This window comes from Grampus griseus, assembly GCF_964374135.1.
Source record: "Grampus griseus genome assembly, chromosome: 4".
NCBI lineage: Eukaryota > Metazoa > Chordata > Mammalia > Artiodactyla > Delphinidae > Grampus > Grampus griseus.
In genome coordinates this window covers 27,681,824-27,826,002 of record NC_138997.1, presented here as the reverse complement: position 1 = coordinate 27,826,002, position 144,179 = coordinate 27,681,824, and positions in this window count along the sequence as shown.

Here is a 144,179-nt window from a genome sequence, read left to right as displayed (position 1 = left end):
TTGTGTTCAGCCAGTGGGAGCCACTGAGAGAAAACTGAGAGGAGAGTGAAGTCTGTATATTTAATTCCTCAGCTTCCTACTTGCAAAGTTTCTGAAGATTGACTGCATCTCTCTACCAAGGGCCACAACTACTGTCAAGTAGCCCCTAATTTCTCTAATTTTGGTTCCAACTCCCTCTGTTTATCGACTCAGGTCTTTGAGTGGAAATGCTTCCCCATTAATAACTAGTTCTGAGTTATAAAACTTATCTCTGTTGTTTTCCCTAACCCACACTTTACCTTTCAAAATAATCTCTTTAGGGCTACCCTGGTGGTGCAGTGGTTGAGAGTCTGCCTGCCGATGCAGGGGACATGGGTTCGTGCCCTGGTCTGGGAAGATCCCACATGCCGTGGAGCGGCTAGGCCTGTGAGCCATGGCCGCTGAGCCTGCACGTCCGGAGCCTGTGCTCCGCAACGGGAGAGGCCACAACAGTGAGAAGCCCGTGTACTGCAGAAAAGCAAACAAAAAAAGACACAAATTGTTCTTTAAAATAATCTCTTTATTAAATTCTCTCCTAGTTCATCAGTTTGAGTATACTGTCTTTCATGCATGCCAGACCCCTGCCAGACAGAGGAATGTTACAGTAATCTGATGTTGTCTTAGAGTAGAGTGGTCTCAGTTAAGGTAAAAAGAAGTTAGATCTGGAATGTATTTGCAAAGTAAGTTAATGGTATTTTTCTTAATTTATTTATTTTATTTATTTATTTTTGGCTGCATTGGGTCTTTTTTGCTGCACACAGGCTTTCTCTAGTTGTGATGAGCAGGGCTACTCTTCACTGCAATGCACAGACTTCTCATCACGGTGGCTTCTCTTGTTGCGGAGCATGGGCTATAGGCATGTGGGCTTCAGTAGTTGTGGTGCATGGGCTCGGTAGTTGTGGCTCAAGGGCTCTAGAACGCAGGCTCAGTAGTTGTGATGCACAGGTTTAGTTGCTCCACAGCATGTGGGATCTTCCTGGACCAGGGCTCAAACCTGTATCCCCTGCACTGGCAGCCAGATTCTTATTCACTGTGCCACCAGGGAAGCCTGAGTTAATGGTATTTGATGAAGGCTAGACTGAGGGAGGTGTAAGAGAACTGAAAAAGGATGATTTTAAATATTTGGCTTGAATGTCTAGAGCACAGAGGAGAATTTAAAAGCAGCTTTTGCAAGGAGGAAATAGTTTAGTTGCATGCATGACACATTTGGAATGTTTGTTATATATTCAAATTCGAATGCTGAGTGTGTAGTTTGAGCTCAAGAGAAAGGTCAGTGTTGGAACTACAGAGCTTCTAATTCCAGGCAAAGTGGAGTAACAGGGGCTGAGTTTACCTTTTCATCTAAACCAACAAACATGTTGCAAACATATCTGAAGCAACAATTTTTAACACAGCTGATACCAGGCAATGAAGGACAGCAATACTGGAGAGACAAGAAACCAATGAGCTGAGTTGTGTTATTTCCATAACTTACTTTCTTGGGAGAGTTTACATGCTGTGGTACAAGGAGGGGAAAACAAGTAGAGCCCGGCTGACTCTCTGAGTTGAGGAGATGGAGCTGAGAGTCCTGGAAGATCAAGGAGGTAGAGTTCACAGGACAGCATATTGAAGAGGAGAAAGCTGCACAGAGAGGGAATTTCAGAGATATGCATAAGATCCCCTCAAATATTTAGCAAGGTACAGATTAGTGTATGTATGCGAGGAAATTTTCTAAGGCTGGGGAAAGAACTACTTGAAGGGTACTTGAAACTCATACAGGGCAAAAGTAGTGTGTGCCCCCACTAACCAGGTTGAAAAACCCTCATGATTCATGGGGCATGGGTAGACTACTCAGAAAGGTCTTACCTCAGCAGCAAAGATTAATAAACCCTTGGGTGAGCTCTGGCTTGGCCTTACCTAACAAATCTTAAAAGCAGGATTTGAAAGGATCAAATTGTTTGCAAGTAACTGTGTCCCAGAGCAAAGCTCAAGAATACTCGTAGGAACCCACAGACATAGAAAACAAACTATGGTTACCTAAGGGGAAAGATGAGGGCAGGGATAAATTAGGAATTTGGGAGTAATGTATACACACTAAAAGTATATATAACTGAATTGCTTTGCTGTACACCTGAAACTAACACAACATTGTAAATCAACTATACTTCAATAGATAGATAGATGATAGATAGAAAGATAGATAGATAAAAAGAATAATCGTAGGAATAAAATATATCCAGTACCCAACAAGTTAAAATTTACAAAGACGCCTAAAGAGGAGAAAAAACAATCAATCTAAACCAACTAAGATAGACACATATGTTAGGATTATGAGACAAAGACATTAAAGCAGTTATTTTAACTGTATCCCATATGTTCAAAAAGTTATAGAGACACAGAAAATTAAGGAGGACTCAAATAAAACTTCCAGACATATAAACTACTATGTCAGAGATAAAAATTACACTGGATGGGATTGATGACAGATTTGATATTATAGAAGAAAAGATTAGTGAACTTGAAGCCATAGAAACCATGAAAAATTGACATGTACACATTGCTAAATTTAAAATAGATAACCAACAAAGACCTACTATATAACATAAGGAACTCTGCTCAATATTCTATAATAACTTGAATGGGAAAAGAATTTGAAAAATAATAGATACATGTATATGTATAATAACTGAATCACTTTGCTGTACATCTGAAACTAACACAACATTGGTAATCCACTATACTTCAATATAAAATAAAAATTTTAAAAAAGAAACAAAAGAGAAAAAATTAGTGAAAAGAGAATTATTGAGTGGAATACTTTCAAATGGCCTAATTTACCTTTAATGGAAGTCCCTAAAGAGAGTGGAATAGAAATAATATTAGAAAAAATAATGGACAAAAAATTTCCAAATTTGATGAAAATTATATAAATCCATATATTGGATAAGCTCAACAAAACCCTAAGTGCAAGAAATATGAAGAAAAATACAGCTGTGTACATCATAATCTAATTGCTTAAAACCAAGCTTCAAGAAAACATCTTAAATATAGCTAGAGAAAAAAGACATATTAACCACAGAAGAACAAATATAACAATGACACCAGATTTTTCATTAGAGACCATATAAAGGAGAAGACAGAGGAGTAACAACTATAAAGTGTTGAAATGAAGTATGCAAACATAAAATTAACAATCAACAACTTACAGATAATTTAAAACTATGGAACCCAGAGAGCAAAAGGAAAGTCAAAACAGGGGAAGAATAAGTATTAATGTAAAAAGGCCAATACTAAAGAAGTGAAGTTGATTGGAAAGACTTTGAAGCTGACCTTTGAAGAACTAACCACTGCCTATTTATGTACTTGGGCAATAAATGAGTGATAATATAACTTAAGTCAAAGTAAGACATATTGGTATGGGATCAGTTTACAATTGTTGCGGGGGAAGGATTTCACTAATACTTTCATCTTCATGCTCAGAGGGGCCATACTAGGTAGTCTTTGCTGTTTTGGCCATTGTTAGAGAGGACATTTTCCTTTCGATTTTTTCTCTCTCACATCTCCACAAGGTTATACAGTGTTCAGCAGGTCCATGGAGGCCTTAAAGTGGTTTTTATTTGAAATTATTCCTAAAAATTCCTAAATTCATCCAGTTTGCTCAAAGATAAAGTTTTCTATTTTGAGATAATTTGGAATTTGTTTTGCAAACGGTATAATGGTGAATGGTGTGACTTAGAAGTAAATTCTGAAAGGAAAAGCAATTGAGAAAGATATTTGAGTTCATTGTGATTGTCCCTGGGGTGTGAGATGTTGAAAAAGAGAAGAGTAAGGGACAGTAAGGGAGAGAGAAGAGAAAAAATAACACAGGCTGGTGGGTACCACAAAGCCATACTTTGCACTACATAATTAAAACAAGAACAAACAGGAAGATAAGGTCTGTGGGTCTTGCTTCGGTCTGTGGCTTAAAGAAGGAAAGAGGCTGGAGTAGAAGAAAAAAACAATGATTTTAAGAATATCGGACTCCTTATTTTCAAATTTGAAAATATGAATATGCTATTTTAAACTACTCTTCATACTGAGTGAATTGAAACAGAAACTTACCTGTATTCTCTATTCACTTTCTCAGTGTCCCGAATGATAGTATTGTTTTTCTGAAATTATACTATTCTTCTCTAATTTGTCTGACAATAGACATATTTTATAGCATATTTTTAACCATTCCATCACTAGGGAATTCTACCAATATGTAATTTGAAAGCAAAGCAATTATATCACTTTGCCTGTGACATATTATACCTTTCTCTTCTTTGTCTAATTTTCTATTTCTCCCTCCCTCTCCTGCTCTCTTTCCCTCCCTCTCCCTCTATCTCTCTGATCTCTATGTCTTAATTTTACAGTGAAAAGAAAATCATTTATGTGACATTAGAGCCAAAACAGGTCTCTTGCAAGAGGTCTTCCCGTTGCAAGAGGATGCAAAGGGTAAAGAACAGGGCTAGCAATCTCCCATTATATTATGTGAGTGTAACTCTTCACAGAGTTTCCTTTCTTTCACTAGCAGCAAACATGACCAGAATTGTAGAGACTTGTACATTTAGAGACCATCTCTAAAAAGAGTCACGCTTTTATTGGTTCAGCTGAAAAGATACCACATTAGATTCTTTAGTGGTAATTCCCTAAGACAAAGAGAGGAAATTCCACTTTTTAAACACTGAAAATAGCTCCAGGATGAACCTATTTTAGAAAATTATGGTTGTTTTAAAGCATTGGAGGTTTTTGTTATTGTTGTTTGTTTGTTTTTTGCCTTACCACACAGCTTGCAGAATCTTAGTTCCCAGACCAGGGATTGAACCCAGTCCCTTGGCAGTGAAAGCCTAGATTCCTAACCACTGGGCCGTCAGGGAATTCCCTGAAGTTTTATTTTTTTAATCATCCATTGTTTAAATCTAACCTCTGGAATTATTGTAGAGAAAATTTCTATAGTCTGTTACACATGGTGATGGTACACCCCACCAGATGTCCTCATGGCCAAATGTTTTCAATAGCAATTGCAGGAGGCAGGGGTATATAGATTACCACTGGGCAATCTCTCAGTCATCTTGTGTGTAACTCATGATTTGTTAAAATAAATTGGATGTTTTACTGGGTACCAATTGTTTTAAAGCATTGAAATAAAATTGTGCAAATGTATACTGTGTCTAAATATACACATTTTCAACCATTTTAGTCTTTGGGTTAAAAATACCTGATGTCCCAAAATAATTTCACGTCTCAGATATTTTACATTTTGAATTCATCTCTAATGAAATATAATGAACAATTTCCTCCATGCTGCCTTACATAAACAAACTCTATTGATTATTTCATTGGAAACAGTGCAGCCAGCTCTAACCCCCTGCAGAATTTTTCTTTTTTTTGGTGGGGAGGGGAAAGTGAGGACAGTTTTCACTGGAACAAAATGAACCATTGAGTTGTGAATCTGAACAGTGCTTCTTGTGCAGACACTACGATGAATGTTCTAACAGAACCAGGGCTAGACTTCCAAGACAATATACCCACCAGCAAGTTCAAAGTCACAGTGTCACTTTCAGAGTTAAAATGAGATACATGGATACACAGGGGTAACTCATAATTTGACATTTGTTCAAACTGATATTCTTTGAATACAAACATGTATTAGCAGATGGGTGGAACACTGAGAGGGCAAGAGCAGTATTGGTTCAGAAATCAGCGTCTTCTCAAATGTTTAGAGTCACTTAGCTTGCATTCCCCACTCAAGGAACAAAGTCTCTTTAGCAGGCATTTTAGAAGAAAAGAAATGTTCCTTAGAGGGACCCCTCTTTACAAAGCATTTTAGAGGCTATCAAGTGGTCATTTCCTCTTAAACCAGTCTTCTGGAGGTCATGCTTCCTATCATTTCTGGTTCATGAACATTCTTTCATGAATATTATTTATCACCTACTTCATTTCAGGCACCTGTTTGTCTGGGGCTACAGGGGTTAACAAGGGGCATATCATTGGCATTTCTTCCAGTCATCTGCAGTTCCCTCTGTAAGGAGTTCTGGAAGATGCCATTTGCTACAGCTCCAAGCATTTTCAGTCACGTTGCAGTGGCCTCGTGACATTTTAGTGCCAGGTGCTAGTTCTGCTGGTTTATTCCTTCTTCTGTCTCTGAACATACTAAGTCCCCATGGACAGAAAGAACTTGACCTTCAGAAGGCCATTCACATATTTCCTCCCTGCCAATCTAATTTGAAATGAGCTCAAACTTTAAGATTGGCAGCCCTTGTTTCTGGTCCTCTTTCTAGTGTGTCATCTTGGGGTTTTTTTAAGACACAAAACTTAATAGAAATTTTGTTTGTAGTTCTTATGGTCTCAGTATGAGCTGAGCTAGAACACACTGCACCACCCAGAAGCAGCCCAGTTCTGGGGGCTGGGAAAAGGGGGCAGTCAGAGTGCACGTCCTAGGAGACCCATTCTTCCTTAGTGCTTGGGGGTTGGGGATGTCACCTTCTTCCTCTTCCCTCCTCTGGGATCCAGGAGGGAGAGCAGATGGAATCTTAGGCTTGGGGCTTCTCTTCCACACCACACACCACTCTGAGTCCCCACGTTGGAGGAGAACTAAGGCATCTCAGGAAAGAAGGCAACAGAGGAAGGCAAAGATGTCAATCAAGAAAGATGAAGGCCAGAGGTGAGGGCTGAAGGACAATCAGAGGCAAAACACCCATTACAAGAAAAAAGCAGGGGACAAACAACGTAGAAATGATCCACAATTCCTGTGTTTTACTAACAACTTGAAGCTGGCCTAGTAAAGCTCCATGATATCAGATGGCAAGGAAGGCACCCAGGGTTCAGGAAGGCTTGAGATCTGAGCTTCTCTTGACTGTGTGGTCGGGCTGTGTGGGGCATGAGGGTTTGCAGACTTGTACTGCATCTTCCCTTCCCAGAAGGCATGAAAAGACAGGTGGGATTTTCTGTGGCCCCTGTTGAACTCACCTCTGGTCAGCTGCTCCTTTGATAACATCAGTATTACTGGGGAAAGATTTGCAATAGGTTTATAGATTTAAAATCTGTCACTTCAGTGAAACTCAGGAACAGTAAAACAAACATCAATAAACAAAAACTGGAAGCCTGTTCCGCCCTTCTATTTTGAAGAGTTCAGAGCAGATAGACAGTGGTCTGCATAGCAGGTGTTTCAGAGGTGGTAGAAATGCTATTTACTGAATCATATTGTTTCTTTTATAGATTATAATACCGCCAGACACTTTTTTTTTTTTTTTTTTTTTTGCTGAGAATGAACCAATTTTGGAGCTTTCTCAAGCAGTCCTTTAGCACAAAAATGCATTGTTTTATGTTTTGTTGTTTCAAGAACTAGTTTCCATGCACGATTTTAACCTTAAAGCAAAGGTTAATTTACTCCATTTAGATCATGTACTAATAGTAGCTATTTTTGATTACCTTGACTTAATGGCAGAATCATAAAACAAGTTTTAAAATCTGAAACGTAAAAAAAACTTTCATTCTATAAAGGGAGGCTTTTTTTTTCACATTTGTTTATCTGTACTTCTTGGTTTGATTTGAAGAGAACAAAAGTGCAGCACACTTATAAACTAGCAAAAGTGGACTTTCTTTCTTCTTGAGAAAGTAAATCAAAGGTATTCTTAGGCCCGAGGGAAATGTGTTCTGTATAAATTTTTAGCTAAAGCATACCTCAGTGATTGGCCATTTATAAAAAATGCAATAAGACATGAATTTTAGAACTGAGTCATCTACTCATGTCTTCCCTCCTGACTTGCACTCATTGTCTCTCGCGATACCCCTATTCTTCCTCTCTTCCCTGACTCCAACAAAATGGACTTTTCCCCCCTGATTTCACATTCATCACTACATTTACCTTGAACTAAAAGGTTAAATACAGAGGTGAAGATTTAAAGGCTGGGCTGGGCCACAGCATTGGGAATATAAATTATCAACCACATGACAACTGTTAACAAGTTTCAAAGACATCGTGTCTGTTTAACAGCTAGGTAGCTAACTATACTTATCTAGACATGCCTGGGGTTTTTATTCTTTGTTGTATATAAACAGGGATGGGGACTGGGGAAGAGAAGTATTTTCAATATGGCAATTATTCTTCAATCCTTTCATTGTTCTTCCATATGCTGTGATGTTCTGCCTCCTAAATTCTGGAAACAACTATAAAGATTTGATAGGAATGCCTTTCATGCAAACAGATGGAGTTACTGAAAGAATAAATAAAGATAGTCAGTGAAAGTTTCATGCAGAAGCAGCATACCTTCTTGAGATAACCAGGATGGGCTGATGAATATTATTAACACCACAAATTACAAAATCTTGTAAAAACATCAATATTATATTCTGCTTTAAGATAAGAAAAATCTATTATAATCCCGTGGAGTTTAAGGGGTGTAGTTAGTGAATTCTAAAAGTTTAAGAAAGTATACCTATGAAACTGACACATGACCTCTGAAAATAAAGCAGCCAAATGATCCCAGTATCCTTCTGGCTCCATGGCATAAATACTGAAATGTAGTGTAGCTGGTAGAAAAGCTTCTATGCTCACCAAATATTGTCTCATATTCACAGATGAACAGAAGTTCCTGCACCCCAGAGACTGTTGGACCAATAAGTCAGACCTATACTATGGGCAGATTGCATTAGGTTGGTGTGTGTGTGTGTATGTGTGTGTGTGTGTGTGTGTGTGTGTGTCTGTGTGCATGCACACATGCAATATTATTGACTCAAATTGTTTAATTAAATTTAAACCATTCCATGCACTCACCACAGTGCCATATTCCCAGTATGTTAAGAGAAAGTAAACACCAATTAAGGTTGATGAGATGGATGGATACCAAGAAATGATTGACTGCTTCCATGATGTGGAAAATGGTGTAATCAATGCATTGATATCTCTGCAAATAGATATCTGGAAAAAAACAAATACTTCTGTGAACATCCATGCCTAAGAGCTCAAGTTAGAATCAGGATATTGTATAAATGCCAAATGGTATGTAGTTCATTTTCAAATTTTACCATGAAAGTAAAATATCTGAAATTCACAACTGTCTTCTAAAACTACATAGGCATATAAGAAATGAAAGATTTTGTCATTTTGTAATTATTATGCTACTGAATGTTAACAAATGAATGATATAAACAAGATGTACTTTTTCAATAGTTTTTGTCCCAGCCTGATAAATTTGTATGCTTGCCTCTCCGTAGTGTGAGGGAAGGAAATGTTCAAATATTTCAAAGCATAGAAAACTCACATCAAATAAATAATGAAGAGAAGATATTAAGATTGTGAATTAAAAGTACAAGAAATATACTTTATGAAAGGAGAATATTTCTTGGATTGCCTGAGCATATGTGGGTAGGACCTCATTTTCATGGTTACTCCATACTATGTAAAACAGCAGGTTTTAAAGACAATGTAACTGCATTGATCTGTTTCCATAGATACATGTAATTGCCATGTAGTATTTTTTTATTGAAGTATAGTTGAGTTACAATATTGTGTTACTTTTAGGTGTACAACGCAGTGATATATATATCACTGATATATATATATATATATATATATTTTTTTTTTTCAGATTCTTTTCCCTTATAGGGTATTACAAAATAATGAGTAGAGTTCCTTGTGCTATACAATAGGTCCTTGTTGGTTATCTCTTTTATATAGGGAGTGTGTATTTTAGAAAACCCTTCATATGTAATTGTCTATGAACTGACAAACAATCACATAATGGGAGAATTTTAATACATATATTTATTTTACATAACATTCCTAGATTAAAAAAGAATATGGGCACGGAGTGATATGTTTGTAATGTTCACTTGTGATCCTATGAAGATTTTTGTGTATTTAACAGGGTATAAATGCGAGTTATGCTAACACACCACAAAGAAATCATGGCAACGTGCATCTGTATTTAAGGAAGGACTCCCAAAATTTGCACCTGTAAATATCTGTTGGCAAGAAATATGGAGGATGGAATGTCCTATAATTATCAATTAAGCCCATCTTGTTTAGTGTATCATTTAAAGCTTGTGTTTCCTTATTTATTTTCATCTTGGATGATCTCTCCATTGGTGAAAGTGGGATGTTAAAGTCCCCTACTATGATTGTGTTATTGTCTATTTCCCCTTTTGTGGCTGTTAGTATTTGCCTTATGTATTGAGGGGATCATGGAACATTCTCCAAGATAGATCATATCTTGCATCACAAATCAAGCCTTGGTAAATTTAAGAAAATTGAAATCATATCAAGTATCTTTTCTGACTACAATGCTATGAGACTAGATACCAATTACAGGAAAAAATCTGTAAGAAATACAAACACATGGAGGTTAAACAACACATTACTTAATAACCAAGAGATCACTGAAGAAATCAAAGAGGAAATCAAAGAATACCTAGAAACAAATGACAATGAAAACACGGTGACACAAAACCTATGTGATGCAGCAATAGCAGTTCTAAGAAGGAAGTTCATAGCAATACAATCCTACCTCAAGAAACAAGAAACATCTCAAATAAACAACCTAAACTTACACCTAAAGTAATTAGAGAAAGAAGAACAAAAAACCCCAAAGGTAGCAGAAGGAAACAAATCATAAAGTTCAGATCAGAAATAAATGAAAAAGGAATGAAGGAAACAATAGCAAAGATCAATAAAGCTAAAAGCTGGTTCTTTGAGAAGATAAACAAAATTGATAAACCATTAGCCAGACTCATCAAGAAAAAAAGGGAGAAGACTCAAATCAATAGAATTAGAAATGAAAAAGGAGAAGTAACAACTGACACTGCAGAAATACAAAAGATCATGAGAGATTACTACAAGCAACTCTATGCCAATAAAATGGATAATCTGGAAGAAATGGACAAATTCTTAGAAATGTACAACCTTCTAAGACTGAACCAGGAAGAAATAGAAAATATGAACAGACCAATCATAAGCACTGAAACTGAAACTGGGATGAAAAATCTTCCAACAAAGTAAAGCCCTGGACCAGATGGCTTCACAGGTGAATTCTATCAAACATTTAGAGAGGAGCTAACACCTATCCTTCTCAAACTCTTTGAAAATAAAGCAGAGGGAGGAACACTCCCAAACTCATTCTACGAGGTCACCATCACTCGGATACCAAAACCAGACAAAGATGTCACAAAACTACAGGGCAATATCACTGATGAACATAGATGCAAAACTCCTCAACAAAATACTAGCAAACAGAATCCAACAGCACATTAAAAGGGTCATACACTATGATCAAGTGGGGTTTACCCCAGGAATGCAAGGATTCTTCAATATATGCAAATAAATCAATGTGACAAACCATATTAACAAACTGAAGGAGAAAAACCATATGATCATCTCAATAGATGCAGAGAAAGCTTTCGACAAAATTCAATACCCATTTATGATAAAAACCCTCCAGAAAGTAGGCCTAGAGGAAACTTTCCTCAACATAATAAAGGCCATATATGACAAACCCACAGCCAATATCATCCTCAATGGTGAAAAACTGAAACCATTTCCACTAAGATCAGGAACAAGACAAGTTTGCCCACTCTCACCACTCTTATTCAACATAGTATTGGAAATTTTAGCCACAACAATCAGAGAAGAAAAAGAAATAAAAGGAATCCAAATCGGAAAAGAAGAAGTAAAGCTATCACTCTTTGCAGATGACATGATACTATACATAGAGAATCCTAAAGATGCTACCAGAAAACTACTAGAACTAATCAATGAATCTGGTAAAGTAGCAGGATACAAAATTAATACACAGAAATCTCTTGCATTCCTATACACTAATGTTGAAAAATCTGACAGTGAAATTAAGGAAACACTGCCATTTACCATTGCAACCAAAAGAATAAAATATCTAGGAATAAACCTACCTATGGAGACAAAAGACCTTCATGCAGAAAATTATAAGACACTGATGAAAGAAATTAAAGATGATACAAATAGATGGAGAGATATACCATGTTCTTGGATTGGAAGAATCAACATTGTGAAAATGACTCTACTACCCAAAGCAATCTACAGATTCAATGCAATCCCTATCAAACTACCACTGGAAGTTTTCACAGAACTAGAACAAAAATTTCAAAATTTGTTTGGAAACACAAAACACCGCAAATAGCCAAAGCAATCTTGAGAAAGAAAAACGAAGCTGGAGGAATCAGGCTCCCTGACTTCACACTATACTACAAAGCTACAGTAATCAAGACAGTATAGTACTGGCACAAAAACAGAAATATAGATCAATGGAACAGGATAGAAAGCCCAGAGATAAACCCATGCACATATGCTCAACTTATCTTTGATAAAGGAGGCAAGAATATACAGTGGAGAAAAGACAGCCTCTTCAATAAGTGGTGCTGGGAAAACTGGACAACTACATGTAAAAGAATGAAATTAGAATACTCCCTAATACCATACACAAAAATAAACTCAAAATGGATTAAAGACCTAAAGGTAAGGCCAGACACCATCAAACTCTTAGAGGAAAACATAGGCAGAACACTCTATGACATAAATCACAGCAAGATCCTTTTCGACCCACCTCCTAGAGAAATGTAAATAAAAACAAAAATAAACAAATGCGACCTAATGAAACTTAAAAGCTTTTGCACAGCAAAGAAAATCATAAACAAGATGAAAAGACAACCCTCAGAATGGGAGAAAATATTTGCAAATGAAGCAACTGACAAAGGATTAGTCTCCAAAACATACAAGCAACTTATGCAGCTCAATATCAAAAAAACAACTCAATCCAAAAGTGGGCAGAAGACCTAAATAGACATTTCTCCAAAGAAGATATACAGATTTCCAACAAACACATGAAAGAATGCTCAACATCATTAATCATTAGAGAAATGTAAATGAAAACTACAATGAGATATCATCTGACACCAGTCAGAATGGCCATCATCAAAAAATGTACAAACAATAAATGCTGGAGAGGGTGTGGAGAAAATGGAACCCTCTTTCACTGTTGGTGAGAAAGTAAATTGATACAGCCACTATGGAGAACAGTATAGAGGTTCCTTAAAAAACTAAAAATAGAACTACCATACAGCCCAGAAATCTCACTACTGGGCATATACCCTGAGAAAACCATAATTCAAAAAGAGTCATGTACCAAAATGTTCATTGCAGCTCTATTTACAATAGCCAGGACATGGAAGCAACTTAAGTGTGCATCAACAGATAAATGGATAAAGAAGATATTACACAGATATACAATGGAATATTAGCCATAAAAAGGAATGAAACTGAGTTTTTGTAGTGATGTTGATGGACCTAGAGACTGTCATACAGAGTGAAGTAAGTCAGAAAGAGATAAACAAATACCATATTCTAACACACATATATGGAATATTAAAAAAAAAAAAAGAAAAGAAAATGGTCAGAAGAACTTAGGGGCAAGATGGGAATAAAGATGCAGACCTACTAGAGAATGGACTTGAGGATATGGGGAGGGGGAAGGGTAAGCTGGGACAAAGTGAGAGAGTGGCATGGACATATATACACTACCAAATGTAAAATAGATAGCTAGTGGGAAGCAGCTGCATAGCACAGGGAGATCTGCTTGGTGCTTTGTTACCACCTGGAAAGGTGGGATGGGGAGGGTGGGAGGGAGGGAGGTGCAGGAGGGAGGAGATATGGGGACGCGTGGCTGATTCGCTTTGTTGTAGAGCAGAAACTGACACACCATTGTAAAGCAATTATACTCTAATAAAGATGTTTAAAAAAAAAAAGAAACATGGAGGAATGAAGGAACGAGGCTTGTTTACAATTAGATATCTTCATAATTCCATAATCATTTATTCCACAATCTAGATGGCTGCAGAAAGAACCATTTCCTGAATGGCACACAGTGTGTGAGTGTGAGAAGCCCCTGGGTTAGCGATACTGGAAGTTCAGATCACACAGCCCATTTACCTGCTTTTTCACTGTTTTCCCTTCAGCTGTGTGAGCTATTTTATTTTGATGTTTTAAATACCAGGCTCCTTAAGATAAAATGTGACTGGGTCTTTTGGGGTGCTTCCTGGCATGGATCCTTTTTGCAAAATGGATGTGTGTTAATAATAGATGCTATCAATATTATAAAGCTACAACTGGGCTCCTACCTTTAGCGACAGTTTAGGAAGAATTACTGACCTCCATTCTCGTAGCCTCCCAAGCTGAGTACTGGCCAACCTAGAGGGGCAAGTGGAAAGAAAAACTATTAAATAGAGCCTGAAACTATTGCTATATAAGACCAAGTTGCTGCTGCTGTCCAAGTCAGCTTTTAAAACTAAATAGAAGCAATATATTTTTAGTCTTTTCATTTGCTTCTGCCTGGTAGTTGCGTGAACATTCTCCTGTTTGAACCACAGAATAATCTCCTCATACCTCACTGGGATGTCTGGTAATATTTATAATTTAGAACATCATATTAAGAATAACGGCCTGCTGACATTGTTCTCGTAACACCCATTGCCATACTTTCTGAAATATAAGTCCTAGAGAACCAGCTGCTGGAGACAGTGTCCAGGGCTTCTTTTGTGAAGATGACAGATTGCTCTAATACATAACTGACATGCAGTGTAATTTCTAAAAAAAAAAAAATCTAATCTCATGCTGCATGTGAAAGGCATATACAGGACTTCCCCAAAGGGCAAACAAAAAAAATTTCAAAGAGGGAAAAAAAGAAAATCTTATGAAACATTTTTCACAGCATTTTTCTGAAGCCACAGCAAGGAGAAAAAGTTATCATCCTGTCATGAAAAATAGATCTAAAACAAGCAGTGGCTGTAGAAGGTTGTGAAAATGTGATGGAGGCATCCGAAGAGACTAGGGCAACACTTTTGGAATAGTAAGCAGATGGGTTAGACAAATTAGACAATAGTTAACATCTAATTGAAGACTGCTCAGAAAAGCCATCACTGGCTTGCCTCCAAATTGCACTGCTCCTTTTTACAGAGCACGCACTCACCCATTAGTCTGGGCTGAGCAGCCCTGACACTCAGATAACTTGACTTCGCCCCTCTCAACTTTGAGAGTCACCCTAAGGTTACTAATACCAGATAGGATTAAGGAGGATAGGGTATCCACATCTCACTGTCTCTTCTCCCTCTTGACACAATAGGTTAACACTAGAAGATTTTATGACCTCACTTTTCATTTGGAAAGAGGTGGACTATTTGTAGCTGTATGAAAACACAGTGTTGCTTTTCTATTATAAATATGACATAGGCAAATGTTTAAAATAGGTATATGGATCAGCCTTAAATGGATATTTTAAATGCAGCCACTGAGGGGAAAGTGTCTGTATCTGTAATATTGCTTCGATGCAAATTTCCAAATGTTTCTCAAGGACAATTTTGGGTCAACAAACATAAGAGGAAGATAGCAGAGAGTGTAAGAACCAGGCATAACAGGCAAGAACTATGCAAATCTACCCCCACTCAGGGATCTGCTGGATCTCTGAAACCCAAACTTGAACTTTAAAATCTATTTATTTCCCATAGCCTCATGGACTGACACCAGAGACTGGTGACATCACATATATTACCAAAAACTGATGGAACTGTGGGAGGATAGAAATGGAAGCCACAGACCTCTCAACCTCTTCAACCACAAGGCTTGCAATCTGTTGAGGGTTGAGCTTGTATCTTTCCATCTGTCTCCTTGAAATGAAATTATTTTCATCAGAAAGTAGAAATGTTCAGTGTTTGCAAGGAGTACAAGGTGACTTGTGGGAAGTGTTTTTCTTTAAAAAAAATTTAATCTAACAAAAAAAAGATAGGTGGATCAGAGGACTTTGATAACAATGACAATAAAGAGGTTAGGAAGCCTCTTCTAAATACTAAAGAAGTTATGAAAGGCATGACATTTCCCTCCAAACTAGACCCCAAGTTTATTTTTGATTCCCTCCTTCTGGTGTGGTCTCTCATTAACAGAGGAAAAGCCAACTGTGAAGCCCCAGAGCAAAGTTTCGTTTGGCACCTTAATTCAATGCAGATGTATGTCGAGCCAATGTGCCTGGCGGCGTGGAGGAGATGGAGGAGAGGCAGCCACAAAAGGGCAGGAAAATAGACAAGAAAGAAGGGGCATGATTAGCAACCTCATGGATAGATAGACCTCCGGCCAGACGTAGTGGAGTCCTCTTCACGTCCAGGTGTGTCAGCTCCCTTCTTGACCAAGCCTGTACCTGGAACTGTTGATCTGGGTTCATCTTTAGATTCCTGTTCACCTCAGAAGCAAGTTCCATCATGAACAGCAGGCTGTGAGATACAAGAGAACTAAAAATCCTGCTCATCCATAAACCTGACAAGCAGTATTGCAATATTTAAGACATTCACAGCTACTTTTTCCCAAAATAATAATATCAAAAAGGAAACAGTTTTCACATTTCACAGACACAAAGTTTAGATGACCCCTTTGGGAAAATTCATATTGTAACGATGCCAATTCTTGCCAAATCAGTTTGTATCTTCAAAATGCAATCCCCAAACAAAATCCGTGTGGAATTTGTTTCATAACTTTGAAAAAATGATTCAAAAATACATTTGAAAAAAATAAACAGTGGGGAACTGTCCAAAATAATGAAAAAGAAGAATTAAATGCTGAAACAAGTAGGCTTATTCTATTCGAAGAGCCAATAACTAAAAAACAGTGTGATATTGGCATAAGAATCAAGGGAACAGAGCAGATAACCCTAAAACAGATCCTGGAATTCAAGAGTCAGAAAACACCACAAACTACTGGTTTTGGTTAATTGGTCATTTGGGGCAAAATAAATTGTGTTTTTACTTTTCATCAGATAGATAGATAGATACAATCTGAACCGTATTACAAGAATTAAGTGTTACAAATAAATCTTTAAAAATTATAAGAAAGTACTGGTGAATGCTAAAGTAATCTCAGGATGTGAGAAAAAATTTAAAGCACAAAAGCAATTGAAGAGTTTGCCTCTTGGAGCTAGATAGCTGAGCATTACATGTTATTTGTTGTCATAAAAATAAAAATCACTATGAGAATTTGAATAACCAAGTGAAAATGTGCAGCATGCTAAGAATCATCAACTAGCCATAACATAGAGGTGAAAAGACTGACCACATGCCTGACCCAAAGGCTGTATATACAACTGGTCTGTGACTGTCATGTTATGAAACTAGCCAAATTGGAAACACAAATGAGAAGCTCAGATTTTTAGTTAGTGATTTTCTCAGAGTCATGGAGATCACCAGTTGTAGGACCCATACCCTACAGTAAAAGTAGATACCTAAAGGAAGCAGAGATTAAAAGCAGGGCTGAATTCCGTGGTTATTAATTGTTCACCAAGCATTTCTGAATAATATCCTGAAGTCATTGATAACTGAGTCCAGGATCCAGCTTAGTAAATTATTCAAAGTTTCCTACTGACTTACAAGGTTTTAGTTTGGCAGGAAAGAGGTCCAGACTCTATAATCTGATGTTTAAATATCTGTTAAACCTATAGGTTTAACACATATTTAGCACTTGAATAACTTTTTTTTAAAAAATATCCTATATGTCAAGTTACTGCCTACCTTGTACAAGCCTAAAATTTGCATCAGTTTGAACTTGATTTATAAAATGCAACACACAGAGAAATGATGACACTTACCAAGCTTCCTCTCCTCAGAAAAATAGAAGGAAGGAAGGAAGGAAGTGAGGGAGGGAGGAAGAAAGAAAAAAGAAGAAGAAAGAAAAGAAAGGAAAGGTATTATTATAATAATGATTCTTAGGATGATTATTATAAAACTCAAGCATCTAATTCCAAACGTGGCACATTATAAATGCTCAGTGATAGCTGTCCTTCTTATTAATGAAACAACAGACATTTATGAAGTCTCACCTTTCAGCCATCAGTATCTATCACCGACCTAGTCAACTTGGGGAAGCCTATATAATGTCAAAGGGACTCTGAATTCACAGTTCTCATCACAATCTTAGTTTATGAAATATAAAACATGACCTGAAAAATTGATTCAGCAGAATAAAATAAAATAAAAATTCAACCTAAGAAAAGTACATGCCATTGGATGTTCTGAAGAAAATAACAAACAACACCTCTTGGATTGTTGTGACTATTTAGAAATATGCACAAAGCTATGACATGTGACTGAGGGAAGGTGGGAGAAAGCTATTCCTATTGAGGAGAAAGGCCTGAGAAATGTGAAAGAGAGGTGGTGAGTTCCCCAGGGAGAGGCAGCCAGTGAATGGGTCAATCCGGCTGAAAAACAGAAGTGGGAAGCAAGGGAGAGAAGTGAGGAGAGGGAAGGAGCTTGGATGCCCATCAAGCTTTTTATCTTTCATCCCAGTGAAACTGGGCAGGCTCTGCGGGTGAGCACGGAGGGGAGGCCCGGGTGCAGGTGGGATGATGAGGATTTCCTTAGCTGCCCCGTCCCCAAATTTCCCTCAGCATTTTATGTGTTGTTTTTATTAAATATAAAATAGATGACTAATAAGAACCTACTGTATAGCACAGGGAACACTACTCAATACTCTGTAATGACCTATATGGGAAAAGGATCTAAAAAGAGTGGATATATGTATATGTATAACTGATTCACTTTGCTGTGCACCTGAAACTAACACAATATTGTAAAGCAACTATCCTCCAACAAAATTTTTTAAAATATTGAAAATACAAATAAGAAAATACAATTAAAACTATCAGCATTTTAATCAACCAAGCAAATCCTTCTCTGCTTATATGTTAAAGATCTCGAACAATGACTTTTTCCAGTAGCCTAAGTATATGGATATGCTCTGTTCCCTGAAACATTATTCTCTTCTATCTCAAATGCATCTTTCTCTTCCTGTTCAGTGTATTTACTAAGATTTTATAAATATTCCCTTCCTGTGTTCATCTATTTGCTTTATAATTTGCTTTTCCCCCCAAATCATTCTTTATCCTAAACTCTAAGTCTTAAAGATTTTAGTGTTATTTTTCTTTATCAAGTACACTTGCCTTTTTCTTCTTGCCCCTCTCTTCCCATAGCCTCTTTTACATAGCTTTATGTTCCTAAATGAGATTTTATATGCATATAAAATATATATTTCTTATTTTTTCAGATTTCTTTTGTATTTGGATCACTGCAAACCCTACAGGCCCCATTTTATACTTCAGTGAATTAATTCGGGGATGAAATAATTCTTGGTGTTTTATGTTTTATGTCTAATTCAAGTTCACTATTGAGAGAAGTATAAAAACCTTACCTTTTCCTCTAAAAAGCAGTGGCGGGTAAGGCAAACCATGTTTAGGAACCAGGGCAGCAGTGAACCAGAGGGCAGTGGTACTGTTATTTTCTGGAGGTCAGCTCTGGGGTAAGTTCCCTGGATCTTGCTGTTGCATTTCCTCCTCTGCTCTCTACCACCTCCTGGTACTTGCTGACCTTAACTGTCCCCCTTGATCCATGTTTTATGATATCCCTTCTCAGTCACCCCACACTGCTTCAAACCTTAATTCCTGTCAAGCAAAGAATTCATTTTCCACAATTTTTCTCTTTATCGAGGCCAATAATTCAGACAATTCTTAAAGGTGTAAAGGAAAGAATATGCTATGGATGAGAAATAATTTTAGAGAATTAACCCAGCCTCTCTGCCACTTGACAGCAGGAATAGTTTCCAGATCCACTTTATTTCTATAGTCGTGGAAGATACGGTACACACACACATGCACATACACACACACACACACACACACACACACACACACACATCATGGAATGGAATGGAATATTACTCAGCCATAAAAAGAATGAAATAATGTCATTTGCAGCAACATGGATGGACCTGGAGATTTTCATATTAAGTGAAGTAAACCAGACAAAGAAAGACAAATATCACATGATATCACTTATATGTAGAATCTTAAAAAAGAATGATACAAATGAACTTATTCACAAAACAGAAACAGACTCACAGACATAGAAAACAAACTTATGGTTACCAAAATGGAAAGGGTGGGAGGGATAAATTAGGAGTTTGGGATTAACAGATGCACACCACTATATACAAAATAGATAAGCAACAAGGACCGTATAGTACAGGGAACTATACTCAATATCTTGTAACAACCTATAATGGAAAAGAATCTGAAAAAGAATATATATATATATATATATATTTCAGATATATATATATATATATTATATATATATATATATATATATATATAACTGAATCACTTTGAGGTACACCTGAAACTAACACAACATTGTAAATTAACTTCAATTAAAAAAATGTTTTCATAAGAACAGCCAATGTGGCTGTAAGTCAGTCTTTAGTGTAAGAGCTGGTGTGAAGTATACATAGATACTTGAAAGAGTCAAGTTTGAAATACTAGTGACTCAAGTGTTGCCTCAATTCTACAATCCCAAATAGAGTTCTCATCTTAAACTTTCATTTTCCTTGCACTAAATAGAAAATACTCATCTCAGTCTGTCAAAGGTGCACAATGTCTGAACCATGCTGAACGAAGAATGCGAGTGTGCACCTGACCAGGTATATGCCACATGCGTAGAAGAGTGGGTGGAAAGAACCAGCATTCTTATTTCTGTAATTGTGGTTTACCATAAACATGAAGCTACACAAGTCCTATGTGCACAGAATCCTGCTTTGTTGAGTAGATCAGACTTGGGCAGAAAGACACATGTGTGTGTACAAGTGAGTAAGATAGGTTAACCAGTTTTCAATATACATTCCTTTAAATAATTTGTAATTTAATATCTCCCTATTTTACACCAAGAATTTCTTAATTTTCTTACAGCATTGAAACAAATTGTTTTGTCTTTGTCCTGTTGTGTAAACAGAAGCCACATCACTAATTATAAATTTATATAGATAGACATAAAAATTTCCACCATGCCCAGTGGAAGAATGTCTCATCTTCAACAACACAGAAAGGTTAAGACCAGAATTATGTCACATGCACAGTTATTAATCCAGGTTGGCAGTTTAGAAAGACAGTGTGGTCTGACTGGTAGAACACCAGATGGTAGGGCATAGGACCTGGTTCTATTCCCAGTTGTATCACTGTTAGCGATTTGGCAAGGCATTTCTCTCTGTGTCTGTCTTATTATGTCAAAGTGCTCATAATCCCTACCCTCACATTCCTTGCCATGAAAGCCTGTGCAGAAAGCGGGTAGGGGCTCTCAAAACTATATTTATAAATGTAGAGGTGTTTAGTGTTTTTATCTGAAGCTACCACTCACTCTCTTTGAGCTCCAAATGCTTCCTTACCGCAACAGGTGTGTAGCTAATTCACTTGCCGTTATTGACAAGCTTGGTCATAGTAACAATGGTGCAGGACTGAAATAGTTTTCAAAACTCTAATCTTCGGATCTGACTCCTTTATTTACTTTTCACTGTTTTTTCTACTGTCTTCCTAACTCAATTTTTTTCTTACAGTATCCACTTGCAACAGTCCAACCAGGGGAAGGAAGGTATCTTTATCTTGCATTCAACACTACACTTATTAGGTTTTGCTACGACTGTGGCATTGTTGTGGGTACAGCAGGTGATACAGAGGAAGTCTAATATATATTTCTGTGAGGAAGCATAGAGTCAAATTTGGGAGGTAGATTTAACACACATGAAATATTGAGATTAATGAGCTGAGATCAAATATAAAATATAAGAGGAGTTCATAGAAACAAAAATTTGATATGGGCTAAATAAAAAGAAGGCTCCATGGAGTATATGGAATTTGATGTGGTCAAAGTTAGTAGGATTTGGATCAGACAAGAGCAGAGTGGAGGGCCATTCTGGAAAGGGTAATAGCAGCAGAAGTAAATTCAGGAAGACAGGAATGGGGCCAATAGTATGATTGTAGTCAAGATTCAATATTAAGGATTGGAGGGAAACAGGTTGTATATGGATACTACAGCTTCACTACAGAGTGCCTTGTTAGATGTGGGTAATAATATATTTATAGGCTCTAAGACAATATGAAGTTTTGGAAGGTTTCAAAAAGAATGTCCTCATAAAAGGATGGACTAAGGCACATTAGCCGTAAAATAAATATTAGGCAGGATGGCCTTGGGAAAGCCTGAATGTAAGGAGACCAAGGGCAAGGGATATGAAGAAGAAAGAACATAATTAGGGGACATATTTTTTTTAAAGAAATGAACCTATGATCAAGAGCTGTTTCAGTAGAATGTGGGTGCTAAAAAAGAAAGCATGGACATAAATGTCATAGATTCCAAAGCAGGAAGAATAGTCTTTCCACATTAGGGTGATGATATTTTAGATGACAGTGTGAGGAATTGAGTGACCATAGGCACATGGAAAACCCAATTCATAAATTTGATGAGAAAATGTGACCACTGGCATATTCAGAGAGGAGAAGTCCAAGGAAGTGTTCATGTGAGGAAGATGCTGTGTGATGGTCCACAGAGGAGTCACACAAGTATGCAGCCGTCAGCATAAAGTAGACAGGGACTAGCAGACACACCACGAGATGAAAGATCTAGCATGAAGTCATTAGGGGAATTGACAGGTTTTTCCATGAGTCTGGAAAGCAAATCAGGATGGAAGAGAATGAAGTAAAGTCTTTGGTTGAAATATTATTAAATTTGGTAATAAATTGCTACCTCGATTTTTTTACATCTTTATTGGAGTATAATTGCTTTACAATGGTGTGTTAGTTTCTGCTTTATAACAAGGTGAATCAGTTATAGATATACATATGTTCCCATATCTCTTCCCTCTTGCATCTCCCTCCCTACCCCACCCCTCTAGGTGGTGACAAACCACTGAGCTGATCTCCCTGTTCTATGCGGCTGCTTCCCACTAGCTATCTATTTTACGTTTGGTAGTGTATATATGTCCATGCCACTCTCTCACTTTGTCACAGCTTACCCTTCCCCCTCCCCATATCCTCAAGTCCATGCTCTAGTAGGTCTGTGTCTTTATTCCCGTCTTACCCCTAGTTTCTTCATGACTGTTTTTTTCCTTAGATTCCATATATATGTGTTAGCATACGGTATTTGTTTTTCTCTTTCTGACTTACTTCACTCTGTATGACAGACTCTAGGTCCACCCACCTCACATGGAATATTACTCAGCCATAAAAAGCCACCTCGATTTTATTGAGTTTCTTTTATTTCCCTTACATTCTCCTACAGGAGACTAAGTATATTTTGGTGAGAACACTGGCTGAACTGATTCTTTGCTGCAACAAACAGTGAATAGAATTAAAGATGAGAGAAAAAATTTTAAGAAGTTTTGGACATCCATTCATCCACCAATCTTTGCAAACATTCACCATCTATCCAACTCTTCACTTATTTGTTAAGCACTTGTTACACTCCAGAAATAGAGTAGTAAATAAGAGAAACATAATTCTGCTCTCATGGAGCTTAAATTATATGGCAATAGTATTTATTAAAGGTTAAGTGAAGATTGATATGAGAATATGTCAGAGGATGTCAGGGTGACAGTTGAGAATCACTGTGGCTCACTCCCAATTAAATGCATATGTGATAAGAACACGAGTTTCTGTAGGTTATTGATTTAGGAGGAGCAATAGAAGACATCTGGGAGAAACAAGAGGAGACGAGGAAACTTCTGAAAGGACAGAAGTTCAACTACAAAAAATTAGTTTCCAGGAAACACAGCAGAGGAAGACTGGGGATGCACAATACAGGGAAATGTGCATTGAAGACTTCTGGAGGAATAGCACAGACACTAGACCGGCAGATAGGGTGCTCTCTACAGGGGAATGTGCACTGAAGACTTCTGAGGAACAGGAAAGGGATAGACCTGCTGACAGAATGCGTTGTGCAGGGAAATGTGCATTGAAGACTTGTGGAGGAATAGGACATGGACTAGACCTTTTGATAGGGTGCTCTGTACAGGGAAATGTGCATTGAAAGCTTCTGGAGGAATAAGACAGAGACTAGACTAGCTGATGGGGCATTCTACACAAAGGAAGGTGCATTGAGCACATCTCAAGGACTAGGACAGGGACTAGACCTGCAGATAGGGAGCTCTATACAGGAAAATGTGCATTGAAGACATCTGGAGGTAGAGGACAGAGACTGGACCTACTAATAGGGCACTCTATACAGGAGAATGTGCATTGAAGATGGAGGAATAAGGAAGAGACTAGACTTTCTGCTAGGGTGCTCTGTACAGGGAAATGTGCATTGAAGACTTCTGGAGGAAGAGGACAGAGACTAGACCTGCTGATAGGGCATTCTAACAAGGATAATGTGTATTGAAGACATGTGGAGGAACAGAACAGGGATAGATATGCTGATAGGGTGCTGTATACAGGGAACTGTGCATTGAAGACATCGGGAGGTAGAGGACAGACACTGGACCTCCTGATAGGGTGCTATGTACAGGGAAATGTTCATAGAAGACTTCTGGAGGAATAGGACACAAACTGTACCTTCTGATAGGCTCTCTAGAAAGGGAAATATGCATTGAAGACTTCTGGAGGAATAGGACAGAGACTAGACATGCTGATACAGCATTCTATACAGGGGAATGTGCATTGAAGAGTTCTGGAGGAACAGGTCAGGGGAAGACCTGCTGAAAGGGTGCTCTATAGAGGGAAATGTGCAATGAAGTCTTCAGGAGGAATAGGACAGGGACTATACATGCTGATAGGACACATTATACAAGGAAATGTGCATTGAAGACTTCTGGAGGAATACGACAGAGAGTAGACCTGGTGATAGGGCACTATATACCGGGGAATGCACACTGAAGATTTCTGGAGGAAGAAGACAGAGGTTAGTCCTGTTAATAGGGTGCTATATACAAGGGTGAGTGCATTGCGGACTTCTGGAGGAACAGTACAGGGACTCGACAGGCTGACAGGGCGCTTGATACAGGAAAATGTGCGTTGAAGACTTCTGTAGGAATAGGAGATGGAATAGACCATCCCTAGGACACTCTGTACCAGAAAATGTGCATTGAATTCTTCTGGAAGAATAGGACAGAAACTAGACCTGTTGATAGGGGACTCTGTAAATGGAAATGTGCATTGAAGATTTCTGGAGGAATAGGTCAGAGAATAGACCAGCTGATTGAGCCTTCGGTACAGGGAAATTTGCATTGAAGACTTTTTGAGATATAGAAAAGAGACTAGACCTGCTGATATGGCTCTGTATACAGGGGAATGTGCATTGAAGACTTCTGGAGGAATAGGACAGGGACTAGACCAGCTGATAGGGTGCTCTGTACAGGAAAATGTGCATTGAAGACTTCTGGAGGAATAGGACAGAGAATAGACCAGGTGATAGGGCACTCTGTATAGGAGAATGTGCACTGAAGATTTCTGGAGTAAATAGGATAAAGACAAGACCTGCTAATAGTGAGCTTTATACACGGATATGTGCATTGGAGACTTCTGGAGGAAGAGCACAGAGACTAGACCTGCTGATAGGGCACTCTACGCAGGAGAATGTGCATTGAAGACATCAGGAGTAACAGGAAAGGGATAGACCTGCTGATAGGGCACTGGATACAGGGAAATGTGTACTGAAGAAGTCTGGTGGTAGAGGACAGAGACTGGACCCACGGATAGGGCGGTATGTACAGGGAAGTGTGTATAGAAGACTTCTGGAAGAATAGGACATGGACTAGAGCTTCTGATAGGGCTCTTGGCAAAGGGAAAAGTGCATTGAAAACTTCTCGAGGAATGTGAAAGAGACTAGACCTGATGATAGGGAACTCTGCAGAGGAGAATATGTACTGAAGAAATCTGGAGGTAGATATCAGTGACTGGACCTACTGATAGGGTGCTCTGTGCAGTGAAATATGCATTGAAGACTTCTTCAGGAAGAGGAGAGAGACTAGACTTCTGGATAGGGCTCTCTATACAGGAGAATGTACACTGAAGACATCAGGAGGAACAGGACAGGGATAGACTGGCTGATAAGGCACTGCATAAAGGGAAATGTGCATTGAAGACATCTGGAGGAATAGGGAAGAGACTAGACCTTCTGCTAGGGCACTTTTTATAGGGAAATGTGCATTGAAGACTTCTGGAATAAGAGGATGGAGACTAGACCTGCTGATATGGTGATCTATACAGGAGACTGTGCATTGAAATCATCTGAAGGAATAGAAAAGGGAGAGATCTGGTGGTAGGGCGCTGTATACAGGGAAATGTGCATTGAAGACATCTGGAGGTAGAGGACAGAGGCAGGACCTACTGATAGGGTGCTATGTATAGTGCAATGTGTATAGAAGATTCTGGAGGAATAGGACATGGAGGTGACCTTTTGATAGGGCTCTCTGCAAAGGGAAATGTGCATTGAAAACTTCTGAAGGAATAGGAAACAGTCTAGACCTGCTGAGTGGGCACTCTATAGAGGAGAATGTGCATTGAATACATATGGAGGTAGAGGACAGAGATTGAGCCTACTCATAAGGGTATCTGTACAGCAAAATGTGCTTTGACTTTCCAGAAGAAGAGGACACGGACTAGACCTTCTGATAGGGCGCTCTCTACAGGGAAATGTGCATTGAAGACTTCTGGAGGAATAGGACAGAGAATAGACCTCGTGATATGGTGCTCTATACAAGGGAATATGCATTGAAGGCTTCAGGAGGAAGACAGAGACTACACCTGCAGATAGGGTGCCTTATACTAGAAAATGTGCATTGAAGACTTCTAGAGGAATACGACAGGGAGTAGATCTTCACATAGGGCACTCTATACCGGGGAATGCACACTGAAGTTTTCTGGAGGAAGAAGACAGAAACTAGACCTGCTAATAGGGGACTATATATAGGGGAATGTGCATTGAGGACTTCTGGAAGACCAGAATATTGACTAGACTGGCTGATAGGGTGCTCAGTACAGGAAAATTTTTTTTGAATTTCTGTAGGTATAGGACAGAGAATAGACCGGCTGGTAGCAAGCTCTATACAGGAAAATGTGCATTGAAGATTTCTGCAAGAATATGAGAGAGACTCGACCAGCTGATAGGGCACTCTGTAAGGAGAATGTAAATTGAAGAATTCTGCAGGAATAGGAAAGAGACCAGACCTGCTGTAGGGCACTCTAGAGTAGAATATGCATTGAAGACTTCTGGAGGAATAGGAGAGCAACTAGACCTGCTGATAGGGTACTCTTTACAGGTAAATGTGCATTGAATACATCTGAAGGAACAGAACAGAGACTAGACCTGCTGATAGGGCCATCTATACAGGAGAATATGCATTGAAGACATGTGGAGGTAGAAGATAGGAACTGGACCTACTGATAGGGCACTCCATACCAGAAAATGTGCATTGAAGACTTTCGGAGGAATAGAACAGGGAATAGACCTGCTGATAGGGCGCTATAAAGAGTTGAATGTGCATTGAAGAAATCTGGAGGTAGATATCAGAGACAGGACTTACTGATAGGGCTCTCTGAGCAGTGAAATATGTATTGAAGACTTCTGGAGGAAGAAGAGAGAGACTAGACCTACTGATAGGGCACTCCATACAGAAGAATGTACATTGAAGACATCAGGAGGAAAAGGCCAGGTATAGACCAGCTGATAGGGCACTGAACACAGGGAAATGTGAATTGAAGACATCTGGAGGAATAGGGAACTGAAGTAGACTTTCTGCTAAGGTGGTTTTTACAGGGAAACGTTCATTGAAGACTTCTGGATGGAGAGGACAGAGACTAGACCTGCTGATAGCGCGTTTTATAGAGGAGAATGTTCATTGAAGTCATCTGAAGGAACAGGACAGGGATAGACCTGTTGGTAGGGTGGTCTATCCAGGGGAATGTGCATTGAAGACTTCTCGAGATATAACACCAGGACTAGACCCTCTTATAGGGTGCTCTATACAGGGAAATGCGCATGGAAGACTGCTTGAGGAATAAGACAGGCACTAGACACTATGATAGGTCGTTTTATACAGGGAAAGCGGCACTGAAGACTTCCTGAGAAACAGGACCAAGATTAGGCTTGATGAGAGTGTGTTCTACACAAGGAAATGTGCATTGAAGACTTCTGGAGGAATAGGACAGTTATACACCTGCAGGTAGGGCGATCTAAACAGGGAAATGTTATTGAAGACCTGTGAAAGAATAGGACACCAAGTAGACCTGCTGATAGGGCTCTCTATACAGGGAAATGTGTATTGAATACTTCTGGAGTAATAGAACAGTGTCCAGACCTGCTGATAGGGCGCTCTCTATAGGGAAATGTGCATTGAAAACTTTTGGAGGAATAGGATAAGGGCTAGACCAGTTGAAATGGCGTTCTATGCAGGGAAATATGCATTGAACACTTCCGGAGGAATACGACAGGGACTAGATTCACTGATAGGGCGCTCTATACAGGGAAATGTGTACTGAAGACTTCTGGAGGAATAGGACAGGGAGTAGACCTGCTGATATGGCAGTCTATACAGGAGAATGTGCATTGAATTTTTCCCAAGGAATAGGAAAGACACTATTCCTGCTGATAGGGCTTTTTGTAAAGGGAAATGTGCATTGATGACTTCTGCAGGAATAGGACATGGATGAGATCTGCTGCTAGGGAGGCTGTAAATTGGAATGTGCAAGGAAGACTTCTAGAGTATAGAACATGGACTAGAGTTGTTCATAGGGCCTTGTATACAGGAGCATTGGCATTGAAGAGTTTTAGAGGAATAGGACAGAAACTAAAACGGCTGAAAGGTCGCTCTAAACAGGGGATTGTGCATTAAGGACTTCTGAAGCAATAGGTCAGTGACTACACCTGGTGAGAGTGCGCTCTGTAGGGGGAAATGTGCAATGACGACTTCTGGAGGGATAGGACAGGGACTAGACCTCTTGATACGGTGCACTGAACAGGGGGATGTGCATTGAAATCTTCTGTAGGAATACGATAAGGACTATGCCAGTTGAAATGCCGCTCTTTACCGGGAAATGAACATTGAAGACTTCCGGAGGAATAGGACAGGGAGTAGACTCACTGAGAGGGCGCTCTACACAGGGAAATGTGTACTGAAGACTTCTGGAAGAATAGGACAGGGCGTAGACCTGCTGATATGGTGCTCTATACAGGGGAAAGGGCATTGAAGATTTCCCAAGGAATAGGAAAGACACTATAACTGCTGATAGGGCGCTTTGAACAGGGAAATGTTCATTGAAGACTACTAGAGGAATAGGACAGAGACTAGAATTGCTGATACAGTGCTCTATACAGCGGAATGTGCATTAAAGACTGCTGGAGGATTAGGACATGGACTAGACCTGATTTTAGGGAGCTCTGTACAGTTGAATGTGCAAGGAAGATTTCTGGAGTAATAGGGCACCGACTAGACACGTTCATAGGGCACTGTATACAGGTGAATGGGCACTGACGATTTCTGGAGAAAAGGTCAGAAACTACACCGGCTGAAAGGGAGCTCTCAACAGGGGATTACGCATTAAAGACGTCTGAAAGAATAGGTCGGTGACTAGACCTGCTGCTAGGGCGCTCTGTACTGAGAAATGTGCACTGAAGACTTCTGCAGGAATAGGACACGGGCTAGACCTCTTGATAAGTTGCACTGTACAGAGGATTGTGCATTGAAGACTTCTGGAGGAATCGGACAAGGAGCAGACCTGCTAATAGGACGAGTGTACAGGGAAATGTGCACTGAAAACCTCTGAAGGCATAGGACAGGGACTAAACGCGCTAATGGAGTGCTCTAAACAAGGAAATGTTCATTGAAGACTTCTGAAGCAATAGGTCAGGGACTAGACCCGCTTATAGGGAGATGTATATGAGGAAATGTGCATTTAAATCTTCAGCAGGAATAGGAAAGGGATGAGACCCGCCGATAGGGTCCTCGATATAGGGGAATGGGCATTGAAATCTTCAGGAGGAGTAGGGCACGGAGTAGAACTGCTAGTAGGGTACTCTATAAGGAGAATGTGCACTGAAGACTTCTCTAAGTAGACAACAGAGAATCAACCTGCTGGTAGGGGGCTCTATACAGGGAAATGTGCATTGAAGACTTCTGGAGGAATAGGACACGGACTAGATCTACTGATAGGGTGCTCTGTAGAGGGGAATGTGTATCAAAGACTTCTGGAGGAATAGGACAGAGAGTAGATCTGCTTATAGGGCACTCTATACAGGGGAATGTGTATTGAAGACTTCTGGAGGAATAGGACATGACTAGACCCCCTTATTGTGAGCTCTATCAAGACAAATGTGCATTGAAAGCTTCAGGAGGAATAGGAAAGGGACGATACCCGCTGATAGGGCCCTGTATACAGGGAAATGTGCATTGACACCTTCTCAAGGAGTAGGACAGGGAGCAGACCTGCTGCTAGGGCACTCAATACAGGGGAATGTGCATTGAAGATCTCTAAAGGAATAGGACCGATACAAGACCCACCTGTTGGGTGCTGTACACAGGGAAATGGGCTTTGCAGACTTCTTGAGGAATAAGACAGGGACTAGACCTTCTGATAGGGTGCTCTATACAAGGAGATGTGTATTTAATACTTCCAGAGGAATAGGACAGGTAATAGACCTGATTATAGGGCATTCTAAAACAAGAAATGTGCAATGAAGACTTCTGGAAGAATAGGACAAGGACTAGCCCGGCTGGTCGGGTGCTCTCTATGGGGCAATGTGCAATGAAGACTTCAGGAGGTATAGCACAGGGACTAGACCTGCTTATTGGGCACCCAATAAAGGGAAATGCGCATTGACAACCTCTTGAGGAATAAGACAGGGACCAGACACTATGGTAGGTCGCGTTATACAGGGAAATGGGCACTAAAGACTTCCTGAGAAATAGGACCTAAGTTAGACATTCAGATAGTGAATTTTACACGGGGAAATGTGCATTGAAGACTTCTGGAGGGATAGGACAGTTATACACCTGCTGGTAGGGCGCCCTATACAGGGAAATGCTTATTGAAGATCTGTGGAGGAATAGGACATGGAGTAGAACTGCTGATAGGGCTGTCTATACAGGGGAATGGGCATTGAAGATCTGGCAAACAGGACATGAATAGAACTGATTAAAGGGGGCCCTATACAGGGAAAGGCAGTTTGAAGACTTCTGGAGGAATAGGACATGGACTAGACTTGCTGATAAGGTGCTTTGTACAGTGGAATGTTCAAGGAAGACTCCTAGAGTAATAGGACACGGACTAGACATGTTGATAGGGCGCTGTACACAGGTGAATGGGCCTTCAAGAGTTCTGGAGGAATAGGAAAGAAACAAAACCAGCTGAAAGGGCACTCTAAACAGGAGATTGTGCATTAAATACTTCTGAAGGAATAGGACAGTGACTAGACCTGCTGATAGGGTGCTGTGTACAGGGAAATATGCACTGAAGACTTCCGGAGGAATAGGACACGGACTAGACCTCTTGATAAGGTGCACTGTACAGGGGATTGTGCATTGAAGATTTCTGGAGAAATAGGACAAGGACCAGACATGCTTAAATGTGAGTGTACAGGGAAATGAGCATGGAAAACTTCTGAGGGAGTAGGACAGGGAGTAGAACTGCTGGTAGGGCACTCTATACAGGAGAATGTACCCTGAAGATTTCTCTACGTAGAGGAAGGAAAATAAACCTCATGCTAAGGTGCTCTATACAGGGATATGTGCATTGAAGACTACTAGAGGAATAGGACAGAGACTAGACCTGCTGATATGGTGCTCTATACAAGGGAATGTGCATTAAGGACAGCTGGAGGAATAGGACATGAACCTGACCTGCTGATAGGGGACTCTGTACAGTTGAATGTGCAAGGAAGATTTCTAAAGTAATACAACACCGACTAGACATGTTCATAGGGCCCTGTGTACAGGGGAATGGTACTGAAGACTTCTGGAGGAATAGGACAGAATCTAGACCAGCTTAAAGGGAGCTCTAAACAGGGGATTGTGCAATAAAGACATCTGAAGGAATAGTTCACTTACTAGAGGTGCTGCTAGAGCTCTCTCTACTGAGAAATGTGAAATGAAGGCTGCTGGAGGAATAGGACACGGACTAGAGCTTTTGATAAGTGCACTGTACAGGGGATTGTGCCTTGAAGACTTCTGGAGGAATAGGAAAGGGAGTAGACCTGCTTAAGGGACCTCTGTACAGGTAAATGAGCATTGAAGACTTCTGGAAGAATAGGACATGGAGCAGACCTGCTGACAGGGCGAATGTACAGGGAAATGTGCACTGAAAACCTCTGAAAGCATAGGACAGGGAATACACGCGCTGATGGGGCGCTCTACACAAGGAAATGTTCATTGAAGACTACTGGAGCAAATGGTCAGTGACTAGACACGCTTATAGGGCACTGTATACAAGGAAATATGCATTTAAGTCTTCAGGAGGAATAAGAAAGGGATGAGACCTGCCGATAGGGTCCTCGGTACAGGGGAATGTGCATTGAAATCTTCTGGAGGAGTAGGGCAGGGAGTAGAACTGCTGGTAGGGCTCTCAACACAGGAGAATGTACACTGAAGACTTCTCTAGGTAGAGGACAGAGAATCAACCTGCTGATAGGGGGCTCTATAAAGGGAAAGGTGCATTGAAGACTTCTGGAGGAATAGGACATGGACTAGATCTACTGATAGGGTGCACTGTAGAGGGGAATGTGCATTAAAGACTTCTGGAGGAATAGGACAGAGACTAGATCTGCTGATATTGTGCTCTGTACAGGGGAGTGTGTATTGAAGACTTCTGCAGGGACAGGAGAGGGAGTAAACCTGCTGTTAGGGCTCTCTGTAGAAGAATATGTACATTGAAGAGATCTGAAGGAATACGATGGGGATAGACATGCTGATAGGGCGCTCAATACAGGGAAATGTGCTTTGAAGACTTCTGGATGAATAGGACAGGGGGTAGACATGCTGATAGGGCGCTCCATACTGGGAAATGAGTATTGACATCTTCTGTAGGAATAGAGAAGGGAATAGAATTGCTGATAGGCTCTCTATAAAAGGGAATGCGCATTGAAAACTTCTGGTTAATTAGGAAAGGGACTACACCCGCTGAAAGGGCGCTCTATAGAGGGGAATGTGCATTGAAGACTTCTGGATGAATTGGACACGGATCAGACCTCCTGGTAGCGTGCTCTTTACAGGGGAATGTGCATTGAAGACTTCTGGAGGAATAGCACACGGACTAGACCTGCTGATAGGGTGCTCTATACAGGGAATGTGTATTGAAGACTTCTAAGGGAATGGGATAGAGACTACACCTGCTGGTAAGGCACTCTATACAGGGGAATGTGCTTTGAAGACCTCTGGAGGAACAGGAGAGGGACTAGACCTGCTGTTAGGGTGCTCTATAGAGGGAAATGTGCATTGAAGAAATCTGGAGGAATAGGACAGGGATAGATCGGCTGATAGGGGACCCTCTAGAGGGAACTGTGCATTGAATATTTCTGGAGGAATACGACAGAGACCGCATCTGCTGTTAGGGTGCTCCATACATGGGAATGTGCATTGAATAATTCTGGAGAAACAGCACAGGGACTAAACATGCTGTTAGGGTGCTCTATACAAGGAAATGTGCACTGAACATTTCTGGAGGAATAGGAAAAGGATAAAGCTGCTGTAGGGTGCTCTATAGAGGGAATTGTGCTTTGTGACCACCTAGAGGGGTGGGATAGGGAGGGTGGGAAGGAGAGAGATGCAAGAGGGAAGAGATATGGGGATATATGTATATGTATAGCTGATTCATTTTTTTATAAAGGAGAAACTTACACACCATGGTAAACCAATTATACTCCAATAAACATGTTTAAAAGAAACTTATAGAAGAATTAGACACAGACAGACCTGCTGATATTATTCTCTATACTGGGAAATGTGCATTGAGAGCTCTGGAGGAATAGTAAGGGCCTAGACCTGCTGTTAGGGGGTTCTATACATGGGAATGTGCATTGAAAAATTCAGGAGGAATAGGAGAGGGATGGACATCCTTGTAGGGCGCTCTATACAGGGGAGTGTACTAGACTTGCTGATAGTGCAGTCTATACAGGGAATTGTACATTGAAGATTTCTGGGGGAATATATCAGGGAATAGACCCGCTGAATGGGTGTTCTATACAGGAAAATGTGCATTGAATCCTTCTGGATGTATAGGACAGGGACTAGACTGCTGATAGGGTGCGCTATAGAGGGAAATGTACTTTGAAAACATCTGCAGGAATAGGACAGAAATAGATGCGCTTAAAGGGCACTCTATACAGAGTACTGTGCATTGAAAACTTCTGGAGGAATAGGACACTGACTAGACCCCCTGATAGGGCGCTCTGTATAAAGAAATGTGCATTGAAGACTTCTGCAGGTATAGGACAGGTACTAAACCCGCTGATAGGGCTCTCTATACAGAGAATTGTGCATTGAAATCTTCTGGAGTAATAGGACAGTAACTGTACCCGGTTATAGGGCGCTCTATACAAGGAAACGAGCATTGAAATCTTCTTGAGGAATAAGACAGGGACTAGACCATCTTATACGGTTCTCCATAAAGGTGAATGTGCATTTAAGACTTCTTGGGGAATAGAACCGAAATTAGGCCACCTGATAGGGTGCTCTATACACATTTCTATACATATTCTAATACGTATAGAAAACCTATGGAGGAATAGGACAGAGACTACATCTGCTGATGTGGCGCTCTATACAAGGAAATGTTCTTTGAAGACTTCTGGAGTAATAGGACAGTGAATAGACCCGTTCATAGGGTGCTCTATAATGGAGAATGTGCATTGAAATCTTCAGGAGGAATAGGACAGGGACTAGACCCCTGATAGGGGCCTCTATACAGGGAAATGTTCACAGAAGACTTCTGGAGGAATAGGAGAGGGATAGACCTGCTATTAGGGGACTCTATACAAGGAAAAGTGCATTGAAGTTTTCTGGAGAAATATGACAGAGACTAGACCAGCTGTTACAGCGCTCTATTCAAGGTAATAGGTTTTGAAGACTTCGGCAGGAACAGGACAGGGACGAATCTTGCTGAAAGGGCTCTCTGTACAAGGGAATGTGCTTTGAAGACAGCTGGAGGAATAGGACACGGAGTAGACCGGTTAATAGGGTGCTCAATAAAGGGAAATGTGCATTGGTGACTGCCAGAGAAATCGGGCAGGGACTAACCTGGCTGATAGGGCACTCTCTACAGAGGAATGTGCATTGAAGACTTCCGGATGAATAGGACAGGGACGAGGCCTGTTGAAAGGGCGCTCTATACAGGGAAATGTGGATTGAAGATTTCGAGTGAATAGGACAGGGACTAAACCTGCAGATAGGGCACTCCATACAGGGAAATGAGCATTGAAAACTTCTGTAGGAATAGGGACGAGAATAGAACTGCTGATAAGGCTCTCTATACAAGGGAATACGCATTGGAGAATTATGGTTGATTAGGAAAGGGACAACACCTGCTGAGATGGCGCTCTACAGAGGAGAATGTGCATTGAAGACTTAGGATGAATTGGACACGGTTCAGACCTCCTGATAGGGTGCTCTGTACAGGGGAATGTGCATTTAAGTATTCTGGAGGAATAGGACAAGGACTAGAACAGCTGATAAGGTGCTCTGTACAGGGAAATATGCATGGAAGTCTTCGGGAGGAATAAGACAGAGGCTAGACTGGCTGATCGCACACTCTATACAGGGGAATGAGTTTGAAAGACTTCTGGAGCACCAGGAGAGGGATTAGACCTGCTGTTAGGGCTCTCTACGTAGGGGAATGTGCCTTGAAGAAATCTAGAGGAATAGGACAGGGATAGATCTGCTGATAGGATGCTCTCTACAGGGAACTGTGAATTGAAAACTTCTGGAGGAATAGGACAGAGTCTAGTTCAGCTCTTAATGTGCTCTATACAGGGAATGGCATTGAACAATTCTGGAGGAACAGCACAGGGACTACACCTGCTGTTAGGGAGCTCTATAAAGGACAATGTGCACTGAAGAATTCTGGAAGAATAGGACAATTATAGAGCTGTTGATAGGGCGCTCTATACAGGGAATTATGCAATGAAAATTTATGGAGGAATTAGACTGGAGTAGATCTCCTTATAGGGCCCTCTATACAGGGGAATGTACATTGAAAATTCGAGAGGAATAGGAGAGGGATAGACCTGCTGATGGGGCTGTCTATACAGGGGAATGGGCATTGAAGGTTTCTGGAGGAACTGGAGAGTGAATAGAGCTGCTGATCAGGCCCTCTGTACAGGGGTATGTGCATTGAAGACTTCTGAAGGTATAGGACCGTGACAAGACGTGCTGAAATGGCACTCTGTACAGAGAAACGTACATTGAATACTTTTGGAGGAATAGGACAGGGACTAGACGTGCTGATAGGGTGGTATATACAGTGGAATGTGCATTGAAGGTTTCTCGAGGGATAGGAGAGGCACGAGACCTGCTGCTAGGGAGATCTCTACAGGAGAATGTACACTGAAGAATTCTGGAGGAATATAAGAGGAACTAGGAATATAAGAGGGACTAGACTAGAGCCTGCTGATAGGGCTCGCTATACAGTGTAATGTGTAATAAAGACTTCTGGTGGAACAGGAGAGGAACTAAACTTGCTGTTAGGGCGCTCTATAGAGGGGAAAGTGCATTGAAGAAATCTGGAGGAATAGGACAAGGATAGACCTGCTGATAGGGTGCTCTCTACAGGGATCTGTGCATTGAATTTTCTGGAGGAATAGGACAGAGATTAGATCTGCTGTGTAGCACTCTATTCATGGGAATGTGCATTGAACAATTCTGGAGGAACAGCACAGGTGCTGCACCTGCGGTTAATGTGCTCTATACAGGGCAATGCACACTGAAGAATTCTGCAGGAATAGTAAAAAAAAATACACCTAGTGATAGGGCGATCCATACAGAGAATTGTGCAAAGAAAATTTATAGAGGAATTAGAGAGGGATAGACTGGAGATAGCTCGCTCTGTACAGGGAAATGTGTATAGAGAATTCTGGAGGAATAGTACAGGGACTAGACCTGCTGTTAGGGCGCTTGATACTCAAGAATGTGCATTGAAGAATTCGGGAGGTATAGGAGAGGGAGTAGACCTGCTGATGGGGCACTCTGTAAAGGGGGATGTGCATTGAATACTTTTGGGGCAATAGGACAAGTATTAGACGTGCGGACAGCGCCCTCTGTACATGGGAATGTGCATTGAGGACTCCTGGAGGAATAGGACAGTGACAAAACATGCTGAAAGGGCGCTCTGTACAGGCAAATGTGCTTTGAATGTTTCTGGAGGAATAGGACAGGGACTAGATATGCGGATAGGGTGGTATATACAGGGGAATGTACATTGAAATCTCGAGGTATAGCACAGACACTAGACCAGTTGCTAGGGAGTTCTATACAGGGGAATGTGCATTGAAGACTTCTGGAGGAAAAGGAGAGGGACTAGGCCTGCTGATAGGGCACTATATAGCGGGGGATATGCAGTGAAGACTTCTGGAGGAATAGGACAGTGACTAGAATTGCTGATAGGGCGCTCTATACAGGAAATTGTGTACTGAAGAGTTCTGCGGGAATAGGACAGAGAATACAACTGCTGGTAGGGAACTGTGTACTGGGGCATGTGTGTTGAAAATTTCTGAAAGAATAGGACAGGGATCGACCTGTTGGTAGGGTGCTATATACAGGGGAATGTGCAGTGAAGAAGTCTGGAAGAATAGGAGAAGGATAAACCGGCTGTTAGGGCCCCTATAGTTGGAAATATGCATTGAAGTCTTCTGGAGGAATACTAGAGGGACTAGACCTGCTCTTAGGGGGCTCTATACAGGGGAATATGCATTGAAGAATTCTGGATAAGTAAGACTAGGATAGACCTGCTGATATGGCGCTCTATACAAGGAATTTTTCATTGAAGACTTCCGGAGGAAAAGGACATGGACTAGACCTATTGATAGGGCCAGTGTACAGACAAATGTGCACTGAAAACCTCTGGTGGAATAGGACAGGGACTAGACCTGCTGATAGGGCCCTCTATATAGGGGAATGTGCATTGAAGACTTCTGGAGGAATAGGACTGGGACTAGACCCGCTTATAGGGTGCACTCTATAGGGAAGTGATCATTGAAACCTTCTGTAGGAATAGGGCAGGAGATAGAACTGCTGATAAGGCTCTCTATACCGGGGAATGCACATTGAAGACTTCTGGTTGATTAGGACAGGGACTAGACCCGTTGATAGGGTGCTCTATACAGGAAAATGTACTTTGAAGACTTCTGGATGAATAGGGCACGGAGTAGACCTGGTGATAGGGAGCTCTATATAGGGGAATGTGCATTGAAATCTTTGGAGGAATAGGACATGGAATAGACTTGCTGATAGAGCGCTCTATACAGGGGAATGTGCATTGAAGATTTCTGGGATAATGTGACAGAGACTGGACCCGCTGAATGGGCTCTCTATATAGCGAAATGTGCACTGAAGACTTTTGGAGTTATAGGACAGGTACTAGACCGGCTTATAGGGTGCTGTATACAGAGAAATGTGCCTTGAAATCTTCTGAAGGAATAAGCTAAGGATTTGACCTGTTGGTAGGGTGCTCTATACAGGGCAATGTGCGTTGAAGACTTGTGGAGGAAAAGGACAGTAACTATACCTGCTTATATGGTGCTCTATACAAGGAAAGGTGCATTGAAGACTTCTTGAGGAATAAGACAGGGACTAGACCATCTGATAGGGCCCTCTATAATGGGAAATGTGCATTGAAGACTTCTTGGGGAATAGAACCGAGATTAGGCCAGCTGATAGGGTGCTGTATACCCGGAAATTTGCATAGAAAACCTCTGGAGGAATAAGACAGGGACTACACCCACTGATTGGGCACTTTATACAGGAGAATGTGCACTGAAGACTTCTGGAGGAATAGGACAGTGAGTAGAACTGCTGAAAGGGTGCTCTATACAGAGATATGTGCTTTGAAGACTTCTGGAGGAAAAAGACAGGTAATAGATCCGCTGATAGGGCCTTCTATACAGGGAAATGTTCATTGTTAGTTTACTCTTTTAAATATAGTTGTATGTACATGTCAATCCCAAACTCCCAAGTACACTTACATAAAAAAATTCAGTCTAATATATTTTTCTACCTTTATCCAATACACTTTAGGATTCCCTAACATACACATTCCCAGGTGTTGCAATATAAGTTGGAAAAACTTTGTATTCTTTTGTTTTGTTATGTTTTTTGTCTTAGTGGCAATAATTTTGCTAGTTTGTTGTTATGGGTAATTATTTTGTTTGTGGATGGCCCTGAAGCCTGCCAAGCCTGGATTCTGGTGATGAGTCTGAAAGTAAAGAGAGATGGTTGAGCCAGTTTCTGAAGAGGATCAGGTGTCCCCAGACAAGCAAGTTCCACAGGGGAGGCCAATACAAGTTTTCAGGGGAGGGAGGCTGACCGGTTTCCTCAGTCAGAGAACTTGGTAAATGTGGGTTAGTCACAGAAGAAGCCAATATCCTTTGCCATGAACAATACATGACTCTTATTCCAGACCTGGAAGAGCTAAAGGAGGAGATCAGGCAAGAGCTGGAGCAGCTGCAATCCCTGCTGCTTCCCCAGATGCACCCAGTGGGCCAGCAGATAGTGAGAATTTGTGTCATCATCCTCTGCTGGTGTACCCAAGGCCCACACGAATATTTAGGGTATAATGGGTTCTTCTGCCTTTCCAATCTCATGTACATTTCTCCTAAACTGAACCACACAAGGAAGAGAATTCAGGAAAACATAGCCCCAACTTAACTAGGTTGATACAGTAAGGAAAAAAATATCAAAATTTCATATCCATATTAATGTGGACTTATACCCACATACACAGTGATATTAGAACCTTTTTTTTTTCTGTTTGGTTTGAACTTGATTCACATGAAGTATCAAGTTCTGGCAACTCCTTTCTCAGTGTCACACTGAATTCTGATTTAATTCTTTTATTTTCTTGCTTGATTATTGGATCCAGCATTTGTATGGTTTCAGAAGAAATAATACAAAGTTTCAGATTTGAGCTGCCAATGAAAATCTTTGACTGTGGCCAAGGTTTTCCAGATGAATACGTGGCCTCAGTCTTCTTCAGAATTCTCATCGATCTACATCATGATCATTTTTGCATGTGGATTTCAAAAGCACATTTATGTGCGGACATAGCCTGCTGAGGAGAAAAATTTCTCAAATATACGATTCATATTTTAACACCATCAGTGAGATCCCTTGCTGCATCCTCATGCAACGGCTGAAAAATTACTGCATGTTTCATTTATTCAAATCAAACAAAACTCTAGTTGGTCCCTGATATTTTCTTTCAAAATCTCAGAAGATGGGAAACTTCTAGGTCCGATGTCAGGTCCAATATTTCTGTGCAAGTGAAAGCTGATTGGAAGAGGGAGTCTGGAGCTTCTTGAAATGGCATTTTACATAATATTGAGAGAAAACAAGATCAAGGGTAAGGAAATTATAGAGGTGATGAGTGACCCTAAATTTGCCATTGAACCACCCTGGGTTCTGCCACTATCTTTATTCTTGGTTTGCTATTGTCTAAGCCAATAGCCTTTTAAATATCCCATTTAGTAAAGAACACTGACTTGTCCCCAAATGGGCTAGCAATAAGAAGGAAGACAATCCACATCTAAATCTCTTCACTTATATTTTCTCAGCAAAGTTGGCAGGAGGGAAGGAAGAAAAAGAAGTTATCAGGAAGGAGATGGTCCATGGTTGTAATGCTTTATCAGACCTGTGACTCTCCAATATTTTTGGTTCTATGCTTCTTACAAGGCTTTCCAACAAGCCTGTAAAAGAAACTACTTTCAAAGCAGAAATAGAGAAACAGACGTAGAGAACAAACGTATGGACACCAAGGGGGTGTGGGTGGGATGGACTGAGAGATTGGGATTGACCTAGGTACACTACTATGTATGAAGTAGGTGGTAGGTGAGGGCTTACTGTATAGCACAGGGGAAAAAAGAAAGAATAAAAAGAAGGTACAATCTGTTTGCAGGACATATTAAGTTAACCTTAAAAATGCATTCCAATCTACCTTAGGTGTAGACAAATACTGTTTGATTCCACTTATACGAAGTGCCTAGAGTAGTCAAATTCATCGAGTCAGAAAGCACATTGGTATATGCCAGGAGTTGGGGGGGTGGAGGGGTGGGGACAGAGTTTCAGTTTAGGAAAGTGAAAAACTTGGGAGATGGATGATGGTGAGAGTTGCACAGTAATGTGAATGTACTCAGTGCCACTGAATTCTACAGTTAAATATGGTTAAAATAGTATGTTTTATATTATGTGACTTTTACCACAATAAAAAAGAAACATTAAAAAAAAACATCTCACACCGGTCAGAATGACCATCATCAAAAAATCTAGAAACAATAACTGCTGGAGAGGGTGTGGAGAAAAGGGAACACTCTTGCACTGCTGGGAATGTGAATTGGTACAGCCACTATGGAGAACAGTATGGAGGTTCCTTAAAAAACTACAAATAGGACTACCATACAACCCAGCAATACCACTACTGGGCCTATACCCTGAGAAAACCATAATTCAAAAAGAGTCATGTACCAAAATGTTCATTGCAGCTCTATTTACAATAGCCAGGAGATGGAAGCAACCTAAATGTCCATCATAGGGTGAATGATAAAGAAGATGTGGCACATATATACAATGGAATATTACTCAGCCATAAAAAGAAACGAAATTGAGTTATTTGTAGTGAGGTGGATGTACCTAGAGACTGTCATACAGAGTGAAGTAAGTCAGAAAGAGAAAGACAAATACCGTATGCTAACACATATATATGGAGTCTAAGAAAAAAAAAATGTCATGAAGAACCTAGGGGTAAGACGGGAATAAAGACACAGACCTACTAGAGAATGGACTTGAGGATATGGGGAGGGGGAAGGGTAAGCTGTGACAAAGTGAGAGAGTGGCATGGACATATATACACTACCAAATGTAAAATAGATAACTAGTGGGAAGCAGCCACATAGCACAGGGAGATCAGCTCAGTGCTTTGTGAGCACCTAGAGGGGTGGGATAGGGAGGATGGGAGGGAGGGAGACGCAAGAGGGAAGAAATATGGGAACATATATATATGTATAACTGATTCACTTTGTTATAAAGCAGAAACTAGCACACGATTGTAAAGCAATTGTACTCCAATAAAGATGAAAACAAACAAACAAACAAAAAAACATGGAGGTGATTTGCAAATGTCTGAAAGGGGATGGTTTATTTTTAGGATTTCACATTCACAGTTTCAGGTTTGAATCTCTAACACATTTGATAGAGGAGAAGACACACATGACCGTGTTAACCCTATTTCCACAAGTTAGATGGAAGGGAATTAAGAAGGAAGGGGATAAGAAGTGGTTTGCTGAGACTGGGAACTAACTAGCTTTCTTTTCACTTGCCAGCCAGTCTGCTCACATGGAATTTTTCTAGACAGTTATTGGTGAAGACAAGTCATTAATTCTTGTCAATTGTGTTTTTTCAGTAGAGCAAGTACTAAGTTTCTTGCACTTAAATACTTTCTAAATAAAGGTAAATGTGAATTATTATATACTCTTATGTCTGCATGTAGTCTAAATTACCACTTCAGTGCAAGTTTTCATAAGTGTTATGACCCAAATTTTACACATAAATAAAAATGTATCTTAAGGGTTATATTGTCTAAGGGTTTTTTTTAAATGAATTATCCAAATCAGTGAGTATTCAATGTCAATTATCACATATGTATGAATTTGGATGGTCCAGAAAAATAGCAGATAGAAATCATTTGCAGGAATTCCTTATAAGGTCATCCCTGATTCATCTCCTCATGTATATTGCTCTTTATATTTTGAATTTCAGCATCTTTCTGCTTTGGAGGATGAGTAAAATTTATCTTGAATCAAGGATTGTTTGAATTATTTAGATGCTTACTGAAAGTCAAAATATAGCTGAAATTTTAGACACAGTAAGAAGATATCTTCCTTATCTCTTTGTGGCTCAGCCACCTGAGTAAATCTACATTCTTCCAAAAAGAGGTTGTTTTGAGGGAAAACTGATATCTGGGTCCCTATCTATGACTTTCTTTACCCATGTGACCAGATCAACTCTTATGATCCTTAAATTCCTTTAGAAGATAAACTAGTTCAGACTGAAAAAATTTAGTTAAACCAACAGTCTGACTTAACTGACTTATTTTATTATGCTTTTCTCCAAGATTGAATTGTACAGAGAACATATTTTGGAAAAATGGCCTGATGAGTAATAACATGGGTTCTGTCAAGAGCTCTTCCATATAACAAACATCCTTTTGCTAAACAGAGAGTTTTGCCTTGATTATTATTGTTTCCATTCTCTGAAGTAAATGAGCAAAACTATCCAACAATCCAAATCTGTGCAGAAAATCGACACTCAAGACGTCTCTAAGCCATTACTGGAGCCAGTGAGGGTTGTCTTAGACTTTTCTCCTCATGCCCCGGCAGCTCTCCTGCTTAAATCCAAACGAAGGGAAAGAACTGCTGGATCCACAGGAGCAGAGTGACATCTAATAGGGATTGGGGAATAAAATGGATGCTACAAACTATGATAACTCATGTGTCTGGATTAGCTCCTCAGAGAGTTTTCTTTCTCTAAATTCTGAAGGGGAACTCCCCCAAGGGTAACAGATGTTCACAAACCGCAGATCTTTTAAAGACATAATTACTCTGCCCATAGAGACCTAAGAGAAATTTCTGTCTGTCTCTGCTTGGAATCACTGCCACCTCATGGATTAATGAATTCTGTGTCCTCCAATCACCTCATTATGTACCTCTGTTTTATATGAGAAGCCAAATGTATCAGAATACACTTTAAAGAATGTGAGTCGTTCCTTATTTTTTATGATTTAGACTCGCTGGTTTGTAAGTAAGCCATTAACTGGGCTAAAAATAATAGATACTAGTAATTGGGCTCGTTGCCAAGAGCATCAAAGAAAGGGGTGGAGAGAAGAGGGACTATGATGATGGGAAAAAAAGGAAAATACCCCTTCAATTTTTCTTGTTGTTTTTCTTTTTGCGGTACGCGGGACTCTCACTGTTGTGGCCTCTCCCGTTGCGGAGCACAGGCTCCGGACGCGCAGGCTCAGCGGCCCTGGCTCACGGGCCCAGCCGCTCCGCGGCATGTGGGATCCTCCCGGCCCGGGGCACGAACTCGTGTCCCCTGCATCGGCAGGCGGACTCTCAACCACTGCGCCACCAGGGAAGCTCCTCCTTCAAATTTTAAGGTTTAAAAAAAACAGTCCTTTTACCAGAAAGCTTAATTTTATAGTGCTGTGGATTCACACAGCCAAAAATTTTGCGACCGTATTCAGAACCACACTCAGTCTATTTATGGTAGAGAATTCAAAATATCCATGTTTGTTTTCTCATAGAAAAACAAGTCTCAGTCTTTCTGGTCATGATACCTCTCCCAAATTTTGCAGTTAAGCGTCCCCAAGAGAAGCAAACAGGAGTCTGTGGTCTGAATTAGGTGTTTCAGTATTTTAGCAGCTTCTTCTGTTAAATAATATCTTCTTTTTAATAGCTAGTTTCAAGCTAAATCCAAAGTTCACAAAATGCATTTATTTAAAGGAGAGTCTTTCTCTCTCTCTGTATATATATATATTGGTTTGGTTTAATACCTGTCTACCCCCCTTTAGAATGTAAGTTCCATGAGAGCAGGGACTTTGTTTTCTGCTCTATCTTCAGAGCCCAAAACAGAGAGAGTTTGCCCCTCAATAAGTTATCAATAAATATTTGTTAAATAATTGGCCAGAATATGGAGTTAAAATATGAAACTAACTATAGAAATAATTTTATTAAGGCATAAACCTAGGAACTGAAGTTTCCCATAACTAGACGGTATGACATAGTTATTAAACATAGAGTTTGTACTTAAAAAGCAGAGAAATGAATTTCATGATTTTCATTTGAAAAGTGTAATTTAAGTGGACTTCTAAGATCAGATTTATTTTTAGATAAAAAGCCATGAACTTCATCTCATTATACTAATTGGCTTCTTTGGCCAACTAGCATCTGAAATGGTATAAGTCAAATGCATTAGCAGGTTCATTCATTCAACAAATTAGTATTAGCACCCCTGCTATGAAAGGCTCTTTGCTAAGTATTAGGTATACAAAGCTGAAAAAGATATGGTCTTCTCCTGAGGTCACCTTGTGGTCCAAAAGAGAGACAATAAATCAAAATTATAACAGAACACATTTCCTATGCTAAATACTCAGGCAGAGTGCTATCTGAGCTAAGAGGCGTGTACACTAAGGATTGGGGGTGGGCAGAGAACGCTTTCTTGAGGAGATGATGTTAGACCTATGTCTTGAAAGATGAGTAAAATTTGATAAGATGAAGAAACAGAGAAGGACAATTCAGGCAGAAGGGACTGTATGTTGAAGGTGGAGTGACTTGAGACATCATCATGCAATTTCTTTTTCATGCCTTATGCTTCTTTATTAATTATATTTTTTCTTTTTTTTCATGGTGAGGCATTTTATTTTAAATATAGCCACGTGTACTTGTCAATCCCAAACTCCCAATCGTCCTGCAATTTGAATACTGTTCTCTATAATTGAAGAAAGGTCAGCTAGAATGAAACAAGGAGATAACCTCATGCTATCATTTGTGTCAACAATAAAGGAAAAACATGTGTTTTTTCATTTTTTGTTTTTGAGATGACATTTTATGTCTGAGGCATTTTATCCGTATCATCTGTTGAATGGTCATTGTCAGGGATTGACTTAGAGCAAATAAACCTACATAAACTAATTCTACTGCTAGAGCAATTAACTGTACATTTTGGAGTGGGCTTCACTGATAGAATATTGGGCTAATCTTGCCACATAGGAATTTTTCGAATCCAAATGAACAGTGTTCTAATCATGAACTCGTCACAAACTCCAGTTTTTAAGTTGCAGTTACAACGGCAATTTGTATGCAATATAAATGAATGAAAAAGTTAATTATCTTATTTGTAAATCATAAAATTATAAGGTTATATTCAAAGAGAAGGGTCTTAAAGCAGGAAAGAATGGGACACATATAGAAAATTTGTCAGACACTGCAAAAAACAAAAAGGAAGAAAAAAGGGGGGAAAAAAAAGAAAAAGAGAGTGGAGAGAATGGATGGCAATCTGCATCTTGTAGCCTGGAGTTAAGGATATATGTAGTGAGGACGAGGGGAAGATGGCAGAAGAGTAAGATGCAGAGATCACCTTCCTCCCCACAGATACACCAGAAATACATCTACACATGGAACAACTCCTACAGAACACCTACTGAATGCTGGCAGAAGACCTCAGACCTCCCAAAAGGCAAGAAAATCCCCACGTACCTGGGTAGGGCAAAAGAAAAAAGAAAAAACAGAGACAAAAGGATAGGGACGGGACCTGCACCAGTGGGAGGGAGCTGTGAAGGAGGAAAGGTTTCCACACACTAGGAAGTCCCTTCGCGGGCGGAGACTGCGGGTGGCAGAGGGGGGAAGCTTCAGAGCCGCGGAGGGGAGCACAGCAACAGGGGTGCGGAGGGCAAAGCAGGGAGATTCCCGCACAGAGGATCGGTGCCGACCGGCACTCACCAGCCCGAGAGGCTTGTCTGCTAACCCGCCGGGGCGGGCGGGGCTGGGAGCTGAGGCTCGGTCTTTGGTCGGAGCGCAGGGAGAGGACTGGGGTTTGCGGCATGAACACAGCCTGCAGGGGGTTAGTGCACCACGGCTAGCCGGGAGGGAGTCCGGGAAAAAGTCTGGACCTGCCGAAGAAGCAAGAGACTTTTTCTTTCCTCTTTGTTTCCTGGTGCACGAGGAGAGTGGAATAAGAGCGCTACTTAAAGGAGCTCCAGAGATGGGCGTGAGCTGCGGATAAAAGTGCGGACTCCAGAGACGGGCATGAGACGCTACGGCTGCTGCTGCCGCCAGCAAGAAGTCTGTGTGTGAGCACAGGTCACTATCCACACCCCCCTTCTGGGGAGCCTGTGCAGCCCGCCACTGCCGGGGTCCTGGATTCCAGGGACAACTTCCCCGGGAGAACGCACAGCACACCTCAGGCTGGAGCAATGTCACGCTGGCTTCTGCCGCCGCAGGCTCGCCCCGCACTCCGTGCCCCTCCCTCCACCCTGGCCAGAGTGAGTCAGAGTCCCCGAATCAGCTGATCCTTTAACCCCGTCCTGTCTGAGGGAAGAACAGATGCCCTCCGGCGACCCACACGGAGAGGCGGGGCCAAATCCAAAGCTGAGCCCTGGGAGCTGTGAGAACAAAGAAGAGAAAGGGAAATCTCTCCCAGCAGCCTCAGAAGCAGTAGATTCAAGCTCCACAATCAATGTACCCTGCATCTGTGGAATACATGAATAGACAACGAATCATCCCAAATTGAGGAAGTGGACTTTGAGAGCAAGAATTATGATTTTTTCCCCTTTTCCTCTTTTTGTGAGTGTGTATGTGTATGCTTCTGTGTGAGATTTTGTCTGTATAGCTTTGCTTCCACCATTTGTCCTAGGGTTCTATCCGTCTGTTTTTTTTTTTTCTTTTAAAAAAATTTTTTTTCTTAAAAATTATTTTTTATTTTATCTTTCTTTATTTTATTTTATCTTCTTTCTTTCTTTCTTTCTTTCTTTCTTTCCTTCTACTTTTTCTCCTTTTTATTCTGAGCCGTTTGGATTAAAGGCTCTTGGTGCTGCAGCCAGGAGTCAGTGTTGTGCCTCTGAGGTGGGAGAGCCAACTTCAAGACACTGGTCCACGAGAGACCTCCCAGCTCCACAAAATATCAAATGGCGAAAATCTGCCAGAGATCTCCATCTCAACACCAGCACCCAGCTTCACTCAACGACCAACAAGCTACAGTGCTGGACACCCTATGCCAAACAACTAGCAAGACAGGAACACAACCCCACCCATTAGCAGAGAGGCTGACTAAAATCCTAATAAGTCCACAGACACCCCCAAACACACCACCAGACGTGGACCTGCCCACCAGAGACACAAGATCCAGCCTCATCCACCAGAAGACAGGCACTAGTCCCCTCTGCCAGGAAGCCTACACAACCCACTGAACCAACTTTAGCCACTGGGGACAGACACCAAAAATAATGGGAACTATGAACCTGCAGCCTGCAAAAAGGAGACCCCAAACACAGTAAGATAAGCAAAATGAGAAGACAGAAAAACACATAGCAGATGAAGGAGCAAGATAAAAACCCACCAGACCTAACAAATGAAGAGGAAATAGGCAGTCTACCTGAAAAAGAATTCAGAATAATGATAGTAAAGATGACCCAAAATCTTGGAAATAGAATAGACAAAATGCAAGAAACATTTAACAAGGACCTAGAAGAACTAAAGATGAAACAAGCAATGATGAACAACACAAATGAAATTTAAAATACTCTAGATGGGATCAATAGCAGAATAACTGGGGCAGAAGAACGGATAAGTGACCTGGAAGATAAAATAGTGGAAATAACTACTGCAGAGCAGAATAAAGAAAAAAGAATGAAAAGAACTGAGGACAGTCTCAGAGACCTCTGGGAAAACATTAAATGCACCAACATTCGAATTATAGGGGTCCCAGAAGAAGAAGAGAAAAAGAAAGGGACTGAGAAAATATTTGAAGAGATTATAGTTGAAAACTTCCCTGATATGGGAAAGGAAATAGTTAATCAAGTCCAGGAAGCACAGAGAGTCCCATACAGGATAAATCCAAGGAGAAATACACCAAGACACATATTAATCAAACTGTCAAAAATTAAATACAAAGAAAACATATTAAAAGCAGCAAGGGAAAAACAACAAGTAACACACAAGGGAATCCCCATAAGGTTAACAGCTGATCTTTCAGCAGAAACTCTGCAAGCCAGAAGGGACTGGCAGGACATATTTAAAATGATGAAGGGGAAAAACCTACAACAAAGATTACTCTACCCAGCAAGAATCTCATTCAGATTTGATGGAGAAATTAAAACCTTTACAGACAAGCAAAAGCTGAGAGAGTTCAGCACCACCAAACCAGCTTTACAACAAATGCTAAAAGAACTTCTCTAGGCAAGAAACACAAGAGAAGGAATAACAAACCCAAAACAATTAAGAAAATGGGAATAGGAACATACATATCAATAATTACCTTAAGTGTAAATGGACTAAATGCTCCCACCAAAAGACACAGATTGGCTGAATGCATACAAAAACAAGACCCGTATATATGCTGTCTACAGGAGACCCACTTCAGACCTAGAGACACATACAGACTGAAAGTAAAACCAAAAGAAAGGTGGAGTAGCAATTCTCATATCAGACAAAATAGACTTTAAAATAAAGATTATTACAAGAGACATAGAAGGACACTACATAATGATCAAGGGATCGATCCAAGAAGAAGATACAACAATTGTAAATATTTATGCACCCAACATAGGAGTACCTCAATCCATAAGGCAAATACTAACAACCATAAAAGGGGAAATCGACAGTAACACATTCATAGTTGGGACATTAACAACCCACTTTCACCAATGGACAGATCATCCAAAATGAAAATATAAAAGGACACACAAGCTTTAAATGATACATTAAACAAGATGGACTTAATTGGTATTCATAGGACATTCCATCCCAAAACAACAGAATACACATTTTTCTCAAGTGCTCATGGAACATTCTCCAGGATAGATCATATCTTGGGTCACAAATCAAGCCTTGGTATATTTAAGAAAATTGAAATTTTATCAAGTATCTTTTCTGACCACAACGCTATGAGACTAGATATCAATTACAGGCAAAGTTCTGTAAAAAATACAAACACATGGAGGCTAAACAATACACTACTTAATAACGAAGTGATCACTGAAGAAATCAAAGAGGAAATAAAAAAATACCTAGAAACATATGACAATGGATACACGACGAACCCCAACCTATGGGATAGAGCAAAAGCAGTTCTAAGAGGGAAGTTTATAGCAATACAATCCTACCTTAAGAAACAGGACACATCTTGAATAAACAACCTAACCTTGTACCTAAAGCAATTAGAGAAAGAAGAACAAAAAAACCCTAAGGTTAGCAGAAGGAAAGAAATCATAAAAATCAGATGAGAAATAAATAAAAAAGAAATGAAGGAAACAATAGCAAAGATCAATAAAACTAAAAGCTGGTTCTTTGAGAAGATAAAAAAAATTGATAAACCATTAGCCAGACTCATCAAGAAAAAAAGGGAGAAGACTCAAATCAATAGAATTAGAAATGAAAAAGGAGAAGTAACAACTGACACTGCAGAAATACAAAAGATCATGAGAGATTACTACAAGCAACTCTATGCCAATAAATGGACAACCTGGAAGAAATGGACAAATTCTTAGAAATGCACAACCTGCCAAGACTGAACCAGGAAGAAATAGAAAATATGAACAGACCAATCACAAGCACTGAAATTGAAACTGTGATTTTAGATCTTCCAACAAACAAAAGCCCAGGACCAGATGGCTTCACAGGTGAAGTCTATCAAACGTTTAGAGAAGTGCTAACACCTATCCTTCTCAAACTCTTCCAAAATATAGCAGAGGGAGGAAAACTCCCAAACTCATTCTACGAGGCCACCATCACCCTGATAACAAAACCAAACAAGGATGTCACAGAGAAAGAAAACTACAGGCCAACATCACTGATGAATATAGATGCAAAACTCCTCAACAAAATACTAGCAAACAGAATCCAACAGCACATTAAAAGGATCATACACCATGATCAAGTGGGGTTTATTCCAGGAATGCAAGATTCTTCAATATAAGCAAATCAATCAACGTGATACACCATATTACCACACTGAAAGAGAAAAACCATATGATCATCTCAATAGATGCAGAGAAAGCTTTCAACAAAATTCAACACCCATTTACGAAAAAAACCTTGCAGATAGTAGGCATAGAGGGAACTTTCCTCAACATAATAAAGGCCATATATGACAAACCCACAGCCAACATCCTTAATGGTGAAAAACTGAAACCATTTCCACTAAGATCAGGAACAAGACAAGGTTGCCCACTGTCACCACTCTTATTCAACATAGTTTTGGAAGTTTTAGCCACAGCAATCAGAGAAGAAAAGGAAATAAAAGGAATCCAAATAGGAAAAGAAGAAGTAAAGCTGTCACTGTTTGCAGATGACATGATAGTATACATAGAGAATCCTAAAGATGCTACCAGAAAACTATTAGAGATAATCAATGAATTTGGTAAAGTAGCAGGATACAAAATTAATGCACAGAAATCTCTGGCATTCCTATACACTAATGATGAAAAATCTGACAGTGAAATCAAGAAAACACTCCCATTTACCATTGCAACAAAAAGAATAAAATATCTAGGAATAAACCTACCTAAGGAGACAAAAGACCTGTATGCAGAAAATTATAAGACACTGATGAAAGAAATTAAAGATGATACAAACAGATGGAGAGATATACCATGTTCTTGGATTGAAAGAATCAACATTGTGAAAATGACTCTACTACCCAAAGCAATCTGCAGATTCAATGCAATCCCTATCAAACTACCACTGGCATTTTTCACAGAACTAGAACAAAAATTTCACAATTTATATGGAAACGCAAAAGACCCCGAATAGCCAAAGCAATCTTGAGAAGGAAAAATGGAGCTAGAGGAATTAGGCTCCCTGACTTGAAACTATACTACAAAGCTACAGTAATCAAGACAGTATGGTACTGGCACAAAAACAGAAAGATAGATCAATGGAACAGGATAGAAAGCCCAGAGATAAACCCACGCACATATGGTCACTTTATCTTTGATAAAGGAGCTAGGAATGTACAGTGGAGAAAGGACAGCCTCTTGAATAAGTGGTGCTGGGAAAACTGGATAGGTACATGTAAAAGTATGAGATTAGAACACTCCCTAACACCATACACAAAAATAAGCTCAAATTGGATTAAAGACCTAAATGTCAGGCCAGAAACTATCAAGCTCTTAGAGGAAAACATAGGCAGAACACTCTATGACATAAATCACAGCAAGATCCTTTTTGATCCACCACCTAGAGAAATGGAAATAAAAACAAAAATAAACAAATGGGACCTAATGAAATTTGAAAGCTTTTGCACAGCAAAGGAAACCATAAACAAGACGAAAAGACAACCCTCAGAATGGGAAAAAATATTTTCAAATGAAGCAACTGTCAAAGGATTAATTTATAAGCAGCTCATGCAGCTCAATAACAAAAAAACAAACAACCCAATCCAAAAAGGGGCAGAAGACCTAAATAGATATTTCTCCAAAGAAGATATACAGACTGCCAACAAACACATGAAAGAATGCTCAACATCATTAATCATTAGAGAAATGCAAATCAAAACTAAAATGAGATATCATCTCACACCAGTCAGAATGGCCGTCATCAAAAAATCTAGAAACAATAAATGCTGGAGAGGGTGTGGAGAAAAGGGAACACTCTTGCACTGCTGGTGGGAATGTGAATTGGTACAGCCACTTTGGAGAACAGTATGGAGGTTCCTTTAAAAACCACAAATAGAACTACCATATGACCCAGCAATCCCACTACTGGGCGTATACCCTATGAAAACCATAATTCAAAAAGAGTCATGTACCAAAATGTTCATTGCAGCTCTATTTACCATAGCCAGGAGATGGAAACAACCTAAGTGTCCATCATCAGATGAATGGATAAAGAAGATGTGGCACATATATACAATGGAATATTACTCAGCCATAAAAAGGAACGAAATTGAGCTATTTGTAATGAGGTGGATGGGCCTAAAGTCTGTCTAAAAGAGTGAAGTAAGTCAGAAAGAGAAAGACAAATACCGTATGCTAACACATATATATGGAATTTAAGAAACAAAAATGTCATGAAGAACCTAGGGGTAAGACAGGAATAAAGATGCAGACCTACTAGAGAATGGACTTGAGGATATGGGGAGGGGGAAGGGTAAGCTGTGTCAAAGGGAGAGAGTTGCATGGACATATATACACTACCAAATGTAAAATAGATAGCTAGTGGGAAGCAGCCGCATAGCACAGGGAGATCAGCTCAGTGCTTTGTGAGCACCTAGAGGGGTGGGATAGGGAGGGTGGGAGGGAGCGAGACACAAGTGGGCAGAGATATGGGAACATATGTATATGTATAACTGATTCACTTTGTTATAAAGCAGAAACTATCACACCATTGTAAAGTAATTATACTCCCATAAAGATGTAAAAAAAAAAAAAAAAAAGGATATATGTGGTGTCCTGAAGGCTGGCTGGGCTGGAGATGGAGGCCAGGACCAGGGACCTGAAAACCATGAGGATAAGTTAATCATTGCAATGACATGCTCAACTTTGCATTTAAAATTCTAATGTTGAAAGAAAATGTTACAAGCAAAACATAAAACCTATATTTCCACTAAATAAATTTTCAACATTTTCTTTCACTAACGTTTAATGCTGTCAGATAACACTTGCCATTATACACTACTTTCTAAAGAATATAAAGTATGTCTCCACTGTCTTCAGTATCATTCTTGGCATCAATAGCTACATACATATATAATAGAGTAATACCTTTGCATAATATCCTCTTGGATTAAATTTCTTTAAGCGTTCATGAGATTTCAAAATAAACAGGAGAATTTAATTTTTGGTTGTAGCCTAAATTCATGCCTCCAGATACATATACATTTGGACCAAAGCAATATCACCAGTTGATTTTGTTTTCTTTAATGCAGGAGGAGTTGGAAGGGAAGGCTTGCCTTCTTTTAGCCAGATAGGTGCGTCTGTACTAAAGGACACTTGCTGAAGCATTTATAAAATCTTATGTTTAAGTAGGCCCTTTTTTGTCACAATGAGTGAAACAGCAGAGGCAGGGTTTTCAACCTACGGAAAAGTAAGAAAATAATACATAAAAACATCAATAGAAAAGCTATTCTATCCACCCACCTCGGTAGAGAACTAAAACAAACAATGGCAAATAATTAGTGTTGGCCCTGGCAGTGTTCTAAGAAGCCAAAAATGAAACACCCACAAAAGAAAATGGTCCCTTATTCACTGCACAAGTTTGTTTTTACTTTTGAGTAATGAATAAATGAGACTCAAAAGATAATGCAGAAAATATGAAAGTGGAGTGGGTTTGTAACAAGAAAGTGTTTAGACCTGTCCTTAGTCCATAACCAAACCTGTAAAAGTTTTAATTGAAAAATTTAGAATGTTCTTCTAAGATTATCCAAAATGAATATTTGACACCTCCCTTTATCAAGTGATTTAGCAGAATGAATAAAATATTTTAACTAAGTGAAAAAAAGGAAAGGAAATAACATTATCTCTTCCAGATGACACAGCAAACACTGATGGATTTTGCCTGTATCTTGAGGCAAGAACCCAGTTACATTAGGCACCCTCCTAACAGACCTCACAAGTATTTTATTTCCTGCTTCCTTTGTCAACAAACTGACATGCCATGGGTGGCACACACATGTTCTCTGAAAAGCTGAATTCTGCCTATTGAAATGGGCCTATTTTCAAAAAACATAATATATGTAAAACAAAAAATGTATGCCCCATTTGCTCTGAGGTCCCAAAGCAAAGAGATAGATTATCTAAAACAGATCAAAAAGAGAAAACGATTTCAGAATATGGTAGCATTGTAGAAAGAATATAGCTAGACTTCCAATGGAATTAGTGTAAAGAGAACAAAAATTTTGATGCTGATTAGTTTGTTTAAATAATAAATCAGTTTTCTCTAAATATTTTTGGTCATGTCTAATATGGAATAGTATTTACATGTTACTGTCCATGATACATTGGTGAAAAAGTTAGCTGGGATACTGAATTGCATGATTCCATTATGACCACAATAATAACAACACTAATGCCACAGCCACACATGCTTCTTTGTGGTACATGTACTCACGTGCATGTACATGTGTGCCTGTAGGTGTGCATAGAAAAAAAGGGCTTAAAAGGTACACATTAACCCAATACCAGTGACTAGCCCTAAGTAGGGCAGAAAGAACAGAGGTTCCATTGTGTTGAGGACACTATGTATACACCTTGATGTTGTTTCAAATGTCTGCAGTGAACAAAAGTGGTTTTGTAAATTTAAAAGTAACTATAAAGGTGTTTCCTTAATTTCTGAAGCCTCCAGCTGCTAAGTCAGAGAGGCAGAAGAGGGGCAGCAATGAGTAAAAGAGGGTATTACCTCTAGTAGCTGCCTTTTTCCTCCACTCTACCTGATACCAAGCTTTCTCCATCTTATATTGAGAAGATTTTTTAAAAATTTGGATCCACCTTCTATATAAAAAAAAACAAAAAGAAAAGAAAAGAAAAAAAAAGAAAGATGCTGGGGGTGTTATACTCTTTGGGCATGGGATGTCCTGAAGGCCAATAGAGGTAGGATTTTTCAATCCTTTATGAAAACTCTTCCCATTGTTGGAAATAGAAACTGGTTTGGCCACTGAATGAAATAGAGGATTATGAACAGTGGAAACTCAGGAAACCTGATAGGTCATTGAACATTATTTGAAAACCAATGGCCTTTAAGTTACAACTATATATTAAGACTTAATAACTAACTAACCTCCCTAATCACCAAGAATTTATCGACAAAAATCTTAAACAGAAAATCAATTTTCTTGTTCAACGTGGAGAGCTTGTTTAATTAGAATGAGCATTTAGTAAGGGATGAACATTCACAACTTACACAGGACTATCATTTTTTAAAAGACAAGCCAACTGAGTTGATTATATGAACTTCCTTTCCAAAGGAAAATAATCGAAAAAGGGACATCTTTGTCATTAAGCATCTTTATCATTGAAGAGCTAAAGCTTTTCCCTGAGATAGTTAGGGGCACTTTAGAAAAAGTGTCTGTGTGTCCAGTGGCTGGGGCTGTGAGTCATATTTTCAAGACTTTTGCCTTTTCCCACACATAACACTCCTCACCCTCCCCAGAAACTCATAGGTAAACAATGTGGCCAGAGGACATGTCTCCAGAGTTCATATTTGCCCTTTGAATATAAATGAGATCGGCAAATATTTTAAGAGGGATAAATTCTTAACTTAGGTGCCAGAAAGAAAAGGAAAGGCAGATCCTGTGAAGGTATTTACAAAGTGGGCAAGTTTGAGTAAAGCACAGTGTCAAACACCAAGAATGCAGGTGGAATGGCTTTCCCCTTGGACACTACAGAAACAGAGGTAGCCCAGAAAGACGTAGCTACCACTTAGGTGTGATTCTGGAGAATTCTCTGTAGAGTAGCCCTTCTGTCACTGGAGCTCTGTTACCTTTGATATTGCATCTATTTAAAGTCCTGGACCCATCAGGAAAGTTCCCAGAAATTATGGAGTGAATATATTCAATTAGGCACTTTATAAAGAAGCCTTGGCTCATACACATCTAAGCAAACAGGCTGTAAAGAAAAGGCCAAGGTCATACAAGCACGAGGTAGAATTAGCCATAAGCAAGAAACATGAAGTTGTTTTTTTTAATTAATTAATTTATTTATTTATTTTGGCTGCATTGGGTCTTCGTTGCTGTGTGCGGGGCTTTCTCTAGTTGTGGTGAGCGGGGGCTACTCTCCGTTGCATTGCGCGGGCTTCTCATTTCAGTGGCTTCTCTTGTTACATGCAGAGCACAGGCTCTAAGCGCGCAGGCTTCAGTAGTTGTGGCATGCGGGCTCAGTAGTTGTGGCTGGCGTGCTCTAGAGCGCAATCTCAGTAGTTGTGGTGCACGGGCTTAGTTGCTCCGAGGCATGTGGGATCTTCCCTGACCAGGGCTCAAACTCGTGTCCCCTGCATTGGCAGATGGACTCCCAACCACTACACCACCAGGGAAGTCCAGCATGAAGGTTTTGTTTACAGAACACAACGTGGAGCAACAATTCCTCATTTGGGGGACTGATATGACCCATTTTAATATATGCACGTCTCCATGAGCCAAATTAACCATACATTTTCCAGTTCCTTATATCACTGGACTGTGTGCAGCCAAAGTCTGAAAGAGAGCAAGTTAATTTATGTATCCTTCTCTTGCCAAGTGTGATTAATTGATGTAATATGTCAATTCCCTTTATATAAATGTTAAAAGTGCATCTTCATTTATATCCATATATATTTTAGATAAATGCTTTCAGCAGGATGATCTCATTGGGACATTCGTAGGCAGTAGCTTCTTCACAGTTCAATTTAGGTGATATTTATTGCACTTATTACTCAAAAGACGCTGTGCTTTGTGCCATGGAGGAAATAGGTAAAACTCTTCTCTGCTCTCATAGAGCTTAAAATCTGGTAGAAAAGATCAGCTTTGCCCCTTCCAGATCTGTCATCCAAATCCTCCTGTCTTCTTAACCTCAGTTAATGGAGCAACTCTCTACTTTGTTACTAAAGCCAAATATTTAGGAATCATCCTTTATTCCCTCTTCTTAATCCATACATCCATTTCATGAGCAAATCTTATACATTGTATTTCCAAAATGTATCATGAATTTGCCTTCTTGTCACCTTCTGTGTCACCACCCATTTCTTATCTATTGCTAAAAAAAAATTACTCCCAAACTTTAGTTGCATCAAACGACATTTTTCTTTTTTTTAATGCCCACAGATTCTGTGGATCAGGAATTCAGACAGGGCATGATAGGGACACGCTGGAAGCTAAAGCCATCTGATCAACTCACACATTGGGTGGTTGATGCTGGCCGGGTGCTGTACATCTCAGTTCCTCTCCATCTGGGTCTCTCCATGGGGTCTCTCCACAGAAGGTAATTTGGGCTTCCTCACAGCATGGTGGCTGGCTTCCCACATCGTGAGTGTCCCAAAGAGAAAGAGCAAGGAGGAAGCTGTATTCTTTTATTGTCTAGTATCCAAGCCATGATGCCACTGCTGCCACAATCTACGGTTTAGAGCAGTCACAAGCCTCTACTCAGTTCCACTGGAAGGAACATTGACCTCACCCTTCCATGGAAGCAGAGTCAAAGCTGCTCTGCTTTGTATGTGGGATACAAGGTATCCTAAATCTGGATTACTGTAACATTCTAACCACCTTCCCTATTATCCTCTATTTGCCTCAGTCCATTTTCTCTGCCAAGGACCGAGTAATTGTTCATTTTACATGACAACATTTAAAACAGAAACTGTCATCTCCTCATATAGAGCCCTCCAATGGCTTTCCATTGCACTCAGAATAAAATCTAAACGTCTTTCCTTGGCTCACAAAAATCTGCATGCTCCCCTCTTGCTTTATGCATAGTCTTCTATTTCCTCGAGAATGCAAGCTCTTTTCTCCTCCTAAGGATTTTGATATGCCTTTGTCTCTGCCTGAAGTGTTCCTCCTCCACCCTTTCCACAGCTGTATTCTTCATAACCTTACCTCTCAGCTTAAGTTTCACCTTCTCAGCAAGGTCTTCCCTGACCACCCATGATGGTTAATTTTGTGTCAACTTGACTGGGTCATGAGATGCCCAGATATTTGACTAAACATCATTTCTGAATGTGTCTGAGATGGTGTTTCAGATGAGAAGAACATTTGAATAGGTGGACTCTGTAAAGAAGATTGCCCTCCTTAACGTGGGTAGGCTTTATCCAATCCACTGAGGGCCTGAATACAACAAAAGGTGAAGGGGAGAATTCACCCCGTTTCTGAATAACCAACTAAGCTGGGACATGGGTTTTCTCCAGCCCTTAGACGAAGACTTCCTCCATCACTCCCTGGTTCTCAGGCCTTCAGACTCAGAATAAACTACCCCATTGGCTTTCCTGTGTCTCCAGCTTCCAGAAGACAGACTGTGGGTCTTCACCATAATATATGACTTAATTCCTCTTAATTTCCCTCTCTGTTCTGTTTCTCTGGAGAACCTTGACTAATATAGCCCCTATGTAAAATTCCTCAGCTTCTGTGATGGTTTTAAATCAGCCCCTTGTTTGTTTCTTCTACGCATAGCATTTCTTAAAACATATTATTTATTTGTGCTTATTTGTTTCTTTTCCTCTCTCTCTTCTTCTCCTTCTCCATCTCTCCTTATTTCTATTTTTTTATCTATTCCTCCTACTAGAATATGAAGTCCGTGAAGTTGTTCTCTGTCCTGTTCTAATACCAGGATTATGCCTGGCCTATAGTAGGTGTCCAAGAAACATCTTTGAAAAAACAATCCATAAGTATATTTTACAAAAATTATAGAAGAATCTATCATGTGAAAACTCTAAAGAAAAGTATCAAGTTCAAAGTGTGATGGGTTGCATTTAACCAGAATTATCAGGGAAGGTTTCATGAAGGCAGATTTGCATTGTGTTTTGAGGTATGTGTGTGAGAGGAGAAAAAAGATGATAGGGAAGGAGAGAGTCACTCAGACAGGTAAAGCAGAGAGTATTGAAGGAAATTCCAAGCAGCAATTGTAGACAGAAAATAGGATGCTTAAGAAGTTAGTAGTGGAAAGGACTGTGGAAGAGTAGTGTGGGCAAGATGATGAACACCCTTCAGTGTTGTATTTAGGGATTTTGACGTTATTCTACAATCAATAAGGCCCTGTTTAATGGTTTTCAGCAGAGATTGAGACATGAAGTGAATTGTATCAAAAAGACTGTCCTGGCAAGAGCATATACTGTAGAGGAATGAAACTGATTAAATGTTATGTACATTTTTTTCCCTAGATACGTTATCTGTCAAAGGTCTAAATGATCCTATAGAACTTTTAGCTAAAATCCAATTCAGAAAACTGAGGCAATTATTCTACCCTATAAACTAGAATTATGATGCCATTTCTACTTCTTACAAGCAGAGACACCAGAGATATTCCCAGGTAGAACCTTATTTTCTCTGGAATTTACACCTAATTACTAAAATTCCTCTTCCATAACGTACGTACAATTGGGTTCTACAGGTAAATATCAACTTTCCTCTTAGCAATAACATGGTTAGTAATAGCATGATTTGCCTAAATGAAACATTGATTCTAGGAAATTACTTCTCTCAACTTTAAGGTTTTAGGACCTAATTAGGGAGAAAATCATTGTGGTTAAAATAAGGGTGATGCTGACAGTTATATTAATTAATTAATTAATTTTAAGGGAAATGATCTCTAAATACAGAAACCATTCTTCTGTGAGTTTCCTAGTTCACAGAATAGCAATTTGGTATTCCCATTTTTATTAAGCTACCCCAAGAAATGCAGATGGCATTCCTTCCCGAAAGGGGCACAAGTTTTCTCTATTGCAGCTTCCAATATAAAAGCCATCTCACCTTTGTAAAATCTATTTACCTGATGGCAGGAGACCTGAAGGCTTGGAGCAATAATGGCAATGCCAAAGGTATAAATCTTCTCAGCCAGGAGGATTTTGCCCCATGGTGCTTTTTTTTTTTTTTGAGGACAGATATAAATCCAAGAGGAAAATAGCTACTTAAATACAGGTACGATATTACACTTGTGAACAGCAGTCCAGGAAAAAACCCTGTTATTGATCTGTTAATAGTTAGACAATTTCTGTTTAATGCTACCATTTGGATGGACATTTTTAGATTTGTCTTCCTCTTGATCCTCATTATAGTTGCCGCTGTACTTGCTTTGACCCAAAACTAAACTCATAGCATCATCAGATGGAGCCAGTTAATACCTAACGAATGGTTTTTGCTTGAGAAAATCATTTCAGTACTTTCTCCTGAGAGACGTTTTTATTTGTATCTCTTATCAACTAGATTATTGAGAGGATAAATTCTGAATGCCCCACATTCTGATTAACAAAGTCCTTACTTGCTGGTTGTTGTTTTGATGAGGATATTTTAGAAGCAGAGGGAAAAATCTGATTAAGTTAGCCATGTGGCACTTAAATTGGAGTATAAAAACTTCCTAAGAATGTGTTGAGTTTAACAAATGCCTTATTACTTTAAAAAAATCACAAAACCTGGAGTATAATAAATTCTAGTGGGAGGCCCTGGATTTGGCAGTTAGGATTAATAATTATGGTAGATTTGGGAACATAGTTGCTGACAGCATGGCTCTGGGTAAAGTTTCTCTGTGAGCACAGATCTCTATTGACATATAGGAGGCTCATTCTCACAGCTCTCTGCCCCCGTGGCACCCCACACATTGCTATTATGACATTATTATAGCACTTTTAAAAATATAACTGTTTATTTGTCTATCTTCCCCACTAGACTGTGAACTCTTTGAAGCTAGATATTTTTCCCCATTTTCATCTTATTCATCACTGTAGTCCTAATAACTAGCATATAAGTCTGATCCATAGAAAAATTGTTATATATTTATTGTGTGTATGTAGTTTTTTAAATAATCAGGTACAATTGTCTCTAAAATGATAGACTAAACTGCCTTTTCTAGGTGACATCAGTAACATCTTGAGTCATTACTAGGCATCTGATGAAATAAGGATCCAGGTAAAATTCTTTTGCCCTCAGATTTGTTTAAACTTCAGTGGATTTTAATCTTTGCCAATTACTTCAATCAGTTCCTCAGGCACAATAAATTCTGTATTCATTTTGTTACCAAGTCCAGTACAGTACTGCTCGCCACACTACTGGCCAATAAATCGAGGAATGAGCTGTTGAGGCAAAAAATAGCAACCTTATTTGGAAAGCCAGCAGACCTAGAAGATGGTGGACTAGTGTCCCAAGAACCATCTTGCCCAAGTTAGAATTCAGGTTTCTTTTATACTAAAAAGGGAGAGGGTGTGGTTTGTTGCTGCAAACTTCTTGGTACCAGAATCCTTTGTACTTGCAGCTGTCCATGTGTGTCTGGTCACAAGGTTCCTATAAACTCTCAACATAATGCCCTGTATGGGAAAAGAATCTAAAAAATAGTGTATATATGTATAACTGATTCACTTTGCTGTAGAGCAGAAAGTAACACAACATTGTAAATCAACTATACAGTACTCTAACAAAAAAAAGAAGAAACTTCAACAAGACAAATGTTATTGTCTGTTCTGCAACTTTTAATCTCTATATGAATGGAAATGTTATACCTTTAAATGTAAGAGTCTTGAGGATGAGCTATCCTGTATATTTCAGGTTATAGGCAACATTCTTAACTTGTAGCAACAGCAATAGAATACAAAGGTTAAAGTAAAAGAAGCAAATCCAATAGAAAGTCAGATTTGTTCTTCCCTATTACAATTCCATGAGTCCTTCTTATTCTATATATTTGCTGTATATTCCCTTAAGAGATTAATCTGTTTCCACCTTCTTAAAAAATAAAATGAAATATTTCAAATGCATTGACAAAAATAGAGAATAAGCAAAATACTAGTGTACCAACCACCCAGTTTTATCAAATCTTAACATTATGTTATATTTATTTCTCATAATTTTTAAGAAGTTAAACATCATGTATATAATTGAGGGTTTCTATGTACCTCTCAGTAAGTCACATAAAGTGACATCTAAAATTTGGCTATTGGAATGAGCAATGTAAAGGTTATTGATAACGTTTGACAAGAAATCTTTCAGTGGGATGGTGGGGAGAAATGTTGATTGGAATGGGTTCAAAAGAGAAAGGAAAATTTCTGGTAGAAACACAACTGTGTAACTCAGCATTTCCCTACTTGTCTTGGATAAAATACATTTTCTGAAAATAAGGAGCTCATCCTGAATTATAAAACCCATGTCATTTGCCTTCAAGTATGATAACTGAAATGAACAAGACTTGGGGCAGTACCCTCTTGGATGTAGTTAGTTCATAAGATCAGTGGAGACACAGCTAGATAAAGATGAGTGTTATTTATCAGAAACAGCCTGCCTATGTAGAAACAAAACCAAAAAAAGAGACCTTTGGGTACTGTTTCCTAGAAGACTACCCTCACCTTATTGAACTCCTCACAGAAAATTTCTACCAATAGTTATTAGTCCAGGAAACTACAATTCATTCAATGAAAAGTAATGACACAGTATCAATAAAAGCCTAAGAAAAAAATTTGATTGAAGCTGCAAATGTTATCAGCAGGTGAAGAACACTCATAAAAATGTGGTGCCGTGGACTGATACAAATTATCTCTAAGGTTTTTCCCATGGAAATTTTCAAACTTGATGAGGTAATTACATCTCTGAAGGAATATTATAAAAGAGAAATGCAAAAATCTAAAGAAACAAATGATGAACAATAGAAGACAAAATGTGATCTGGCAGAACTCAGAAATGAAATATATAAATATATCTTAATTACAGAAATAAAGTGCAATTAAAAATAACACGAAATAGATCATACATGGGGAGCACAGTAAGGGACAGACACCAGAAATGAGAAAAGCAATCAAATTGAAATTAAGGGTTAAAGAGGATTAGAGATAAGAGCAAAGTAATGGAAAAAAGTATAACACTGAAACACTGAAAAAGTATAACTCAAAAAACTTTCTTGAAACCCAAAAACACTCGAATCTACACTTTGAAATTTCCCATGTGCCTTAGAAACTGGAACACTTAACACAGAATATTCAGCACTGAGATATATTTTAAATAAAGTTGTTAAACTTTAATTGTAAAGAAATAAATCTTGGGTAACCAAGAACAGAGAAGAAATCATTTACTGTTAGTGTACCATATATCTCAGGCTTGTTTTGGTGAGGGGCAGATGTTGGGAGGGCAGTCCCAGTTTATGGCTTTTTTTCCAGTATAATTACTGATAGAATACTCCTTTACTCTTAGAATTGCCACTGTCTGAACAATACGTTTTACAACCATCATATTTATAAGCAAGGGAAACATCAAATTAGAATCATGTCTCCCTATAGTAGTGAGTAAGTAAAGGATTACTTACAAATTTATATTAAGCCAGAATTATATCCAATTTTAAAGGCTACAGAGAAACAGTTCTGACTTTCAAGAAATCAACAAATACTGTTCCCATAAAGCTATCTTGAGTAAACTTTTCAAAGATGAGTCAAACATGAGGTAATGAAAATGAATGTAGATTTCCTTAATACTATATGTATTAACTATATCAACCAATAAGCCAACATCATACTTGATGGGTAAACGCTAGAGATATTGCCACAGAAGTCACGCACAAAAAATAAATAAATAAAAAGCCCACCATAATCATCAACATAATGAGAAAAGAGGAAATATTTAGAGGCATAAAATTTGGAAAGTAAGGGGTAAAATTATGACTTTTTGCCAACGTTATTATAAAAAGTTATAACTTTTTGCCAACGTTATTACCTGTAAAAGCCAAGAAAATCAACTAAAAACTAATACAAACAAGATCATTCCATCAGATGATACAGTATAAATTAATATTAGAAGTATAGATTTCGTATAAACTAACAATAAACAATTTGCAGCTATGATAAAAAAGACTCATTTTTCATGAGCAATAAAAAAATAAAATAAAATACCTAGAAATCAAAGGAAATATGCAAGATTATATGAAAGAAACTTGCCAGAACAAACATGCAAAACCATATGAAAGAAATCCTTCTCAAATGAATAACATACCAAGATCTTGGGTTAGAACCTCAATGTTACAATGATGTCGATTCTCTGAAAGTTAATTTCTAAAGTTAATTTATAAATGTAATGTGTTCCCAATAAAAATACCAATGGGATTTGAAGCACTAGAAAAATGGATGCCATGTTCATCTGGAAAAATAAACAATAATAGCAAAGAAATTCTGATGAAGAAGGGCAATGATGGAGAGGTTAGCTTGATCAGATATTAAAACCTTGCATTTAAAGCCTCAATCCTGCAATTAAAACAACGTGATACTGTACATATATAGGCAAACAGGCCACTGCATAAGTATAAAGAAATATAGAAATAGAGCTCACATGACACAACTAGAGAGAGAAAACCCACATGCCACAACTAGAGAGAAGCCTGAGTGCCGCAACTAGAGAGAAACCTGAGCAGACAGAGCACCGTATCGAAAAAGATCCCACATGCCTCAACCAAGATCCCGTGTGCTGCAACTAAGACCCGACGCAGCCAAAAAATAAACTAAATAAATAAATAAAAGTTACAAGGATTTAATATACAGCACAGGGAATATAGTTAACATTTTATAATAACTTTGGAGTATATTCTATAAAAATATTGAATTACTATGTTGTACACCTGAAATTAATATAATATTGTAAGCCAATTATACTTCAGTTAAAATAAAAAATAAACTTCTGCATGGGATAAAAAAATTCACAAAGTTAAATGCCAGTGACAAAAAAGGAAAAATATGTGAGAGAAAATGACTAATATCTCCAATATTTAAAGAGCTCCTAGAAACTGATAAGAACAATAACCCAACTGAAAAAATGACAAAGGATAAAAATGGACAATTCACAGAAAAATAAATACAAAATTTTCAACCTATGAAAAAATATTCAACTTTGTTTACTTAAAGAAACATAAGTTAAAACTACTTACTATTTTCTACTTGAAATAATGAGGGAAAAATTGTAATAATTTGACAATAGAATTTCTTTGAGAGTCTAGGGAGAGCAGGTACTCCCACATATTACTAGAAAAGAAATTTAGTAATATCTTTCAAAAATAAACACATTTTTTGCTTTGAACTAGGAGTTTAGCTTCTAGAAATTCATCTACATATGTTTAATCTACACACATGCAAAATGCACATATACAAGGTCATTTATCACAGCATTGCTTGTAAATGTAAAAGTGTGGAAACTCGAAATGTTCATCAATAATAATGTGGCAAAATAAATTATATGGTATCTCCATTCAATCAAATACTAGACGCATAAAAAATAATTGAAAACCTCTTATGTGCTGATGTGAAATGGCCTCCAAGATACATCAAGTGAAAAAAGAATTCTGCAGCAATCAGCCAGTATAAATAAATTTGCATTTGCTTGTGTGTGCACAAGTAAGCTGAATAATACACAAGAAATAAATAATAGTTTGGCGAGAGGAGTAAAAAGAGTGGAGAAAAAAGAGTAGGATAGAAAAGTGTTTTCACAACATATAAAATATTTTTTTTTTAAATTTTGGAAACATTTGACTCTATTATCTATTGAAAATATAAAATTGATAAAAGAAGCAGACACAAAATTTGGGAATAATACTTTGAGGCATCTGCTGTTGAAATGTGAAAGAGAATTTAGAAAGATTAAGAAAGAGAAGAGGGGGAGATTCCCTAGTGGTCCAGTGCTTAAGACTCTCTGCTCCCAAGGCAGGGGGCATGGGTTCGGTCCCTGGGCTGGGAACTAAGATCCCCGCATGACACGGGTGTGACCACCGCCCCCTCCCCCCCACACACAAAAAGGGAAGAGGGCAGGGGAATTGTAGATATCAAGTATAATCAACCCTTTCAAAGAATTCTGCTGTAAAGTAGCAGGAAATTGGATGGTAGCTAGAAGGGAACATAAGAAAGGGTAAGGATAGCAAGTTGCATGCTCATGGGGATAATCCAGTAGAAATGGAAAATTTGCTCATGCAGGAAAGAAAGAAATTCTTAGAGTGGTATGAGTAGGTGAGAAGAGATGGGATGTAATGCAGCAAGTTGTGATTAACATTACATTTTGATGTTTGTTCATGTTGATAGACGTAGCTCTTGTTCATTCATTATAATCACGTGTAGTAGTTCTTTATATGGCAATAACACAGTATCATTTATCCATTCCTCTACTGAAAGATATTTAGTTTGCTTCCGCTAATTTACTATTACAAACAATATTGTTAAAAATAGTTTTGTACATGTTTTTTGGAGCACCTTTATTAAAAATTTCCTAGGGTTTATATCTCAGAAGTACAATTGCTGAATTGCCTAGTATAATCATCATCAATGTTCCTTGATAATGTCAATTATTCTCAATATTGGTTGTAGCAGTTTACATTCTTACCAACAGTTTGTGGGGTTTCTACTACTCCATAGCCCTACACTTTTGAATTATGCCAATCTGATGAGCATGAAATGGCATCTCACTGTATTTTTAATTTGTGTTTCTCTGATTACTACTGAGTTGATCACCTTTTCTAATGTTTTTTGGACATTTGGGTGTCCTCTTGAAACACTAGTATTTGCCCATTTTTTTCTATTAAATTGTCTTTTTCTTACTTACTTTTAGGATTTCTCTCTATATTTTGATACTAATCCTTTAAAATAATTGCTAAAATTTATTGAATGCTTATGATATGCTTCGTCCTGTTTGGGTAATCTTATATTCAATAACTAACCCATTTGATCTTTACAACAACCCTGAGTTGGAGAAACTTATTATCCCTGTTTTGTACATAGGGAGCTAAGGTACATAGATGTGAAGTAACTTGCCAAAGGTCATCCAGCTAATAATTGGTGAAAACTCGATGTTAAGCTCCAGAGACTCTTCCTTACTGTTTCTCAATCCTGTTTTGATTTTATCTATTTTTAAAAAATTCTTTGCCCAGTTTCTGGCTTCCCTTTCCACTTTGCTTATATTATCTGTTTGAATGCAGAATTTGTTCTCTTTTCTTAAAATAAATTTTAACATAGTCAAATCTATTAACATTCTTGCTTGTTTTTTTTAAAAAAAATCTGTCACTACCTCAGCATTATAATGGTATTATCCTTTATTTTCTTTAAAAAGTTTTAAAGTTTTGCCTTGAATGTTTTCATCAGAACCTCTCCCTAGGAATAATTTTTCCTCTTGGATATGGTTTGATTGAGGAATCCATTATTATTACTAGTATTATACATTCCATGTGGATTACCAATTTTCCCATCATCATTGATTGATTAGTTCACTGGTTTACAATGTTACCTCTGTCATATATCAAGTTTCCATATACACTGATTCTATTTCTGTGTCTCTATTCTGTTCCCTTGGTCTGTTCGTCTCTGCATTCATACACACTGTCATTTCCACAGCTTTCTAAATTTTGCTTTCTAGTAGGACCTGCCCCTCTCCAACTTATTCTTTTTCAAATTTGCCTAATTTTTGCTTTTACCTTTTGCTCTTCTGTATTAACTTTAAAAACAGCTTGTCTAGTTCCATGAAACACTTTGGTGAGATTTTTATTGAAATATACTGATTCCTTTGCATAGAATTTCTATCATTACAATAGTGAGTCTACATTTAAATTAATGCCATATATATTGCTCCATTACTTAATGTCTTACTTTCATGAATTACTTTCATGTCATTAATTTTTTTTGTAATTTCTTCATAAATTCTTACAGAATTTGTTATACTTATCTTGACATGCCCTTTATATTTTATAATTTAAAAAATGAGATTTTTTTTCTATTATGCTATCTAAAGGGTTATTGTGTATGAGAAAACCATTGATTTAGGTATGTTGGGTTCATATCTAGTGACATTATCATTCATATTAGTTCTGCTAGTTTGTAAATTGTCCAATTAAATGATGTTTATATCATCTAATAAAGAATATTTTATCTCTTCTTTTCCAATTCTTATAGTTTTTCTCTATCTTTTCCTTTTGTAATAAGTAGGGCCTCAGAACAATATTAAATAGAAATGTTGAGTGCAGGAATTAACATTTACTCCTTACTATTTTCTGCAGTATGCGGGCCTCTCACTGTTGTGGTCTCTCCCGGAGCACAGGCTCCGGACACGCAGGCTCAATGGCCATGGCTCAGGGGCCTAGATGCTCCACGGCATGTGGGATCTTCCTGGACCGGGGCACGAACCCGTGTCCCCTGCATCGGCAGGTGGACTCTCAACCACTGCGCCACCAGGGAAGCACTACTCCTTACTTTAATGGAAATGCTGCTAGAATCTTAACATTAAGTATGATGTTTACTGCAAATTTTTGAAATATGTATTTTAACATCAAAATCTATTTTGTCAGAAATTAAAGTTAAGAAACTTATGAAGTTTCTTTGCATTCTTACTGAGAGAAACATTTTTATCATAAATTTGTTAAATTTTATCAACTTATTTTTTCTGACTTCTTTGAGCTTATATGTGTTACATTAATAGATTCTTCTGATATTCTATCTTCCTTTTCTTTCACAGAATACTTTGTCAGAATGTATTTTTAACAGACTCTTGAATCTGACTTTCTGATTTTTAGTATTTTGCAATTATATTCAACAACTACATTGTTAAACGACAATGGTTTATTTTTTTCTTGTGCTGTTTTTTATCCAGGTTATTGTCCTTTTCAAGGTTATATTTGCCTTGTAAAATGTATGGAATAGCTTACCCTGTATTGCAATTATCTGAAGTAGTTTATTAAAATTGAGAACTACTGTTATATAAAAGTCTGATAAAACTCATATATGACAGTGGAAATGGTGACTATAGAAGCAGTATACTTTTACTGTTCAATTTTTAGTTACTATTGGTTTATTCATTATTTTTAATCTTGAGTTAGAGTTGATAATTAATATTAATAAAAATAATAAACACTACTATAAATAAGCTCTTAATGTTTGCCTGGTAGTATTTCATGTATATTGCAAACATTATTTCAACCTTTATATCAATGCTACAAAGTACTATGATTATTCACATTTTCCAAATGGAAAAATTGAGAGTTTAATTGATTTGCTCAAGATCATAGCCAGAGTAAGTGGTAAGCTGGGATTCAGACTCAGGCAGTATGACTCAGATGCTACACTCTTAATCATTATGTTATGCTACTTCTTAGAAAAACAAAAAACAAACAAGCAAACAAACAAAAAAAACCTTCTTTTCCAGAAAATTTCTTCTAAGTTTTCAATAAATTTGAAATAAGTTGTCCATGATATAGTCTTAAGATTTTTAAGGCCCAGTGTATTTGCACTTGTAGCCTCCTTTCCATTCCTAATCTTATTTTTGTTTATTTATTTTAAATTAGACTTGCTTCAAGTTTGTCAATTTAGTCATCTTTTCAAGCAACCAGGTTTTGGTTTTGCTAATACCTGCTGTTATTTCTTTGTTTTCCACTTTATTAAAATCTGCTCTTATCTTTATTATTTCCTTCCTTCAAATTCTTTTGGTTTATTCTGATGTTCCCTTGTAGATTCTTAAATTGAAAGTTTAACTTTTCTTATTTCTTTTTCTTTTTTAATAAATAAATTTAAAGTTGTACATTAACTCCTAAGTATTGTTTAACTGCATCCCTAGAGTCCTAATATGTAGTAGCTTTATAGTCAAAACATTTCCTAATTGTCACCATATTTCCCTCTTTAACCCAACAGTGAGTACTTAAATTACTAAAGGTATGTGGGTTGAGGGAGATAAATTTCACTGTTGTTTTCTAGTGATCAGAGAATGTAATCTATGTAATATCCATTCTTGGAATTGTGTTGTGGTTGCCATTTTTACCCAATACATAGTCAATTTTTACAAATGCTCCATATGTACTTGAAAAACATATACATGCTCTGTTTTTGTAGGTCATTTTTAATATATCTGTTATATCAAACCTATTCTTGTTCAAGTTTGTTTGTAGACATGTGTCTTCATTTCCCTTGGGTAAATACCTAAGAGTGGAATTGCTGGGTCACATATAAGATGTGTTTAGCTTTATAAGGAACTGCCACACTGTTTTTCCAATGTGGCCATACTATTTTCATTCCTAGCAGCAATGTATGAGATTTTCAGTTCCACATCCTCATCAACACTTCATATAATCCTTCTTTATAATTTTAGTCAGTTGTAGTTCACTGAGGTCTTATTTTCCTTATCTTTACTAATGATGTTAAACATCTATTCATAGGCTTATTGGCCACTTGCATATCTTGTTTGGCACAGTATATGTTGAAGTCTTTTGCCCTTTTATAAATTCGGTTGTCTATATCACTCTCCTCTCTAAATGTTTGATAGAATTCACCTGTGAAGCCAAGAGTTCTTCATATATTCAGAATAGATGTACTTTTCTCCTAGCCTGATTTTCTTAATGGTGTCTTCTGATAGCAAAGATTTTTAATTTGTATAATGTATAAATATTGATAAATCAACCCCTAGGGTGCCAAGTATTCTCTGAGATTTTGTCTTAGAAATTTTTTTTGAATTTTATTTTATTTATTTTTTTATACAGCAGGTTCTTATTAGTCATCAATTTTATACACATCAGTGTATACATATCAACCCCAATCACCCAATTCATCACACCACCAAGCCAATCCCCTGCCACTTTCTCTCCTTGGTGTCCATAAGTTTGTTCTCTACATCTGTGTCTCAATTTCTGCCCTTCAGACCAGTTCATCTGTACCATTTTTCTAGGTTCCACATATATACGTTAATATACGGTATTTATTTTTCTCTTTCTGACTTACTTCACTCTGTATGACAGTCTCTACATCCACCCACATCTCGACAAATGACCCAATTTCGTTCCTTTTTATGACTGATTAATATTCCATTGTATATATGTACCACAACTTCTTTATCCATTCGTCTGTTGATGGGCATTTAGGTTGCTCCTATGTCCTGGCTATTGTAAATAGTGCTGCAGTGAACATTGTGATACATGACTCTTTTTGAATTATGGTTTTCTCTGGGTATATGCCCAGTAGTGGGATTCCTGGATCATATGGTAATTCTATTTTTAGTTTTTAAGGAACCTCCATACTGTTCTCCATAGTGGCTGTATCAATTTACATTCCCACCAACAGTGCAAGAGGGTTCCCTTTTCTCCACACCCTCTACAGCATTTGTTGTTTGTAGATTTTCTGATGATGCTCATTCTAACTGGTATGAGGTGATACCTCATTGCAGTTTTGATTTTCATTTCTCTAATAATTAGTGATGTTGAGCAGCTATTCATGTGCTTCTTGGCTATCTGTATGCCTTCTTTGGAGAAATGTCTATTTAGGTGTTCTGCCCATTTTTGGATTGGGTTGTTTTTTTAATATTGAGCTGCATGAGCTGTTTATATATTTTGGAGATTAATCCTTTGTCCATTGATTCATTTGCAAGCATTTTCTCCCATTCTGAGGGTTATCTTTTCATCTTGTTTATGGTTTCCTTTGCTGTGCAAAAGCTTTTAAGTTTCATTCGGTCCCATTTGTTTACTTTTGTTTTTATTTCCATTACTTTAGGAGGTGGATCAAAAAAGATCTTGCTGTGATTTATGTCAAAGAGTGTTTTTCCTATGTTTTCCTCTAAGTTTTATAGTGTCCAGTCTTACATTTAGGTCTCTAATCCATTTTGAGTTTATTTTTATGTATGGTGTTAGGGAGTGTTCTAATTTCATTCTTTTACATGTAGCTGTCCAGTTATTCCACTTATTGAAGAGGCTGTCTTTTCTCCATTCTATATCCTTGCCTCCTTTGTCATAGATTAGTTGACCACAGGTGCGTGGGTTTATCTCTGGGCTTTCTATCTTGTTCCATTAATCTACATTTCTGTTTTTGTGCCACTAGCATATTGTCTTGATTACTGTAGCTTTGTAGTATAGTCTGAAGTCAGGGTGTCTGATTCCTCCAGCTCCGCTTTTTTCCCTCAAGACTGCTTTGGCTATTCGGGGTCTTTTGTGTCTCCATACAAATTATAAGATTTTTTGTTCTAGTTCTGTAAAAAATGCCATTGGTAATTTGTTAGGGATTGCATTGAATCTGTAGATTGCTTTGGGTAGTATAGTCATTTTCACAATATTGATTGTTCCAATCCAAGAGCATGGTATATCTCTCCATCTGTTTGTATCATCTTTAATTTCTTTCATCAGTGTCTTATAGTTTTCTGCATACAGGTCTTTTGTCTCCATAGGTAGGTTTATTCCTAGGTATTTTATTCTTTTTTTTGCAGTGGTAATTGGGAGGGTTTCCTTATTTTCTCTTTCAGATTTTTCACCAGCAGTATATAGGGATGCAAGAGATTTCTGTGCATTAATTTTGTATCCCGTAACTTTACCAAATTCATTCATTAGCTCTTGTAGTTTTCTGGTGGCATCTTTAGCATTCTCTATGTATAGTATCATGTCATCTGCAAACAGTGACAGTTTTACTCCTTCTTTTCCAATTTGTATTCCTTTTATTTCTTTTTCTTCTCTGATTGCCGTGGCTAGGACTTCCAAAACTATGTTGAATAATAGTGGTGAGAGTGTACATCCTTGTCTTGTTCCTGATCTTAGAAGAAATGCTTTCAGTTTTTCACCATTGAGAATGATGTTTGCTGTGGGTTTGTCATATATGGCCTTTATTATGTTGAGGTAGCTTCCCTCTATGCCCACTTTCTAGAGAGTTTTTATCATAAATTGTTGAATTTTGTCAAAAGCTTTTTCTGCATCTATTGAGATGATCACATGGTTTTTACTCTTCAATTTGTTAATATGGTGTATCATATTGATTGATTTGCATATATTGAAGGATCCTGGCATACCTGGGATAAATCCCACATTATCATGGTGTATGATCCTTTTAATGTGTTGTTGGATTCTATTTGCTAGCATATTTCTGAGGATTTTTGCATCTATAATCATCAGTGATATTGGTCTGTAAGTTTCTTTTTTTGCAGTATCTTTGTCTGGTTTTAGTATCAGGGTGATGGTGGCCTCATAGAATGACTTTGGGAGTGTTCCTTCCTCTGCAATTTTTTGGAAGAGTTTGAGAAGGATGGGTGTTAGTTCTTCTCTAAATGTTTGATAGAATTCACCTGTGAAGCCATGTAGTCCTGAACTTTTGTTTGTTGAAAGATTTTTAATCACAGTTTCAATTTCATTGTTTGTGATTGGTCTGTCCATCTTTTCTATTTCTTCCTGGTTCATTCTTTTCTAAGAATTTGTCCATTTCTTCCAGGTTGTTCATTTTATTGGCATAGGATTTCTTGTAGTAGTTTCTTAAGGTGCTTTGTATTTCTGTGGTGTCTGTTGTAACTTCTCCTTTTTCATTTCTAACTTTATTGACTTGAGTCCTCTCCCTCTTTTTCTTGATGTGTCTGGCTAATGGTTTATCAATATTTTTTATCTTCTCAAAGAACCAGCTTTTAGTTTTATTGATCTTTGTTATTGTTTTCTTTGTTTCTATTTCATTAATTTCTGCTCTGATCTTTATGATTTCTTTCCTTCTGCTAACTTTGGGTTTTGTTTGTTCTTCTTTCTCTCATTCTTTTAGGTGTAACATTAGATTGTTTATTTGAGATTTTTCTTGTTTCTTGAAGTAGGCTTGTATTCCTATAAACTCCCTCTTAGCACTGCTTTTGCTGCATCCCATAGGTTTTGGATTATTGTGTTTTCATTGTCATTTGTCTCTATGTATTTTTTATTTCCTCTTTGATTTCTTCAGTGATTTCTTGGTTATATTGTAAAGTATTGTTTAGCCTCCAATGTGTTTGTGTTTTTTACTTTTTTTCCCCCTGTAATTGATTTCTAATCTCACAGCATTGTGGTCAGAAAAGATGCTTGATATGATTTCAATTTTCTTAAATTTTCTGAGCCTTGATTTGTGACCCAAGATGTGATCTATCCTGGAGATTGTTCCGTGCACACTTGAGAAGAAAGTGTAATCTGCTGGTTTTGGATGGAATGTCCTATAAATGTCAATTAAATCTATCTGGTCTATTGTGTCATTTAAAGCATCTGTTTCCTTATTTATTTTCACTTTGGATCATCTGTCCATTCTGGTAAGTGAGGTGTTAAATTCCCCCACTATTATTGTGTTACTGTTGACTTCCTCTTTTAGAGCTGTTAGCACTTGCCTTATGTATTGAGGTGCTCCTATGTTGAGTGCGTATATATTTATAATTGTTATATCTTCTTCTTGGATTGATCCCTTGATCATTATGTAGTGTTCTTCCTTGTCTCTTGTAAGAACCTTTATTTTAAAGTCTATTTCATCTGATATGAGCATTGCTACTCCAGTTTTCTTTTGATTTCAATTCGCATGAAATATCTTTTTCCATCCCCTCACTTTCAGTCTGTGTGTGTCCCTAGGTCTGAAGTAGGTCTCTTGTAGACAGCATATTTATGGATCTTGTTTCTGTATCCATTCAACAAGCCTGTGTCTTTTGGTTGGAGCATTTAATCCATTCACATATAAGGTAAGTATCGATATGTATGTTCCTTTGACCATTTTCTTAATTGTTTTGGGTTTGTTTTTGTAGGCCCTTTTCTCCTCTTGTGTTTTCCATTTAGAGAAGTTCCTTTAGCATTTGTTGTAGAGCTCATTTGGTGGTGCTGAATTCTCTTAGCTTTTGCTTGTTTGTAAAACTTTTGATTTCTCCATCGAATCTGAATGAGATCCTTGCTGGGTAGAGTACACTTGGTTGTAGGTTCTTCCCTTTCATCACTTTAAGTATATCATGCCACTTCCTCTGGCTTGTAGACTTTCTGCTGAGAAATCACCTGTTAACCTTATGGGAGTTCCCTTGTATGTTATTTGTCATTTTCCCTTGCTGCTTTCAATAATTTTTCTTTGTCTTTAATTTTTGCCAATTTGATTACTATGCATCTCGACTTGTTTATCCTTGGGTTTATCCTGTATGGGACTCACTGCACTTCCTGAACTTTTATAGCTATTTCCTTTCCATATTAGGGAAGTTTTCGACTATAATCTCTTCAAATATTTTCTCGGGTCCTTTCACTCTCTCTTCTCCTTCTGGTACCCCTATAATGTGAATGTTGTTGTGTTTAATGTTGTCCCAGAGGTCTCTTAAGCTGTCTTCATTTCTTTTCATTCTTTTTTCTTTATTCTGTTCCACAGCAGTGAATTCCACCATTTTGTCTTCCAGGTCACTTATCCATTTTCCTGCTTCAGTTATTCTGCTGTCGATTCCTTCTAGTGCAGTTTTCATTTCAGTTATTGTATTGTTCATCTCTGTTTGTTTGTTCTTTAATTCTTCTAGGTCTTTTTTAAACATTTCTTGCATTTTCTCAATCTTTGCCTACATCCTTTTTGCCCGAGGTCCTGGATCATCTTCACTCTCATTATTCTGAATTCATTTTCTGGAAGGTTGCCTATCTCGACTTCATTTAGTTGTTTTTCTGGGGTTTTACGTTGTTCCTTCATCTGGTACATAGCCCTCTGCCTTTCCATGTTGTCTATCTTTCTGTGAATGTGTTTTTTGTTCCACAGGCTGCAGGATTATAGTTCTTCTTGCTTCTGCTGTTTTCCCTCTGGTGGATGAGGCTTGTGCAAGTTTCTTTATGGGAGGGACCGGTGGTGGGTACAGCTGGCTGTTGCTCTGTTGGCAGAGCTCAGAAAAACTTTAATATGCTTGTCTGCTGATGGGTAGGGCTGGGTTCCCTCCTTGTTGGTTGTTGGCCTGAGGCAACCCAACACTGGAGCCTACCCAGGCTCTTTGGTATGACTAATGGTGGACTCTGAGAGGGCTCACACCAAGGACTACCTCCCAGAACTTCTGCTGCCAGTGTCCTTGTCCTCATGGTGAACCATAGCTGCCCCCCGCCTTGGCAGGAGAGCCTCCAGCACTAGCAGGTAAGTCTGGTTCAGTCTCCCCTGGGGTCACTACTCCTTCTCCTGGGTCCCAATGTGCACACTACTTTGTGTGTGCCCTCCAAGAGTGGAGTCTCTGTTTCCCCTCATCCTGTCAGAGTCCTGCAATCAAATCCTGCTAGTCTTCAAAGTCTGATTCTCTAGGAATTCCTCCTCCCATTGGCAAGCCTGATGTGGGACTCAGAACCTTCACTCCAGTGGGTAGACTTCTGTGGTATAAGTGTTCTCCAGTTTGTGAGTCACCCACCTAGCAGTTATGGGATTTGATTTTTTTGCGATTGCAATCCTCCTACCATCTCACTGTAGCTTCTCCTTTGTCTTTGGATGTGGGGTATCTTTTTTGGTGAGTTCCAGTGTCTTCCTGTCGATGATTGTTCAGCAGTTAGTTGTGATTCTGGTGTTCTCATAAGAGGGAGTGAGAGCATGTCCTTCTACTCCACCATCTTGGTTCAGCCTCTAGAAATTTTATAGTTTTAACTTTTGTATGTCTATTCCTGACCCATTCTGAGTGATTTTGAGGGGAGGCAGATACAATAAGAAATGATTCCTCCACCAATCTCTCCACAATTTGCAGCATGGAGAATCTAATTATCTTAAATGTGAATTATCTCCTAGGCAAAACACATGCAGAAAATAACTTGCTATACAAACCTATGTCTAGAAAAATCAAAACAAAAAATATACTAATATAATTGTTGTTACTGCTGCATTTTCTTCATAATAGTACACAAATCTTGATAGCTCTCAAAGCTTAGTTCAAAATCTACCTCTGCCATGAATTTTTCTTTTATCAACAGATTCAAGGGATGATGCCATCGTCTGAGCCCCCAAAACACTTTATCCCTATGTTTCAGGCATTTATTCCTTTATAACTTACAGTGGAGTGATTTAATATTTATTCTATTTCCCCTACAGAAGAAAACTTCTTGAGGACAGACTCTTGTATTATTTATTTTGTACCTCTGAAGCCCTGGCAGAGGATATATTTTGTCAATTTTTGCTTTGATGCATGGATATAGTGGCAATTGATATTCTGTGGGTGACAACGGCTGGTATTTTCTGGAGGGAAAATAAATCTGCATTTCATTCTTTACTTCACCATTTAACTTCTCTTACTTATATTTTTAAATAAGAAAAGAATTTACTTTATTAACCACAGAGATAACATCTAAGTGTTTAGAGTAAGATGCGCATAGGGAATATTTAGAAATGAAAAGAAAATGGACATATGGCCTTCAGAAATAGGAGTTGGCTTTTATAGCATATGTAGCTTTTAGTTCCCTACTCACACACATACCTTTGGAAATCATGGTAGTCAAGAGCCACCAGTTAATGAACATTTACTATCATCCAAGCACTGTTTTAAGTATTCTATGCATATTATCTTTTCTTCAATTCTCACAAAAATACTGTGAAATAAACAGTATCATAGTTCTTATTTTATTCCTGAGGAAATTGATGCTTAAAGAAATTAAATAATAAACCTAAAGCCACACAGCTAGTTGGTGGCCATCTAACTCCAAAGTCTGTGTTCTTAACCATTATCCATGAGGAACTCATATCATTGTCATGTTAGCTACCCAGCAATCACACATGCTAAAATCAAGCCTGCTGCACAATCATTTCCATTATTTTTAGTTTTGTCATATATGCTTTTAAAGATTTGGTGCATGACCTTGTAGGGATAGTTTCTTCTTCTTAATGAAAATTAAATTATAGAGGTATGCTTCAGTTATGCTACCTTCTCTCCTGAAAAAAAATTTTTGCAAAATTAATCCTTTAATATATTTTTTCCTGTGTTAAATTCTAAACTTTACTTGCTCCCTAAAACAATCCTGCCACCTTCATGACATAAATTTCCTTAAAGTTAACCTTATCATGGCCTCTACATAGCTACACACTATTTTTCTTTGTGACTGTCAGATATAAGGTATAACTCAGAGTGCAGAAGGTGAGGAGTTCGCTGTCTCAAACTGCAAGTTAAAGTGAGCCATCAAATATCTGTTATTAGAGAAAGTCTTTACTGTTTTGTTCCTCAGACCTGTGGATCCAAGGGAGAGGGATAAGAGATACATCATTTCAAATCAGATATCCTATGTTTGATGGAAGGTTTTTCTTCTTAATAAAAAAACAAAACAAAACAAAAAGGACTTCATGTCTTACATTATTTATTGCTAAGGACGTCTGAATAGTTAGGGAAATAGTACACATTTATTATCTAATAAGAGGTCAGTTTGAATATATCACAAAGAAAGATCCATCTAAGGAGAATGTAGTTGCCTGTGAGGGGCACCTACTCTTGTAAAGTGTTCTGATGCTGTAGTATGTCCAAGTGCACACTTACCCTTGTGCAATAAATAGGTCGCCTATATCGTTGATTTTTATATTACTCGGCTTGTTGAGAATATCATCAGATGCAATGCCTAATCTTAGGAAGAAAGATGTTGAACTGTGAGAATAATGTGTTTACAGTTGCATCTAATGGAGGCTATGAGAACTGTTTAAAAGCATTTCCCAAGGCTACACAAGACTCTATAGATTCGTCCTCAGATCTTGGTGGGACTTTTCACCACAAATCTGGTGGAACAAGTAGCGTGTGGTTGCACAGCAGCCTGAAATGCCAGATCAGGGACAATTTAATCACAATAGATGGCTTGCATCATATAAAATTCAGGGGTCCTAGTCTATATATGAGTAAGCAGTGGAAGAGTTGAGTGTTTGCCTGTATCCTCATGAACAGAATGTGACCAGTCTGTGAGATTATTGTAATTGGTTTCTAACTTGGGGCCAGGTTAACAATTTAGAAAATTATATATAGATGATGACTTCTTAGTAGTTAATTGGCTAATATTCTTTCTGGAGACTTTTCAAAATGGATGTCCCTAGAGAACATATGGTTTTCCATTCTTTTTTCATAATAAGCTAAACAGTTATTAATCTGAGTTCTTTGATTATTGCCCTCCCCCATTCACCCTAGATGAACTGTAATTGAATTCATGCTGCCCAGACCAACACCATCACTGTGAATAGACAATGAACAGTATCAGGAGAAAGGAAAAAAGAAGACATAGATTTAAAAGTCCCAATTCTTGAGAATTTTACATAAATGTATATTTTAAGTCATAAAGCTACTATATGCTTATTGTAGACAAGCTGGAAACTATTAAAAATGTTTAAAGGAAAATAAAAATCACCCATAACTCCACCACTTAGAATAGATGCTCTTTATATTTTAGCATATTTCCTTCTGCTTATTTAAGTATTTTTACATGGTTAAAATCATATAGTTTAATTTTATATCATTCGTGTCATTTAAAATAGTGACATATAAACCAAAAAATTCTTTATGAATACAATTTGTAATTATAAGATATTATTTTACTCTATGGATTTACTATAATTTGCTCATTCATTTTCCTTTTGAGGGATATTAATTTCTGTATTATCAATTTACCAGTTCATCAGAAAAAGAATTTCTTTTTCATGAATTTGCAGGGGAAAATGATAACAGACCCCAACTTTACAAAAAGATTGCTCTTGTATTTGACAAAAACATTTAACAGACACTTTGGTTTAAAAGTTAAGATAGGCCCCAGGCAAAGTTTCGAATGGGGATGTTAAAATTAAGGAATCTAAACTGTTCTGCAAAATAAAGTAAAAGTGTATTTCCTCCGAGGGAAAATCGTTTTGAGATTTAAAAATAGTTTGAAGCACCTCTGTTTGATTCTTGGAGAAAGGAGTTGAGGCTGAGGGAGTGGGGGTGGGGGGTGACAGGAGGCTGGGGTGGCAGGACTCAGAGAAACCAGGAAATGGGAAGGAGGCTGCTTTGAAAGGAGAGACCAGTGCCATCAACAGGGTGACAGTCTAGAGCCTGAGAGCCAGCCAGGAAGGGACTCTCCGGGATGGCCAACTACCTTTAACAACACAATGTGACCAAGATCCATTTTTAAGTTACTTTCTATCCTGTGCTGTAAGTCCTTTCCACTATTCCCAAACATTCAGTTATCTTAGGGGTGCTGGGAAGAATGATGGAAATGGCATGAAATGGACCAGTAAGACTTGAGTGACATGGAAAGGCAGAGACGAGATACCCCGGGGATTCAGTAAAGGCCTGGTGCAGGAGTTTGGAGAAGGCATGAGAGAAAACCAAGGTAATATACCTTGTCCCTACCCCCTACCCTCCTATTCTTAGACATTTTAGAAAGTCATTGGACCTTCTGAAGTCAATGTGGGTGACTTATTTACTTGGATATTAAAAGCAAAATAACATCCCAGATAGTTGGGGGACCCGGGGATCCTCAGATTACATAAAAATCAACAAATTGATCTATTTATTCTATATCTGGTACTTTTTTCTTATGTTATATTCTAAGAAGAGGAATGGTTAGCTCAAGGGATATGGTTTTAAGATTCTTACAATATATTGCCAAGCTATTTTCAAAATGCTTGCACCAATTTTAATCACACCATCACTGAACAAGGATGCCTAAAGACACTGACTATTGTAACTGAAGTCTGACAGAATGGAGCTGTCAGCAATGATATCAATGATGGTCTAGATATCTTGAAGGTGTTTACCTTCTGTCTTCTGAGGTTGACAAGATACTCATCAGACATTAATGAAACACAATTATTTCTTAATCCTGAATATCTCACAAAGAATGAAACCATACCAAACAATTAATGCTGAGAAGGGGAAAAAGTCTGTATTTAACCACAGTGGATCAGTTCTGTTTTTAGTTTACCACTTTTCACACCTTTTGAATTTACCTTAGACATGAGTAAAGAGAATATAAATCTTGATCCTTTCTCATTGTAATTCAAGATAGAGTAAGATTTGTCTAGAATTCTTAACTGACCTGTTCTTTTTGCCAGGTTTGAATCCACATATTCTACAATCTACAGTTTTCCTTTGGTAGTTGAAGAGGTTATAAATGTCTATTTGGTCAACCTGGTGACAAGATGCAATTTGTACCCCAGACCAGGACAGAGATTTTACTAACACAGTATTGAGAAATTTATGTTTCCCCCAGATGCTCTTACTTAGAACAGCTTTCAGAAGAAAAGAACCAAAGAAAGTTTTTGGGTTTTTTTTTTTTTTTTTAACACAAAGTCTAAATAGAAGGGGAAAAAATAACAAGAAAACAACATTCTGTTTTTGAAACAAATTTTTTTTTGTTCAAAATCAGTATGGTAATACAAGATAATGTAGACAGTTTTGTTTTTGCAAGAACAATTGTCAAAAGTTTAGCAACTTTGAACATTCATAAATCATTTCAGTTCCCTAAGGCTTTTATAAGTTTTGATTGTTCAAAGATAAGAAAGGTCTGGCTCAACTCTAGAGACATTTGGTGTTTTGTATTTTATTTTGTGTCTGAATGATAGATGTGTGAACATGGGTGGTTACTAGAAGTCCCTAATCACGCATTGGGACACATGAATGGGATTTAACAAATTGTCTGGCACAGGATGGGCAAATTCCCATGATGCCAATCCAGCCAATCCAGTGATGAAGTTTCACAGGATGCCAGCTGACCCACCTCTGCATATACAGAAATTGAGGTTACCCCATGGAAGAGGAGTCAGCTTGTCTTACTCTCTGACTCCCTTTTGGGGTGTGACTTGGCAAACAGAGACCCAAATAATTTTGTATATATCTGGACTTTTCTTTCTTAATATATATCCTCCTTCTACTCACCACTTCCAGCCATCCTTCAACTTCTTAGTTTCTTTGCTATTCAGACACCTCAAATGTCATTTACACCAGCAAAGCCTGCCTTCCTCATTTAAAAACAAACATTCTTATTAATCTATTTAAAGTCAGGAGCTAGAAGGAGCTCCAGGTTACTGTCTTACAAGCTACTGTGTTCTCTTTGCTTTTGCAGTGTGAATCGGAACCCATACCCAAAGTTTGTCTGCATAGAAATGTTTTCTGCTTCTAGCTTCTTATTACCTGTTTTGTACAAAACTCAGTAGAGTGGTTGCCACTCTCATGTAATTTAACTCTCCAGCCCACCAGAGTTGACTGTTCAGACTTCCTTATGCCACCACGTCCAACCTCACATCAACTTGTCTAAATCCAGCTTTATGATATATTCCTGGAAAAGATGAGAATGATACCCACATTTCCAAAACCAGGAAAGTTGTGCAAAAGAGAGTAGAATTATAACATTTTTGGTACATGTTTAGCTTTGTTTTGTGTTGTTTTGTTTTTTCAGACTACCTCAAACAGAAAATATCTTATTCTTTCATTTACATAATCTGTTCTAAATAATTCAGTGTTTTACCTCTGGTGTGCTTGCTCTTGTTGAAAGCCACTGTTGATATTCAATCTGATCAGAATGAATACAACTGCTAAGGTAAGTTGTTTAAGTTCCTCTGACATTCTTGCTTTGGGAGGAGGGAAGTGTAGGCATCCAGGGGTTAAAGGAATATGCTCTGACGTAGAAAGATAGGCTATTCAGATAAGACTGTCAGCTTTAGAAATGCATGATACATAAGCCAGTACAGTAAATACACTCGGTTCCAATTTCCTCACATCATGCAACATCCAGTCTCAGTCTCAGATGATCTTCAACACCATGCTAGAAGTGCCAAGGAAATAATAAAAAAGCTAGAGGAAAGAAAAAAAAATCCCAACACCAGCAACAGTATAGCACAGTGCAGCCTGTTTGATTAAGTCTTTAATGAGTTCTCTTCCAGGCGTGGGCGTAACCATCTGGGAGTCTGGGACTTGACATGGTGGTTTACAAGCACAACCAGCTCCCTCTCTCACGTTCTGGATCCAAACTGAAAGAATGGGAGAAACCCTAGATTTGAAAGACAAATGCAGAGAAGGACAAAATGACAGGTTGTGCCACCTTCAGACAGTACAACTAATCAGAATCCCCGGAGTGTTATCTAAATTCAGTTGGAGCTTTTTGGCAGTACACAGAGAAAGATCTCCAAGAACAATTCAACTGGGGATGAGAGAAGCCTTATTAGACAGATCACACTGACTGGAGAACCTGTACAGAGATAAACAGGGCCAAAATAGTGGTGGATATTGCTTCTATTTCTTCTGGAGATGGAAGCCCTTCTAAACTTCAGAAAGGTCAGATGTTAGTCTCCTGATTCACACCAAGAGAACTTACGTGTGGATATCTCCTCACCTCTCGCCCACGTGTGTGAATACACACAAGCACACACCCACACACGTATACAAGCACATTGTTTTTATTTTTACTCTTCTCTATCTCGAGTGGTGAGAAACTGTCATTTTTTTTAATCAAATTCTCTTTTCAATCAACATACAGAAGTGTTCAAAGAGATTGAAAGGTGAGGTGTTTTTTGGTTGCTATTTTACACATATTGATATCAACAAGAGCAAGATCATTTTAGATTCTTCTGGAGAGGCAGGAATTGCCATAGGCACTGGTTCATGGTTATTATCTCTCCCAGTGTTTCTATTTCAGTGCTGCCTGGAATCAGCAGCCCAGAGACTCCTGAAAGCCAAGAGCTTGCTTTTAGCTTGTGATTCATTTTCACTTCCTTTCATTTTACTTAAATGTGCTTAAACAGTTGAATAGAATAAACTGCTAGTTGTAAAAATCTGAGGACTTTGACCCAGAGTTCTCTAACTATTTTTCCCTATCACCGGGGAGAAAAATAGAAATACTAAAACGAAAAATATTGTTATACTGGCTCTCACAAGCTTGCATGGGTTTTCATTTGTTTGTTGAAGGGAGAGACCATAAGCAGAAAATCTCAACATACTAACAAAATTAGATCGTATCTCTTCAAATGACCTGACACCAGATCTAACTGGCCAGAGTGAAGAAATAATATGGACTGGCACCAGGAAGTAGATTCATCACTTGTACTTAAAGAAAAAACAAAACACCTAAGCAGTATAACCATTTTACATTTGAACTTTACAAATATAACAAACCAACAATTTTGGTCTTCAAGATAATAAAATAAAAGTTGTAGGCACAAAAGAAAACCCAAATAATTCTTTGTACAGAATTGCAGAACTTTTCCATCACTAAAAGAAATTGGATTCACCCACTATTCACTGCTGCTCAGTGCTCTTGAGACTTAACTGTATTTCTTAGGAAGATGAATCAGAATCATAAAAATGCAGAGTTAAAAGGGAACCTGGAAGTCAGCTGTTCCCTTCCTCTTCAGCTGGTCAGCAGTGGAGTTTGCACTAGACTTCAAGTCCCCAGACTTCCGGTCACCAGGGTGCCTTTCTCTCAATTACTTACATTTGTTTGTTTGCATTGTTTTGTTTTAAATAGCTGTGTCCATTCTTCATCTTTTGGTTTTACCTCCCATTACTGAATATCATGACTCTTTATCTGGATGGAATTAGCATGGATGTGTTTAAGTCTTCATATGGTAATGTCAAAAACAGTTAAGACTCTGACATCCTTAGTAAAGCACAGCATAGTTCTAATTTGGTTCATTTACATTGAATCGGGATAAGAGTCATGATTGTCTCTTCATTAGCTTGGTACAGGACTGCTTTTTCCAGGCAACATTTTGGTCAAATCAATAAGATTCAGATGCTGAGGGTGAGGAAGAGCTGCTATCTTCAGAGTTGATTTCCTTCTTTGAGTCACACTTTGGGGTCTTTGTTTTTCTCATCTCTTCTTGATGTGGATAAGGTGCACACTTGGGCACTTCCTTCATTGAGGTTCACTGCCTGCATGACTCTCAGGGCGTGGAGTTCCCCATCATACATCAATGGCCATCACTGACAAGGGTCCATCTGTCATGCTTATTCAACATGGAAATCCTCAAGAATGCCAGTGACTAGCAAGGTTATAGTAAAAGAATACTTTCAACTATCCAAAAATGCCCCATAGTTCACTTAGTTCCTATTATATCTAAAGGAATTAAAATATATTTAAGAACTTAATTTTTCAAAGTATACATATCTGAGAAATGAAATTTAGCACGATAAGGAAAAAGCACAAAAGAACAAGGATTCATTTGTAGTACATAAATTATGTCTTCGCAATTTTAAAATTTGCCTGTGAAACAATGTAATATCTTGGCTCCTCTCTTTTATATTCAAAACATCTTCTCCATTCATTCCAATCTTGAAAACCCCTTGATAAGTCTTCTGTCCTCATTTCTGTTTCTCTTGGTTTCGGCTTTCTTACACTCTCCTTCTCTTACTACCTATATTTATGCAAAAGTTCTCCGCCACGTGGCACTGTGATAGCTTATAAATTCTGCTCCGTAAGTAAGGCTTTCAGGTCAAGATTCCCAGGCCCCACTCAGACAGGTAGACAAGCATCTGAGTCTTCTGAATATCTGCCCCCACATGATGATCCTCTAAACTCCCGACAGGGTCAGCCGGTTATTAGAAAATGTTTCCTGTCGGTTCTCCTCACACACCTCTGTTCCTCCTGATGTCGTTTTTGTAGACTAGCCAGATTTTCAGCTTTAGAAACATGTGTGACCTGAAGAAAAACTGGGCCTGAGTTCAATTGCATGTCCCCCCTCCCTGCTCCCTGATTCTCTCTATCCTGACAGCTTGACAACCATCCCCGCTTTCTCTTTCCGGAAGAGTCTGCTCACTGCAACCCAGGACCAGGCTAGGATTTGGTCGGGTGGTATGGCAGAGCTCCCATCCTGATTCCCAGAGAAGAGATGCAGGATTTTCTCTATAGTCAGGCTTCCCTTTACTTCACTGCATGAACAGCTCTCATCCTAACCTATCCCAGAAGATTCTGGAAAGTTTTTGGCTTTCCCAAAGGAAAACAAAGCATGTATAAAACATTCTTCCTGGGCTGTCTGAGTATCCTTGACTCTCCTGAGCTACATTTTTTCAGCTACTGTCAATCAGTGCCCATGGTAGCCCATTCTTTTTAAGGAAAAGCAATGAATGAAGGAAGGAGAAAGGGCAGAATCTGAAACCTGCCAAAAAATAAAGACACTGCTTAGAACATCTTAATAAGGGTAAGTTAATGAAAACAATTCACTGAATGTTTTCTGAATGTCACTACTGATGAGGTTTTATGGGTGTGATATCATAATTTGGCTGTCTTTGACCTGTTCCTCCTGGCCATTCTAAATTCTGCAGACATTATGCAGATATCTTGCCAGCTAAGAGAGCTGAATGCCAAAGGCCAGCTTTATTTGGGTAGGAATCAAAGGCCCTGTGGGTTTAAGGAAAAGAAGGCATAGTTACTTTCCCCTGCTCCAAGCTGTTCGGCTGTGGCTAGAATCTTGTTTGTAAATATATCTGGAGTTTGAACCAGCCTCCCCCCAAAGACAAATGAATTTCTAAGCATGTTTGTACTTGCAAATGCACACTTCATGCTACCTTAATCCTTATTAAACTGATGGGAGGTCATGTCAGGCCAACCTTCCACAGTCAAATGGATTAGACAAGCTAATTGATTAAATATAGGAAAAAACCAAGAGCTTTTCCTGTCTTGCAAGCATGGATTTAAAGCATCATTTTCACACCAATGTTTGTTCTTTTCCATTCTTTTGAGTTTCATCATATTCACAAATGAAATCAGTTCCTTGAGAATGATAGCTAAAAAAATTAAGGCAGAGTCTAAAATTTATATATTTGTTAAGTACATATGGGGAAAATAAGAATGTAACAAAACCCTTAACTGGGTTTTAAATAATGACTGACAGCTCAAGAAAAAAAACTGGAAAACATTCAACTTAAAACAATGTGGCACCTACCTCTGTATTTTCCTTTATTCTTGCTATGCAGGACAATGGGAATTTACAGGGATTTGGCAAGATTGGTGGTGACTGAATCCAAATAATACAATATTTTTACAGTAGTTCCTTTGTGTTTGTGTTCTGCATTGACTATTTCCCTATATGTTAATGCCAGCATGGATCAGAAACCACTTATTTGTTTCATAGACTACAAATGGCATTACCAATGCTGGAAGGTGTCAGTGTCAAAGCAATACGTGCCTTGCCACATCTCACATTTCAAAAAAGAAATATTTACTGGGCTTTTATTTAAAAGAATACTGTACTCATCTTTGCCTCATACTAGCTCCTGCCACCTGTTTATTGTGTTTTTTTTTTTCTTCTGGTTTTCCAACCTCTAAGTTCTCCTTCAGCCAGTTCAATCTGCTAACAAAATATTTAACTGCTGCATCACCACCCTCTCCCAAGTCCACTCATGAGGATCCTACTTTGAGGTTAAAACTATATTTCATGAGTAACTATATGCGTATGTATATCCATTGAGGCCAATCTTATTCCCTCAATTATTTCTAAACCTCTTCTTTTCCATCTTTCTTTTCTATACCCATTCTCAAAAGAAAGCTTCCATACATTATTATGAGTTTTGTCATTAACTTTCCAGACTGTAAGATCTTTGTAATGACTGCGCAAATCAGGCAATATGGATAATCATAATTATTTAGGGAATGAGGAAGGGGGGGGCTACACCAATGATCAATATGTTAAAGAGCCAAAGAAAAATATTTTTAGACAATTGCTAAACTCATAGAACCCCTCCCAAACACACACCAAAATTAGTCATGAAATGGTTAAAGCACAAACCCCAAGTCAGGCTGTTAGTGACAGTTTTAAATGCTCTGCTACTGACAAAGAAGCTGTTGAAGAGTGCAGCCTGGGAGGTGCCTGGAAAATAATGGTATTTTACATATTTTATGTGGTCTAGGAAACCACCTCTATGCTGAGGTGGCACTCGGCATAGAAGTTACATTCTCCTTGCAAAAAGTTAAGAAGATACTTGAAATCACTCCCATCACTTCAGTGTGCAGACCAAAAGGATATTCCCAGGCAGCTTTGCCAGACATATTTGGCAGGGCAGGCTCTGGGGGAGAGCTGTACTCTTCCAGGCTCAGCATTTGTTCAGTAGGAGAAATAGCTACAGCTGGAGGACTTTAGCTGATGAAAACTTTGTATTTAAAGCCTGATTCTTGAGCAACTGTTGACGGATATTTAGACCTCCGAGCAGTGGATCTATCAAGCAGGAAACATGAAAAGGGTGAGGGAGATCTGGTTGGGACACACTTTATCAAAGGCTCAGAAAAGGAGTGAATGGCAAGACAGAGAAAGAAATAGTTTGTTCCAGAGCCTTGCAGACACACCTTCTTCCTCTGTCAGTCCTGCCTAAGTGAGTCACAATATCTTGGAAGAAAGGGTTGGCCATTAACACTGGAATCATATATTCATTTCTTTATTATTTGAAGTTGTAATAGATTTTTTTGATAAACCATATATGGTTCATTCCATAATGCTGACTCAGATTTCAATTTCTTGTTTTCTTCACCCCTTTTAAATCTAGTTTTAAATTGTCTCCTTCACTACAATTCAAGACAGAGTACACTATTTGAGTTCAAATTCTGATTCTGCTACTTAAAGTCTATATGACCTTATACAAATAATTTAAGCTTGTAAATCTCAAATTCCATAAAACTGAGATAATAATAGAATCTGCCCCATATGTTTGTTAGAGGATTAAATGGGATAAAACATGTAAAGTGCCAAGTATTGTGCCTGGATGAAGGTAAGTATTTGTTCAATGATGTGACAAATATTTATTGAGTCTCTTGTATGAGTCAAATACTAAGCAAGGAACTGAGCTTAGTGAGCCAGACATACTCTCTGACTTGACAGAGTCTACTCATTAGGGAAGGAGATAGATTTTGATCAAAGACACATTACAAAGGCTATGTTATAAATTGTTGTACATAAATGTACATATGTAAAAGTACTATACATGTGACATCTACAGTATTATATAACAGAAAGAATTGACCCAATTGGGGGTCAGGGAATTCTATACTATAAAATTTAAGATTGAGCAGAGACTTAAAGGAAGAGTAGGATACAACTATGTAAGTTGGAGGGAAAGCCATTCCAAGACAAAGGGGAACCATGTTTAAAAACCCCAGAAGTTGTACTGGGAAACAGGGAGTATTTAAATCTTTAACAGGTTGGTGTTCCTGAAATACAGAATGCAAGGAAGATGGAGCTGTAATATAATAAAGTTGTGGTTGTGGTCAGTCTATAAATGGCCTTGCATATCACATTAAAGAATTTTCTTTTTATACTGAAAGAAATGAATAGTCTTAAGCAGGTAGGAAAATCCAATTTGTGTTTAAGCAAACAAGCAAACAAACAAGCAAATATTCTGGATGCAACATGAAAAATAGACCAGATGTGGTAAGAGTGAATCCTGTAAGTGCAATTAGGAGGTTATTGTAATAACGGAGATGGTGTCAATGGAGAGAGAGAAAAGTAAAGAAAGAGGAAGATATTCAGGAGATAAAACTGACCAGAAATTGTGATGGATCTGCACTGAAGTTAAGAAGGAGGTACAAAGATGACTGCCTGAATTTTGACTTAAGTAATGGATTCGATGGTGATCTCTTTCATTGAGACCCATGGCACTGGAAGAGGATAAAATCTAGAAGTGTTGGGGGCAAGATGGAAGGAAGGGGAGAAATGAAAAGAAAATGTATGCAGTTTGTTTTAGCCACTTCAAGTCTGAGGTTCCTTTGAGACATCCAAGTAGAGATGTCAGGTGGACAGTTTGATATGTGGTTCTGGAATTCAGAAGGACAGTAGAGGCTGAAGATATAGATAATGGGCATCAATCACTAACAGAGAGGTGGATATTGTAGCTTTGAGGAGAGATGAACTTTTCAGGCAAGAGAGTCTTTCATGAGAAGAGAAGAGCACCTAATTTCCTAACATTTTTGCACTGTGAAGATCAAGAAGATATTTGAAAAGACTGGAAACAGAAATGGCTTCATGGGCATATGATCTGGGCAGTCACACAGGACCTAATGGTCAGAACGACCTCATGTTTGGTTTTATGCTTTGTGATCACGGTCTTGAAATTCTTACTGATTTTGTTTTTGGACTTATGTTTGGAAAGTGAAAGCTGATAGAACAATGTAGCATAACTCTGAGCAGAGGAGATAGATGCCTTATGTGGCATCTATCTGTTCCACATAGAGTGTGGGTGATGGCCATGAACACAGAGTGGTGGTGGACTTACTTCCTGTAGGAATTCAGGGAGACTCAAAGCAACTAAGAGGTGAGCATGTACTGTCTTCCCTGAGTAAGCTGACAGCCCAGATAGGGCACACTTTCTGGTGCAACCAAAATTTGCTGCAAATGTGGAAGAAGGCAGTGTCATTCCAGGAAATATAAACGGGCAAGGAAGTTTATCGTTTCTTTTCTTGCTGTGTTGCTTCCCTGTATTAGCCAACAATTTAGGCTGAAATTGATGGCACAGCAGGAAAGGAAAAGGTAAAGCAACTGAGAGGTCCTCTTCCTTTTCAGTCTTTCCTTACTAATGAGTACCTCAAAGTAGAGAGTATTAGGAGAATGTGTACATATCACAAACTGAGAAAAAAGATCAGCTGAGTTAGTTTTGTGCGGCATTTCTACCGTTGTGCTAAGTACAAAATAAGTTTACACATATGAACCACAAATCAAGAATTGTGCAATTTCAGTGACTACACATATGAGTTCAAGGTTTTTTTATTTTTTAACATCTTTATTGGAGTATAATTGCTTTACAATGGTGTGTTAGTTTCTGCTTTATAACAAAGTGAATCAGCTATACATATACATATATCCCCATATCTCCTCCCTCTTGTGTGTCCCTCCCACCCTCTCTATCCCACCCCTCTAGGCGGTCACAAAGCATCGAGCTGATCTCCCTGTGCTATGTGCCTGCTTCCCAGTAGCTATTTTACATTTGGTAGTATATATAAGTCCATGTCACTCTCTCACTTCATTCCCAGCTTACTCTTCCCCCTCGCTGTGTCCTCAAGCCCATTCTCTACATCTGTGCCTTTATTCCTGTCCTGCCCCTAGGTTCTTAAGAATCTTTTTATTTTAGATTCCATATATATGTGTTAGCATACAGTATTTGTTTCTCTCTTTCTGACTTACTTCAGTCTGTATGACAGACTCTATGTCCATCCACCTCACTACAAATAACTCAATTTCGTTTCTTTTTATAGCTGAGTAATATTCTATTGTATATATGTGCCACATCTTCTTTATCCATTCATCTGTTGATGGACACTAAGGTTGCTTCCAAGTCCTGGCTATTGTAAATACAGCTGCAATGAACATTGTGGTACATGACTCTTTTTGAATTATGGTTTTCTCAGGGTATATGCCCAGTAGTGGGATTGCTGGGTCATATGGCAGTTCTAGTTTTAGTTTTTTAAGGACCCTCCATATTGTTCTCCATAGTAGCTGTATCAAATTACATTCCCACCAATAGTGCAAGAGGGTTCCCTTTTCTCCACAGGCTGTCCAGCATTTATTGTTTGTAGATATTTTGATGATGGCCATTTTGACTGGTGTGAGATGATACCTCATTGTAGTTTTGATTTGCATTTCTCTAATGATTAGTGATGTTGAGCATTCTTTCATGTGTTTGTTGGCAATCTGTATATCTTCTTTGCAGAAATGTCTATTTAGATTTTCTGCCCATTTTTGGATTGGGTTGTTTGTTTTTTTGTTATTGAGCTGCATGAGCTGCTTGTAAATTTTGGAGATTAATCCTTTGTCAGTTGCTTCATTTGCAAATATTTTCTCCCATTCTGAGTGTTGTCTTTTTGTCTTGTTTAAGGTTTCCTTTGCTGTGCAAACACTTTTAAGTTTAATTAGGTCCCATTTGTTTATTCTTGTTTTTATTTCCATTTCTCTAGGAAGTGGGTCAAAAAGGGTCTTGCTGTGATTTATGTCATAGAGTGTTCTTCCTATGTTTTCCTCTAAGAGTTTTATAGTATCTGGCCTTAGATTTAGGTCTTTAATCCATTTTGAGTTTATTTTTGTGTGTGGTGTTAGGGAGTGTTCTAATTTCATTCTTTTACATATAGCTGTCCAGTTTTCCCAGCACAACTTATTGAATAGGCTGTCTTTTCTCCACTGTATATTCTTGCCTCCTTTATCAAAGATAAGTTGAGCATATGTGCATGGGTTTATCTCTGGGCTTTCTATCCTGTTCCATTGATCTATATTTCTGTCTTTGTGCCAGTACCATACTGTCTTGATTACTGTAGCTTTGTAGTATAGTCTGAAGTCCAGGCACCTGATTCCTCCAGCTCCGTTTTTCTTTCTCCAGATTCCTTTGGTTATTCGGGGTCTTTTGTGTTTCCATACAAATTTTAAAATGTTTTGTTCTAGTTCTGTGAAAAATGCCATTGGTAGTTTGACAGGGATTGTATTGAATCTGTAGATTGCTTTGAGTAGTATAGTCATTTTCAGAATGTTGATTGTTCCAATCCAAGAACATGGTATATCTCTCCATCTGTTTGGATCATCTTTAATTTCTTTCATCAGTGCCTTATAGTTTTCTGCATACAGGTCTTTTTTCTTCTTAGGTAGGTTTATTCTTAGGTATTTTATCCTTTTTGTTGCAATGGTAAATGGGAGTGTTTCCTTAATTTCTCTTTCAGATTTTTCATCAGTAGTGTATAGGAATGCAAGAGATTTCTGTGCATTAATTTTGTATCCTGCTACTTTACCAAATTCATTGATTAGCTCTAGTAATTTTCTGGTAGCATCTTTAGGATTCTCTATGTATAATATCCTGTCATCTGCAAAAAGTGACAACTTTACTTCTTCTTTTCTGATTTGGATTCCTTTTTCTTCTCTGATTGCTGTGAAGGTTTTTATATTTGCCTTTAAAACTAGCATTGTACAATATAAAGATTAACTGTATTATTTATACTGATAATTTATATGTTAATTTTTCTTTACCTAGAATGACATTAAAAAGCAAATAAAAAGAGTCATGACAAGTTCAGAGGGATTCTGCTGCAAAAAGGAAAAGCTTTATATTTTAGAGTCTTTAATGCATTTTTTTTTTTGCTGTCTTTGAATGAGGGGCTTCAGGTGGAATTTACAAAGAAAAGATGGGCACCAACTACATGAAAATCATATAAGGAATCTACAAAGTTAAAAATTTTGATGGAGTTTAGTGTGGACGGTCCAAGGCTTTAATTAAAGTACTTCCAGAATGGTGGAAAGGGAATTTATGCCGTTTCTGAGAAAAGCTGAGATGATAAAGTAATCAACTCACCTAATTAAACAAATGATGGGTGTGAGAAGTTGCATTAAAAAACCAAGTCAACATGTGCAGTAGTCTATACTAATGCAAATAGCCTAAATAATGAAAAGGATGAGTTTTAATGCTTGGCAGCAAAGAAAGCCTTGAAATAAATTGTCACTAAAACTTGATGCATGAAAAGACCCAGTTAGACATGGTGCCAAGTATTTACAAACTCTAAAGAAATATTTGAAAAAGTTGTATGCAAAGCATACTTCTTATTTGGATCATTGATGTTTTCCTACATTTGAGGGGTTTTATCTCAGTACACATGTGACGGCAGACTCTCAACCACTGCACCACCAGGGAAGCCCTCCCCATTTTTTAAAAGAAAAACTTTATAATATTTACCTCATTTGGTGAAGATTGAGTGTGACAATTTATTTTAATAAGACAACAGAATTTTATGGAGCCATGCATGAGGAAGTCAGCTAGCTCACTCTCCAGCCAAGTGATTCATTTTCATGCCAGCCTTGAGGCACTTATGATCCTCTTTTAGGAAAAAAATGCATGCAGAAATTTGTTACAAGGATATTCATTGTCACATTATTTTATTCACAATAAGTAAGTAAAGAGATAATTAAATATCTAAACAAGTAATCAATTAAACAAATTTTGATTCATCCATCATAAAATGAAATTCTATGTCTTTATAAAAATGATATTGTAGATCACTAAAGAAGATATAATAATAATACTTAGTGATTTCACAAGACTTAATGTTATGTTGAATGTAAAAAGTAAATCACACAACATTTTTATAGTATGGAGGCCATTTTTCTTAAATAGAGTTTCGTTAAAAAAAAAACCCAAAAGACTGTATGTAAGTATATATGCCCAAGTGTAAACAGGAGATTATCTCTGTTGGTAGATTGTGATTAACACTTATTTCTCTTTTCTGATTTTATATGTTTTTTTAAATTGTATACCATAAACAAATTTTTATTTCATAACTTTACAAAGGATAAAAAAATTATTTTATATTTTAAAAAATCAACAAAAAGTGACTCAGTATAGTTACAAATGACTACATGTCTTTCAGGGTTATTTACAAATACCACAATTGCAATATTAAATCCACAATGGCACAGTTTCCTACAGGAGTTGCAAACCTGAATACCTATAGGGGTTGGACAAAGATAGTAAGTGATAAGTGTGGAGAACTGAAGAGAACATGCCCTTTCAAAGGCATTTGAAGGGTAGCAGAATATGCCACCCCAAATTATGCTATTTTGGCATAAGGATTATTTTGAGCTGAAAGCAATCGAGAAGAAATAGATACAAGGAAAGTTCTTTGCTCTTCCCATATTTCCCTAAAAGCAGAACATAAATTTGTAAAGGTGTCTCCCCTCCCTGCTCTTCTAAGAAGACAGAAGTTATTCACCAGAGATAACTCTAGACCCTTATCAACCCAGAGACAGCACCAGAGGAATTTACATAACAAAATTTACAACTTGCCCTTGTCTTTCATTAGTTCCCTCATGTATTTACCTTCCCACAGCTTGCCACCATAGAAACAAAACCTTTTTCTTTTGTTTGGTCATTTCTCTAAAAATTTATTGTTTTTTCTTTAAGATAAGCCCAAGTTTTAACCACCCCTTTGAGTTACTCATCACTGAGTACTCCTATGTGTATATGAGGTGCACATGTTAATAAACTTCTGTTTGTTTTTCTCTTATTAATCTGTCTTTTGTCAGTCTAATTTACAGGACCCCACCCAATGAATGTAAGATGGGTAGGAGAAAAAGAAATGTTTTCCTCCCCTACACAGTCACATTCAAAATGTGTTAAAACAGGGAAGACTAAACAAAATGTCTCATCTACAGTGCTAATTCTCCCATCTTTAAAAATAAGTCCTTGACACCCCCCTTTCCCTCCAGGTCCTTTCCCATATTTCTGCTCCTTTTACTTTCCTATAAAGAGTTTCCATAGTTACATGTATTTATTTGTCTTCTCTTTCTTGTTCTATCAACAACACACAACAAAATTGATCACTCTTCCTTGAAACAAGTTTTCATGGCTTCCTGAGATTTCCTTCTACCTCACTGACCATTTCTGGTTCCTTTACAGGTTTCTTCTTTTCTCAGTTTTACATACAAGTGCCCCAGGGTACAGTCCTCAGACCTATTCTCTACCCTGATGTTCTTTCTCTTCTTAATGTCACCACTGGAAAAACTATCTATACCCTGAAGACTTGAAAGAGTTCTATCTCTAGCCAATCATTTTACTAAACTCTAGTTTCTATATGCAATTGCCTATGTAACATCTCCACTTGTCTGCATAATAAACATCTTAAGCTTACCATGTACCAAACTGAATGCCTAACATTGATGCCATACAGTTGATAGCAACTCCATTATTCCAGTTCCCCAGACCAGTAAACTCTGAAGTAATCCTCAGTTGGTCTGATGCTCTATCACCGTTCATCAGAAAATCTTGCTGTCTCTACCTTCAGAATATATCTATTGATGACTTTTCTCCTGTTACCACCCTGGTCCAAGCCGCTATCACCCCTCACCTGAATTATTGCCACAGCGTCCTAACTGATCACTCAACTTTACATAGCTCATAATTGAGTCAATTCTCAACACAGCATGTTACTCATCTGCTTCAAACCTCCAATATCTCCCTGTTTCTAGCAGAGTAAAAGCCAAGGTACTGACTCCTTTGGACAACTCTTATCTCTTACTGTCCCTTTGTTCACTCTACTCTGCCATACTGACCACCTTGCTGGTAAGCAGGGCCATCAGATTTGGCCCTGCTTCAAGGATTTTGCTCTGTCTCTTCTGCATGAAATATTCTTACCCCAGAAACTGGCATGACTTACTCCCATACTTCCTTCAAGTCTGCTCGAATATCACCTTTTCAGTGAGGTCCACCCTGCTCTTCTAATTTAAAATTGCACGTATATAACACCGAGCACTCTGCATCTTTGTTACCCTCTTTTATTTGTCTCCAGAGTGTTGATAATCTCCTAATATCCCTTACATTTTTCTGGTTTATTGCCTTGCTCTCCCTCTAGAATATAAAATTGATAGGGGCAGAAATATTTCTCTCGTTCAATGCTTTATCTTAGAGCTGAGAACAGTGCCTGATACATAACTATTTAATATACAAGTATTCAAGAAAATACTTGAATAATAAAGGAATTCACCAACTTGTGATACTCAAACTACTATAGCCATAGCCTAACTCCCCATCCAGATATTCAGTTCCTTAAGAAAAGGATGGATAGTTCCTATCTTTCTCTATCTCCCAGCACAGTGCTGTGGAGGTCTTAGACCTTACTAACAGCATATGCTGTTGATGAAAATAACAGTGGAGATGATGCTGAAAGATAGTAATAGTGAAACAATATTTTCATGACAAAGAAACAACACGAAATTGCTGTTGGTGAAAATTCCATACTTAAATCATATGCGTGTAATAACAGAGCTAGAAGTATTTAACAGGAGTGGGAAGGCTTCAGAGTTTATCTTAGTGGTTATAATATATAATTTTAAATTGGAAGTAAAGTAGTTGATTGCTTCTTGTCAAAGCAAAAGTAAAGAAAATGTACTTGACTTCCTAAGTAGTAAATAGAAACCAACAAATCGTTTAATTCCTAATTTACAAAAGTGTTTCAAAGAATATTACAGGTTGGATGTTTGGATTTCAGTAAGCATCTGGATTGCCATCATTTGGCCAATTCTCACAGCTCTATTGCTAACCCTATCCACTATCATTTATCACCTGGATTGTTAAAACAGATGGGTGATGTTAGAAGCAGCAATTTAATTTTTAGGATAAAAAGAATATTGTGGATTTGGTGTTTGGATCGCAGTAAGCATCTAGATCTCCATTATTTGGCCATTTTTCATAGTTCTATTGCTAACAGTATCCGCTATCATTTCTTGTCTGGACTGTTATAATAGATGGGTGATATTAGAAGTGGTAATTTACTTTTCAGAACAATATTGTTTCCTGGAAAAATCAAACAGTACTATTAATAAAGGGTAAAGAAATTACAGCTGAAAAAAAGTTGCAGAATAATATGTATGGTATGAGTTTAGTTTGGTTGTGTGCATTTACCTATACATGAAAAGGTATGGAAAGACAAACCCTAAGCTGATAATAATAGTCCCATTGGAGATTGATGTAGTGGTGATGGGGTAAGAAAAGTAATTCAGAAAGAGGGGATAAAGATTTTTCACTTTTTACTTATATATGTCCAAACTGTTTAAAGGTTTAACAAGGAACATGGGTTACCTTTGGAATTAAATGTAAAATAATATAAAAATGTCAAGGTCATTCATCTAAATAGTGCTCTAGACGTTCAGAATAAGTCAGGAATGTGGTCCAGCAGGCTTAGGCACCTTGAAGTCAGGTAGCCAAATAAAGGTAATGTTCTTGGTTGTAGCATTGTTTCAGTGAACCTTGACTCTGGCAATAGAAATTCAAAACAGCAACATTTTCTGAATCCAGGGTTGTCACAGCCTGGTGTGGTAGGTAACAAACACTGTTCCAGCAGTTTCATGAACAATTTTGTTGCTTCTTCATCTTCCTGCAAAGCTGATGCCTCTGAATTTGAGTCTTCACCTGTGTTTACCTAGGCTCCTCAATAGGTACCTCTGACAGGACTGTCTTCTTCAGATTGTGTAGTGAGCTGAATGGTGCTCCACTCCCCCCCTACCAAAAAAAATACATGTCTATATCCCAATCCCCAGAACTTGTGAACATTACTTCATGTGGCAAAAGAGGTGATTAAGTTAAGGTTCTTGAGAAAAGATGCTTAGCCAGGATTATCTTCCTGAGCCCTAAATACAATCGCATGTTTCCTTATAAGAAAGACACAAAGGAATTTTGGGAACAAGCACACACAGAGGAGAAGACAAAGACAGAAAATGAGGTGATGTAAAAATGGAGGCAGATATTGGAGTGATGCAACCACAAGCCAAGGAAACCAAACCAAAATAGTCCCTATGTATCTTTAGATGCTGTAAGAGATTGAATAATGTCCTCCAAATTTTATATCTACCTGGAGACCTAGAATGTGGCTTTATTTGGAAATCTACTTAGAGTAAGAATTGAGATGAGATCATACTGGATTAGGGTGAGCCCTAAATCCAATCCAATATCTATAAGAGACAGAAAAGGATAAAAAGAGACAGAGAAAAAGGTCATGTGAAGGCAGCTGTAGGTAGACAGTGGAGGAACGCAGCTCAGTTACAAGCCAGGGGATGCCTGGGCCAACAGAAGCTGGAAGAGGCAAGGAAGGATTCTTCCCTAAAACCTCTGGAAGGAGTATGGCCCTGACTACACCTTGCTTCAGATTTATGGCTTCCAGAACTGAGAGATAAATTTCTGTTGTAAGCCATCAAGTTGATGATAATTTGTTACAGTAGCCATAGGAAACGAATGCTGATGGGCAGTGGAGAATTACAGAATCAAATACCAAGCCATCACATGTTTAGTTCCAAGCCTCAGGTTAGTTAAGGAAATAAGTCGCTCACATCTTCCATGCATTGAGCTTAACCAAAGACCACAGACATAGGAATAGACTGTTTCTAACATTCTCTCAGCTCCACAATAAGTGTGTGATATCCTCGATCCTAACCACTATCTTAGGTACTAGCATTTCCCCATTTTACACATAAGGAAACTGAGACATAGAAAGGGTAAACAATCTGCCCAAAGTCACACAACTCATAAACAATAGAGGCTGGAATCAAATCTATACAATCTATCTTCAGAAAACAGGCTCTAACACACAAATATTCAAATAATTAACACTAAAAACATAAATAAATAAATCAGAAAGCAATACTATTGTCCACCAGAAGTAATGAAACAAAGCAGAAAACGAGTAAAGTACTCTAAAATGTTTATCTCTTTACTTTTATGTGTTCAAAGAAAAGGAACAATATTAAGAAAAAATAAAGAAGGTAGAAGAAGAAAATATTAAGGGTGATTTTGAAATAGAATTTAGAGTATTTCAGGGGATTTTGGTATTATTTCCTTTGAGTCTCTTTTCTTTCAAAAACCCTTTTTTTTAGGGAAGACTGGGTGGGTCATTATTCTGAAGTTATATTCTTAAAAAACTGTATTCTAGATACTTCTGGTGGGGTTATCTAGGTTAATTCCTCTTCAGGCTCCTATAATTACTCTTCCTCTTATTTGAGCTTCTTCTTCTACCCTCATCTCACTCAAATTCCAGCCTCTTCTATTTCACCTCTATTTATTTTTTTCCACCAAAACAAGATATAGGGCTTCCCTGGTGGCGCAGTGGTTGAGAGTCCACCTGTTGATGCAGGGGACACGGGTTCATGCCCCGGTCTGGGAAGACCTCACATGCCACGGAGTGGCTGGGCCTGTGAGCCATGGCCATTGAGCCTGCACGTCCGGAGCCTGTGCTCCGCAACGGGAGAGGCCACAACAGTGAGAGGCCCGCGTACTGCAAAAAAACAAAAAACAAAAAATAAACAAGATATAAGCAAGACATTTTTTAATGTCTTGAGGACATTAAAACAATTTTTTTTTATTTTAGAAAATCTCAAACACATACAGAAGTAGAGAAAATAGTGTAATAGACTCAACATACCTGTTATTCAGCTTCAACAGTTATCAATAAATTTATACTTTGCTGATCTTGTTCCATCCCTACTCACACCCACTACCATCTTTCATTATTTTGAAGCAAATCTCAAGCATTCTATTTTCTATTCTGTATTTCACTATTTATCTCCAAGAGATAAAAACAATGACCATACTTTAAAAAAGTGATACTTATTTCATAATAAAATTAAACATCAAATAAACATTCACATTTCCTCAATTGAAGTGTATTAAATTTATACATTAGGTAAAACTGACATCTTTACGGATGTTGAGACTTTCTATCCAAAGTAATGATATATCTTTCCACTTGTTTAAATCCACTTCTCTGTTGTATTTTTCAGTTTTGCCTTCTACTTTGTTCTGTTTTATAATTTCTATTTCCTTGTTGAGATTTCCTATTTTTTCTATTTGTTTCAAGGAAATTTGTAACTGCTTGTTAAAGCATTTTTATGATGGCTGCTTTAAAGTCTTTTTCAGATAATCCTAATATTCAATTCACCTTCGTGTTGGTATCAGTTGATTATCTCTTCTCATTCAACTTGTGAATTCCTGGTTCTTGGTCTGATGGAAGATTTTCAGTTGCATCCTGGACATTTTAGCTGTTATGTTAGAAGTCTCTGGGTCCTACTTAAATCTTTTATTTTAAGAGGTCTTCACCATGTTTAGGTTTAGCAAGCAGATCCTGACCTAATTTCATAGACTGTGGTTCCAACAACAATATCATTTCCAGAGCCTTTGAGGTGCTATTTTTGATCTGCTTGATTTATTTAGTGCTATGAGGCTGCTACTAGTCTTTGATGAATGCTGCTTGAGACAGAATGAGCTTCTGAGGGCTGGGCCAGGCACTTGGTGCCATTAGGTAGGGGAAGGAAGTCTCTAGTCCACAGAGATAAAGAGATTTCACAGTCTGCTTGTTATGGTGAGATCCACCTTATGAGGGAACCCAGCCACCAGTGTCTCTTGGTAGGAAAGGGGAGTCTCAGGAATGCAGAGAAAAAGTCTTTGTGGGCTGAGTACTTGTTGTAGATCATCCTTGTTGATAACCCTTGGTTTCCTGGTGTCTCTCCGTGGGGAAGGAAGGATGTGGAGTAATGTTTTAACTACTTTCTCTACTTCTCCCTTGATAATCAGTGAAATTCTGTTTCAAGTAAAGGTCATTTTGAAGTTTGCTTTTTCCAAAAAGAAAACTACTGCTCTAGGTCAGGTGGTCCCCAAACTTTTTCTGTAAAGGGTAAGATAGTAAATATTTTGTTTTTGCAGATGATGAAGTCTTTGTCACAACTACTCATCTCTACCATTTTAGCAAAAGTAGCCATATACAATGTACAAAAGAGCAGATGTGTCTCAATAAGACTTTACTTACAAAAACAGGCAACTGGCCAGATTTGGCTTGATGAAATAAAAATTCACATTTCAAGGCAAGACAAGAAAAATTTACACATAAAACATATGCCTTGGCATCTACCCTCCCCTCAAGTTGCTTTGTGCATCTGCAATATGCATTAACCAGACCTCCCTAATGGCAGAAATACGTGATCAACCATAAAGATAAATTTTTCTCCTTCTAGCACCAACCATGTGACTCCTCACAAAATAACATTCCTTTTGGGACTTCCCTGGCAGTCCAGTTGTTAAGACTCCATGCTCCCAATGCAGGGGGCATGGCTTAGATCCCTGGTTGGGGAACTAAGAACCCACATGCTGCAGGGCACGGCCAAAAACAAAGAAACATAACATTCCTTTCTCAATCATGTAAGGGATCACAAAGACCCACCATTCACCTTGTACATGCAGATATCTCTGGTGAGCTTTATGTGCAATGCCAATATATCATTCCCTTAAACATGGTTATTGGTGCTGAACAGACTGGCTAGATGACCTGGGGAAATACTGAGTGCACCTAATGAAAGCTCTTGGCTTAAATACTTACTTATGACCTTATTATTGTTACCAATGATATTACTTGTATTCTGCCTGTTTTACAAGATTATTGTTTCTTGCATTAACAAATGTGTGACTGAGTCTCAGATAAAATTAATGACGATTATATAACTTGAAACAATTGACCAAATATATAGTTCTATAAGATCAATAATTGTAATAACGTAATCTCTAGATGTGGGAAGAAGCAACAAGAGGGAACCATTTCCTGAACCATAACAGACTAGTAAGATAGGTGGCCCAGAGGCTTTTGGTTACTGTTAACAGGGCCTAGTCCAGTAATTGCACATTGAGTGGCCTATCAACAAAATCCTCACCTGACCTGGGAATAAGCATTCCTAGCCATATGGGATAAATTGGTCACAAAATGTCTCCAAAACCTTGGTTGAAATTAAGACTGAAAAGGAGGGGATCGTAAAATAAAGAATGTTGCCCATCACCCAGTTCTACAAGAATCAAGTCATTAGTCACTGTAGGCACTGAACTACAGGAATTCAGGGTGAAGATCAGGATGAGGTGCTCTGTGCTCTGGAAAAACTGGCAAAATTGGCCCTCAGATATTTTCAGGAGAAATTTTTTAAATGAAATTATTGCATCTTCCCATATTTAGAAAAGCCCTAAAGCCATTAAGTAAGATGTCTGTTCCCTGCAACAACTATCAGTAAACTTTTACAGAGATGTGTGCTTAATTGTATGTACCCCTTTTTCCAAAATCACATATATACTGACACACCCCCTTACCTATTCGTAACAGTTCTCAGAGCTCTCCGAGAGACTGTCTCCCGGGCCAGAATCCTCAGTTTGGCTTGAATAAATTTTTCTATTTCTTTCTTAGACTATTGATTAATTTTTTGTCAACAGGCTCATAGCCTACATTTTATAAAACCTTGCTCAAAATTTTAAAGCTTATTTGATAAAGTAATAAAAGTAGTTTCTCATAATTCTTATTTTAATTTTCTTTTGTTATGGCTATCATTTTGCATATTTGTACTTTCTCCCTTTTGCTGTTACATTATATAATGGTTTGCCCATTTTGTTGAGGTTTTTTCCTGAGAACTACCATATAATTTTATTTAATAATTTCACTTCTTTCAGTTTTTTAATTCACCAATTTTGCTTTTATCTTCATTAATTCTTTTTTTTTTGTTGTTGTTGTTTAAAACAGAATTCTTTTTTTTTTTTTTTAAACATCTTTATTGGGGTATAATTGCTTTACAATGGTGTGTTAGTTTCTGCTTTATAACAAAGTGAATCAGTTATACATATACATATGTTCCCATATGTCTTCCCTCTTGCATCTCCCTCCCTCCCACCCTCCCTATCCCACCCCTCCAGGCTGTCACAAAGCACCGAGCCAATATCCCTGTGCCATGCGGCTGCTTCCCACTAGCTATCTACCTTACTACGTTTGTTAGTGTGTATATGTCCATGACTCTCTCTCGCCCCGTCACAGCTCACCCTTCCCCCTCCCCATAACCTCAAGTCCGTTCTCTAGGAGGTCTGCGTCTTTATTCCTGCCTTACCCCTAGGTTCTTCATGACATTTTTTTTTCTTAAATTCCATATATATGTGTTAGCATACGGTATTTGTCTTTTTCTTTCTGACTTACTTCACTGTGTATGACAGACTCTAGGTCTATCCACCTCATTACAAATAGCTCAATTTCGTTTCTTTTTATGGCTGAGTAATATTCCATTGTATATATGTGCCACATCTTCTTTATCCATTCATCCGATGATGGGCACTTAGGTTGTTTCCATCTCCGGGTTATCTTCATTAATTCTTTCCCACTTTGTTTTGTTTTCTCTTTGTGTGTTTGTTTTTCTTTTTCTAAGATTTTGAGGTGGGATGTTTACATTGCTATTTAGATAATAATTAATTCTATAAATTCCCTCTAATAACTTCTTTGTTTCCCACAGATTCAGATATGTCATGTTTTAAATCATAATTTTAAAGAAATTTTGTAATTTAATTTTTCACTTCCCATTAGTTGCTTAATAGGATTTTTTAAAAATTCTAAATAGAAGCATCTTTTGGGTTTTTGATTTTGTTATTAATTTTTAGTTTTTTTATTATGGTCTAAAATATTGTTTATATTATTTCTAGTCTTTGGAAATTATTGAGTTCTTTTTCTGTACATTGACATAGTCAATTTTCATAAATGTTCCATGTGTACTTCATAGAAAGTGTCTCTTTCATTATTGGGATTGATTTTGGTATGAATCGCTAAGATCTACTTTACTGAATACACTGTGCTTTTCTATAGCTTTACCAATATCTTGTCCACTCGGTGGGACTTGAATTTAGAGAAGGGTGTTAAAGACTTCCCTACTGGTGTAGTTTCTGCTTTATGGAAGTTGGTACTATATTATTAGATGAATTGTAGCTCTTAGCACTGTAAAGTCTCATTTTGTATCTCTTAATGCATTTGGTCTTACTTCTACTTCCTCTGATATCTAGTATTTATCATAGTGCTCAATTTATAATTTATTAATTAGTCTGAAATTGTTTTTATTTCAATAGGTGAGTTAAGTGTATTTACATTTATTGACATGATCAATATGTCAATGTGTTTTGCCTTAGTTCCATTTCATACATAAATAAATATGTATATATACATATATATGTAAACACATTAAACTAATACCTTAAAATACGTACTAATATCTTTTTATAGTACCCTTAGTTTTATTTTTGGCTATTTTTTATTGATTCTCTACTATGAGCTATGTTGAAATTAACTAGTAACCTTTCCTTCCCCCTTCCCCTTTTACACAATACCCTACATGGAGTAACACTTCTTTTACTCCCAATTAATACCTTTAAAGCAATCAGCAAGCTTATTCTTCTTTTCATAAATGCTCGCTATTTTCTCCCCATTTTTGATCATTGTCCCATATCTACATTGTCAGAAAGTACAAGCATTACCTTGCTAACTTCAATGTCTCTCCAATCTTTTGGTTGGCTGAAGCTCATTCTTTAACAAATTACTCAGATAGAGCTCATAGGAAAAATATTTTCTGAATTACTATAGGTTCATAACCATTTGTTAGCAGTCTTTATGTTGGCAGTTTGTCTACATAGGAAATGTGGCTCACATTTTCTTTCTTTTGAGTATCTTAAATGTTATTCTATTGATCTACAGAATAAAGTGTTGCTGTTGAAAATGCCAATGACAATCTTATTTTCCTTTATTATGAATGGCTTTGTTTTTATCTCAATGCCCAAGGGATTTTTTTAACCCAATATTTTTACTAGACTATGCCTTGATGTTTGCCTTTGTGTTTAGATTTTCCCAGGTATGTGACATACACTTTACTAAGTTTCAAATAAACTTTTATTTCAAGAACTTAAAATTTTTTTAGTTGTTAGAGTATATTTTGTTTCCTTGACTTTGTTTTCATATAAGGACTCCTATGATAAATATGTTGAACCTTCTCTATGAACCTCTATTTTACTACTCCAGTGGACACATGAATGATAAGAAAGCAAAACAGCCTTATTTCTGGTATGGAGAAAGTTTTAGTGGTCTGGATAAGAGGAACAAACCAGCCACAACATTCTCTTAAGCTAAAGATTCATCCAGAGCAAGACTCTAACTTTCTTTAATTCTGTGAAGGTTGAGAGAGGTGAGGAAGCTGCAGAAGAAGTTTGAAACTAGCAGAGGTTGGTTCATGAGGGTTAAGGGAAGACACCAAGTCCATAACATAAAAGTGCAAGGTGAAGCAGCAAGTGCTGACGTAGAAGCTGCAGCAAGTTATCTAGAAGATCTAGTTAAGCTAATTAATAAAGGTAGATGCACTAAAGAACAGATTCTCACTGTAAGCAAAACAGCCTTTATCATAAGAAGATGCCATCTAGGACTTTCATAGCTAGAGAGAAGTCAATGCCTGGCTTCAAAGATTCAAAGGACAGGCTGACTCCCTTGTTAGGGACTAATGCAGTTGGTGACTTAAGTTGAAGCCAACACTCACTTATCATTCTGAAAATCCTAGGGCCCTGAAGAATTATGCTGTCTACTTTGACTATTCTCTTTAAATGGAACAACAAAGCCTGGATGACAGCACACCTGTTTACAAATGGTTTGTATTGTTGAGACCTACTGCTCTGAAAAAAAGATACCTTTCAAAACGTTACTGCTCATTGACTATGCATCTGGTCACCCAAGAGCTCTGATGGAGATGGACAATGAGATTAATGTAGTTTTCATGCCTGCTAATGTAAAGCTCATTCTGCAGCCCATGGATTAAGAAATAATTTCAATGTTCAAGTCTTACTTTGTAAGAAATACATTTTGTAAACCTATAGCTGCCATAGATACTGATTCGTCTGATGGATCCGGGCAAAGTCAATTGAAAACCTCTGAAAAGGATTCACCATTCTAGATGTCATTAAGAACATTCAAGATTCATGGGGAAGTCAAAATATCAGCAATAAAAGGAGTTTGGAAGAAGCTGATTCTAGCCCCCATGGATGACTTTGAGGGATTCAAGCCTTCAGTGGAGGGAGTAACTGCACATGTGGTGGAAATAGTAAAAGAACTAGAATTAGAAGTGGAGCCTGAAGGTTTGACTGGCTTGCTGCATTCTCATGGTAAAACTTGAATGAATAAGGAGCTGCTTCTTATAATGAACAAAGAAAGTGGTTTCTTAAGACAGAATCTATTTCTGGTGAAGATGTAAAGATTGTTGAAATGACAACAAATATTGTTATAATATTATATAAACTTAGTTGAGAAAGCAATGACAGGGTTTGAGAGGACTGACTCCAATTTTGAAAGAAAGTCTACTATGGGTAAAATGTTATCAAACAGTACTGCATGTTGCAGAGAAATTGTTTGTGAAAGGAAGAGTCAATCGATGTAGCAAACTTCATTGTTGTCTTATTTTAAGAAATTGCCACAGCAGCCCCAACCTTCAGCAACCACCACCGTGATCAGTCAGCAGCCATCAACATCCAGGCAAGATCCTCCACCCGCAAAAAAATTACCAACCGCAGAAGGCCCAGGTGATGGTTAGCATTTTTAGCAATAATGTTTGTTTGCTTGTTTCAGGTTTATGAGATAGGTTTTTTTTTAAAATAGATCTTTATTGGAGTAAAATTACTTAACAATACTGTGTTAGTTTCTGTTGCACAACAAAGCGAATCAGCACTATGCATACACATGTCCCCATATTCCCTCCCTTTTGAGCCTCCCTCCCATCCTCCTTATCTCACCCCTCTAGGTCATCGCAAAGCAATCTCCCTGCACTATGCTGCTGCTTCCCACCAGCCAACTATTGTAAATTCAGTAGTGCATGTATATTGATGCTACTCTCACTTCGCCCCAGCTTCACCCTCCCACCCCATGTCCTCAAGTCCATTCTCTATGTCTATCTCTTTATTCCTGCCCTGTAACTAGGTTCATCACTACAATTTTTGTTTTTTAGATTCCACTTATATGTGTTAGCATACTGTATTTGTTTTTCTCTTTCTGACTTACTTCAGTCCGCATGACAGACTCTAGGTCCATCCATCTTACTACAAATAACTCAATTTCATTTCTTTTTACGCCTGAGTAATATTCCATTGTATATATATGCCACATCTTCTTTATCCATTCATCTGTCGATGGACATTTAGGTTGGTTCCATGTCCTGGCTATTGTAAACAGTGCTGCAATGAACATTGTGGTAATGTCTCTTTATGAATTATGGTATTCTCAGGGTATATGCCCAGTGGTGGGATTTCTGGGTCATATGGTAATTTTATTTTTAGTTTTTTAAGGAACATTCATATTGTTTTCCATAGTGGTTGTATCAATCTACATTCCCACCAACAGTGCAGGATGGTTCCCTTTTCACCACTCCCTTTCCAGCATTTATTGTCTCTAGATTTTTTGAAAATGGCCATTCTCACCAGCGTGAGGTGATACCTCGTTGTAGTTTGCATTTTTCTAATAATTAGTGATGTTGAGCATCTTTTCATGTGACTCTGGGCCATCTGTATGTCTTCCTTGGAGAAATGTCTATTTAGGACTTCTGCCCATTTTTTAACTGGATTGTTTGTTTTTTTGATATTGAGCTCCATGAGCTGTTTGTATATTTTGGAGATTAATCCTTTGTCTATATTGTTTCATTTGCAAATATTTTCTCCCATTTTGAGGGTTGCCCTTTTGTCTTGTTTATGGTTTCATTTGCCATTCAAAACTTTTTAAGTTTAATTAAGTCTCATTTGTTTATTTTTGTTTTTATTTCCATTGCTCTAGGAGGTGAGTCATAAAAGCTCTTGCTGTGGTTTATGACCAAGAATGTTCTTCTTATGTTTTCCTCTAAGAATTTTATAGTGTCTGGTCTTACATTTAGGTCTTTAATCCATTTGGAGCTTACTTTTGTATATGGTGTTAGGTAGCATTCTAATTTCAATCTTTTACATGTAACTGCCCAGTTTTCCTAGCACCACTTATTGAACAGGCTGTCTTTTCTCCATTGTATGTTCTTGCCTCCTTTGTCATAAATTAGGTGACCATATGTGTATGGGTTTAGGTCTGGGCATTCTATCCTATACCATTGATCTATATTTCTGTTTTTGTGCCAGTACCACACTGTCTTGATTACTGTAGCTTTGTGGTAATGTGAAGTCTACTGTAGCTTTGTGGTAGTGTCTAGTGTGAAGTCAGGGAACCTGATTCCTCCAACTCCATTTTTCTTTCTCAAGGTTGCTTTGGCTATTTGGGATATTTTGTATTTCCATACGAACTGTAAAATTTTTTGTTCTCATTCTGTGAAGAATGCCATTGGTAGTTTGACAGGGATTACATTGAATCTGTACATTGTATTGGGTGGTATAGTCATTTTCACAATATTGATTATTCCAATCCAAGAACATGGCATACTTCTCCATCTGCTTCTGTCATCTATGATTTCTTTCATCAGTGTTTTATAGTTTTCTGAGTATAAGTCTTTTGCCTCCTTAGACAGGTTTATTCCTAGGTATTTTATTCTTTTAGTTGTAATGGTAAAGGAGAGTGTTTCCTTAATTTCTCTTTCTGATTTTTCATTGTTGGTGTATAGGAATGCCAGAGATTTCTGTGCATTAATTTTGTATCCTGCAATGTTACCAAATTCATTGATTAGTTCTAGCAGTTTTCTGATGGCATCTTTAGGATTTTCTATGTATAGTATCATGTTATTGGCAAACAGTGACAGTTTTACTTCTTCTTTTCCAATTTGTATTCCTTTTATTTGTTTTTCTTCTCCGATTGCTGTGGCTAGGACTTCCAAAACTATATTGAATAAGAGTGGTGAGAGTGGACATCCTAGTTTTGTTCCTGATCTCAGTGGAAATGCTTCCAGTTTTTCACCACAGAGTATGATGCTTGCTGTGGGTTTGTCATATATGGCCTTTATTATGTTGAGGTAGGCTCCCTCTATGCACATTTTCTGGAGAGTTTTTATCATAAGTTGATGTTGAATTTTGTCAAAAGCTTTTTCTGCAACTATTGAGATGATCATATGGTTTTTATTCCTTAATTTGTTAATGTGGTGTATCACATTGTTTGACTGGCATATATTGAAGAATCCTTGCATTCCTGGAATAAATCCCACTTGATCATGGTATATGATCCTTTTAATGTGCTATTGGATTCTGTTTGCTAGTATTTTGTTGAGGATTTTTGCATCTATGTTCATCAGTGATATTGGTCTATAATTTTCTTTTTCTGTGATATCTTTTTCTGGTTTTGTTATCAGGGTGATGGTGGCTTCGTAGAATGAATTTGGGACTGTTTCTCCCTAGGCAATTTTTTTGGAAGAGTTTGAGAAGGATGAGTGTAAACTCCTCTCTAAATGTTTGATATAATTCGACTGTGAAGCCATCTGTACCTGCACTTTTGTTTGTTGGAAGATTTTTAATTATGGATTTGATATTATTATTTGTGGTAAGTCCGTTTATATTTTCTAATTTTTCCTGGTTCAGTCTTAGAAAATTGTATCTTTCCAAGAATTTGTCCATTTCTTCATGGTTATCCATTTTATTAGCATATAGTTGTTTGCAGTAGTCTCTTATATTCCTTTGTATGTCTGTGGTGTCATTTGTGATTTCTCCTTTTTCATTTCTAATTTTATTGATTTATGTCCTCTCCTTTTTTTTCTTGATGAGTCTGGCTAAGGGTTAATCAATTTTGTTTATCATCTCAAAGAAGCTGCTTTTCATTTTATTGATCTTTGCTACTGTTTTCTTCATTTCTATTTCATTTATTTCTGCTCTGATCTTTATGATTTCTTTCCTTCTACTGACTGGATTTTCTCTGTTCTTCTTTCTCTAATTGTCTTAAGTGTAGGGTTAGATTGTTTATTTGAGATTTTTCTTGTTTCTTGAGGTGAGATTGTATTGCTATAAACTTTCCTCTTAGAATTGCTTTTGCTGCAATTCCATAGGTTTTGGGCCATTGTGTTTTCATTGTTATTGCTTTTATGTATTTTTTTCTTTCTTCTTTGATTTCTTCAGTGATCTCTTGGTTATTTAATAGCACACTGTTTAGCCTCCATGTATTTGTGTTTTTTACAATTATTTTTCCTGTAATTGATTTCCAATCTCATAACGTTGTTGTCAGAAAAGATGCTTGATACGATTTCAATTTTCTTAAAATTTCCGAGGCTTGATTTGTGACCCAAGATGTGATCTATCCTGGAGAATGTTCCATGTGCACTTGAGAAGAAAGTGTATTCTGCCACTTTTGGGTGGAATGTTCTATAAATATCAATTAGATCTACCTGATCTATTGTGTCATTTAAAACTTGTGTTTTCTTATTTATTTTCTGTTTGCATGATCTATCCATTGGTGTAAGTGGGGTGTTAAAGTCCCCTACTATGACTCTGTTACTGTTGATTTCTCCTTTCATGGTTGTTAGCATTTCTCTTATGTATTGATGTGCTCCTACGTTGGGTGCATAAACATTTATAATTGTTATATCTTCTTTGATCGATCCTTTTGTAGTGTCCCTCCTTATCTCTTGTAACAGTCTTTATTTTAAAGTCTATTTTATCTGATATGAGTATTGCTACTCCAGCTTTCTTTTGATTTCCATTTGCATGGAATATCTTTTTCCATCCCTTCACTTTCAGTCTTTATGTTTCCCTAGGTCTGAAGTGGGTCTCTTGTAGACAGCATATATATGGGTTTTATTTTTGTATCCATTCAGCCAGTCTGTGTCTTTTGGTTGGGGCATTTAATCCATTTACATTCAAGGTTATTATCAATATGTATGTTCCTATTACCATTTTCTTAATTGTTTTAGGTTTATTTTTGTGGGTCTTTTTCTTCTCTTGAGTTTCCCACTTAGAGAAGTTTAGTTAGTATTTGTTGTAAAGCTGGTTTGGTGGTGCTCAATTCTCTTAGCTTTTGCTTGTCTGAAAAGTTTTTGACTTCTCCATCAAATCTGAATGAGATCCTTGCTGGGTAGAGTTGTTGGTTGTAGGTTTTTCTCTTTCATCACTTTAAGTATATCCTGCCACTTCCTTCTGGCCTGCAGAGTTTCTATTGAAAAATCAGCTGATAATGTTATGGGGATTCCTTTGTATATTATTTTTTTGTTTTTCCCTTGCTGCTTTTAATATTTTTTCTTCGTATTTAATTTTTTATAGTTTGATTAATATGTGTCTTGGTGTGTTTCTCCTTGGGTTTACCCTGTATGGGACTCTCTGTGCTTCCTGGACTCTCTGTGCTTCCTGGTCTCTCTGTATTTCCTTTCCCATGTTAGGGAAGTTTTCAACTATAATCTTTTCAAATATTTTCTCAGAACATTTTTTTTCCTCTTCTTCTTCTGGGACCCCTGTAATTCAAATGTTGGTGAGTTTAGTGTTGTCCCAGAGGTCTCTGAGATCATCTTCAATTCTTTTCATTCTTTTTTCTTTATTCTGCTCCTCAGCAGTTATTTCCACCATTTTGTCTTCCAGCTTACTTATTCCTTCTTCTGTCTCAGTTATTCTGTTATTGATTCCGTCTATTGCATTTTTCATTTCAGTTATTATTATTCAGTTATTATTATTATTATTCAGTTATTATTATTCAGTTATTATTATTATTATTCAGTTATTATTATTCAGTTATTCAGTTGTTCATTTCTGTTTGTTATTTAGTTCTTCTAGATCTTGTTAAAGATTTCTTGTATTTTCTCAATCTGTGCCTCCATTCTATTTCTGAGATTCTGGATCAACTTTATGATCACTACTCTGAATTCTTTTTCAGGTAAATTACCTATTTCCTCTTCATTTATTTGGTCTTGAAGGTTTTTACCTTGCTCCCTCATCTGTGGCATATTTTATTTGCCATCTCATTTTTTTTTTTTTTTTTAATGAGTGAGATTGTGTTCCTGTCTTATTGGGTGTTTGGCCTGAGGCTTCCAATACTGGGGTTTTTAGGCTATTGGGTAGACCTTGGTCTTAGTGCTGAGATGAGGAACCCTGTGAGACCTCACTCCAATGAATATTCCTTGGGGTCTGAGCTTCTCTGTTAGTCTAGCGGTTCAGACTTGGTGTTCCCACTGCGGGAGCTTTGGCCCAGCCCTGGGTTCATGAACCAAGATCCTGCAAGCCATCTGGGGTGGCAAAAAAGAAAAAAATAATAACAATAACAAAGTAAAAAATAAAATTAGACTAGGAAACTAACAGATATATTAGGAAGAATATAAAAATAGAAATATACAGGAATCAACAACTGGAAGGTCCAACTGTACCACAATATTAAAAAAGAGGAGGAGGATAAAAAAGAGGGAGGAAAGGCCTTGGCTGTGGATGGCGGGGTCTAAGCAAGGGTGAGGTTTGGGTGGTGGGCGGGTCCAATGCTCAGGTCCCACAGGGCTGGAAAAGGCTGTGGGGGGTGGGGCTTAGACTCAAGGAACAGAAGGGGCCCAGGCATGCCCCCTTCCCCTGGTCTCAGAAGGCAGGGGACCTCACCTGGGAGCCCAGCAGCCTTCCTGGCTCGAGTAGGTGGGGCAAATGCCCTCACCTCCTCTCCTCCTCCAGTCTGGGAGGCCCCCTCCTGGGGGGGCCTGATCTCTGCGGCCTCTCCTCCTATGCCCCCAAGGACCCACGCAGCCTGAAGGGGGTTTTGGAGGGCAGGGGATTTGCCTGGGAGCTCAGCAGGCTCCCAGGCCCTGAGTGGGTGGGACAATCACCCTCTGCTCCTCTCCTACTCCTCCTGGATGGCTCCCCCCACCTGCCTCTCCTGATCTCCCCAGCCTTCCTCCTATGCCCCCAGGAATCATGCGGCCTGGATGGAGCTTTGGAGGGGTGGTACTGGCCTGAGAGCTCAGCAGGCTCCCCAGGCCTGAGTTGGTGGGGCAATCGCCCTCTACTCCTCTCTCATTCTTCCCACAGAGTCCCTCCCACCTGCCTCTCCAGATCTCCCCGGCCTCAGGGGCACGAATCCTGTCTAGCCTCCACTTCTCCTCCCCCCTCAGTTCCCCTACATCCTACCAGTTCACTTTGGGGTTCCTCCCATCTCCTTGGGCATCAGAGTACCCCACCAGCAGCCAGCTGGAGCCTTGGTTGTGTGGAGCCGCTAACTCCACATCTTCCCACACCACCATCTTGACTCTGCCTCCTCCAATAATGTATTTTTAATTAAGGTTTGTACATTGTTTTTAGATATAATATTATTGCACACCTAATAGACTACAGTATAGTGTAAAGATAACTTTTATATGTACTGGGAAACCAAAATATTTGTGTGACTTGCTTTATTGGAGTGGTCTGGAACTGAAACAGCAATATTTCAAAGGTATGCCTGTATATGGGTCTTTGGTTTTGCTATAGTTATTGCTTTGTTTATTTCAATAGGTAATCAGAAAGATGCAAAATCTATGCCACTGCCATCTTCCAGATGTCCTCTACCTTTTAAGGATATCAGCAGAAGAACTAGGTATGGCAGGTCCAACTCCTTTTGAGCAATACATAATAGCTCTGTAGTAGATACAGGTTAAGGTGAGGAAAGAACATTTGTTGCTATGGAGCTTGTATGTCTTCAACCTTGTCTCTTTCCTTTAAGTGAGGCATACTAAGGGAGGAGGGTAAGACTAGACAACCAGGGAGAGACAAAAAGTTCATTCAGAAGGACCACTTATCTGACTTAACCTCCCCCTTTTCCCACCGAAGGAGTTCGTGACCAGGCTCATAGCTTGTCTTCATTCATTAATTTTCTAATTGTTCATTTACTCAGGTATTTATAATATAATATTTATAATATTATAATGTACTGCCCATGTGCTAGGTTCACTCCAAGAGGTAGAAAGATGGCTGAAACCTGGACCTTATTCTCAAATATCTTGAGTCTAGGATGGAAACTAAAATGATTCTACAAATAACTGTAACAGAAATGCTATAAAGACATGTCCTCAGGGAAGGGGGCTAATGAATCTGAACAAGACCAAAGGAAATTACAAAATAGCATTTTCTCTTCTACCTTATTTCCATCTGAATCTTCCCTCAAGGGTACACTTTAGGTAGACAGACAAGCCTTGGTTTTCAACCACGTCAGAAGAGGGGTGGTGATGGCCCTGCTCCTCCATAGGGAAGTTCATAAGAGAGATACTGTCCATCAAGGAGTGCCTGGATAACAGCAATTATTATGTGGTTAAGTCCAACATCCTGGCAAGAAAGGAAACCAAAAATATTCCTCATGAAGCTAGTTTTAGAAAAGGGAACTATGACAAGATATGAGCTTTTCTTAGGGCAAAAAACCTGAAAGAAATAGTTTTGAAAGTAAATAACCATGAAGAAGCCTGGAGACAGCTTAAGAACAACTTATTGGAAACTCAGGAAAAATGTTTGACTCAACCCGAAAAGAAAAGGTATTTGAAAATAAACACTAAATGGCAAAAGAAAGAAGGCTGTTTTTAAAAAGGAGGAGGTGAGGACAAAGAATCTTTTTAGGGAGGAAAAGAATTTTCCAGGAAGAAGAGTGGGAATCCTATAAATGTGACAGGTCAAATTTAAACAAAATTGAATAGGTCAAAACTGCTTAATTACAAGGGCACCTTGCAAGGGAATCCAAAATCAAACACTAAAGTGTTTGACAAAGAAAGGAAAGCAGATAGAGTAATAACGGAACTACTTAAGATTTAAGTATATTCAAGTGTCATCAAGATATGAAGGCAAAAGCAAAAAAAAACAAAAAAACAAAAAAAACCCAAGAAAAACAATAAACAATTATTTGTCACAGTATTTAACTTTAAAAAGTAATTTTATGGAGATCTCCAAATTTAAGTTGTATTTTAAGTGAAGAATCTGGATCAACTATCTTTTGCTAACCTAACAAACCACTCCAAAACTTAATTGCTTAGAAAACAATTACTTAATAGATTATGAGTCAGTCCATGGGCAATTTGGGCTGGGATCCACTGAGCTGTACAGCTGGTCTTCTCTGGGTCTCACTCAAGTGTCTGCAGTCAGTGGGTGGCTCAGCTAGAGCTGGATGCTCAAGACAGCCTCACTCACCAGGCTGGCAATCCTGGGCTTCTTCTCCCTTGTTCTCCTCCATGCGGTCTCTCCAGCAGCTAGCACAGGTCCTTGCATCCTTGCTTGAGGATGACGTGTGCAGGCACAGACAGCACATCATAATGTGCAACTATTTACAAACCTGGGCTTTTGCCTTATTCCTTCATGTCCCATTGGCCAAAGCAGGTCACTTGGCTATGGCCAGATTCAAAAGAGCAAGAACAAGACTCCACCACTTGGGAAGAATGACACAGTCACAATACTAAGAAATGTGTAGATAAAGATAGCAGGAGTTATTATGGCCATCTCTGCAAATAATCCAACACAATTTGCCCTCTGACCACAAAATAAACTTTCTTCTCACATGCAAAATACATTCTCTCTCTTCCTCAAAAGTCATATCTCATTATGGTACCAGCCTTGAAGTACAAGATATTCATCTAAATCAGGTCCAGATCTAGATGAAGATCTTCAGGTGCTGCTCCTCAGGTGTGGCTCCTTCTTATCCAAAGACTTATACACTAAAGTTATCCATCTACTTCACACACACACACACACACACACACACACACACACACACCATATAATAGTGAGAGGGGACAGGTAACAGCAATAAACAGTCCCACTCAAAATAAGAAGTACAGAGCAGTCACACTGGTTCAGAGCTATTGTGAAATCCTAACAAACAAATATTAACAAAGGCCCAACTCCTGGAGCAGGGTATGTTCCCTAATTGGGACCCAATTCTAATCCCCAGGAATGGTTCCCAAGTCCATTGTTCTGTGTTGTTCTTGACTCTTCCTTCTTGAATCCAAAGTTCTATCCACAGGAAGTTGGGGCCCAGAGGCCTCCTTTGATATTGACTATTTCTGTTCTTTTTAGCAAGATCTTGCAGTGCTTTCTCCAAACTTTGTGAAGATGAATCACATCCATTCCATGCCCCCAAAGCCATATCTACAATTTCTTTGGAAACAGACATCTCTCTGTTTAGGCACCATCCCTCTGTCAGGATGACATGGGAAGGTACCCTTAAAATTACTAACAGCCCTTTCGTCTAGCTGAAATAGTCTACTAGACACCACCTTCAATCTTCCAGAGAACTTTCAAGAGGACCTGATAGCCATACCCTCGATTTACCCTTTACCAAGAAGCCATTTCTTATTTTGAGAATCTTTTGCTGTGTGGAAAGACTAGAGATGAAAAACAGGTTTACCTTCCAACTCAGGGAATTTGGCTTCCCTGTACATCTCTAAATTCTGCTTGCCAAATCATTCTTTCCTTAGCTCATCTTTCTCTCACAGTATCATAGCAGGAGAAGCTAATGACTGCTTTAACCACTGGCCATAAAATTGTCTTAGGCATAACGACCAGTTTTTCGGGTACATTTTTTTATCCTGTGACAGTTTTGTCAATGGTTTTGCAGCTACATAACATGGATTACCATCTTTTCCTCCAACTACTGCTGCTTCCTCACCATTCTCCTAGGCTCTAGTAACAGCTCGTTTGCCTTTTCTTCAGGTTTTGCCAGCAGTTTCCTCACTGCTTTTTCAGCCTCCATGTGCTATCTCATCCCAAAGCAATTACTACATGTTTTGAGTTTTGTTAAAGCAGCCTGTCACTTCGGGTACCCATGTCTATTTTACTGCAGAGTAAACCACTCCCATAGGAAACTGGCAAAAAGAAAACAAACATTTATGTGCTGAACATGAGTCTGTGGGTTGACTAGACAGTTCTGGTTGGAATTGGCTCACCGGGCACTGGAGAGTCTAGGATGGCCTCCCTTGGATGCCTAGGGCTGAGCTGGCCTGACAGCTGGGCCTCTCTCCACCTTGTCTCTCATCCTCAAGGAGGAAAATCCAGCTTGTTCACATGGCAGTAGCTTTCCCAGCACAGTAAAAGAAGGCATGCCACAAGGTGCAAATATTTTTCAAACCTCGGTTTGTACAACTTTGCTAATATCCTATTGGCCAAAGCAAGTACATGCCAAGCCCACATGCAAGGGTGGGGAGAAGTAAACTCCATATCTTAATGGGAGAAGCTGCCAAGCCACATTGCAAAGGGGTGTACTTATAGGAATGAGAAGAATAATTGTGGCCCTCTTTGCAAACAACCTACCACAGAAGCTAATAATTATAGTTCTAACATTAGAAAATGCACACGTGTAGTAGACTGAGTGATCAATTAGATAGAGATAAGTCTCAGGTCTTTAGGACAACTTCAGGGATAGAGTCAGTGACCATAATATATAATTTGGCAGAGATGGCCACAGGGCCTGAGGCTGGTGATCATACCTCCATTGTGTGTGAACATCACCAGAGAAAGTTCTGGGGAGTGCCGAAGATGAGTATCAACTGATGGATTCATAAACTGATAGAATCAAGTCCACACTTAGCAGCCCATAGGATACATGGAAAGCAGTATTTTACATGCCTCCACTGTACACACATCCCCTTAAATGTATTCAACTGAAATAGATCAGAAGCAATATCAAGGGTATCTTGAAGGGAAAAGAAGACAACATTTCCCAAAATGACCACTTGAAACTTAGGGACTGAGATGTGAGGAAAAATAAGTTAATTAAAGGAAGTCAAAGTCCTGACTCCTCTGACACCCCTCACACATCCAAAGTATATCTGCTGAATGTCATCATAGGAGTGTCTCAGGTAATTTTAACCCCCATTTGGGATTACATACTCCTCTTCTCTTCCAGTTATTTCCCAAAAGTTTCAAGAATTTGGTCTCCATTGAATTATGGATCTTCCCAGAGCACAAAGTCTGGAGTGATGACCCCAATTACTATAAACCAGAAACAGTTCTGAGTGGGAGCCACAATAAAAAGCTAGAATGTCTAAAAATAACCTACTGGAGGAAGGGCACCATTTGTAACCAGTCTAAGAAAAAAAGAATATAAGAATACATGTAGCTTTTTTTTTATATCATGGCTATATGAGAAGACTAGAAAGAAATACATTAAAGGAATAACATGGTTTATCTTTGTTGTTTGGGCTTTATGGTAATTCAATTTTTCTTTATTTTGTATGTTTTATATTATAAATATTTCTTTATAAAATAAAAGCAGATTACACATTAGAAATGATAATAATAAAATATGAACTGATTTAATATTGTCATAATTAATTTGCTTCAAATACTTTGAAACAAAAGCAGAATATAAAACATACATATATGCACCATTCTGGGATTATCCTTTCTAAGGTTAAAATAAATATCATTCCTTTGATTGTATAAATAAACAGTCTTTCACCCAGGAATTTTCCCTAGGAAACAAATTTTGTTTAGCACTTTTATAAATGCTTAGGAATGTAGGGGAACATTTTTCAAGAGTGTAGATGGCTCAGAATAGTTTGCACAATAGAAATAAAATGGCAAAGTGATGGGAAGAATTTGCAGAATGATCACACAATACTATGACATTGGCAGAAAAGTGACCAATGACTTTTAGGGTAGGCAATGTAAAGGAAAGTTGAGGTAGGATTCACAGTGCTTATATAGTCGCTGCCATTAAAGAAATTACAATCTAAAGAAGATAAGGCCTGGGACGCTAATTAAGTCAGGGTGATGCCTTCGATCTTACTATACAAATACATTAACAGATTAGGCTAATGCTATATTTACAGATGACAGATATGAGTCTGAACGAATTTAGTATTCTCTAGAAAGATTTCATTTTCACTTTGAAAAGTATCTTTACATAAGCTGCCAATTAAGCACCCTTATTCTTTAACTCATGTTTTCCAAAAGGTAGGGGATGGGGTAGGGAATAAATAGACCTACTACACTCTACATCCCTTACTTAATGTATTTTCATTACTCTCCTCTCCACAACTGTGTTAACATCTATTATAGTGTAATGCAACTATTAAACATTTAGACAATGAAGCCATCTGGAAGAGAAATTCTGAGAATTTCTATGTTGCCAAACATACTAGGAACCATTTGAATGACACATGTAAGAAAAAAAGGAGGGGAGAATTATTCAATCACACAAACCAATTTTATATTCCAAAATACAAAAGCAAGTATCAAACAACATCAGAAAATATTTGCTCTATCTACTAAAGTTCAATACTTCTCTGGGTTTTTTTTTGTTTGTTTTATTCATCACTATACCCCCAGCCCCTGAAAAAATAGATGGAATATAGAGTAGCCACTTAATAAACATTTGCTAAATGAATTAATGAATAAATGAAAATGATTTTTGTATATGAGAAACTTGTATATGAGAAACTAACTACGAAGAGGTAGCTCCAGGCACCCATGGTGCCAGCTATTAGTCTCTTAATAGGAACATCTTATCTTTACCTTTGGGTCCATCCAAATTCTACCATTCTTCAAACTCCTGTTGTGATCTGTATCTTTTCTTAAGATTTCCGACCACTCCAGCCTTCATTGTTCTCTCAACTAGACTTTACTAGCCCATCACATAGCTTTGTTTAGTTTTTTCCCATTGTTTACTGTTGATACACATTTTCTGAATGGACTATAATCCTTTCAAGATCTGTCTTCTCCCTAATTTATTGATTTTTGTGTTAAAAAGACATGGCCCCTGCCTTTGTGGGGGCTTACAGTCTGGTAGGAACATACATGTAGAATAAATAAGTTCAACATGTTAAGCATTGTACATAATATGGTAGACATTTGGATTAGCCCTCCTAACTGCAATCCCACCCTCCTTCTATGTGAAGAGATTGAAAAGGTGATCCCCATGTTTTCCATATGTAACTGAAGTGAAGTCTCTACATTTGAACAAGGACTCACCAGGTGCACTTGAATGATAGTTTAAAAATGAACATGAGGTGACAACCATCTTGCTGCCTCTCTTGATACTGGCAAGCAAGATTATAGAGATACATTTGTGGTGAGTGGACTCCATGCCCCAGAGCCCAGTCACCAGCTTTATGGCCATGGGAGAGGGTGTGGCAGCAGCACCACTTTCTGACCTCTGGGTAGCATTTATGCTGGTGTGACCTTCAAATCAATGTCCAGTAGAGCTTTCTAACTTCTGTTCTTCCTACCCTGTGAGCATCCAGCTACCTGATTGAAGCACTGCTCAAAAGCACTGGTATTTTCTATCTTGCGCTGAACCCTGGTTGATCCACAGGTTATGGTGCAAATACATAGAGAATCGAGTAAAGACACTAAAAAGAGAGCAGGTGCCTCTCCCAGAGGTAAAGAGTAGTTAGGAAAGTATTAATGGAAAAGTAATTGCCCAACTGAGCCAGGCAGATGAGGGGTGGAAGAACTTAGTGTAATCCTGAGAGCATTGTAGTGACTCATAGAATCACAGAATGTTTATATCAGGAAACGTAGAGAAGATCCACTCTAACCCCTTTACTTTAAAATAAAGAAAAAGACTCTCAAAGAGGGAAAGGGACTTTACCTGACAAAGAGAAGGTGTAAGTCCAGAGAACAGCAGAGCTGAGGGCAGAACCAGACCTTCTGATGTCCAATCCATTGATCATTCAACTTTAGTGATCCTGTACTTTTTATTAAACAAAATTACTCAGGGAATTCCCTGGCAGTCCAGTGGTTAGGACTCTGTGCTTCCACTACAGGGGCCTGGGTTCAATTCTTGGTCGGGGAACTAAGATCCTGGCAAGCCATGAGGTGTGGTCAAAAAAAAATTACTCATAAGAAGTATCTAGTCATTTCACTTCTTATCTAAAATAATCACCACAAATGTCAGTATGTTACAGTTGTACTTTTGTTGATAGTTTTTAAAGGATTAACGCAATAGTTAAAAATGAGCAGAAACTACTTTCAAAGGTATATTGAAATGGGTTGCCTCAATGATAGTAGATGAGAATCAAATTCTTCTAACCACTAAGTAAGTATTCATTCTCCTATTGCCTATTTTTAATAAATACTTATTGGTTACCTCTATTCTCAACAAATCTCCTTCTCCCTCTGAACACATGGGACAGTCCCAGCATTGCTCCCAGACAACACAAAGCTCATGAAGGTAGAATTTACATCTGTTTGTTCTGTCAAGTTCCTTCAAAGATATTCACTTTTGAATCAACCACACCTCTTTAGGAAAACATTCCACAGCCTAATGTTCTCCTTGACACTCCTGAGTTCATGAATAAATAAAGTTACCCAAAAATGCTCCTCCTTCAACTTGGAGTAGGAGATTTTAACTGTCTTCATTTGAAGAGTCAACTGTCCCTTCCTTTGCAAACATTTAACTTACTGAACAACACTGAGATCTTGCAATGGTGTGTCTTATTTCTGGAAGAGATGTCAAAAGATTTCCTGATCCAAGACCCTGATTTCAAATAGTTTAAGTGTTATTGGCTTCATTTTACTGGGATAAGTAAGGCTTATGAGATTAAATTTCTCTTATAAAGTCGTCAAATTAGTCAGAGGCAGGAACGGTGTCAGTCCAGTTTCAAACACAGAGGAATTCACTCAGATTCAGCCTCATCCAAATCCCAAGCCATCCCTAACTGATGTTGACAGCACATTGGGAGCTCTGTCCAGAATCCAAGTACCAGTTTCGTAGCATAGACCCAAGTACCAGCAGATCCATAAACTTCAGATTTCTCCCAATCTTTGTCATAATTGTTAAATCATTACAGGTGGACCCCTGCCTTTATATGTATCCTGTTCCTTCTGTGTGATTGAAGCCTGGCCTGAGTCTCAGTTTGTCTTTGGGGTTGAGGGGCAGTGCTGACACTTGGACATCACTTGTCATCCCAATATCCCAGGGGCTACTGCTTGCCTCTTGGATCCTCAGTTCTGGTTGGGGTGTTGCTCCAAACAAAAGACACATCTAGAACTATGACATTGCTCCCAAGGCTTTGAATGTAACAGGTATCTAGACAGCATTCTTGCAAAAGAGGATGACTTGCATAAAATGATAAGATCTGAAAGACAATATTAGCACTTTAATTCCTATTTATTTTTATTATATTGATTCTTTTTAAAGTCATATTTTGGATGTGTTGTATAATATACATATGTACTAGTAGAGTGGCTCATATAATAATTTAATAAATAAATACAGAAATTTATATTAGAAGTGCATGCTGAAAAAACTATGCATGATCAAGTAAATCTGGAGATCAACACTTTACGAACATGTACAGCAGAGTCCCATCCACCTGAGTGGACCCCTTTGGATGTTTCTAGACTGTAAGCTCCATAACAGTATGGTTCATGTTTGTTTGTAGCCAGCATCCTCATACCTAGCACTGAGCTGCTGTAGATCACATTTTTGATAAATCTTTGTTGAATGAATGAATCATGGATCAATAAAAGACTTGAAATTGGCTTAAATCAAGAGTTACCATGTATCTTTAAATATTGTGGTCAGTGGAATAGTGTCCCCCCAAATTCATATATACCTGGAACCTAGAATTTGGTAATAAATAGAATTTAGAAACATTATTTGGAAATAGGGTCTTTGCAGACATACTTAAGAACGGAGATGACATCATACTAGATTAAGGTGGGCCCTAAATCCAAAGAGAATGCCTTTATAAGAGATAGAAAAGGACACACAGAGACAGAAAAATGTCCTATGAAGGCAGAGGTAAGGATTGGTAGTGGGAGATTGGAGTAATGTAGCTCAGCTATAAGCCAGGGAACACCTGGGGTCACCAGAAACTGGAATTGCAGGAAAGGCCCTTCCTAGGGCCTTCTGTAGGATCATGGCCCTGCTGGCACATTGATTTTGGACTTCTAACCTCCAGAAGTATGTGAGAGTACATTTCTGCTACACTAACACCAAGTTTGTGGTCATTAGTTTCCAGAGCCCTAAGAAACTAATGCAGATACTATATTTCAGCTATCAGGTCTTTGTCCCAGCAAGTTTAGTCCTGTTGGACCTGACTCCCATGCCCTTCTCCACTGGTCTATTGTAATGAATCCAACACACCCTCCAGGGGAAGCCATTCATGATATGAAAGGCAATACTAGACTCTATTTCCCCTGACTCGCAGGGTAGCTTCTGTCCACTCCACTTTATTATTTATAGCCAGAGAACTTACCTGACAAGAAAAGGTTCTCAGAAGGTCTAAGGTACACATTGTGGGTAAGTACCTAAGAATTTACGATGTAACCTGAAACTCTGCTCTTAAAATTGTTCATGAGGATAAGCCTCTGACCTCTGATATATACTGGTCCCAGCCAGTTAACAATCACGAGACATGTTATAGTTTTATTTGGCACTTGATCTTCTGGTCATGGCAAAAAACAGGAAATGAAAAGTTTGTTCGTTTTAACTCACCTTTGTCATCAGTTAATATTACTGAGCACGCATCATGTGCATGTATTTACATAAATAAAATTTACTTAAATTTTAAAGCAATCAAATTGCTTGAAACATTCAAAAGGAGAATTCAATTTCATTCTACTTGTGGAAAATATTTATGATCTACCTTTCATCTGTCTAATTAGCCTGTACAAACAGGACAATTTTGCTTAAAACAATAGATGACCAGAATGTCTTTCATATACTTTAAAGATAACTTATATGAACATATTAGGATAGTGCTTGGCACAGAAGAGGCACTCAGGAAGTGTTAGAGCTGCTTTTTTCTGGATTAAAAAAGAAAATTAACATTCAGAACAGCTCCTTTGAATTTAATCATTCATTCGCTTATTGGTATTAGTTAATATGAATGTGGCTGAAACTATCATTCCTTGAGGATCTTGAGCTTATTCACAACTGTCCTTGATTTTGAGCATCCAGAAAGAACATTATTGGTGATACGGAAGTGTCAGGATTCTGCAGACATGATGGGGTAACGCTGGATGTGACGATCAAAATGAAAAGGAGTTTCAAGCCAAGCGAAATGGACTCCAATCTTAAAACATAAGATTTTAAAAGAGATGAAGAAGAATAGCAGGTGTCTTCCCAAGGGTACTAATTCTGAAAAGGAAGAAATAAGGATAGAAGGGTCTAGAAGTAAAACTCTGATGAAGACAATCACAAGTGATCAGAATTCAGTTAGGCTGAGATCCACAAACCTGTATTGAGCACCTCTTATGAGCAAAACAATGGGTGAAATAGTCCTGAGACATAGTCTAGAAAACAGTTAGAATTTCTTTGAGAAAGAAAAGAGGGAGGACTTGTTTATGGTTTCCTTTGCTGTGCAAAAGCTTTTAAGTTTCATTAGGTCCCATCTGTTTATTTTTGTTTTTATTTCCATTTCTCTAGGAGGCGGGTCAAAAAGGATCTTGCTGAGATTTATGTCATAGAGTGTTCTTTCTATGTTTTCCTCTAAGTGTTTGATAGTGTCTGGCCTTACATTTAGGTGTTTAATCCATTTTGAGTTTATTTTTGTGTATGGTGTTAGGGAGTGTTCTAATTTCACACTTTTACATGTACCTGTCCAGTTTTCCCAGCACCACTTATTGAACAGGCTGTCTTTTCTCCACTGTATATTCTTGCCTCCTTTATCAAAGATAAGGTGACCATATGTGCGGGAGTTTATCTCTGGGCTTTCTATCCTGTTCCATTGATCTACGTTTCTGTTTTTGTGCCAGTACCATACTGTCTTGATTACTGTAGCTTTGTAGTATAGTCTGAAGTCAGGGAGCCTGATTCCTCCAGCTCCATTTTTCATTTTCAAGATTGCTTTGGCTATTCAGGGTCTTTTAAACAAGACCAAAGACAACCCTCAGAATGGGAGAAAATATTTGCAAATGAAGCAACTGACAAAGGATTAATCTCCAAAATTTACAAGCAGCTCATGCAGCTCAATAACAAAAAATCGAACAACCCAATCCAAAAATGGGCAGAAGACCTAAATAGACATTTCTCCAAAGAAGATATACAGATTGCCAACAAACACATGAAAGAATGCTCCACATCATTAATCATTAGAGAAATGCAAATCAAAATTACAAAGAGATATCATCTCACACTGGTTAGAATGTCCATCATCAAAAAATCTAGAAACAATAAATGCTGGAGAGGGTGTGGAGAAAAGGGAACCGTCTTGCACTGTTGGTGGGAATGTAAATTGATATAGCCACTATGGAGAACAGTATGGAGGTTCCTTAAAAAACTACAAATAGAACTACTATACGACCCAGCAATCCTACTACCGGGCATATACCCTGAGAAAACCATAATTCAAAAAGAGTCATGTATCAAAATATTCATTGCAGCTCTATTTACAATAGCCAGGAGATGGAAGCAACCTAAGTGTCCATCAACAGATGAATGGATAAAGAAGATGTGGCACATATATACAATGGAATATTACTCAGCCATAAAAATAAATGAAATTGAGTTATTTGTGGTGAGGTGGATGGACCTAGAGTCTGTCATACAGAGTGAAGTAAGTCAGAAAGAGAAAAACAAATACCGAATGCTAACACATATATATGGAATCTAAGAAAAAAAAAAAAAAGGTCACGAAGTACCTAGGGGTAAGACGGGAATAAAGATACAGACCTACTAGAGCATGGACTTGAAGATACAGGGAGGGGGAAGGGTAAGCTGTGACAAAGTGAGAGAATGGCATGGACATATATACACTACCAAACGTAAAATAGATAGCTAGTGGGAAGCAGCCGCATAGCACAGGGAGATCAGCTCGGTGCTTTGTGAGCACCTAGAGGGGTGGGATAGGGAGGGTGGGAGGGAGCGAGATGGAAGTGGGCAGAGATATGGGAACATATGTATATGTATAACTGATTCACTTTGTTATAAAGCAGAAACTAACACACCATTGTAAAGCAATTATACTCCATTAAAGATGTTAAAGAAAAATTTAAAAAGAGGGAGGAATCTGAAGATCTTTTGTGTCTATGCATGGTGCAACTGACTGAACTCAGCTTTAATAAGAAATCCCAGGGAACAAGACTTTGGTGTATTTATAAGTGTGCAGAGTACCTGGCCTGTACTTTTAAATACACATTGAAAGTCTCCAGTAAATGAACATGTTTTTGTGTGTTTTACTTAACCTGTGAATTAATAATATGTGAACAAATGGGCTGTGAAACCAAAGGTGAATATCACACACAGAGAACCTAGAACAAAGAATAAGTCAGAATAGTGGCATGTAGTTGAACATCCAGATATGACTTTAAAAACAAAACAAAACAGAAAAACTAAAGATCACAAGAAAAAGATGGTTTAAGTGGTATCTGAAGACAGAGGCATAGGCTTTGGGGGAAGCCCCCATTTTTTTGGAGGGTTCAGGATGACTCAGTAGACCCTATATGACAGCCAATCTGATGGGCTGACTTGGAGGGGAAAGCCCATGGGGTCATGTTCTAGAAATTTGTTTTAAGTATGGCCTAGTTTGACATTTACATCAATTACTTCACTGACAATAGAGAAAAAAAAATTCTATGAAATGTAGTGATGTCAGAAAGATGTGGGGGAAAAGAGAGGATTCAAGCATCAAATGATGGAAACATATTAAAAATTATGCTGATTGGCCAAGTTGGTGTGTTTAAACTGATACAAAGAGTGTAAAGTTTTATGTTGGGTTCAAAAAGTCAGGATAGTGATTCAGGTCCTAGAAATTTATGTTGCCATTTATTTTTTACTTGATCCTAAACCTATATAATTCAGGCTCGCACATACATACACACACACCCACACACTCACTATCATCTGAGTTTACATGTAAAAAAATATAATGCCCAAATTAAGTACTCTTTTATTCTATACTGGTTCAGATTTTGTACGGGCTATTGTGCCCTGTAGTAATTTCATTATGAAAGACCCTGAAGCAAGGAATTGGAAAGGTTTCACCCAGAGGAAAAAATCAATTTAGGGTGTCAGTAGTGTCCTCAATCAGCTGAAGGTATAACATGGAGGAAGATTTGACTAATTGTGTTATTATAAAATGTAGAAGAAAGGCAATGGGCAAAAGTATAGGACATGCTTCAGTTGTAATATAATGAATCATAGTCTGTCAATAGAGCTGTTCAGCAGTGGTCAGCCGGCCTCAGGATGTGAGGACCGCCAGCCTCTAGTAAAGGCTGGATGACTATTGATAATGAAGGGGAGTGGATAATAGATTCTTTAAGTCCTTTTCTGCTCTAGGGTAAATAGCACAGATAATAGAAAAAGTGTAGAGTCAGAAAAGCATGTATCCACATACACACCATTTCTATAATGTCAGACAGCTCTTTAAACCTCTGTGAAAACTGTTTTCAAACCTACTTTACTGTTGTCAGGACAGTTAGATTGAATAACCTGTGTAAGCCACCTGTCACAAAGTGGATGCGAAATAAATCATGGAAAAATATATAATTCTTATGATAGTAGTGACATAGTCTCTACCGAGTAAAACTGGCAAATTTCTTAAATATCTGCCACTGGATAGAAGAAAAGAAACACAGAGAAATCAAGTAATATCCTTAGTGCTTTCTGATCCTATCCCTGTAATGCAAAACTACAGGTCACCCTCTGATGACATTTGACTGCCTCAGCAAGTGAACCTCCATCTGTAGAAAAGATTTACTTGAATTAAAATATTCATACTTCACAGATGAGTCAGCTTGCTGGTAGAAAGAAAAAGAAAACCAATAAGTTAATTAAAATTCAAAAATCTAGTTTCAGACAAGTACTATAAATTTACAGGTGTAAAAAAATACACAATTGAAAGTGGAGATTCTTTTTTCTTAACATTTCATTTTCCTTCAGATATTATCTGAAGAAGAGGCCTTTTACAGAAAGAAAAATTTATCATTTAAAATACTCTTTAGAGGTTAAACCATGAAAGTTGATGCTTGATCAATAACTTTGGAAATTGCTTTACCTTTCAACTTTCTCTTTACAAAAAACTGGAGAATCTTTAGGTAGTTTAGCTTATAGACTAATTTTAAAAATTCACTGAAATGTCTTTTAAGTATTAGTGAATTAAGATTTGCAATTTAAAGTTTGTATCCTAAAGTGCAAGAGAAATTGTGCTGTGTTCTCATTATGAACTTACCCGATAAATCACAACTAAAATACTCAAGAAAAGCGTTTGCTCTAGAGAGAAACTTGCTTGAACATGGTGCTAGGGAAAAAAAAAGAAAAAAGAAAAAAGAAAAGAATGCCCTGGTGTAGACAGAGTGAGGAATATAGCTTTACTTAGAGAACTTCACAAAACAGTCCAAACTTTATGGACAAAAATTATTTTGAAGACACTTTACATAGACTTTTTTTTTTTTTTCAGTTTTGAGATCAGATGAAAGACATTTGTTATACTAAAAGCAATAGCTTTCACCTGATCTGTGAACTCTGCCAATTCCAAGGATCTGGGTAAAACCAGTGTAATGAGAACTGGTTCCTGGACAACAGGAGAAATGAAGCTTATGCAAAGATGTTAGAAACTTAATCCAAATAATGATCACCAGAGACAGGCGAAAAGAAAGAAAATACAGAGGGAAGGTACAGGCGGGAGGGGGCATGGGGGGGAGGGGGGAAGAACAGTGACATTTGGTGATGAACCATATGTGCGTGGTTTGAAAGACATGACTGAATTGTTTTTGGTGCAGTATTATTCTGACATTTAGAATGAGGCAATTTTCCATTTCCATTAATGTACTGCCAAATGGAAGGGGAACTGTCGCGAATTAAAGACTAAAGAAAGCTGTTCCTCAAAGTTGTATTAAATCATTGCTGGTGAACTCATTAAGATCAAATTAATGAGGTAAATTGGACTAGGGTTAACCACAAGAAAACCCAAGTAAGATTATACAACTTCACTAATTCTAAACGGCCCGACGTGGCGCACCGTGAGCACATGACGTGTAAGTGAGAGGTCTTCCTTACTCTCTGCAAATCTCTCAGTCTCCTCAGAAAGGACTCAGGATTACTTCAGAGATGAGAACAAATTTGATGTGTTATCTCAACAGACCTCCTAACAACCAGAAGACATTAGAGGAAATAACCCACCATACTCACCTACCCCAATTTTCAAATAGGAAAACAAGCTAAAAATTGCCAACTTTGTGTGAAGTTAGATAAGGGGCAGAGACAAGTTGTCTGTGATCCAGGCTATGCATTCATCACCTCCCCTTTCTAATCTCTGCACAGAGAAGATCATTATAACTGTACAAATGAGTCTCCTCATTTTACTTGAAGTCAGGTAGACATGATATATTTGCCTTCCCCATATGGGGGTGGAAAAACCTCTCTGTGGTCTTCAGACCCCTCTAATGAATTTCATGTTTCAGAAGGAGGACCTGAAAAATTATCTTTAAGTTTTCCAAATCCTCCAAGGTGATCAGCTCCTTATATTACCTGGTTACAGAGCAGCTCAGGCTTTGCATTTCTATATTATCCTCAGCATTGAAGTTTTAAGGGTTGTAGACAAGCTGGAAAAAACCAACCAACCAACCAACAGAAAGGCAGCAGCAGAATACACATCACAACATGCTCCTTAATTTGTCCATTGGCCACACTCTATGTCTTCTTATCTTGAGTCCATAGTCTAGAACTCACCATTAGAGTCCTCGAAACTTTTTATATGATGATGCTCTGTCCTCTCATAACCTGTTCATCAGTGGAATTTTGATAATTCTTCTAGCTGCCATGGAAAATGGAGACTCAAGTCAGAGCTCCATGACGGCCTGGGTCTAGGCCCAAGACCATCTCTTTTTTCCTCCCCGTGGTATTCCCAGTGCCTAGCAGGTTGCTTGGAACACAGGAGGCACATAATAAGTGCTTTCGAAAAATTAAAAAAAAAATTTTTGGCTGCATTGGGTCTCCATTTCTTCTCACGGGCTTTCTCTAGTTGCGGCAAGTGGGGATGACTCTTCATTGTGGTGCATGGGGTTCTTATTGCAGTGGTTTCTCCTGTTGTGGAGCATGGGCTCTAGGCATGTGGGCTTTAGTAGTTGCAGTGCGCAGGCTTCAGTAGTTGTGGCACATGGGCTCAGTAGTTGCGGTGTGTGGGCTCAGTAGTTGTGGCATATGGGCTTAGTTGCTCCGTGACATGTGGGATCTTCCCAGACCAGGGATTGAACCTGTGTCCCCTGCATTGGCAGGCGGATTCTTAACCACTGCACCATGAGGGAAGTCCCATAAGTGCTTTTTTTTTAAATGGAGGAACTAATAACAATATTATGCACTTATATTGCAGAATTCTTCCCACATATCAACAGTCATTTAAAACTCCTAGAAATACTGGCTCTAACTTGAGGTCAAGACATAACAGAAAGATATGGTACATATATACAGTGGAATATTACTCAGCCATAAAAAGAATGAAGTTGGGTCATTTGTAGAGACGTGGATGGATCTAGAGACTGTCATACAGAGTGAAGTAAGTCAGAAAGAGAAAAACAAATATCGTATATTAACGCATATATGTGGAACCTAGAAAAATGGTACAGATGAACTGGTTTGCAGGGCAGAAATTAAGACACAGATGTAGAGAACAAACGTATGGACAGCAAGGGGGGAAAGTGGTGGTGGTGGGGTGATGGTGTGATGAATTGGGAGATTGGAATTGACAGACATACACTATTATGTATTAAATGGATAACTAATAAGAAACTGCTGTATAAAAAATAAAATTCAAAATAATAAAATTTTAAAAATAAAATAAAATAATTCTTATTTGGAAAAAAAAAAAGACAGAACCATGTCCTAGATGAAAGTTAATCTATTGACTTTTCTCTATTTTTTTTTTCACAGCCATTAGAATAAAGCTCAGCTTCCTAAAAGTACTTCCTTCAGAGTATGTTGCTATATGGTTTTCAAAATTTCAATTCATTGAATTCATATGTAAAAACCCTTTTAAAAAGTAAAATTTCAGTTGGATTCAATTTAAATGACTCTTTATTATTCATATTTATACAGCATTTTTAATCTCATGACCTCAATGTCCATTTACATGTTATTTTTTTCTAACATAGGGCAGGATGGAATTATTGTTCCCACTTTATAGACAAATAAATACTTGTAAATATTCAGTAAATCACTCAGTCATGGGAAATTTGAGACTCAGGATCAAATCCATTATTCTTTTTCCAACAAATCACAACATATCCATCCTTTTGTTCTTAAAAATTTAATTTTCTATTATAACTTAGTCTCCTTCATAAAGCATTTAACTTCTGCTTACTAAACTTTAAATGAAAATGTTCATATGAATTGTTCCACCTACTCCCCACCAAATAATTTTCAAGATCATTGGATATGGCCAGTTGCTGTTAAACCAGTGCTAAAATAAGTTCTGCTGAAGTCAACAGGAACCCAAGACAGGCATTTGATGAAAACTTTGAAGCCTCTATAGGTCTCTGGCTCAAAAATTTGTAGCCCCTTTAGAACAATTAAAAGGACTATTGAATGCTCGCAAGGGCATGCCACCTAGCCATTTCCATTTGAAAGACTGCAACATGGAAAATTATTTTGTCCAGACATGTTACCCCAAATTGTTTATAAACACTAAATTCAATGTATTATACATGAAATGTATGAAATCAAGATGAACCAACTTAGCCTTCTAAATCAGACAATTCTATTTGCTTTTGCAGTCTTTCATGGCTGCAGCTTACTGACCTGATAATATACCCACAGAAGAAGTGACCTTAACAAAGCAGAAGGTTCCAGAGAAGAAACTTAAAAATTCCCTTGTTTTGCTTGTTTATTGTTATTTTTCAAAGTATTTTTTTAATCATTTGTTTTATAGATGAACCAAAAATGTTTGCTGAAACAAAACCATTTAAATTAAAGAACATAAGTCAACTTGTTTGAAAATGTTTTGGCCTATGGGGGCATTTTTCCAGCTTCATTCCTTGTCTGCAAAAGGTCAGGCCTCCTATTGAATGTTGTTTCCTGAAATCAGGATGCTTCATTTGTAATCTAAGTAAAGTCACCAAGGACCATAAATAGTTTCCTGATCTCATTGGAGCTGAGCTCCATGCTCTGTTAGCTGGCTAAGTAGAGCATAGTGAAGGCCCATCTAACCCCGGATACGTATTTCCAAAGATTGCTGCCTGCATTCATGCTTACAAGACTTACCAAGATACGGAAGGAGTATCCTGTTTTCTGTCCTCTGACTTTACAAATGGCATCGTCAACAGTACAATACTATGCTTAGAACCTTTTCTAATGACCCCCTTTATGTTTTCCTCCCTGATTTACATTGACATTTTCTTACTTTACCATAATGACATTCACAATTTTAACAAAAATAAAGATATTAGATTGTTTTTATTTAAAAGTATATTTTGCTGGCAATCTGTATATCTTCTTTGGAGAAATGTCTGTTTAGGTCTTCTGCCCATTTTTGGATTGGATTGTTTGTTTTTTTGTTATTGAGCTGCATGAGCTGCTTGTAAATTTTGGAGATTAATCCTTTGTCAGTTGATTCATTTGCAAATATTTTCTCCCATTCTGAGAGAGGGTGTGGAGAAAAGGGAACACCCTTACACTGCTGGTGGGAATGTGAATTGGTACAGCCACTATGGAGAACACTATGGAGGTTCCTTAAAAAACTACAAATAGAACTACTATACGACCCAGCAATCTCACCGCTGGGCATATACCCTGAGAAAACCATAATTCAAAAAGAGTCACGTGTACCAAAATGTTCATTGCAGCTCTATTTACAATAGCCAGGAGATGGAAGCAACCTAAATGTCCATCATCGGATGAATGGGTAAAGAAGATGTGGCACATATATACAATGGAATATTACTCAGCCATAAAAATAAATGAAATTGAGTTATTTGTAGTGAGGCGGATGGACCTAGAGTCTGTCATACAGAGTGAAGTAAGCCAGAAAGAGAAAAACAAATACCATATGCTAACACATATATATGGAATCTAAGAAAAAAAAAATATCATGAAGAACCTAGGGGTAAGACGGGAATAAAGACACAGACCTACTAGAGAATGGACTTGAGGACACAGGGAGGGGGAAAGGTAAGCTGGAACAAAGTGAGAGAGTGGCATGGACATATATACACTACCAAACGTAAGGTAGATAGCTAGTGGGAAGCAGCCGCATAGCACAGGGAGATCAGCTCAGTGCTTTGTGACCGCCTAGAGGGGTGGGATAGGGAGGGTGGGAGGGAGGGAGACACAAGAGGAAAGAGATATGGGAACATATGTATATGTATAACTGATTTACTTTGTTATAAAGCAGAAACTAACACACCATTGTAAAGCAATTATACTCCAGTAAAGATGTTAAAAAAAAAAAAAAAAAGGAAATGGCCCTCCCCCAAATCTGCCCTCCAAGGCCACACCTGGGAGGATTGGCTGTGTCCATCCATGCTGCCCAGGCAAAATTTATTAAAAAAAAAAATGTATATTTTGCCTCTAAATAGTGTGAGATGGACAGCTTCATTTGCACATGATTGTTTCTTTATTTGCCCTATGAAGGGAGAAAGACCTTCCTTCTAATGCTGGACTTGAGTTTTATAAATTTAAGAGTCAAAAATTATTGCTTTAATCTTTATGGTAGCTTAACAATGACACTTTTCCCAATGGAGTATGTTAGTAAAAAATATCCAAGGAGAAACATATGTCAACTCAATTTGCCCCGACCACTTTGGTCTCTCCTAACCCCTTCAGGCAATTGCCAAAGCTTGCTTTCCAACATAATATTCTACAGGTCTTTCTACTCTGACATAATAAATCTCACCTTCTACCTCTTCAAAAGACTCGACTCTTGAGTCTTCTCAAGAGTTATAAGAATCCCCAGAGACCTTTTTATTCTTTTTCTTCTATAGTTTTCTTTGGCAAGTCATAGCTATTTCCATCCTATCTGATTATCATGTTTGATAGGATCTAAATTTGAACTTCTTTACCAAAAAATATATTTTCTCTAATTTCATGCTTGGGGAATTTTGTTTAATTTTCTACATAAGTTGCCATAACCTGAAGGTAACTTCAGCACACAGTTTCCCTGCTGGCACCTCTCCAAGTACAAACATTCCCATTGAATGTTCCTTATGATGGGATGGCATCTTGACACCTCACCACCTGAGACTGATGAATCTCTTTCCAGACATTTTATTCATGTCTCTTGAGAACTACCACGAAATTCTTTCCCTCAGACTTGGCTTGTCTTACATCATCAAGACAACTCCACACCCAATTCTCTAGCTGCAACCTCTAAGTCTTCTGATCAGCACATACTGTCTCTGCTAAAAGAAATCTTTCAGATTTAACATTTATTTCCTTCCCCAAATCCTTGCATTATCCTTCCAAAGCTTTCCCCAAGAAGCAAGACCAGTACAAGTGAGACTACGTTCTGCTTTGTATCTGCAACCTACTGTCATGTACTATCTTCCCAAGTGCCATTCGTGTACTTATATGTTTCTGTATCTGTCATATTTGCCCCAGAGCCACAGAGATATGAAAGTAACATCCTTAAAGACAGGAAAACTGAACTCACTAATTGTTTACTATTGCTAAGCATAGTGATATTGAACTAGGGCATCTCCTTCTTTTAGCTCTTCTGAAATTCAAGGCTTTGTCCTTTAACCAACATTCTCCTTCCATCTCTCATTCTAGACCCTTTTAGGTGAGTAACACATTCAGTTAAGAACCCAAGCCAACTCCCTCAACACACATTAGTGATGGACACGGGAAGCTCACCCTGCATCCAGAAGCTGTCTTAAAAGAAGGAGGTGCAGGATGGTGAGCGCTTGTTGGTGTCAGAGAAATTTCAGTTTGCATCCGTTTTGCTACTTACTAACTATATGATATTGTGCAAGTGACTTAAACTTTCTAAGCTTCAATTTCTCCATCTATAAAGTGAAGATAATAATAAAGCTACCCTATTGCCACTTGCAACAAGATGGATAAACCTCAAGGGCATTATGCTAAGTGAAATAAGTCAGACAGAGAAAGACAAACAATATTTTATGATCTCTCTTAGAAATGGAATCTTAAGAAAACAAGCTCATAGATACAGAGAACAGATTGGGGAAAAAAACCTTTTTAAATAAATAAATAAATAAAAGTATCTTATATGCTGACATTTTGCATATGAAGCACATTTAGTACAATACCTTCCATAAAATAAGTATAAAAAGTACCAATAGAATTTCACATTCTACATTTGACCACATACTGTAGATCTAAAATCAGATTATATTTTAGAGTAAAATAAAATATTATGACCAAGAATATTTCCAAAGGAATATTTTAAATATATCTATGTTAATAATCAGAATATCATGGACAATTTCATAGGTGAAAGAGGCTCAAAGCGACTAATTAGCTGTTTGAGGGTTCACAGTTGGTTTGTTACAGAGTCATGGACAAGAACTCAAAAGTGCCTGACTCCTAGTTCAGTGCTCTTTTCTTATACAGAACTGGAGGTGATCAAATCTTCTCTGAAAATTAGTAATCGTTTTCATTTCAGGAAAAAAAATGCAAATTTTGGAAATAAAAGTAATTCTGTATGCTTAACTTGGAAAGCCAACCGAGCTGCTTAAGAAGAAAAAGAGTTTGAAGGGAATATGCCCATCAGCTGCCAAGGCACCTTCAGCTACAACCAAAGTCAATGGTCTGGAAAAGTCTCACTGTACCCCCTCCACTCACTCTGTCTCGTAATAACCGTTTCTTCTCATTGAACTTTTCCTTTATTGTTATTACTGAGCACTGCAATTAAACATGCTTCCTGAATCTGCTTGGTGGCTGCCACTGTGTCCTAAGGAACCATTCATAGCCCTGGGTATAATCCCCTATTATAAAGAAAACTATGCCAAAAATCAGATACAAATACTGAAAAGTCTTTACATTTTGTTTTAATAGAATAAGTATTAATCGACATATTGGGGGTGGGGATGGGTCCAATTCTTTAAGACACCAGGACCTCTGTTAGGTTAAAATAAGCATGCAGTTTTGAGTTCTACTTGAGTTATATTCAGCTTATGTGTTAACTTCAACATAGCTTGGGAAGTATTCACTGTACTGAATATTCATATGGTGTGCATGATACAGACACTGAACCCAATTTAGTAAATGAATACTTGTAATTTCACCAAATCCCCACTAAGAGATTATTATGCAGATTTATGAAGGAATATCACTGAAGCAATTCTTGGCTATGTCTTCAGTCACCAAGGACTCAAAGTATATAAGCCTCAGAAATTTTCCAATGTATTTACTGCTACCGGTTTCATCTTCTGAACTTTTCTGACATTGCCTCTTATTCTCCGTTTCATCTCTAATCTTCCTTTTGTTATTCTTGCCCTTGAGCAAACAGCCAGCATCATAACACCTACCAGCACTGCCAAGTTCCTCCTGACAATATCCTGGCTGCCATAATGTCAGCAATCTGTTCCAATCCTGTCATTGCAAACTCTCATTAAAGGCGAGAGGATGCCCGAACACAAGTATATAGGTACACAGTAAGAGCAGGCTCACATTTCCAGGAGTGGCTATGCCCTTTGCTGGCTTCCCCTGGTGCCTTCCAAGAAGTCACATATTGGCAAAGAGTTGGCCTCAGAGAGCAGAAGTTGTACAAATTGCAGAGTAGAGACTTAATATACCCACTCCCTTGAGAGATGTTTAACAGGTTATAGAGACCAGGTTCAGAATCAGCCATTTTCCCAAAGGCAGATGCAAAGGGAGATACAGCACAGGCTGGTTGAATAAAACCTGAAGTGCACACCAGGAGACCTGGATTCTGAGTCAAGCACCACAATTATCTCCTGGTCAGCATGGAAAAGTCACTTAAACTCTCTGCACCTCACATTCCCAGGCCACTGGGCTATCAGATCTTCAATTTGATGTTGATTTTCTACAATTTACAAGTGGAAAAAAAAAACCCTCACAATTTTATAAGTGACAAACCCCAACTCATACCACAAATTAGCAGAAATATGTGCTTCCAGGAACACCAGCTCATGAAATACCAGACACTTAAGTCCATGCAATAGTTCAGTTCAGATCTAAAAATTTATCACCGCATCTCTGTGAATGTGTATGGGAAGTTTACAGAAAGTTCCAGTTAATTGGGGGCAAATCTCTTCATTACAACTTGCAGAATTATCTTACTAATATCCACCTCTCTAGCCTTACTTCTTTCTGCAGCCCACTGGAATTATCTCTATTTTTGGGAGGGTTAAAACAAAAAAGATATTTCTGTAGCAATATATACCAGCTCCCAGCTCCTAGCTCCCAGACATAGGGTTATGGTTAACAGCTTGGGCCTTGGACCGAAGCAGCTTATAGTTCTAATCTCAGCTTCTTTACTTTATTAACTTCTTCAAGTCTAAGTACCTACCTCTTTGGGTAGATGTGAAAATTAAGAAGATATTGCAGGCAAATCCTCAGCACTAGGCCTGGCACTTAGTAATGCTTAATAAACTTCAGTTATTATTATTATTATTATTATTATTATTATTATTATTATTATTATTATTATTATTACAGCAAAGAAACTCCATGGCAGTTTTTGGGAAAACTGGATCAAGGTGTGAGATACTGTTGGTTTAAGAATAACCCTTGGGGAAAAAGTTGAAGAGAGATTAGACAGAACTAAGTTTTTTCCTTAGTTTTATATATATAGCTATGTAAGCTTGAATGAGTTATTTAACTTCTCAAAGCTTCTGTTTCTTCATTTGCAAAACAAAGATAATAACACTAATGTTTATGTGAAGATGAACTAAAGTAGTACATGTGAAAGAAGGCACGCAGGGAGACTTTTGGGTCAACTGAAGTTGACACTGGGCCCCCAGTCCAAGGACCAAAACTTAGAACCACATATTTGCAGGAGTGCAGTCAGCAATCAGGTCCACAAAGTCCTCCAGGGCCTCCCAAAAACTGTCTGACCACAATCAACTATAATAATTAGACCTCTGTTAACATGTGGTTCATAAATCAGCAGCAGCAACCTCACCTGGAAACCTGTTAGAAATGCAGAATCTCAGGCTCTACCGCAGAACAGTGGAGTTAAAATCTTCATTTTAATAAGTTCCCTGAGTGACTCATCTCACATGCGTATTAAGGTTTGAGAAACACTTGCCCAGACTATCTATAAACTGTAGTCTATACAAGCAAAAGAGAGGTAAGGAAAAAGAGAAGAAAATCTTCGGAGTAATGAGTTGTCATCTTACTGGGAGGAAAGGAGATGGCATGACTATAGTTGTTTTTCCTCCCACCAAGGGGCTTTAACTAAGTTGGGGAGGGGTTAGGTAGGTGGGACACTGCTATGAACTGAAAGTTTGTGTTCCCCAAAAGTTCATATGTTGAAACCTAATCCTGAATGCAATGTTATTTGGAGGTGGAGCCCTTGGGAGGTGATTAAGGCATGCAGGCGGAGCCCTCATGAATGGGATTACTGCCCTTATAAAAAAGACCCAGAGATCTACTTCACCCCTTCCAGCATGTGAGGACACAGTGAAAAAACGTGATCTGTAAGACAGAAAGTAGGTCCTCACCAGACACTGAATTTGCAGGGGCCTTAATCTTGGTCTTCTCAGCCTCCAGAACTGTGAGAAATAAAATTCTGTTGTTTGTAAGTTACCCAGTCTGTGGTATTTTGTTACAGCAGCTCAAACAGACTAAAGCAGTATCAAATGAATCACTTGAAAGGACTAGGGATTTCTATAAGAAGGGGAAGTTGGCATTTTGAAAGCTAATTTTTGATCAATTTGTGACTACCTGACCCAAGAAAGAAGAAATTGGAAGTAGCAGAGTAGAAGGAGGAAGAGGCAGCCAACAAGGCAACCTGCATACCCTACATTCTGAGGGGCCCATATGCCTGAGTGCCCCACTCCAGAGTGCTGCCTGGGAGCAAAGACGTTAGGAGGTAGGAACTGAGGGCTTGGAAGCTGCTTGACCAGATTCAATCTCTTGCTCTTCCATAGCAGGGAACGCCATCCTGGAGTGGTCCCTATAGGGCCCTCTGAAAAACTCTCTGGACTCAAGTTTGAGTTTTAAACTGGGCAGATGTTTAATAACTAAAAATGATGAGTGCAAGGCCATATCATTACTGCTTCTCAATACCTTTATGTATAAAGATGTTTTATGTTTGTAAAACTTTATCTGATTTGCCTTAGATTTTCTAGTTCTAGAAACACCAGACTTGGATGATTTGACCCCCATTTCCTGTTTCATCAATAAAACCTCCTCACCTCTCTTCTCCTTCTTTTTTGCAGAGAGAAAGACAAGCTGTGAGTGTAGAGTGTTCCAGGCTAAGAGGGACTTGGAAGGAGCTGGGAGCATTTTCTACCGGGACTTTGCCTCTGAACCTGAGGAAGCCAAGGTGACTTCCCCTGAGTTTTCTTACTTTGTTATGTTTGCTCATTTCCAAGATCTCTAGCTTGCTCTCCCTATACTGCAAGAGGATGCTGTTAGAGCTGAGACCATGTTTTGGTTTTTATTGTGTGCTTCACCACACCTGGCCCAGTGTCTTAGGCATACTAGAGGCTAAGTCAGTGTGAATTGAATTGAATTCTGAAGTATGTGAAAACATTAAAACTTTGAAAGTTCATATGACGCTGCACTAAAACAGATAAAGACCAGTATACACGTATGGAAGGTCAAGAATAAAAAGAGAAAGAGGTTATTACAGAGTAAGGGTGCAAATAACATTTTTATTCATGTAAAAATGTTTTTAGTTTCTTCTTTTTATAACCAAAATTTGGTTCTATGTCTGTGACCTTTAGAAGTTGAATCCTTCAACATCGAGTTACATCATTGCTCGCTGTCTTATGTGCAGACAAACACATCTAGTATGAAGAACTCAGGAACATAAAAAAAGGGAATCTGTATTTTCACAAGGCCTCCATCACTCACTTTCTGTTTCCTTCCAAATCATAGATCCTAAATTTTGAATTAACAGTAGAAAGGAAGGAGTAAAATTTGGCTCTACAGCAATAGTTCTAATAACCTTTAGATAACAGCCCATTAATCAACCTATGTCATGTTGACCGGCCTTCTGATACATCATCTCCAAGAGTAAGTATGCAGGAGGGTGGGCATGAGTCAGAGACAACCCACACAATCACTCTGCATGACACCACTTGTAAGCATTTCCAAGTCTGTGGGGGCATAGGAAATACACATTTCATTTTCAACTACTGTACTTTTTCTACAGTTCCTACCCTTTTCTCTCTACAGCAAACTGTAACTTCCACAACCTCACTCTCTCTTGTCACTGTCCCTAACTGGCATTCCATGATAAAACAGTAAGATCAGAATGGATGTATTTGCATTCTATTTTCTCCTACCCTCCAGACTGGAGCTTCTCTTTCTGCAGTAATTTCAGAACATACTCTTGATAATTCCTCTTCTTCCTTTGTATTTACTCTGCTGTGTGTGATGGGGTGTGTATGATGAGTTGGTAGAGGAAGGGGACATGGAAAGCTCCCAGGAAGCTGCTCTCAATTCCTCTGCCAGCCACCTTCTCTGGCAGCATTAAAAAGACCAGCATTAAAAAGAAGCAGAAAGTGCTTCATTTTCAAATGAATGCAACCTACTTGTTCCACACTGCACTTTCTGGCCAGCCCGCCCCGCCCCGGCCCTGCTAATGACTCTAGACTTTCAGAGCTCGTTTCCAAGAGATGTCACAAGGCTTACACACTTCGCTAAATACCACATGGATTCATGCCCTTAGTGTCACTTCACTAACCAAATGAGAAACAATCACTGGAAACAGAAGAGTGTTTTAAGAGTGGTACAAAAGGGACTTAGGGAAGTCCATAAGGAAAGGAGTATAGTTTACACATCTAGGGATATTGGACACACAAAAAAATTCTGGGAAATACGCAAGAAACTAATGAAAAGAAGACACAGGAGCAAACACGTAACATTTCAAAAAAGGAGAGAGTGGTGAGAAAATTTTAAAAGTGGTGAGAAAATTTTAAAATTTGAGTGACAAAGCAGGATATATTAGTTTAAAAATTAGCATTTATATATAGAGTTCTTGGTCTAAAGAAAATTGACACTAAGTGATGGAAAACAGTAAAATAGGGAAAAAAGAGAAAAGAAACAAACTTTCTATCTGGGATATTTATTTATTTACACTTTTATTATTGACATTTTTCTTCACTTCTAGAATGCAACCAGAATGAATCATCAGACAAACCCAAACTGAGAGACAGTCTACAGAATAACTGACTTGTCCTCGTCAAAAATATGAAGGCTAAAAGAAAGACTGAGAAATGTCCAGATCAAAGACAACTAAAAAGACATGGCTCTTGAAGGCAAAGCATGATTTAGTAGTTTCTTATGTTACAAATGACAATATTGGGACAACTAGCAACAGCTAATAAGGTCTATAGGTAATATTATTGTGTCCAGGTTAAATTCCTAAGTTTGATATTTACATTATTGTTATGTAAGAAAATGTCCTGATTTTTAGGAAGCACACAGTAAAGTATCCAGAGATAAAAGGTACTATATCAGCAACTCTCATAAAGTTCAGAAAAATTATGCATTGTAATAGATAGATATAGATATAGATAGATACATCCATCTGTATGTGTATAGAAAAAAAGAAAGAGAAGGAAAATAAAATGTTAACAACTGGGTGAAATATATATTGGAATTCTGTATATTGTTTGGGTAACTTCTCTGTAGGTCTGAAGTTATATAAAAAGTTGAAAGTAAAAATAGAAGAGAATTGAACATCTTACACCCCCCTTTTCGGTTTTCTAGCAGCTTCTGTTGGAAGCTTCAGGAAAGACACAGAAACTCAAAGTTCCTGTCTTACCTCCTACCCAGGACCTAAACTGTCCAACTGCAGCAAGGGTTGAAAGTTGATTGGCAACACATGCCAGAGATAATGCAAAAATACCCTTTCCTCCAGTCGCCTCTCTGTTACAGAAGGCTGTGGGGGGAGGCAGGGAGGGAGGGCCAGAAAGGATGTCTCAGAAGTAATAATTATAATAATATGTTGTTAAGTATGTAACATATATAAGTGTAATAAAAACAAAAGAGAGGGGAAGGCATACAGCTCTATAAAAGTACAGTTTCTGTTTCTCACTGTAATGAAATGGCTGCCACCATGCCTACATGTAAGGCAATTGTGTCCTCAAATTGTAAGTATTCTTGAACTCTTGGTGCCTCTCCAACACAACGCACATGGCTAAATTTCCACAAGTAAGTTCACTAATATACCACAAAGATCTCCCTAAACTTTTATTAAATGTAATGCAAAGTTAAAAAAAAAAAAGAAAGAAAGGATGTCTCTTGTTCAGATAGGACTCATCCTGGCTGCTGCTACAGCTTTTCCCGAGCTAATCTCTCTCTCTGCAAAGAGGGAAAATTAGCCTCCTTTTGTACTAGGCTATTTCCATTTTAAAAGTTCCCCAGTTAAAAATCTACAGGTTTCACAGTGGTGTACTCACTTTGCACGTTCTCTCCAAAAGTGAAAGCAGCTGTGGAAAAGGAATAGGAATGCCAAGCTTTGTTTCAGAAATACTGTGTGCCTTTTTGTCCCAGCTCTCTATTAATGAGCTGTCTTGCTTTGAGTAAATCACTTAACCTTTTTAAACTCATTTTCCGTATCTGTAAAATAGAGGCATCCATGCTTGTTGTTGCCAAGATAAAATCTACAAGTGAAAGTGAAGCACTTTCATGTAATGTTTAGTAAACATTAGTTTACTTATTAGTGAAGGCACACTAAACTGTAATGTACTCTATGTTATCATTTATTTATGTGTGTACCAAAGAAAGAAAACTCATCTTCTGACTCGTCTTCTCTTGCTGTCACTTCTTCTGTATAGTTAAGGGGGATGGTACTGCAAACCAGGTGTCCTAAAATACTGGCTCTGAATAATTACCTTGGAGCTTCAGTCAGTCTTTTTATGTCAAGAACAAAAGAAGCAAATCATGATTTATGTAAGTTACAAGCAATGTACTCCCTGGGGACTAGTTTCCTCTCCTCTCTTCCCCTAAGAGTGGAACATGTCCTGGCACACAGCTATTGCTCATAAATGTTATCCCTGGAGCTAACAATTGTCTGAGTTGGTCATCAGGTGGGCACTGGTGTGTTATGGCTCACCAGCTCACCTTGTGAGGGGCCACAAAATGGCCTCTGCTGTCCGAGACAACAAAGGTTAGTCCAAGTTCAAGTCCACCAAAGACTAAAGCCAACCAGGAAAGATATCTTCAACCCGGAGGCCCAGTGGGCAATGGTGAGCCATTATGATTGACACTGATATCATTCTCTGGCCCTCCCTCTTTCAACTTCTGTACCCACTGGGCCCTTGGGAAAAATGATTTTCCCCAAAATGATTTTCTTGCCTCTGCCTAAGAGTTTTCACAAAAAAGCTGCAGTTTCCAGGCAAATAAATAAATAATGTCAAGACGGAAAACTGAGTGAGCTGGAATTGGCAGAGTCCTATGACCTCAAAGAGCCCCAGTTCTGCTTGGTAGATTGTAGTGCCCCATGCTTTTTCTGAGTGCATTTGCATTATCATAATGGTTGTTTGGTGAGAGTGGGGTGGGGCCGAACCTTCTGGGCAGCTCAGTCTCTGGACCCCTGCCAGCCAGCTGGTCAGCCAGCAGTATCCAGGTCCTAGGACAGGAAGCTGCGCTGGGGATTTCAGTCCTATGCAAAGTCACCTAAGGTGAAGTCAGATGATTCAGCTTTTTTCTTGGCTGCATTTCTCAAAGCCTTTTCCATAGACACATGCCTCTGACAACATTCTTCCTACTAATGGTTTATGCTGGCATAACTGCAAGCCCACCCCTTCGGGCCCGATGGTATGGGCATACACATTTTCTCATCTTGTTCAAGCTCCCTGGCTCCTGGGTTTCCTCCACAGCAAATCGTCCCAGCAGACTGTTTAAATGAACTGTCATCCCTGTCACACTGCTCAGACAGGGAACCTCTACTAGTTGGACTGGAGACACACGGGTGTTCCAAGGTTTGGCATAAAACCTTGTAAA